Here is a 144,179-nt window from a genome sequence, read left to right as displayed (position 1 = left end):
ATTTCTTGACATTACCCATACAACGGTGTTTGGATAATTGATAAAGAAAATCTAGTATCGTGCTTCAAATGTTCTTATTGGAGATCGATTACCACAGACATGCTTCGAGATAGCATTGACATGGTTTCAAGCAAAGGTCGGACTTTGGATACACCAAGGATCCATCAGAAACAACTTAGAAAATAAGTCATACAATTTTAGCAGGAAAAAGATGAGGGTGTGGCCGACAGGCTCAGCCACAATCCATCGACATGCCAAAAAGGATGTATTTCCAAAATTATATGAACAAGTTTGTGTTGGGGAAGGCAAGAATGTTGTCGATGATAACATAAATCATTGAGGGGAAGGATTGTATTTCTCATCATGAATTCGATTGATGTCTTGGAAAAGCTCAGAATGTTGATGATGATCATGACACATTTGTCGAGAGATTTCATGAAGATGTAATCGATCGGCGATGACATCCAGTCAAAGGAATGATGAAGCGAAAGGTTATTGGAACCATCGATACGACACAAACTCGAAATTAAGCTTGTTGTTCAAGGCGAAATGATAAGATGAGGAAGATTGACGTAAGCTTAGCTCATCGTCGGAAGTTGCTCCAAGCATAAGGACCAGGTAGCACAGTTAAAAGTTGACATGATAAAAATATAGTCGATCAGGCTAGGAATGATGTGATGGGGTATAAAGCTTCCCCGTATCAAGTACTAAGTGTAATGTCAGAAGGTAAATCAGAGTAGAGGTTGGACGGGGGGAAATGATTTGCAGAGGATAAGAAATTTTAACTTACCCAGTAAATGGGATCAAGGAGGAAATATGGTCGGGACCATAACTACAAGGGATCCAATTCACGATACCGGAAGAATTATTCAAAGGATTAAATACCCTTGCAAGAAGCTTTCATGATAAGTTTCACACTGTGTCTGTGGGCATGAACACAAAGGTTCAGGGTCGACTCCCACTTCTACAATGCATAACCTTTCATTTTACTTCTCTCTCTTAATGAAGCTGTAGTATTGAAATTTTATCTGACGAAAAGCCAGTAGAGTATAACCTGCATAACTTTCGAGTTCACACAGATTAGGGAAGGCATAGGTTCAACCCATCGGGGCATCTTAGGAACATATATCATAACTTTCAAGAATAAATAACACAAGCTCGGTAGTAGAGAATGCTTGAGAAAGCGGAGGATACAAGTTACCAAAAGCATTATGTATCCAAGGAAAGGCTCACAAGCTTATTGAATATGAAGGACGTTGTCAGATAAAATCCGAAAAAGGGGGTCTGGTGGTCCACAAGGGATCTGATGTGAGCATCAGTACTCAACCAGAGGAAGAAAGAATGCAAGGAGATCAGATTATAGAAACAAGTGACTAACTCAAAGCTCAATTGCAAAGGAATTAAGAATTCCAAGACAGGGGATCAGAAGCAATGCTCTGATTAGGGATGGATAGGTAGAATAGCCTTAGGGGTACAATCGATGGCGATTTGATTGGTCGAGATCCAGCTCATGTTAAAATGGCGTCTGAGCCGGAAGGATGAATTCTAGGATCTGATTGAGGATTGCGAGCATTCGCAACATATTGTATCAACGGACTCAAAATGATAATGACAAAGGCTGACAATAAGATTACTAGACTTATGGTTTTAACCATAATGCAAGCAAGTAAGAAATTCAAGAACAATAGGCTATTGAGGATTTTCACAAGAACAAATGGTATTGCAAATACTTTTGTGAAGTACATGAATCAACTGAGGATGAGCGGATACTTGATAGGTGCACAAAGTTATACGTGGGGGTATTCAGATGACAAGGAACTGCAAGGCAGTAAGCTCAAAGGATTCTCGGAAAAAGGAGAGCAGTTCAGGGCATCTTGTAATAACAAGATCAACAAGGAATGATTTTATGAATGACAAGTGTATGTAGTTATCCATGAGGATATATCGGTGGTAGGGAACTGCAAAGAAGTGGGCACAGGGTCTCGGGACTCATGGAGGAGTATCTTCCGAGTCTTCTGATGAAACAGTCGGTCATCTGTGGTGAAGGGGCTCTCCGGGATGAAGTGGTTACGAGAACCTAATGTCAAGTTAGTAAAAATTTAACCCGAATGGAAGAGAGATCAGAGTCCCAGATTATAGACGAGGAGTAAAAGATTCTAATACCACCCAATGGTGACGTGGGCCCGTAGGACACACAGCCATGTTAGTAAAAGTTTTTTGTAGTGACTAGACTCGACTTCGACCAAGCAGTTGGAAAAGGGGGCTACCTATAGGCAGTCGGCTCTGATACCAACCTGTGACGCCGCCGATTCAATCGTACACTAATCATACACGCAAATGTGTACGATCAAGATCAAGGACTCACGGGAAGATATCACAACACAACTCTAGACACAAATTAAAATAATACAAGCTTTATATTACAAGCCAGGGGCCTCGAGGGCTCGAATACATAAGCTCGAATACACAAGAGTCAACGGAAGCAACAATATCTGAGTACAGACATGAGTTAAACAAGTTTGCCTTAAGAAGTCTAGCACAAAAACAACATCGATCGAAAAGGCAAGGCCTCCTGCCTGGGAGCCTCCTAACTACTCCTGGTTGTCGGCGGTCTTCACGTAGTAGTAGGCACCCTCGGGGTAGTAGTAGTCATCAGTGGCATCGTCTGACTCCTAGGATCCGTCATCTGGTCGCAATAATCGGGTATGGGAGAAAAAGAGGTAGCAAAGGAACCGTGAGTACTCATCCAAAGTACTCACAAGACTTACATCAGATCTAAACTAAGTATGCATCTGTATCAAAGGAAATGGGCTGTATCTGTGGACTAAACTGCAGAATGCGAGAAGAGAAGGGGAAAGCCTAGCCTATCAAAGACTAGCATCTTCAGGCATCTTGCAGCATATAGAAGAGTATAGATCAACATAATGTAAAGTAGTAGTGTTATCAACCTCGGCCAGAGATCCTTTCTCGACTCCCTGCGAGAAAGCAATCCCAGAGCCATACTATCCATTTCTCATATCCATTTCTCATCTCAAGTATCTAGTTCTAGTTGTATCGATCGGGATACAACTCCAAGTGTCTGTTACCGTAGGACGGGCTATGGATAGATGTTTTCTTCCCTGTAGGGGTGCACCAACTTACCCACCATGCTTGATTAACTCCGGCCGGACACACTTTCCTGGGTCATGCCCGACCTCGGCCAAACATTACGCCGCAACCCGACCTAGGCTTAATAGAGAGGCCAGCACGCTGGACAAAACCTATGCCCACAGGGGTCTTGGGCCATCACCCCGGGAACTCCTGCACGTTGCGTGGGCGGCCGGTGAGCAGACCTAGCTACCTCCTTAAAAAGGCAGGAGCTTACCAGTCCAACCCGGCGCGCGCCGCTCAGTAGCTGACGTCTAATAAGCTTCGGCTGATGCATACGATGCAGAACACCCATACAATGCCCACGTGATGGTTAGTGCTATCAGGCCAGAGGCCCCTCGGATCAAATATCCAAACCGTTATAGCGTTGGCAATGCGGTCACGAGCAGAGACTCACGAAAGACATGACCCCGTCGCCCCGTCTCGAGTACTTGCGGCAAGGGCTAAGAATGCCCGACCACGCCTCAAAAGTATCTCGCGGGCACCTTCCAGGTCAACCTGACTCCACATCACTCGCTATTAAGCTCGTGCGGGTACCCCTCAGGGCCGACCCGTCTTTAGTAACATGGCTCAGTGTAAAGTCATAGTAACCATAGTAACTGTGTGTCTAGCACCAAGGGGACAAAACCCGAGGAATCACTGTTGGAAATATGCCCTAGAGGCAATAATAAATTGGTTATTATTATATTTCCTTGTTCATGATAATCGTTTATTATCCATGCTAGAATTGTATTGATAGGAAACTCAGATACATGTGTGGATACATAGACAACACCATGTCCCTAGTAAGCCTCTAGTTGACTAGCTCGTTGATCAATAGATGGTTACGGTTTCCTGACCATGGACATTGGATGTCATTGATAACGGGATCACATCATTAGGAGAATGATGTGATGGACAAGACCCAATCCTAAGCCTAGCACAAAGATCGTGTAGTTTGTATGCTAAAGCTTTTCTAATGACAAGTATCATTTCCTTAGACCATGAGATTGTGCAACTCCCGGATACCGTAGGAGTGCTTTGGGTGTGCCAAACGTCACAACGTAACTGGGTGGCTATAAAGGTACACTACAGGTATCTCCGAAAGTGTCTGTTGGGTTGGCACAAATCGAGACTGGGATTTGTCACTCCATGTAAACGGAGAGGTATCTCTGGGCCCACTCGATAGGACATCATCATAATGTGCACAATGTGACCAAGGAGTTGATCATGGGATGATGTGTTACGGAACGAGTAAAGAGACTTGCCGGTAATGAGATTGAACAAGGTATCGGGATACCAACGATCGAATCTCGGGCAAGTATCATACCGATAGACAAAGGGAATCGAATACGGGATTGATTGAATCCTCGACATCGTGGTTCATCCAATGAGATCATCGTGGAACATGTGGGAGCCAACATGGGTATCCAGATCCTGCTGTTGGTTATTGACCGGAGAGTCATCTCGGTCATGTCTGCATGTCTCCCGAACCCGTAGGGTCTACACACTTAAGGTTCGATGACGCTAGGGTTATAGGGAAAGTATGTACGCGGTTACCGAATGTTGTTCGGAGTCCCGGATGAGATCTCGGACGTCACGAGGAGTTCCGGAATGGTCCGGAGGTAAAGATTGATATATAGGAAGTATGGTTTTGGCCACCGGAAGTGTTCCGGGCATCACTGGTAGTGTACCGGGACCACCGGAGGGGTCCGGGGGTCCACCAGGTGGGGCCACCAGCCCCGGAGGCCTACATGGGCCAATAGTGGGAAGGGACCAGCCCCTAGGTGGGCTGGGGCGCCTCCCACCAAGGCCCAAGGCGTCCTCAAGAGGAGAGGGGGCAAACCCTAGGCGCAGATGGGCCCTAAGGCCCACCCTAGGTGCGCCCCCCTTTCTCCCCTTGGCCGCCTCCCAGATGGGATCTGGGGGCTGCTGCCACCCCTAAGGAGGGAACCCTAGGTGGGGGCGCAGCCCCTCCCCTCCCCCTATATATATTTGAGGTATGGGGCTGCCCAACACAGGTGATTTGCTCTCCCTGTTGGCGCAGCCCTACCCCTCTCCCTCCTCGTCTCTCGTAGTGCTTGGCGAAGCCCTGCTGGAGTCCCGTGCTCCTCCACCACCACCACGCCGTCGTGCTGCTGCTGGATGGAGTCTTCCCCAACCTCTCCTTCTCCCCTTGCTGGATCAAGGCGTAGGAGACGTCATCGGGCTGTACGTGTGTTGAACACGGAGGTGCCGTCCGTTCGGCACTGGGATCATCGGTGATTTGGATCACGACGAGTACAACTCCATCAACCCCGTTCACTTGAACGCTTCCGCTTAGCGATCTACAAGGGTATGTAGATGCACTCTCCTTCCCCTCGTTGCTAGATTACTCCATAGATTGATCTTGGTGATGCGTAGAAAATTTTGAATTTCTGCTACGTTCCCCAACAGTGGCATCATGAGCTAGGTCTATGCGTAGTTTCTATGCACGAGTAGAACACAAAGCAGTTGTGGGCGTCGATTTTGTCAATTTACTTGCCGTTACTAGTCTTATCTTGATTCGGCGGCATCGTGGGATGAAGCGGCCCGGACCGACCTTACACGTACTCTTACGTGAGACTGGTTCCACCGACTGGCATGCACTAGTTGCATAAGGTGGCTAGCGGGTGTCTGTCTCTCCCACTTTAGTCGGATCGGATTCGATGAAAAGGGTCCTTATGAAGGGTAAATAGAAATTGGCATATCACGTTGTGGTTTTTCACGTAGGTAAGAAACGTTCTTGCTAGAAACCTATAGCAGCCACGTAAAAACTTGCAACAACAATTAGAGGACGTCTAACTTGTTTTTGCAGCATATGCCTTGTGATGTGATATGGCCAAAATGATGTGATGAATGATATATGTGATGTATGAGATTGATCATGTTCTTGTAATAGGAATCACGACTTGCATGTCGATGAGTATAACAACCAGCAGGAGCCATTGGAGTTGTCTTAATTTATTTATGACCTGCGTGTCAACATAAACGTCATGTAATTACTTTACTTTATTGCTAAAGCGTTAGCCATAGTCGTAGAAGTAATATATGGCGAGACAACTTCAAGAAGACACGATGATGGAGATCATGGTGTCATGCCGGTGACAACGATGATCATGGAGCCCCAAAGATGGAGATCAAAAGGAGCAAATGATATTGGCCATATCATGTCACTATTTGATTGCATGTGATGTTTATCATGTTTTACATCTTATTTGCTTAGAACGACGGTAGCTTAAATAAGATGATCCCTTGTAATAATTTCAAGAAAGTGTTCCCCCTAACTGTGCACCGTTGTGAAGGTTCGTTGTTTTGAAGCACAACGTGATGATCGGGTGTGATAGATTCTAACATTCGAATACAACGGGTGTTGACGAGCCTAGCATGTACAGACATGGCCTCGAGACACATGCGAAACACTTAGGTTGACTTGACGAGCCTAGCATGTACAGACATGGCCTCGGAACACGGAAGACCGAAAGGTCGAGCATGAGTCGTATAGAAGATACGATCAACATGAAGATGTTCACCGATGTTGACTAGTCCGTCTCACGTGATGATCGGACACGGCCTAGTTGACTCGGATCATGTTTCACTTAGATGACTAGAGGGATGTCTATCTGAGTGGGAGTTCATTAAATAATTTGATTAGATGAACTCAATTATCATGAGCATAGTCTAAATTGTCTTTGCAAATATGTTGTAGATAAATAGCTCACGTTGTAGCTCCCTGTTTCAATATGTTCCTAGAGAAATATTAAGTTGAAAGATATTGTAAGCAATGATGCGGACTAGGTCCGTAGTCCGAGGAGTGTCCTCACTGCTGCACAGAAGACTTACGTCTTTGATGCACCGCTCGATGTGCAAATCCCTACAATGTCGTCTGTGGATGTTGTGAACACCTGACAGACACATCCTGATGACTACTTGATAGTTTAGTGCACCATACTTTACGGCTTAGAATCGGGATTCCAATGACGTTTTGAACGCCATAGAACATATGGGATGTTCCAAGAGCTGAAATTGGGATTTCAGGCTCATGCCCGTGTTGAGAGGTGTGAGACCTCTAACAAGTTCTTTTGCCAACAAGATGGAGGAGAATAGCTCAGCTAGTGAGCATGTGCTCAGAATGTCTGGGTGCTGCAATCACTTAAATCAAGTGGGAGTTAAACTTCCAGATAAGATAGTGATTGATAGAGTTCTCTAGCCACTATCACTAAGCTACTAGATATTCGTGATGAACTATGACATGCAAGGGATGGAGTTGATCCCGGAGCTGTTCACGGTGCTTAAGACCGCAAAAAGGTAGAAATCAAGAAGGAGCATCAAGTGTTGATGGTTTAACAAAGACCACTGGTTTCAAGAAGGGCAAGGGCTAGAAGGGAAACTTCATGGATGGCAAACCAGTTGCCGCTCCAGTGAAGGAACCCAAGGTTGAACCCAAACCCGAGACTGAGTGCTTCTATTGTAAGGGGAACGGTCACTGGTAGCGGAATTGCCCCAAATGCATGGTAGATAAGAAGGCTGGAAACTTCAACAAAGTATATACGTGTTATTAATGTGTACCTCACTAGTACTCCTGGTAGCACCTGGGTATTGGATACCGGTTCAGTTACTATTATTGGTGACTTGAAGCAAAAGCTACGGACTAAGCGGAGACTGGCTAAGGGCGAGGTGACGATGTGTGTTGGAAGTGTTTCCAAAGTTGATGAGATCACCATCGCACGCTCCATATACCTTCGGGATTAGTATTGAACCTAGATAAATGTTATCAAGTGTCTACGTTGAGGATGAATATGATTAGATCATGTTTAGTGCAATACGATCATTCATTTAAGTTGGAGAATAATGGTTATTCTGTTTACATGAATGATACCTTTCATGGTCATGCACCCTATGTGAATGGTTCATTGAATCTCGGTCGTGGTAATACACATGTTCACGCCAAAAGATGTAGAGTTAATAATGATAGTACCACTTTCTCGTGGCACTACCGCTTAGGTCATATTGGCGTAAGATGCATGAAGAAACTCCATGTCGATGGATGTTTGGAGTCACTTGATTTTGAATCACTTGACACATGCGAGCCATGCCTCATGGGCAGGATGACTACGACCCCGGGTACAATGAAACGAGCAAGTGACTTGTTGGAAATCATGCATGCCGATGCGTGTGATCCAATGAGAATTGAAGCGTGCGGTGGATATCGCTATTTTCTTGCCTTCACTGACGATTTGGGTAGATATAGGTATATCTACTTAATGAAGCACAAGTCTGAAACGTTTGAAAAGTTCAAGCGATTTCAGAGTGAAGTTAAGAATCATCATAACAATAAGATCATGTTCCTACGATCTGATCAAAAGGGGATTTTCTGAGTTATGAGTTTGGCAAACACTTAAGACATTGTGGAATTGTTTCACAGTTGAAGCCACCTGGAACACCACAAGGTAATGGTGTGTCCAGACGTCGTAATCGAACCCTATGAGATATGGTGCGATCTATGATGTCTCTTACCAATATACCGTTTTAATTTTGAGGTTATGCGTTAGAGACAGATGCATTCACTTTAGATAGGACACCATCTAAGTCCGTTAAGACAACGTCATATGAACATTGGTTTGGCAAGAAACCAAAGTTGTCGTTTCTTAATGTTTGGGGCTGCGATGCTTAAGGCTTCAGTCGGAGAAGCTCGAACCCAAAGCGGACAAACACATCTTCATAGAGTACCCAAAGGTGATAGTTGGGTATACCTTCTATCTCAGATCCAAGGGCAAATTGTTTGTCACTAAGAATGGGTCCTTTCTCGAGAAGGAGTTTCTCTCGAAAGAATTGAGTGGGAGGAAGATAGAACTTGATGAGGTTGTCAAACCTTTATTTCAACAGAAAGTGATGCAACACAGAAATATGTTTTCTGTGGCGCCCACATCTGTTGAATAGGAAGTTAATGATAGTGATCATGAAGCTTCGGATCAAGTTGCTATCGAACCTCGTAGGTCGACAAGGATATGTACTACTCCTGAGTGGTACGGTAATCCTGTCTTAGATATCATGTTGTTAGACAACAATGAACCTATGAACTATGGAGAAGCGATGGTGGGCCCGTATTCCGCTGGTTAGAAGCCATGAAATCCGAGATAGGATCCATATATCAGAACAAAGTATGGACTTTGGTGGAATTACCCGATGGTCGGCAAGCCATTGAGATAAATGGATCTTTAAGAAGAAGACGGACGTAGGCGGTAATGTTACCGTCTATGAAGCTCGACTTGTGGGAAAGAGTCTTTTCACAAGTTCAAGGAGTTGACTACAATGAGAATTTCTCACCCGTAGCGATGCTTAAGTCCGTCGGAATCATGTTAGCATTAGCTCTATTTTTCGATTATGAAATCTTACAGATGGATGTCAAAACAAGTTTTCTTACCAGTTTTCGTAAGAAAAGTTGTATGTGATACAATAAAAGGTTTTGTCGATCCTAAGGATGCTAAAAGGTATGCTGGCTCCAGCAATCCTTCTATGGACTAGAGCAACCATCTCGGAATCGGAATATATGTTTTGATGGAGTGATTAAAGCTTTTAGGTTTATACAATGTTTGTTAGAAACTTGTATTTACAAGAAAGTGAGTGGGAGCACTACAACATTTCTGATAAGTATATGCGGATGACATATTGTTGATCCGAAATAATGTAGAATTTCTGGAAAGCATAAACGGTTGTTTGAAGAGTGTTTTTCAAAGGAAAACCTGGATAAAGCTGCTTACATATTGGGTATCAAGATCTATAGAGATAGATCAAGACACCTGATGGTGCTTTCAAAGAACACACACCTTGACATGTTTTTGAAGGAGTTCAAAATAGATCAGTCAGAGAAGGGGTTCTTACCTGAGTTGTAAGGTGTGAAGTTGAGTAAGACTCAAAGCTTGACCACGGCAGAAGAAAGAGGAAGGACGAAGGTCGTCCCCTATGCTTTTGTCATAGGCTCTATACGGCATGCCATGCTGAGTACCGCACCTGATGTGTGCCTTGCCACATGTCTGGCAAGAGGGTACAAAGGTGATCTAGGACTGGACCACCAGATAGCGGTCAAGATTGTCCTTAGAGGAATAAGGAAATGTTTCTCGGTTATGGAGGTGATAAAGAGTTCGACATAAAGAGTTACGTCGATGCAAGCTTAACACCTATCCGGATAGCTCTGAGTAGAGATACCGGATACGTATAATGAAGCAATAATTTGGAATAGCTCCAAGTGGAACGTGGTAGCAACATCTACGATATAAAGTTTTGCAAAATACATAGGGATCTGAATATGGCAAGACCCGTTGACTACAACCTCTCTCACAAGCATAACATGATCAAACCCAGAACTCAAGGAGTTGATGTGCACAATGTGACCTGTGAGTGTTTATCACATAGTGATGTGAACTAGATCATTGAGTCTAGTAGACTCTTGGATGTTGGTCACATGGCGATGTGACCTGTGAGTGTTAATCACATGGCGATGTGAACTAGATTATTGACTCTAGTGCAAGTGGGAGACTGTTGGAAATATGCCCTAGAGGCAATAATAAATTGGTTATTATTATATTTCCTTGTTCATGATAATCGTTTATTATCCATGCTAGAATTGTATTGATGGGAAACTCAGATACATGTGTGGATACATAGACAACACCATGTCCCTAGTAAGCCTCTAGTTGACTAGCTCGTTGATCAATAGATGGTTACGGTTTCCTGACCATGGACATTGGATGTCGTTGATAACGGGATCACATCATTAGGAGAATGATGTGATGGACAAGACCCAATCCTAAGCCTAGCACAAAGATCGTGTAGTTCGTATGCTAAAGCTTTTCTAATGTCAAGTATCATTTCCTTAGACCATGAGATTGTGCAACTCTCGGATACCGTAGGAGTGCTTTGGGTGTGCCAAACATCACAACGTAACTGGGTGGCTATAAAGGTACACTACAGGTATCTCCGAAAGTGTCTGTTGGGTTGGCACGAATTGAGACTGGGATTTGTCACTCCGTGTAAACAGAGAGGTATCTCTGGGCCCACTCGGTAGGACATCATCATAATGTGCACAATGTGACCAAGGAGTTGATCATGGGATGATGTGTTACGGAACGAGTAAAGAGACTTGCCGGTAATGAGATTGAACAAGGTATCGGGATACCGATGATCGAATCTCGGGCAAGTATCATACCGATAGACAAAGGGAATTGAATACGGGATTGATTGAATCCTCGACATTGTGGTTCATCCAATGAGATCATCGTGGAACATGTGGGAGCCAACATGGGTATCTAGATCCCGCTGTTGGTTATTGACCGGAGAGTCATCTCGGTCATGTCTGCATGTCTCTCGAACCCGTAGGGTCTACACACTTAAGGTTCGATGACGCTAGGGTTATAGGGAAAGTATGTACGCGGTTACCGAATGTTGTTCGGAGTCCCGGATGAGATCACGGACGTCACGAGGAGTTCCGGAATGGTCCGGAGGTAAAGATTGATATATAGGAAGTATGGTTTTGGCCACCGGAAGTGTTCTGGGCATCACTGGTAGTGTACCGGGACCACCGGAGGGGTCCGGGGGTCCACCAGGTGGGGCCACCAGCCCCGGAGGCCTACATGGGCCAATAGTGGGAAGGGACCAGCCCCTAGGTGGGCTGGGGCGCCTCCCACCAAGGCCCAAGGCGTCCTCAAGAGGAGAGGGGGTAAACCCTAGGCACAGATGGGCCCTAAGGCCCACCCTAGGTGCGCCCCCCTCTCTCTCCCCTTGGCCGCCTCCCAGATGGGATCTGGGGGCTACTGCCACCCCTAGGGAGGGAACCCTAGGTGGGGGCGCAGCCCCTCCCCTCCCCCTATATATATTTGAGGTATGGGGCTGCCCAACACAGGTGATTTGCTCTCCCTGTTGGTGCAGCCCTACCCCTCTCCCTCCTCGTCTCTCGTAGTGCTTGGCGAAGCCCTGCTGGAGTCCCGTGCTCCTCCACCACCACCACGCCGTCGTGCTGCTGCTGGATGGAGTCTTCCCCAACCTCTCCTTCTCCCCTTGCTGGATCAAGGCGTAGGAGACGTCATCGGGCTGTACGTGTGTTGAACATGGAGGTGCCGTCCGTTCGGCACTGGGATCATCGGTGATTTGGATCACGACGAGTACGACTCCATCAACCCCGTTCACTTGAACGCTTCCGCTTAGCGATCTACAAGGGTATGTAGATGCACTCTCCTTCCCCTCGTTGCTAGATTACTCCATAGATTGATCTTGGTGATGCGTAGAAAATTTTGAATTTCTGCTACGTTCCCCAACAATCACCCCCGGTGAATTCCACTCGATGTTATCATCAAGGTGAACATAAGAGGATCCACCCTCGAGGTTCACACTTGAGGGGTTGCACGACAGAGCCGTAACGGAAGTGGTTAAGGAGGAAATCACCCTCGATGACCTCGGCCGTATAGCTACACTACAGAGATCTCATCAGAGTGATGTAAGAGGTTCCACACTCGGCACTCGATGGTAACTCTGTAGAGTCGTACAACTAGGGGAGGGTGATGTGTTGTGTCGGGGCTTGGACGTCGATCACGTTGATCGAGTCATCAAACATAAAGCGAGGCATCTGGGACAAGGTGGGTCATTGATGGATCTCGAACCAACCTATACTAAGCAGTTTAGGATAAGCAGGTAAGGTATGAAAGCAGGTAATAAAAACAAGCTATGCATCAGAGTAGGATCATACATAAAGCAGTAGCAGTTCTAATGCAAGCATGAGAGGGAAAGAAATGGGCGATATCGGGATGCTCAAGGAGGGTTTGCTTGCCTGGAAGCTCTGTTGAAAAGGAAGAAGGCTCGTCAGAGACGTAGTCGATCACAGGGGCGGCATCGGTCTCGGGGTCTACCAGAGAGAAGAGGGGGAAGAAACAGTAAATACAGAGAAAACATATGCATCACTAAGCATTACATGACTATAGGCAGAGCTAGGTTTGTCCTAACGTAGTACTACATGTTGCAGACGGAGGGGATAAACATCCGAGGATGAATCCCTAGTGTTAGACGAATTCCGGACAGGTGGAAGAGGGGGAACGGTTCCATGTTCAGCATGCTAGGGGCATGTGACAGATGAAAGGACCGCGTTGGATTCGTTGGATTTATCTGAGCAACTTTCATGTAGAAAACATTTTCATCCGAGTTACGGATTAATTTCTATGATTTTCTAAAGATTTAAACATTTTCTGGAATTAATTAAATTAACATAAATGGAATATGATGTCAGCATGAAATGTTGATGACATCAGCAGTCAAAAGAGCGGCTGACCAGGTCAAACCTGACCAGTGGGGCCACTCGGACCCACATGTCAGCCTTTGTTAGCTTAATAGTGGATTAAACTAATTTAACAGGCTAATTAGAGGGGTGGGCCCCTGGTGTCAGCGACTAACTAACAATTAAAACTAATTAATAGATTTATTTATGTATAAAACGTTTTAAACAAGTGGGGCCCACATGTCAGCCTCACTGGGCAGCCCAGTCAGTAGTTGACTGGGTCAACCCGGTCAACTGGGCCACCCGGGCCCACTGGCCATCGACCTAGGGGCAGGGCCCACTATGCCACGTCGGCGTCGGTCGGAGACGCGCCGGAGATGGCTCCTGCGAGCCAAAACACGGCGGCCGAACGCTGGAGCAGCTCGGGTTTTCGCCCTGGTGCACCAAAACGCGTGGTTCTACTTTCGTTCGAAAGCTGAGGCTGCCGCGCATCGAGTGGTGCCTCTGGACCAACCGGAGATGGCCGGAGCAGGGAGTTGCAACGTCGTCGGCGGTGGTGACCTACGGTGGCTCGGCGGAATCAATGACCTAGCGCGCGTGCGAGCGATCTAAAGCATCAGCCGCACCATTGGGGTGCCCCGAGCAGAACGGTGTGCTCGGACGGCCATGACCACGAGGAAAGCTACAGCGGTGAGCTCATCTGCAGCGACCGAAGCACGGCAACAGCAGGAGCTCGGTTGGGTGGCGCGTGCGAGCAAAAGGAGGAGGAGGGGAAGCAGGGGAGCTCACCATGCGGTGCAAGACAGGCCGTTGACGGGTTAGTAGCTGCAGGGGTAGCCGAAATCGAGGGATCTCGCCGGCGACAGAGGCGGAAGGGGGCGAGGTTGTGCGACGTCAGCGGTGCTTCCCAGCTCCACCTGAGGGCATCGGACGATGGAGTCGACCCCGGCGGAGCTCACCGATAGAGTCAGCGGGCGCGGGGCCGCCGTTGGCCGCAACAACGACGGAGGGCGGCGGCGATGGCGCTCGGAGGTGGATGGAGAACGAGGGGGAGATGCAACGCGCATGCGGAGAGGGTCTGGGGATTCTGGGAGTGGGTGGAGGTAGGTGGGGAAGGACTCGAGGAGCCGGAGGGGAGGCGCGGGGCCTTATCCCCTCGCCGGAGCTCGGGAGGTGGTCCGGCGGCGACCGCGCCCGCGGTCGCTCGAACAGGAAGTCGACTGAGGGAGCGTGGGGGGGGAGGGGGGTTGGGCTGGTTCGGTGGGTTAGGTGGGCCGACCCAGGTGGGTTCGGTCTAGGGAGGGGGTTGCTCTTTCTTCTCCCATTTCTTTTCTTTTTCTTGTTCTCTTTTTTTCCAGCAGCTTTTGCTTTTTCTTTTTATCCAATAATGACTTTGCAAAAATATGCCAATGGCCAAAACAATTCCAATGAATTAAAGTGCACTGCCACAAAAAGTTTGGGGCCTTTAGGAGTTGTCCAAGCATTTTTAGAAAATGAAAAGGACATCTTATATACTGTTGGACCAGATAATAAATTCCCAGGGGTAATTTGGTAATTCCAAAAATGTTGGCTTCAACATGACAAATATCTAGGGATTGTTTGCCATATGATGAACTATTTTATTTGCATGAAAGAAGAAGCAAACATTTGACATGCAATTTGAATTTGAATTTGAAGCAGATTTTGGACAAGTGGCATTTTGGCATGATATTCTGATGACATGGCCTTCATTAGGGGGAGATTACCGTAGTGTGATGCTGGGGATGTTACAGGCCCCGCAGTTTGTTCGCGCCAAAATCGCTTTCCCCGGCGCCCCACCAGCGCGCCGGGTTGGCCCTGGGTCCGTCGGCGCTAGTTTTGGCCCAAACCGGCAAAAAACAAGCTCTTGAGGGCGCGACTGGGTCAATTTTTGGGCGCCGGCGCTAAAAAATCGTCTGGGGAGAGGGTTGTTGGGGACGCAGCTGGAGATGCTCTTATGAGGGGTGCCGGCCAGCCCGGTGGTTTGAGGCCCGTTTGAGAAAGGTTTGAATTGCCCAGTTGTAGATGCTCTAAGTCCCATGAGAATTTAGCTAAGCTATGAGATACCTTGTTTGCCTCTTGGACATAACAAAAAGGTTTTTACCAATTTAATGAGTACTTACCAAGTTGCTTGGTGATTTCAGGGTTCTCCGGGTTTGGAAAACGCAAAAGAAACAGAAGTAGAGGTTAACATGATTTCATCTCAATAACTGAAGCGAAACGCTTGCGTACGGCACGCCGGCCGAGTGATTCAGCTGGACGCACGATGCATGTAGGATGAAAACGTGATCCAACCGTGCACATGCGTCTGCGCCCTCTCCGCCACACGCCCCCGCCCCACCTCTCAACCTTATCCTCTTCCTTCCTTCACAGCGTTCCACAGCACCTCCTCTGTCATAGCCCCAGCGAGCACTCCTCCCCTCTCACATCACGCGCAACTCCTCCATGGCGTGCTGCTCGCATGCGTCGTCACCCTGACAGTCTCAAGGTTTCTTGCGTGCTGCTATGATAGGGGGCCATAGCCCGCGAGCTCACAGGCTAGGGCGGCCATGGCTTATGAGCTTGGGGCAGGCGACGACTGAGGGAGACTACGAGCTGCTATGGTCGGTGCTGTCGCGTTTTTGCTACGGGGAGCAATCTCATCGGAGCAGCGAGCACCCAGAGACAACACCAGTGTTGCAACCTGCATTTGAGGAAGCTACTACCGGCGCGGCAAAAGCTTCAACCTGCGGGGACATATGCTGGAGCCGGCCATTTTCACAGCAAAAAGCTAAAACCATTGTCTCCAAAAGCTTCAATCGGCGTGACAAAAAGCTTCAATAGTGGTTGACAGACGCCGGGGCTGGCCACTGCCAACAGAAAAAAGCTTCAACCGGTGTCGCAAAAAGCTTCATCCATGACGACAGACGTTGGAGCTGGTGAAGGAAATATGCCCTAGAGGCAATAATAAAGTTATTATTTATTTCCTTATTTCATAATAAATGTTTATTATTTATGCTAGAATTGTATTAACCGGAAACATAATACACGTGTGAATACATAGACAAACAGAGTGTCACTAGTATGCCTCTACTTGACTAGCTCGTTGAATCAAAGATGATTAAGTTTCCTAGCCATAGACATGAGTTGTCATTTGATTAACGGGGTCACATCATTAGAGAATGATGTGATTGACTTGACCCATTCCGTTAGCATAGCACTTGATCGTTTAGTTTGTTGTTATTGCTTTCTTCATGACTTATACATGTTCCTATGACTATGAGATTATGCAACTCCCGTTTACCGGAGGAACACTTTGTGTGCTACCAAACGTCACAACGTAACTGGGTGATTATAAAGGTGCTCTATAGGTGTCTCCGAAGGTACTTGTTGGGTTGGTGTATTTCAAGATTAGGATTTGTCACTCCGATTGTCGGAGAGGTATCTCTGGGCCCTCTCGGTAATGCACATCACTTAAGCCTTGCAAGCATTACAACTAATGAGTTAGTTGCGGGATGATGTGTTACGAAACGAGTAAATAGACTTGCCGGTAACGAGATTGAACTAGGTATTGAGATACCGACGATCGAATCTTGGGCAAGTAACATATCGATGACAAAGGGAACAACGTATGTTGTTATGCGGTTTGACTGATAAAGATCTTCGTAGAATATGTAGGAACCAATATGAGCATCCAGGTTCCGCTATTGGTTATTGACCGGAGACATGTCTCGGTCATGTCTACATAGTTCTCGAACCCGTAGGGTCCACACGCTTAAAGTTTCAGTGACGATTTGTATTATGAGTTTATATGTTTTGATGTACCGAAGGTTGTTCGCAGTCCCGGATGTGATCATAGACATGACGAGGAGTCTCAAAATGGTCGAGACATGAAGATTGATATATTGGAAGCCTATGTTTGGATATCGAAAGTGTTCCGGGTGAAATCGGGATTTTACCGGAGTACCGGGAGGTTGCCGGAACCCCCCAGGAGGTAAACATGCCTTAGTGGGCCTTTACGAAGAAGAGGAGAGGTGGCCAGGGCTGGGCCGCGCGCCCCTCCCCCTAGTCCGAATAGGACAAGCAGAGGGGGGCGGCGCCCCCCTTTCCTTCTCTCCCTCCTCTTTCCCCCTCCCGAATCCTATTCCAACTAGGAAAATGGGGGAGTCCTACTCCCTGTGGGAGTAGGACTCCTCCTGGCGCGCCCTCTCCCTGGCCGGCCACACCCCCCTTGCTCCTTTATATACGGGGGCAAGGGGGCACCCCATAGATACAACAATTGATCAAGTTGATCTTTTAGCCGTGTGCGGTGCCCGCTCCACCATAGTCCACCTTGATAATACTGCAACGCTGCTTAGGCGAAGCCCTGCGTCGGTAGAACATCAAAATCGTCACCACGCCGTTGTGCTGACAAAACTCTCCCTCAACACTCGGCTGGATCGGAGTTCGAGGGATGTCATCGGGCTGAATGTGTGTTGAACTCGGAGGTGCCATGCGTTCGGTACTTGATCGGTCGGATCATGAAGACGTACGACTACATCAACCGCGTTGTGCTAACGCTTCTGCTTTCGGTCTACGGGGGTACGTGGACAACACTCTCCCCTCTCGTTGATGTGCATCACCATAATCTTGCGTGTGCGTAGGAATTTTTTTGAAATTACTACGTTCCCCAGCAGTGGTATCAGAGCCAGGTTTATGCGTAGATGTTATATGCACGAGTAGAACACAAGTGAGTTGTGGATGATACAAGTCATACTGCTTACCAGCATGTCACACTTTGGTTCGGCGGTATTGTCGGATGAAGCGGCCCGGACCGACATTACGCGTACGCTTACGCGAGACTGGTTCTATCGACGTGCTTTGCACACAGGTGGCTGGCGGGTGTTAGTTTCTCCAACTTTAGTTGAACCGAGTGTGGCTATGCCCGGTCCTTGCGAAGGTTAAAACAACACCAACGTGACAAACTATCATTGTGGTTTTGATGCGTAGGTAAGAACGGTTCTTGCTAAGCCCGTAGCAGCCACGTAAAACTTGCAACAATAAAGTAGAGGATGTCTAACTTGTTTTTGTAGGGCATGTTGTGATGTGATATGGTCAAGACATGATGCTAAATTCTATTGTATGAGATGATCATGTTTTGTAACCGAGTTATCGGCAACTGGCAGGAGCCATATGGTTGTCTCTTTATTGTATGCAATGCAATCACCCTGTAATGCTTTACTTTATCACTAAGCGGTAGCGATAGTCATAGAAGCATAAGATTGGCGAGACGACAACGATGCTATGATGGAGATCAAGGTGTCGCGCCGGTGACGATGGTGATCATGACGGTGCTTCGGAGATGGATATCACAAGCACAAGATGATGATGGCCATATCATATCACTTATATTGATTGCATGTGATGTTTATCTTTTATGCATCTTATCTTGCTTTGATTGACGGTAGCATTATAAGATGATCTCTCACTAAATTTCAAGATAATAGTGTTCTCCCTGAGTATGCACCGTTGCCAAACTTCGTCGTGCCCAGACACCACGTGATTATCGGGTGTGATAAGCTCTACGTCCATCTTCAACGGGTGCAAGCCAGTTTTGCACACACAGAATACTCGGGATAAACTTGACGAGCCTAGCTGTCGGGGGTTGGGTGCGACATATGCCAAAGGATGGCTTATCATGGTGGGGGCGAGTAGAACGTCGCCGGTGCCTGGAAACGGGATGAGGCGTAGACATGCATGCCGGCGAATCTTACCCAGCTTCAGGGCTCTCCGGGGAGATAATACCCCTATTGCTGCTCTACGGGGTCTCCGCATGATCACTATGGCAAAGTGTTTACACAATTGCTCCTTGAGTTGTTTTCTGGAGGTAGGAGAGGGCAAGGCTAGCTCTCTTCCTCCTATATGATCTGGTCTAGAGCTAATGGATTCCAACCCTTTGCATGGGTGCCCTGGGGGATTTATATAGGCATACCCCCCAGGGGTACAATGGTAATCCGGCTGGACGCGGGCCCAGCCGTCAGTGCCTCCTGCCTTCGTCTTCTCCGCCGACTACTGGGGCCCGCCGACTCGCTAGGTACGGAGCCAACAGGCCGCGTCCGCCGCGGGCGGGTCTTGCCGGCTGCTGATTACTGTAGCCATGTTTCTGATGACACGAGCTTGGTCATGGAGTCGTGGCAACAGCCCCACCGCCTGGCGGGCGATCACTATTGCCACTCTCCATCACATCTGATTAATGCCGCGTGGGCCCCGGGGGAGGAGCCGGCCGACTCCCGACGGGTCTGACTTGTGGCGCACTTGCCGTCTTTTGGGATACCGCTGGCCGATGGGACCCACCGCCCAAAGGTCGTACAGACAAGCCGTCGTGGGCGCATGATTCGGTCCACCGGTGCTGATGTTAGGGCCAGCATGGCAACAGTGCCACGCCACACGGAGATCTCAGTGGGTACGACGTACTGTGACCATGCTCGCCTTTGGTAAGGGGTGGGAGCAGTCTTCACTGTAGCCACTCCCCTGTCCTGTCCCTCTTGATGAGGACATGGGGTTTTGCTGGAGTCGCGGGCCGACTCCCCAAGGCCGGCTTCTTGGGAAGTCGTTAGTCAGGAGTCGATTTGTCCTGAAGTCGTCCCTGGGACTCGGCCGCGAGTGGCTAGACGGTGGCCTTGCCGCTGACTCCTCAGAAGGCGGCTCTTTGTCCTGAGGTCTTGAGGGGCGCAGCCTGCCCCGATGTCTTGAAAGGTTCTGGGACTCGGGTTAGCCTACCCGTGGCCCATTACTCCGACAGTAGTCCCCGAAGCTGATGAGGCGCCGCGGACGATCGGCCGAGGAGCCTCAGCAGTTTCTCTTCCTGGGTGCCTGAGACATGGATCTTGCTTGACTTCTGCCGGGCTGGCTAGAAGGAGTCGGACTCGCCCAAGTCTGACTGCACAATATTTCGAACATCGCGGCGGGATCCAAGTAGCGTGCTGGCTAAGCCTCCAGGCCGCCGCCCGTTCCAGGCCTGTCACGTGATAACACGCGGCCGGGCCAGTCTGCCAGCCTACGCGCGTGACGGGACATGCCCGTAGGCAGGGCCCGCCACTACCGTGCCTCGACGCCCGAGCGGATCCGTTGTGGCCCAGGCGGACGGTTGGGATTCCCGTGGAGTTACTGCGCGCAGTAACTTTGTCGCAGAAACGTGGGGGTCGTGGGTGCAGTAAATCCCACGACCGCCCCCTCGGCTTCGCAGCCCATGAGGCTATAAGTAGGGGGGAGGGGGCGCGGCAGAGCACGCGCGCCCCTCCTTCCCACTACTCCTTGCTCTTCTCCTTCTTCTTCTTCCTCGCCCCGCCATGCGCCCAAGCTCTGACTAACGCCGCGGCGATCAGCTCACGACGAGTTCTTCTTCTGCCGCCGCGCCTCCCTCGGTGCGTTCCGGCACCTGGGACGGCTCAAAAGTTCACGATGACCACATCGAGTTCCTTCGCAAGACTCGTCGGCTCCCCGGCGAAGATTACATGCGGGTGCGTCTTGCACTGAGGGAGGAGATTTTCCCAACGCTGGAGGAGGGCGAGCGGGTCATCTTCTGCTCGCACTGCCTGCGCGGATTGGGGCTGCCGGCGAGCAGCTTCTTCCGCTCTTTTCTGGAGTTCTATGGCCTCTAGCCGCACCACCTCACGCCCAACACGGTGGTGCTACTGTCCGCCTTTGTGGCCTTGTGCGAAGGCTTCCTCGGTGTCCTCCCCACCCTCGAGCTCTGGGGGGAGTTCTTCTACTCCAAGCTCGGCACCTAGGCTGCAGGCGTGCCGGCTCAATGCGGCGTGTTCATCACCGGGCGGAGATCGGGAGCCGACAACCCCTTCCCCACCATCAAGCTGATAAAGTCAGTGAAGATGTGGCAGCCATCGTACTTCTATGTGAAGAGCGTCTTCGCGGGGGGCGATTGGGTCAACCTGCCGGCCTTCGAAGCCGGCCCGCCGGCTGGGAGACTGCCCAACTGGTCGTTCCGGGCCAAGTCGCTGATGCCTGCCGGAGCCGGCGCCGTCGCACGACTCCGAGTGCTGACGTAGTCGGAGGGCCTGACGGGTCCGGACCTGCTGGCCACCTTCGTGGCGCGCCGAGTTCTCCCGCTCCAAGGCCGCCCCCACATGATATGCCAAATGAGCGGGCGCCGTGACCCGAGTCAGATGTGCACCAAGGACATGCCTCACGAGGAGGTGGCCTGTATGGTGAACTACCTCTCGGATAGCAAGCTGCTGGAGGACTGGTGGTTCGGCAAGGAGCCATACTCCCGCGCCAACCCCCCACCTACAGTGAGTTGCCTTTTCTTTCTTCGAGTTGTCTTCTTTCTTGCCGAGTTTTTTTTGTGCGACCTGACCAGTCGGCTTTGGTCAGAATCCCCTCCTCCATCCACCAGCCGGCACCTCGGGGCCGGCCCACGAGTTCCTTGCCGACCGGGCGGAGAGCGACGTCGACGACCCTGATCTAGGGGCGGCGGCTTTGGAATACGACGCCGAAGGAGGAGGCGGCCTGTGGCTCGGGGCCAGTCTAGAGGATTGGCCTAACGATGATGAGGAGGTCGCCCCCCGCCCCCGGCCAGGAGCCAGCCATCCCGGCGCGGGCTCTTCTGCCGCGTCGGGTGCTCCAAGCGTCGGGAAGAAGCGCAGGGCCGTGCTGACTTTGTTCGGCAGTCGGCCGAAGAAGCCCAAGAGTTCGGCTGCAGCGACCAAGCGGGACGAGGCGGCCGCGAAGGCCGTCCGCTTCCGCAAGGAAGTAAAGAAGCCGCCACTGGTCTCCGTGTGAGTATTCCGTCTCAATGCTTTATTCTTTCTTTATGGCTTTGTCTGAGTCTTTTACTTGCTTCCCTTGCTTCAGGGCTCCCCTCACTCTTGAGAGGGTCGTCGCCGCCTCCGTCATGGGGTCAGCGGAGACGTCCGCCACCACTCAACGGATTGACCCCGCTGCTGACCTCCGGGAGGCGATGGAGCGAAACACGCAGGAGAAGCGTGACGAGGAAGAGGCCGCCCGCCTGGAGAAGGTGGAGGCCGATAAGGCGGAGGCCTCCACCAAGAAGAAACTGGCCGAGGCCGAAGCCGTCGTCGCGACGAAGTGACAGGCTGAGGAGGCCGCGCACCGCCAATCGGCGGTGTTCATCACCCTGCTAAACTCTGCGCCGCCGCCTCCGGAATTCACGGGGCAGACTGGGGAAGCCGGCCGCGAGAACCTCGTCATGGAGAAGGAAGGCGGCGACTCCTCCACGCAGGACGTGATCGTTCCGCCGCCGCCTCCACCGCCGTCTGGGAGCGCGCAAGGTAAATAGCCAGCGGACCCTCCGGTGCCGCCGACTGAAGACGAGGCCGTGGCGAGGCTACTCCTTCAAGTCGGCTCGCCAACGTGCCGCCGTCTTGAGAAAGCGACCTTGGCGCCACACCCCCTGGAGACCGGCACCGCCAACTCGGCGATCCCGGATGCCGAAGCGACAAGCGCCGCGCCCGTTGGGTGGGTGCGGGGAGGCGGCATGGGGCCGCTGAACCAGGCGCTTCTGGACGTCCAGACGAAGCTGCGAGCTGAGGGCGACGCGATCCAGAATTGCACCAAGGCATACCTGGCGTCGCGAGCGGCCGTCCGGGTATGCTTTCTCTTTGGTCCTCTTTTTTTCTTGTTTTTGTTCCTCTCTGTGGGGGCGCGCCAGCGCACCCACTGGGTGTAGTCCCCGAGTTTCGGGTCGGCTGCTGAGCAGGCGGCCCGGAACTCTAATTGGTGAGTTCCGGGTACTTACTTTTGTCTGAAATATTTTGTCGCAGGACTACCACAACCTCCGTGTTACTGCCTTCAACCGCAACGTTGAAGAGCTGGGCAAGCGGACCGCCGACTTGTCGGAGAGCCGGAGTGAGTCCTTTTTCTTCTTTGCAGGGGCGCGCTGGTGCACCCGCGGGCCGTAGTCCCCGAGATTCGGGCCGACTGCTGAGCAGTCGGGCCGGATCTCCCCGACGACCTTCTTTACTGATGACTTAATGCCTTCTTTCTTCCTTCTCTTCAGAAGCCAATGCTGTTCTTCAACAGCAGCTGAGCGAAGCCAACTCCGCGTTGCACGCCAAGGGGGAGGAGTGCAGCAAGCTCGCCACAGAGCGCGATTTGCTGGCCACTCAATTGGCAGAGCAGAGGGAGCTTCTTGCGAAGACGCAGAAGGAGGCGGAAGAGGCGGAAACCGCCCTCCTGGTCGAGTTCGCGAGCGAGCGCTCCTCCTGGACTGACAAGGCAATGCTGGCCTCCGGCTTCCATGAGATTGAAGACATTGTTGTTACTTTCTTTCTTCGAGCTGTCGATTATAAATCGTGCCGACTCCCGGTTTTTGACTTGTTTCTTCGTTTCTTCCGTCTTGGCAGACTTCTTCCCTGGGCACTCGCAGGCCGCCATCCAAGCCATCGAGGCTGACCGTGAAGGTCGGAGGGCGGAAGGTGCAGAGATAGCCGCCGATGCCCCCTGAACCCTTGATGAGCATATCCTGAGCATCGAGGCTCACCTTCGGCCGACTCACTGGATGCTACGCCGGCTTCAACGTGTCGGCGCCCAGGCAATTGCTGCCCTGTGGCCGGACATGCAGGCTCCATGCACCCCCAGTCGGACTGCCGGCTGGCTGGAGGTCACGGCTGGTCGTCTTGAAGCCTGGAAAGGTTCCTCGGCCCGAGCTGGAGCACGCCGGGCCTTGGAGTTCGTCAAGGCGTGGTATCCGGGGCTGGACCTAGACCGGCTGGCCACACTCCGGTCAGAGGCCCAGCCGGAGCTGGCAGCTGCGGAAGACGCCCTCGTCAAGCATGCTGCGGCGATCGCCGAGTACACTGACACCAGCATCTTCGTCCCCGAGCGGTCTGAAGACGGCGAGGAGGTACCGCCGGAGTGGTTTGGGATGATCCCAGACTACGGCAAGGACTCGACGGAGGTGATCGGTTCTAGCGCCGAGGAGGAAGGCAAGGCGGAGGACGGAGGCGAGACGGAAGAACCAGAAGACGGAGCGGATGGCCAGCCTCAGCTCGACCGTGCCTCCAGCAACGAGCCGCATGCGACCGAGCCGATTGCCGCCGGAGGCGATCAAGCCGAGACTGCCCAGCCGGCCACCCCAACGCCTGACGCTACCTCCTCCTCCGACCATCTGAATCTGTCTGCCGCATCTTAGGCTGCCGCCTTATCTTTATTTTATCTGCTTTAGTAGTCTCTGAAGAACTTGTTAATTCACACAATTCCACCCACGGGGTGTATTTTGAACTTCTGCTCGAAGATTCGGCCAAGGGCCTATGCTATGTAAATATTTATCCGAATTCTATTTTTTCTTGCTCATTGCTCTTTTGGCTTTTTTCCTTTGCCGCTTTCCCTTAGTTGCATGTCTTGCCAGTCGGACAGCCACTGTGCGGACTTCCATTGGATCAAATGCTTGGCTACTTTGGGAAGGCAAGTCTTTAGCCGTTTTAGAATTTTTTTAGCAAGTTGAATAGAAGGCGGTGAGCCGACTGCTTAATAGTCAGTTTGCGAAAAGAAAAAAGGAAGGCTGGAAGCCGGCTTAAGCTATGTTTTATGCTTTGAGTCCTTAGCCATTTTTCATGCGAATGCCCATTCTACCTTACTCCTGCCCACCGTACAGTCGCTCTGCAAGCTGCGGCTTCTGACAGGAGATGGCTTAGGCGCCACACACTACTTGTCCGGCTGCAGGAAGCATTTCATAGTGCAAGGCGACAAGTCCCCGGGCCGACCTGTCGAGCCCGGTGCCAAGTGGCATAACAAAGAGTAACATACTCGTAGGCATAACTTTTATCATATAGACAAAAGAGGGCAATCCCCGAGCTCATCTCGGGGGCCCTGAAGTCTTGGTACTTTAATACAAAAGGTAGCGTGGTACATACTGCATCAACTATAAAATCTTCGGAGGAGATTTGCATTCCATGGCCGCTCTGTCTCTTTGCCGGAGTCGTCCCTCTTGCGTGCTCGGGGCTTCTGAGCGTCAATCAGGTAGTAGGAGTCGTTGCCCAGCACTTTGCTGATGATGAAAGGGCCTTCCCAAGGTGCCGACAGCTTGTGCTGGCCGGCTGTTCACTGGATCAGCCGGAGCACAAGGTCGCCTTCTTGGAAAGATCTTGGCTTGACCTTCCTGTTATGGTATAGGCGCAGGCTCTGCTGGTAGATGCTGGACCGGCTGAGTGCCAACAGCCGGCCCTCTTCTAGCAGACCGACGCCGTCTTGACGTGCTTCTTCTGCTTCCTCCTCGGTGTACATGGTGACTCGCGGGGAGTCGAACTCTATGTCCGTTGGGATGACGGCTTCGGCACTGTAGACGAGGAAGAAAGGCGTGAAGCCGGTTGACTTGTTTGGAGTTGTGCACAGACTCCAGAGGACGGCTGGCAACTCATCAAGCCAGCAGCCAGTCGAGCGCTCCAGAGGCTCGACCAGCCGGGGCTTGATGTCGGATAGGATGAGGCCGTTTGGTCGCTCCACCTGGCCGTTTGACTGTGGATGGGTGAACGGACGCTAGGTCCAGTCGGATGCCCCGTGTTGCGCAAAAACGGGCCAAGGCGCCTTTGGCAAAATTTGTGCCGTTGTCGGTGATGATGTTGTGTGGTATGCCGTACCGAATTGTGATATCGGAGATGAAAGTCACGGCAGTCGGACCGTTCAGTTTCTTGATTGGCTTCGCTTCTATCCACTTGGTGAACTTGTCCACTGCGACAAGTAAGTGAGTTAAGCCACCTCGTGCCGTCTTGAATGGTCCCACCATGTCTAGACCCCAAACTGCGAAAGGCCAGGCAATGGGGATGTTCTTGACTGCAGAAGACGGCTGGTGCGGCTTGGAGCTGAACTTCTGGCACCCTTTGCATTTTTGGACCAATTCCTTGGCCTCTTCTAAGGCAGTCGACCAGAAGAAACCGTGTCGAAAGGCTTTTGCGACGAGTGCTCTTGAAGCCGCATGGTGGCTGCACTCGCCTTGATGGATGTCTTTGAGAATTGCTTGGCCTTGCTCTGGCTCTACGCAGCGCTGGTAGACACCAGTGACGCTGCTCCTGACCAGCTCTCTGTTGACTATGGTGTAGGTTGCCGATCGGCGTTGTACTTGCCGGGCTAAGGTCTCATCAGTCGGCAACTCTTTGTTTACCAGGAATTTGAGGATGGGCTGGGCTCATGAGGGTGCTGCTATTTCTTCGACTGCCAGAACTGCAACTTGGAAGAGGGCGGCTGGGCTGGGAGGCGGCGGGTTGGAGTCAACAACCGCTTGCTGGGTTAATGAAGTCCGCAGGCCGACTGGCGCGGCCTTTGGCCGAGTTCTGGAGTCTTCGAGCCCACCGCCGTAGTCCCCGGGCCGGGTACTGCAGTCCCTGGGCCGGCTTCGACTGTGGCGCCTTTGGAGCCATCTGCCAAAATCCTCGTACCTTCTGCTGGGGCTCTGGAGTCGGATCCGACTTCTTCGGGGGGAGCCGGCACAAAGATGGATTGTGATTCTGGTGAAGGCTTGACAGACGGCTTGAGGAGGCATTGAAGGGCGACGCCGGATGGTATTGCTTGGCGGGTAGAGTCGATTCGTGCCAAGGCGTCTGCTTGGTCGTTGTCGTTTCTTGGCACATGGAGGAACTCGCACCCCTCGAAATACCACCGAGTTGCTGCACGAGGAAATGGTAACTCGCCATATTTGCATCTTTGGCGTCCCAGTCGCCGGATGACTGTTGGACCACTAAGTCCGAGTCGCCATAACACAGGATCCGGCGAATGCCAAGTTCTTTGGCAAGCCGAAGCCCGTGAATGAGCGCCTCGTACTCGGCGACGTTGTTGGAGGCGGCAAAATGGATTTGCAGTGCGTATTTGAGCTTGTCGCCTTTAGGGGAAGTGAGGATGATGCCGGCTCCCAAGCCGGTGCGCATCTTGGAGCCATCGAAATGCATCCGCCAATGAGTGGAGTCGGGCGCTGGAGGTAGGTACTGGGTCTCGGCCCAGTCGACAAGAAAGTCAGCCAGTGCTTGTGACTTGATGGCGGTGCGGGGCTGGTAGTGGATGGTGTAGGGAGCCAGCTCTATGGCCCACTTGGCCACTCGGCCAGAAGCATCTCGGCTTCCGATGATCTCGGCAAGTGGGGCCGTGCAGACCATAGTGATTGGATGCTCTTGAAAGTAAGGCTTCAATTTCTTGGCAGTAAAGTGTACGCCATAGCACATCTTCTGGTAGTGGGGGTAGTTCTGCTTGGAGGCCGACAGTACTTCGCTCAGGTAATATACCGGTCTCTGGACAGGTAGTGCCTTGCCTTCCTCCTTGCGTTCCACTACAATGACCGTGCTGACTACCCGGCTGGTGGCGGCGATGTACAGGAGCATAGGTTCCTTAGGAGTCAGAGCCGCCAGAACGGGTGGAGTAGTCAGCATCTTCTTCAACTGGAGAAAAGCTTCGTCCGCCTTGTGGTTCCATTCGAAGAAAGTGGTCTTCTTCATGAGTTGGTATAAGGGGAGAGCTTTCTCGCCCAGCCGACTGATGAATCAGCTGATGGACGCCAAGCAGCCGGTGAACTTTTGCACGTCCAGTAGTCGGCTGGGTACCTCCATCCTCTTGATGGCCTTGATCTTTACAGGGTTGCACTCTATGCCGCGTTCAGAGACCAGGAAGCCAAGGAGTTGGCCGGCTGGTACTCCGAAAACGCACTTCTCGAGGTTGAGTTTGATCTGGAATCGGCGCAGGTTCTCAAAGGTCTCCTTGAGGTCTTCCAGCAGTGTTCCACGCTTTTCCGTCTTCACCACCACATCATCCACGTAGACGTGGGCATTTCTCCTGAGTTGCTTGAGGAGGCACTTCTGCATGCAACGCTGAAAGGTGGCACCGACATTCCTCAAGCCGAACGTCATGGTGAGGTAGCAGAAGGCTCCAAACAGCGTGATGAAGGCGGTCTTCAGTCTGTCAGCCGGGTTCAGCTTGATCTGGTGATATCCTGAATATGCATCCAAAAAACTCAACAGCTCGCATCCGGCGGTGGAGTCTATCACCTGACCAATTCTTGGTAGAGCAAACGGGTCCTTGGGGCAGGTCTTGTTGAGGCTCGTGTAGTCAATACACATTCGCCACTGGTTGTTCTTCTTCAGTACCAGGACCGAATTTGCTAGCCACTCTGGAAAGAATACTTCCATAATGAAGCCGGCTGCTAGGAGTCGGGCTATTTCTTCTCTGACAACTCTTCTCTTCTCTTCTGATAGGCGGCGCAGGGGCTGCCTGACCGGCTTTGCATCAGATCGGACATGTAGCTTGTGCTCGGCGAATTCCGTCGGTACACCTGGCATGTCTTTGGGGGACCATGCGAAGATGTCCCGATTCTCATGGAGGAAATCGACGAGCTCGCCTTCCTATTTGCTGTCGAGGTTTGCGCCTACGACAGCGTACCTCTCTGGGTGCTCCGGATCCAAGGGTATCTTCTTTGTCTCCTTGGCCGGATTGAACGAACCCTCAGCCTCCGACTCCTTTGGGTTGGGCGATACCTCTGGCTGCTTGCCGGCCATCGCCACAACCCGCTCAAGGAGCCGCTTCTTGGCCGCGATTACTAGGGACTCGGCTAGCCGACTACTCTTAGCCGCACAGGCAGACGACTTCCGGTAGTCGCCGGCTATGGTCAGAATCCCCCTGGAACTGGGCATCTTCATTTTGAGGTAGGCGTAGTGGGGGACCGCCATGAACTTGGCCAAGGCGGGTCGGCCGAGTAGTGCATGGTATGGGCTCTCAAGGTCCACCACCTCAAACGAAACTGACTCTTGGCGGAAGTGATCTTTGTCTCCAAAGAGGACGTCCATCAGGATCTTGCCGATTGGTGAGCAGGAAAGCCCAGGAACAATGCCATGGAACACAGTACGGCTGTTCTGAAGCTGTCTTTGCTTGATTCCTAATTTCTCCATGGTGTCCTTGTACAGGATATTGATGTTGCTGCCTCCGTCTATCAGAACTCACGAGAAACGAGTAGCTCGTCTATCCGTGGCAAAGGTGGCATCCAGGACCAAGGCATAAGAGCCCGGATTCGGCATCACCTCTGGGTGATCAACCCTGCTCCAGCTGATAGGCTTTTCGGACCAATGCATGAACTCTGGCGTCTCTGACGCTACTGCATTCACCTCTTGTCATTGCAGCCGCCTGCTGCGTCGATCATCAACCATACTGGTAAATACCACGTAGGCTCCATGTTCTTCGAGGTATTCGTGTTGTACTGCGCCGACTGGTCTGACAGCCGGCTGCTGGGGCGGTGTAGGATCGAAAGTATGTCTAGAGGGGGGGTGATTAGACTACTTGACCAAATAAAAACTCAACCTTTTCCCAATTTTAGTTCTTGGCAGATTTTAGCTATTGTAGGACAAGTCAAGCAATCATCACACAATTCAAGCAAGCATGCAAAGAGTATATTGGCAGCGGAAAGTAAAGCATGCAACTTGCAAGAATGTAAAGGGAAGGGTTTGGAGAATTCAAACGCAATTGGAGACACGGATGTTTTTCCCGTGGTTCGGATAGGTGGTGCTATCCTACATCCACGTTGATGGAGACTTCAACCCACGAAGGGTAACGGTCGCGCGAGTCCACGGAGGGCTCCACCCACGAAGGGTCCACGAAGTAGCAACCTTGTCTATCCCACCATGGCCATCGCCCACGAAGGACTTGCCTCACTAGCGGTAGATCTTCACGAAGTAGGCGATCTCCTTGCCCTTACAAACTCCTTGGTTCAACTCCACAATCCTGTCGGAGGCTCCCAAGTGACACCTAGCCAATCTAGGAGACACCACTCTCCAAGAAGTAACAAATGGTGTGTTGACGATAAACTCCTTGCTCTTGTGCTTCAAATGATAGTCTCCCCAACACTCAACTCTCTCTCATAGGATTTGGATTTTGTGGAAATAAGATTTGAGTGGAAAGCAACTTGGGGAAGGCTAGAGATCAAGATTCATATGGTAGGAATGGAATATCTTGGTCTCAACACATGAGTAGGTGGTTCTCTCTCAGAACATATGAGTTGGAATTGTGTATGTGTTCTGATGGCTCTCTCCACGAATGAAGAGGAGGTGGAGGGGTATATATAGCCTCCACACAAAATCCAACCGTTACACACAGTTTTCCAATCTCGGTGGGACCGAATCAACAAACTCGGTCGGACCGAAAAGGTAAACCTAGTGACCGTTAGAGATTTTCGGTGGGACTGACATGCAACTCGGTAGGACCGATATGGTTAGGGTTCGGGCATAAAGTAATCTCGGTGAGACCGATTACACAAACTCGGTGAGACTGAGTTTGGTAATAAGCTAACCAGAGAGTTGGTCAGATAAACTCAGTGGGACCGATTTGCTCTTTCGGTGAGACCTAAAAGTTACAAAAAGGAAACGGAGAGCTTACACTGCAATCTCGGTGGGACCGATTCGCTCTTTCGGTCAGACCGAAAAGTTACGAAAGGGAAACAGAAAGTTTGCAATCCCATCTCGGTGAGACCGAGATCCCTATCGGTAGAACCGAATTGCTAGGGTTTGGCAGTGGCTTATGACAAGTGAAACTCGGTGGCGCCGAATAGAAAGAATCGGTAGGACCGAGTTTGGCTTAGGGTTTAGGTCATATGTGGATATGGGAAAGTAGTTGAGGGTTTTGGAGCATATCACTAAGCACATGAAGCAAGAGGCTCATTAAGCAACACCTCATCCCTCCTTGATAGTATTGGCTTTTCCTAAAGACTCAATGTGATCTTGGATCACTAAAATATAAAATGAAGAGTCTTGAGCTTTTGAGCTTGAGCCAATCCTTTGTCCTTAGCATTTTGAGGGCTCCACTTTCACATCCATGCAATGCCAATCATTGAGCTTTCCTGAAATAGTCATCTTGGAATAGCATTAGCTCAATGAGCTATATGTTGTTATGAATTACCAAAACCAGCTAGGGATAGTTGCACTTTCAATCTCCCCCTTTTTGGTAATTGATGACAACATATAGATCAAAGCTTCGACAAATGATAATAAGCATGAAATATATCGTCGCTTTGAGAAGTATGTGACAAGTAAGAGCTCCCCCTAAATTTGTGCATATTGAAAATTTGCTTTGGACTGCAAATGCACAAAGAGTTAGAGTCATGGGTTACTCTTCCATGTCACATACATCTTGGTGGAGCGCTTAAAATGATAAGAATGAACTACATGCACTCATCACCAAGAATAGTGAATGATCACATAAGATAGATAAGATGATAATATTAAGCAAACATTAAGTGTAGCTTATGATCAAACACATGATCATCAATGTCTCACGAGCAATGACATAGTATCTCACACAAAAGCAAACAAAGTTCGAAAAACCACCAAATAAAGCAAGAGAGAATAAAAGCAACACTCTCTCTCGAAGCCTATGATCTATACATTTTCTCCCCCTTTGGCAACAAGTTACCAAAAAGTTCCTAGAAAATGCGTAGTGCTAAGTCGACACTCAGGCTTGATCTTCAGGTGGTGGTGGAGTCCGGAGCACTCCAAGGACGAAGCCTTCTGTAGACGTGGTCGGAGTCGAGGCTGAAGTGGACGCTGGAGCTGGTGGAACTGAGGCTGTAGCTAGTGCAGACGTGGTGGCTCTGGGGTCAGCAACTGGCACTGCAGACGACCTCGGACCTCGTGGCACTCTGGCAAAGGCATCAATTGTAGTCTTGCCTCTCCTCTCCTGCATGTCATCCTGGAGCTGCTCCACTGCAGTCTGAATCTCTGTCACTTTGACATCCAAGTCATAGAACTTTTGTTCCATGATCCTCTCTAAGCTTGCCTGGTTCTGAGTTAGGGTGGCTAGTCCTTGCTCAATCCGCAGGGTGGATGCAATCAAGTAACCAAGCTGCTCTTGTTTGGTTTTCAGGAAATATTCAGATGCCTCCTCTTGAGTAGGCATCTTGGCAGCTTTCTCCTTCCTCGCCTTCTCCTTCTTGGCTTGTGCTTGGGCAGATGATGGCTCATTCTCAATCATGACCACTTGATTATCTTCAAAGTCTGGATGGATGGGCAGGTGTTCCTTGTCCAATAAGTATATGCCCGTGCCCATCTTAGAGTTGATGAGCTCCTGAATCTGTGGGGCATATCCACGGCTCCTCTTCTGGTCTGCTGTTGTCCTCTTGATTGTTTCAATCATAAGGCTCATGACTTTGAATTTCTGTGGCACGTCAAAGATATGAAGCAAGTTGATCGTGTGGCCCCTGATCATCTTGTGATCTCCAGACTTGGGCAATAGGGTGTGCCTAAGAATCCAGTTGATGGTTGGCAGCCCTGACAGAAGATAGTGTACTGAGCCAAACTTGAACGTATCAAGTGCTTCATTTGGAATCTCCTTGTACATGTTTGACATTGAGTTGTGGTCCATCTTCTTCTTGGCATAAATGTCCAAGTCATCGTCATGCTCTTCTGGGGCATTAATCAGCTGAGCCCATTCAGCAACTGTAGACTGGTACCTCGTACCCTCTGACATCCATACAATCCTGCCATCTGGATAGAAATGGGCTGTGGAGTAGAACTGCATGATGAGTTCCTCGTTCCACTTTGTGAGCTTCTGCCCAACAAAGTCCTCTACTCCACATGCCTTGAAGCTGTCCTGCACTCCAGGGTAGTACTCTTCGTTGTCCTTGATGTATTGCCAATCAACCCATCTCATATCACAGACAATTGACTTCTTGTCTAGCAGCACTGTCTCATAAAAGTCTTGCTGCTCCTTGGTGTGAAACCTGTAGTCAACTGCAGTCCTTCTCCTTGAAGCATACGGGTCTGCTTCTCTCCACTTCCGGAGCCCTGAATCTCTCCTGAGTTTCATATCCTCAGCCACAGGATGAGCATCGTTGTGGTCTGGGATCTTGGGCTTGAGCTTTTTAAGAACATTCTCTTCTTCTTCTTCTGCAGCTTCAGGCACTGGGGCCTTGTTCTTCTCAGTAGCTGGGATGCTTCTTGTGTTCCTCTTTGGCTTTGGCTTTGGAGCTGGCTTGGCCTTGGAAGCAGCTGCCCCTGTTCTTATGGCATCACCCATCAGCTTGGGTGCCTTAGGTGCTAGTGCAACTACCTCTTCTTCTTCCTCCTCATCTTCCATGATGGAAGCCTTGCCAAGCACTCTGGCTACAGTTTTCTTCACCCTCTCTTTCCTCTTCTTGCCTTCAGCAGCAACTGGCTCAATGGGAGTGGGCTTCTCAGTTGAAGCTCTGGCCTTTGACATAGGCTGCCTGCCTGCTGGCCTTTTGATCTTCATCCCTGGTTTTATGCCCTGTGCTGGCTCAACTCTCTTGGAAGTTGCTTCCTCTTCTGCCACATAATCCTCATCTTCCGAGTTTGAGGTTCTCTTCTTTCTCTGTCTTGTGGCAGCTTTAGGCAGATTGCTAGGGGTGCTCCTGCTGCCATCATCTGAGGAACTTGAGGGACTAGTGCCCTCACTCATCTGCACTTGCTGCTCTGACAAGTTCTGGCTATCACTTTGGTCTGACATGATGCAAACTCTGACTGCTGACCCTGTGAATAGGTTATAGATGAGATAGAGTGGATGAGCATCACAAAATGCAGAGATTTTTGCAAAAGAATAATTCAAAAACTTAGTTTTAGTTTCCCACTGAAAGCATCTCGGATCTACCGATTTCTAAACTCGGTGATACCGAAGCAGTTTTGGCACCTAAACTAGTGAACTCGGTCAGACCGAGTCACAGTTCGGTGGCACCGAGACTGCTAGGGTTTCACAGAGTTCCAAAATTGGTCACACCGATAAGTAATTCTCGGTCAGACCGAGTCTCACTTCTGCAATGGCATACGCCAAATCGGTGGGACCGAGTTTTTCAACTCGGTGGGTCCGAGATGGTTTCAGCGGAAACCTAACCCTAAAATTTTCGAATTAAACCTAATCTACGAGTTCATTGACTGGATAGAAGTTTAACAAACGTGGCAAGAATCATGAAGATCACAATGTGCTAAGAATCGGATTGGGGAATAGCACAAAGATCGAGTCCATACCCTAGTTCGGCGGAGACTCGCTACGACGGCAACGGCGGGGTTGAATTTCCGTTGACGGCGACGGAGACCAGCGACTGGAGGCAGCTGGCGGCGAGGAGCCGATCCGGAGACCAAGTTGGCAGAGCAGGCTATCGCGCGGGCGAAGGGGTTCGGAGAAATTTCCAAATTTTTGCCCGTGACTGTATATAGCCCGACCCTGTCGGTGTGACCGAGTGGAACAACTCGGTGGCACCGAGATGCAAAACTGTATATAGTTGTTGCAACTCGGTGTGACCGAATGGTTCAAATCAGTTGCACCGAGATCGAAAACCTAGATCAACTTAATGATCTCGGTAGGACCGAAAGTAGGGTATCGGTCAGACCGAGAATCATAAAGAGGTTTTGGAAGTTTAAGTCTATGACAAATCGGGGACTCCAAGCGCTCCTCACACAGAGTGGTTCGAATCTGACTTGATCAAATTTTGTGATGTAGCATGAATAGAGTTTGAGACGAGAAAAGCATAGATAGCTAGAGGAGGTTCTTAGGCATTCTTGTCCATCCACTTGGCAAAAGGAAATAAAACCAAACAATCAAAACAACAAGTGGATGTCCTCGAATGAGTAAAATATGCAACCAGCATGCTCACACAATAAGATGGCAAATGAAATATGTGACAAGGCATGCACAACCAATTCTAGCATCTATCAAGCAATTTGCGATGACAAGGTCATCTATATATGAGTATATTGACTTAGGAGTCAAGTGAGAACACTTGATCATAGGTCATACTCATTGTTTAAGCTCAAGTGGGGTTACCACTTTTACATAAAGCATTGTTGTGTTCACATCTTTAGAGTTGCTTTAGCTCAAGTCTTAGAGTAAAGCTCCCCCTAGATGTGATATCCCCCCTTAGAGGGATGAACTAACCTCGGGTTTTGTCGATGATGACTTCATGTAGATGTTGAAGATGTGGATGCTCAATGTTGATGTAGATCACTTGGAGCTATCCATTTGAGTGAATTGCACTTTCAATACCTACATGGGTTAGTCCCACAAGGAACAAACAAGGATATCCATAGACATAGAGTGATGCACACACAACATGATGTCCATGAAAACTTTTAGGTTACCTTGTCCCTTGTCTTACCAACAAGAGGGTTTGTGACTCCTTGAACTAGTGCAAGATGTGTAAGTTGATTGCACTTGTTCTTGCCAAAATGATAAGAGTGAAGTATGTTGGCGGAGTCACCCTCAAGAACTCTCTAGTTCTTCTTCTTTTGGATCCACACCATCTTGATGGGAATCCTTGGAGTTGTAGTCGTACTTGATGAAGTGGAACTTGAAGTAGTCTTGGGAATCCACTTGACTAAGGTCTTAGGAGCTTCTTCAAATGCATCAATTTCCTCTTGAAGCTTGTCCTTGCCTTGTTGCTTGTATTCTTGTGGTGAAAGATCATCTTGAGCTTGTGTCCCCTTGAAAGAAGTATCATACTTCTCTTGTTGAGGAACAAACTTTGTCTTGGGGTATTGATCTTCTTCCCACTCAACTCCATTGGCATTGAACTTTCGTTCAAACCCAACGCCTTGATTCTTCCGGTGCATTCCTTGCTTGCGCACAATTTCCTCGAATTGCTTACTCCCGGCAAGGCTTTTGTACACTCCTTTCTCTATAATTCCCTTCAATAAGCTATTTTCTTGCTCAAGTGTAACTTGGCTAAGAGAATCATTAGTGGAATCAAGAGAACTACTAGAAGCAACAATATTGGATTTAGCATGATCATTGTTACTGCTAGAGGAAGAATCTTTCTTGTTCTTGACTTGAGGCATGTAAGTGGATAAGAGTAAACGCTTGGCAATGTAAGAAGAACTTTTCTTGCGGAGATCATCATTGATTGCTTTTAAGAACTCATGCTCTTGCTCAAGATTGAGCTTTTCAAAGCGTAATTTCTCATGAGCTCTTAAAAGTTCTCGATGATCTTCGAAGATAGTTTCATGAGCTAACTTAAGAGTGTTTAGTTCTTTAGTTAGAGCCTCAATCTTCTCCTTATCGTTGTCATTCGTTTTATTTTGATTAGCATGATTAATTGACGTTTCATCATAGTATTCATCACTAGAGTTGTCAACAAGCAAATCATCACCTAACAAGTCATCTTCATCACTATTGAAATCAACATACTCGTGGTGTGTTACCTTAGGACCTTTGGCCATGAAGCATCTTCCAATTCCTTCATTTGGTGAGTCAAATATGTCGTAGGAGTTGGTTGACACAAGTGCTAGATCGGCAACACCTTCATCTTGAGTATCTTCGGAGTCGGAGTGATAACTTCTCTCGGAGTGGCTGTCGGAGTCGGAGCCGGATACCCATTCACCAACATGAGCTTGATTTCTTCGTTTTGTGTAGCTCCTTGATGATTTTTCCTTCCTTTCCGAATCCTTGCTTCTCCGTGAGTATCTTCGTTCATAACGATCATCTCTACTCCTTCTCTCTCTTGGTGGTGATTCTTTGCTTCTTCTTTTTGGAGAATCTTCTCTTCTCTTGTAGGGAGCCGTACACTCATTGGAATAGTGTCCGGGTCTTCCACAACTATAGCAGTTTCACTCTCGACTAGAAGATCTTTTGTCATTGTAGGACCTTGACTTGAAGCTTCTATCTTTGCTTCTACTCTTGTAGAACTTGTTGAAGTTCTTCACCATTAAGATCAATTCTTCACTGAAGTTTTGTTTCTCACTTGATGATGTAGGGGCTTCACATGAGGCTTTGTAGGCACCACTTGATTTGTTGTGAAGTTCCTCTTTATCCTTAAGTGACATCTCATGAGCAACAATTCTTCCAATCACCTCCGTTGGCTTGAGATCTTTGTAATTGGGCATCATTTGGATCAATGTGCATACGGTATCATATTTTCCATCCAAGGCTCTTAGAATCTTCTTGATGATGAATCTATCGGTCATCTCTTCACTTCCTAAGCCGGCAATCTCATTTGTGATGAGAGCAAGCCTAGAGTACATTTCAGCGATACCTTCACCATCCTTCATTTTGAACTTGTCAAGTTGACTTTGAAGCACATCCAACTTGGATTCCTTGACGGGGCATATCAATCAAAGTGTCCCAAATTTCCTTTGCATTCTCAAGACGGCTGATTTTGTTGAATTCTTCGGGGCACAATCCGTTGAAGAGAATATCACAAGCTTGAGCATTGTATTGCAACATCTTCAACTCATCCGCGGTAGCTTCACGGTTTGGTTCTTTCCCATCAAAGAAGTCATCTTGCAAACCAACACACACAATAGCCCAAACGGCGAGGTTATGTCCAAGAATATGCATTTTCATTTTATGCTTCCAACTAGCAAAATTAGTACCATCAAAGTAAGGACCTCTACGGTGATAATTTCCCTCGCTAGACGCCATACTCTCCTAGATTGTGAAACCAAGGCTATGACCACCAAAAGCTATGGAGATCAAAGCAAATGGAGACCAAAGCTCTGATACCACTTGTAGGATCGAAAGTATGTCTAGAGGGGGGGTGATTAGACTACTTGACCAAATAAAAACTTAACCTTTTCCCAATTTTAGTTCTTGGCAGATTTTAGCTATTGTAGGACAAGTCAAGCAATCATCACACAATTCAAGCAAGCATGCAAAGAGTATATTGGCAGCGGAAAGTAAAGCATGCAACTTGCAAGAATGTAAAGGGAAGGGTTTGGAGAATTCAAACGCAATTGGAGACACGGATGTTTTTCCCGTGGTTCGGATAGGTGGTGCTATCCTAAATCCACGTTGATGGAGACTTCAACCCACGAAGGGTAACGGTCGCGCGAGTCCATAGAGGGCTCCACCCACGAAGGGTCCACGAAGTAGCAACCTTGTCTATCCCACCATGGCCATCGCCCACGAAGGACTTGCCTCACTAGCGGTAGATCTTCACGAAGTAGGCGATCTCCTTGCCCTTACAAACTCCTTGGTTCAACTCCACAATCCTGTCGGAGGCTCCCAAGTGACACCTAGCCAATCTAGGAGACACCACTCTCCAAGAAGTAACAAATGGTGTGTTGACGATAAACTCCTTGCTCTTGTGCTTCAAATGATAGTCTTCCCAACACTCAACTCTCTCTCATAGGATTTGGATTTTGTGGAAAGAAGATTTGAGTGGAAAGAAACTTGGGGAAGGCTAAAGATCAAGATTCATATGGTAGGAATGGAATATCTTGGTCTCAACACATGAGTAGGTGGTTCTCTCTCAGAACATATGAGTTGGAATTGTGTATGTGTTCTGATGGCTCTCTCCACAAATGAAGAGGAGGTAGAGGGGTATATATAGCCTCCACACAAAATCCAACCGTTACACACAGTTTTCCAATCTCGGTGGGACCGAATCAACAAACTCGGTCGGACATGCAACTCGATAGGACCGATATGGTTAGGGTTTGGGCATAACGTAATCTCGGTGAGACCGATTACACAAACTCGGTGAGACCGAGTTTGGTAATAAGCTAACCAGAGAGTTGGTCAGGTAAACTCGGTGGGACCGATTTGCTCTTTCGGTGAGACCGAAAAGTTACAAAAAGGAAACAGAGAGCTTACACTGCAATCTCGGTGGGACCGATTCGCTCTTTCGGTGAGACCGAAAAGTTACGAAAGGGAAACAGAGAGTTTGCAATCCCATCTCGGTGAGACCGAGATCCCTATCGGTAGAACCGAATTGCTAGGGTTTGGCAGTGGCTTATGACAAGTGAAACTCGGTGGCGCCGGATAGAAAGAATCGGTAGGACCGAGTTTGGCTTAGGGTTTAGGTCATATGTGGATATGGGAAAGTAGTTGAGGGTTTTGGAGCATATCACTAAGCACATGAAGCAAGAGGCTCATTAAGCAACACCTCATCCCTCCTTGATAGTATTGGCTTTTCCTAAAGACTCAATGTGATCTTGGATCACTAAAATATAAAATGAAGAGTCTTGAGCTTTTGAGCTTGAGCCAATCCTTTGTACTTAGCATTTTGAGGGTTCCACTTTCACATCCATGCCATGCCAATCATTGAGCTTTCCTAAAATAGTCATCTTGGAATAGCATTAGCTCAATGAGCTATATGTTGTTATGAATTACCAATACCACCTAGGGATAGTTGCACTTTCAGGCGGAGGCGGAGGCGGCTGCCCAGCAGGCGGGGGAGGTAGGAGGCCGTCTCCCTTGGCGATCCTGGTGAGCCAGTGGCACTTCCGGGTGGTGTGATTCGACGGCTTCGCGCCGCTATGGAACTTGCAAGGTCCATCCAGAGTCTGCTCGTAGGAGAAGGCCGAGAACCAGTTGGGCTTGCCGCCTTTCTGTCGCTTGGGCGGAGGCTGCCCATCCGGCTGCTGGGCTTCAACTGTCGCGACATGCCGGCTGCTGGAAGCCGGCTGCGGGGCCTTGCGCTTGTGGTCGCTCTACTGTTGCCGCTGACTGATATCTCCCGTCGGAGTTCTTGGAGCTTGAGGGGCCACTTTGCCAGTTGCACTAACTTGAATTACCCCCTTCATGGAGGAGTCGGCCGTGGCGTACTTGTCTGCTATGATCAGCAGCTCGTCGAGGGTTTCTGACTCGTCCCGGAGGAGCTTGTGCTTGAGGAGGGTGCCTTCTCTGCACCCGGCGGTGAAGTACTCCATAGCCTGCACCTCGTGCACGCCCTCGCAGCAGTTCCGAAGCTCGGCCCAACGCGTGAGGTAGTCGCGAGTCGACTCGTCGGGACCTTGCATGCATAAGGAGAGCTGACGAGGCTTGGGAGGACGCTTGTACGTGCTGGTGAAGTTGCGGACGAAGGATTCGGCGAAGTTGACCCATCTGTTTATGCTACGGGGCTTCAGGCTGTTCAGCCATGTCTGGGCCGTGCCCTGGAGCATGAGCGGAACGTATTTTACGGCGACACGCTTGTTGCCGTTCGCTATGCTGACAGCCGTGGAGTAGTCGACTAGCCAGTCTTCCGGCTTCACGGAGCCAGTGTACTTGGGCGTGTCTCATGGGAGCGTGAACCCTTTGGGAAAGGGCTCGTCTCGAATGCGGGGCCCGAAACAAGGCGGACCCAACTCGTCTTCTTCTTCCAACGCTAGGGATCGATGAAGCCGGTCGATCCGGTGGCGGGCGTCGTTTTCCCCGACTCCCTCTCGGCGGCCAAGGCGGTCGCCAAGAGTCGGATGATCAACAGGTGGCAGGGAGACTCACCTTTCCTTGTGAGGAGGAGGAGGCGAACAGTCGTCCCATCGTTCCACTGCTCTCGGGCGGCCATCTCGGTCGCGCTCTATGGTAATGTGAGTCCGACTGTGGCTGACAGTCGGATCCTTGTCCTTTCTTCCTCGGGCGCCGCCAGTCGGTGTCCGAGACGTCGCGCCTTGGTCTCGGCAAAGGTCGTCGTTTTGCCGCTGCGGCGCCTCTGTGCGGTAGCCGGCCTCGTTCTGCGCGGCAGACGCGTCGAGGAGCCGCTGGACTCGCTCCATCATCAGGCGGCGCTCTTCGCCCTCGAAATTGTCCAGCTCGTCCGCCGCCACCTGGGCGGCTCGAATGTTCTCCGCAGGCGTGGCGTACACAGGGCGACTTGCCCCGAATAGGTTGGCGATGGCTACGCCGCGCTGCTGGACCGCGCCGAGGCGGCTGGTCCCAGCTGGGGCTGGCGAGCCGCCAACAGCGCGATCCATCTCCCGCTGGTAGGCTTCTGACAAGCGTCTCATGCTAGCCAGCTTCTTCGCGCCTTCGACGAGCTGAAGGCGGCGGGCCTCCAACGTCTCCGCGTCAGCATCTTCCGGAATGGGCGCAGTCAGGTCTTGTAGCGCCGCACCAAGTGGGTCATGCGCTCCTCCGCCGGGGAGCTCGTCATGACTGATGACGAGCACCTCGGTGATGGTGCTTCCGCCGCTCTCCGCACGAGGGAGAGGCTCGTCATAGACCACCACATTAGTGGGGAACGCGTCGAGCGACGCGGTGTCAGAGTCGACCAGCATCGGGTCGGTGGAGCCTACAGACTCCAAGTCCACGGCAGGCTCGCCGGAGACGTGGAGTTGATCGAGGAGGCCCGCGAGGAGGCTCTCGGAGCCGCCCGTGCCTGCGTCGGATGCAGGTTCGTCGGAGATGCGAACTTTGCCGACAAGTTCGGCGAGGCGGCTAGCTGCGCAGGTGATCTCAACGCCGTGCAGCGCGTCGGCGCAAACTCCGTCTGGCGTGCCTGGCTGGCTGCGCTCACCAGGGAGGAAAAGGGTTCCCGTCCAGAACAGGTCTCCGGACGATGGTGCACCAGGCCCCACGGTGGGCGCCAAATGTCGGGGGTTGGGTGCGACATATGCCAAAGGATGGCTTATCATGGTGGGGGCGAGTAGAACGTCGCCGGTGCCTGGAAATGGGATGAGGCGTAGACATGCACGCCGGCGAATCTTACCCAGCTTCAGGGCTCTCCGGGGAGATAATACCCCTACTGCTGCTCTACGGGGTCTTCGCATGATTACTATGGCAAAGTGTTTACACGATTGCTCCTTGAGCTGTTTTCTGGAGGTAGGAGAGGGCAAGGCTAGCCTCTCCCTCCTATATGATCTGGTCTAGAGCTAATGGATCCCAACCCTTTGCATGGGTGCCCTGGGGGGTTTATATAGGCCTACCCCCCAGGGGTACAATGGTAATCCGGCTGGACGCGGGCCCAGCCGTCAGTGCCTCCGGCCTCCGTCTTCTCCGCCGACTGCTGGGGCCCGCCGACTGGCTAGGTACGGAGCCGACAGGCCGCGTCCACCGTGGGCGGGTCTTGCCAGCTGTTGATTACTGTAGCCGTGCTTCTGATGACGCGGGCTTGGTCATGGAGTCGTGGCAACAGCCCCGCCGCCTGGCGGGTGATCACTATTGCCACTCTCCGTCACATCTGATTAATGGCGCATGGGCCCCGCGGGAGGAGCCGGCCGACTCTCAGGGGCTGACTCCCGACGGGTCCGACTTGTGGCGCACTTGCAGTCTTCTGGGATCCCGCTGGCCAGTGGGACCCGCCGCCCAAAGGTCATATAGACAAGTCGTCGTGGGCGCAGGATTCGGTCCACTGGTGCTGATGTCAGGGCCAGCATGGCAACAGTGCCACGCCGCACGGAGATCTCTGTGGGTACGGCGTACTGTGACAATGCTCGCCTTTGGTAAGGGGTGGGAGCGGTCTTCACTATAGCCACTCCCCTGTCCTGTCCCTCTTGATGAGTACATGGGGTTTTGCTGGAGTCGCGGGCCGACTCCCCAAGGCCGGATTCTTGGGAAGTCGTCAGTCAGGAGTCGGTTTGTCCTGAAGTCGTCCCTGGGACTCGGCCGCGAGTGGCTAGACGGTGGCCTTGCCGCTGACTCCTCAGAAGGCGGCTCTTTGTCCTAGAGTCTTGAGGGGCGCAGCCTGCCCTGATGTCTTGAAAGGTTCTGGGACTCGGGTTAGCCTACCCGTGGCCCATTACTCCGACACTAGCATATGCAGATATGGCCTCAGAACACTGAGACTGAAAGGTCGAGCGTGAATCATATAGTAGATATGATCAACATAGTGATGTTCACCATTGAAAGCTACTCCATTTCACGTGATGATCGGTTATGGTTTAGTTGATTTGGATCACATGATCACTTAGAGGATTAGAGGGATGTCTTTCTAAGTGGGAGTTCTTAAAGTAATATGATTAATTGAACTTAAATTTATCATGAACTTAGTCCTGGTAGTATTAGCATATCTATGTTGTAGATCAATAGCTCGTGTTTAGTCCCCTGTTTTATTTTTGATATGTTCCTAGAGAAAACTAAGTTGAAAAATATTAGTAGCAATAATGCGGATTGGATCCGTGATCTGAGGTTTATCCTCATTGCTTCACAGAAGAATTATGTCCTTGATGCACCGCAAGGTGACAAACCTATTGCAGGAGCAGATGCAGATGTTATGAACGTTTGGCTAGATCAATATGATGACTACTCGATAGTTTAGTGCACCATGCTTAAACGGCTTAGAATCGGGACTTAAAAGACATTTTGAACGTCATGGACCATATGAGATGTTCCAGGAGTTGAAGTTAATACTACAAGCAAATACCCGAGTTGAGAGATATGAAGTCTCCAACAAGTTCTATAGCTAAAAGATGGAGGAGAATAGCTCAAGCAGTGAGCATGTGCAAAGATTGTCTGGGTACTACAATCGCTTGAATCAAGTGGGAGTTAATCTTCCAGATAAAATAGTGATTGACAGAATTCTCTAGTCACCATCACCAAGTTAGTAGAACTTCGTGATGAACTATAATATGCAAGGGATAACGGAAACGATTCCCAAGCTCTTCGTGATGCTGAAATCGACGAAGGTAGAAATCAAGAAAAACATCAAGTGTTGATGGTAAACAAAACCACTAGTTTCAAGTAAAGGGACAAAGGGAAGAAAGGGTAACTTCAAGAAGAACGGCAAACAAGTTGTTGCTCAAGTGAAAAAACCCAAGTCTGGACCTAAGCCTGAAACTGAGTGCTTCTACTGCAAAGGGACTGGTCATTGGAAGCGGAACTACCCCAAGTAATTGGCGGATAAGAAGGATGGCAAAGTGAACATAGGTATATTTGATATACATGTTATCGATGTGTACTTTACTAATGTTTATAGCAACCCCTCAGTATTAGATACTAGTTCAGTGGCTAAGAATAGTAACTCGAAACGGGAATTGCAGAATGAATAGAGACTAGTTAAGGGTGAAGTAACGATGTGTGTTGGAAGTAGTTCCAAGAATGATATGATCATCATCGCACACTCCCTATACTTTCGGGATTAGTGTTGAACCTAAATAAATGTTATTTGGTGTAAAATCGTTGAGCAAGAATATGATTTGATCATGTTTATTGCAATACAATTATTCATTTAAGTTAGAGAATAATTGTTATTCCGTTTACATGAATAAAACCTTCTATGGTTATACACCCAATAAAATGGGTTGTTGGATCTCGATCGTAGTGATACACATATTCATAATATTGAAGCCAAAAGATGCAAAGTTAATAATGATAGTGCAACTTATTTGTGGCACTGCCGTTTAGGTCATATTGGTATAAAGCACATGAGGAAACTCCATGCTGATGGGATTTTCGAATCACTTGATGCTTGCGAACCATGCCTTATGGGCAAGATGACTAAAACTCCGTTCTCCGGAACAATGGAGCGAGCAACTGATTTATTGGAAATAATATATACTGATGTATGCAGTCCGATGAGTGTTGAGGCTCGCAGCGGGTATCGTTATTTTCTGACCTTCACAAATGATTTGAGCAGATATGGGTATATCTACTTGATGAAACATAAGTCTGAAACATTTGAAAAGTTCAAAGAACTTCAGAGTGAAGTGGAAAATCATCGTGACAAGAAAATAAAGTTTCTACGATCTGATTGTGAAAGAGAATATTTGAGTTACGAGTTTGGTCTTCATTTGAAACAATGCAAAATAGTTTTGCAACTCACGCCACCTGGAACACCATAGCGTAATGGTGTGTCCGAACGTCATAACCGTACTTTATTTGATATAGTGCAATCTATGATGTCTCTTACCGATTTACCACTATCGTTTTGGGGTTATGCATTAGAGACAGCTGCATTCACATTAAAAAGGGCACCATCGAAATCCGTTGAGACGACGCCTTATGAACTGTGGTTTGGCAAGAAACCAAAGTTGTTGTTTCTTAAAGTTTGGGGTTGCAATGCTTACGTGAAAAAGTTTCATCTTGATAAGCTCAAACCCAAGTCGGAGAAGTGCATCTTCATAGGATACCCAAAAGTAACTATTGGGTACACCTTCTATCACAGATCCGAAGGCAAGATATTTGTTGCTGAGAATGGATCCTTTCTAGAGAAGGAGTTTCTCTCGAAAGAAGTGAGTGGGAGGAAAGTGGAACTTGATGAGGTAAGTATACCTGCTCCTCTATTGGAAAGTAGTTCATCACAGAAACCAGTTTTTGTGACGCCTACACCAATTAGTGAGGAAGTTAATGATGATGATCATGGAACTTCAGATCAAGTTACTACTGAACCTCATAGGTTAACCAGAGTAAGATCTGCACCAGAGTGGTACGGTAATCCTGTTCTGGAAGTCATGCTACTAGATCATGATGAACCTATGAACTATGAAGAAGCGATGGTGAGCCCAGATTCCGCAAAATGGCTTGAGGCCATGAAATCTGAGATGGGATCCATGTATGAGAACAAAGTGTGGACTTTGGTTGACTTGCCCGATGATCGGCAAGCAATTGAGAATAAATGGATCTTCAAGAAGAAGACTGACGCTAACGGTAATGTTACTGTCTACAAAGCTCGACTTGTTGTGAAATGTTTTCGACAAGTTCAAGGGATTGACTATGATGAGATTTTCTCACTCGTAGCGATGCTTAAGTATGTCCGAATCATGTTAGCAAATTGCCGCATTTTATGAAATCTGGCAAATGGATAAATAAAATTGCATTCCTTAAAGGATTTATTAAAGAAGGTTTTGTCAATCCTAAAGGTGCTAACAAAATATGCAAGCTCCAGCGATCCATCTATGGACTGGTGCAAGCATATATACGCTTTGATAAGTTGATCAAAGCATATAGTTTTATACAGACTTGCGGTGAAGCCTGTATTTACAAGAAAGTGAGTGGGAGCAGTACAACATTTCTGATAAGTATATGTAAATGACATATTGTTGATCGGAAATAATATGGAATTATTCTGCAAAGCATAAAGGAATGTTTGAAATGAGTTTTTCAAAGAAAGACCACGGTGAAGCTGCTTACATATTGAGCATCAAGATCTATAAAGATATATCAAGACGCTTGATAAGTTTTTCAATGAGTATATACCTTGACAAGATTTTGAAGTAGTTCAAATTGGAACAGTCAAAGAAGGAGTTCTTGCCTGTGTTACAAGGTGTGAAGTTGAGTAAGACTCAAAACCCGACCACGACAGAAGATAGAGAGAGAATGAAAGCCATTCCCTATACCTCAGCCATAGGTTCTATAAAGTATGCCATGCTGTGTACCAGACCTATTGTATACCCTACCCTGAGTTTGGCAAGGGAGTACAATAGTGATCTAGGAGTAGATCACTGGACATTGGTCAAAATTATCCTTAGTGGAATAAGGATATGTTTCTCGATTATGGAGGTGACAAAAGGTTCGTCGTAAAGGGTTACGTCGATGCAAGTTTTGACACTGATCTAGATGACTCAAAGTTTCAATCTGGATACATATTGAAAGTGGGAGAAATTAGCTAGAGTAGCTCCGTGTAGAGCATTGTTGACATAGAAATTTGCAAAATACATACGGATCTGAATGTGGCAGACCCGTTGACCAAACTTCCCTCACAAGCAAAACATGATCACACCTTAGTACTCTTTGGGTATTAATCACATAGTGATGTGAACTAGATTATTGACTCTAGTAAACCCTTTGGGTCTTGGTCACATGACGATGTGAACTATGGGTGTTAATCACATGGTGATGTGAACTATTGATGTTAAATCACATGGCGATGTGAACTAGATTATTGACTCTAGTGCAAGTGAGAGACTGAAGGAAATATGCCCTAGAGGCAATAATAAAGTTATTATTTATTTCCTTATTTCATGATAAATGTTTATTATTTATGCTAGAATTGCATTAACCGGAAACATAATACATGTGTGAATACATAGACAAACAGAGTGTCACTAGTATGCCTCTACTTGACTAGCTCGTTGAATCAAAGATGGTTAAGTTTCCTAGCCATAGACATGAGTTGTCATTTGATTAACGGGGTCACATCATTAGAGAATGATGTCATTGACTTGACCCATTCCGTTAGCATAGCACTTGATCGTTTAGTTTGTTGCTATTGCTTTCTTCATGACCTATACATGTTCTTATGACTATGAGATTATGCAACTCCCATTTATCGGAGGAACACTTTGTGTGCTACCAAACGTCACAACGTAACTGCGTGATTGTAAAGGTGCTCTACAGGTGTCTCCGAAGGTACTTGTTGGGTTGGCGTATTTCGAGATTAGGATTTGTCACTCCGATTGTCGAAGAGGTATCTCTGGGCCCTCTCGGTAATGCACATCACTTAAGCCTTGCAAGGATTGCAACTAATGAGTTAGTTGCGGGATGATGTGTTATTAAATGAGTAAAGAGACTTTCCAGTAACGAGATTGAAGTAGGTATTGAGATACCGACGATCGAATCTCGGGCAAGTAACATACCGATGACAAAGGGAACAACGTATGTTGTTATGCGGTTTGACCGATAAAGATCTTCGTATAATATGTAGGAACCAATATGAGCATCTAGGTTTCGCTATTGGTTATTGACCGGAGACATGTCTCGGTCATGTCTACATAGTTCTCGAACCCGTAGGGTCCGCACGCTTAAAGTTTCGGTGACGATTTGTATTATGAGTTTATATGTTTTGATGTACCGAAGATTGTTCGGAGTCCCAGATGTGATCACGGACATGACGAGGAGTCTCAAAATGGTCGAGACATGAAGATTGATATATTGGAAGCCTATGTTTGGATATCGGAAGTGTTCCGGGTGAAATCGGGATTTTACCGGAGTACCGGGAGGTTACCGGAACCCCTCGGGAGGTAAATGGGCCTTAGTGGGCCTTTACGGAGAAGAGGAGAGGCGGCCAGGGCTGGGCCGCGCGCCCCTCCCCCCTAGTCCGAATAGGACAAGGAGAGGAGGGCGGCGCCCCCCTTTCCTTCTCTCCCTCCTCTTTCCCCCTCCTGAATCCTATTCCAACTAGGAAAAGGGGGGGAGTCCTACTCCCGGTGGGAGTAGGACTCCTCCTGGCGCGCCCTCTCCCTGGCCGGCCACACCCCCCTTGCTTCTTTATATATGGGGGCAAGGGGGCACCCCATAGACACAACAATTGATCAAGTTGATCTTTTAGCCGTGTGCGGTGCCCCCTCCACCATAGACCACCTCGATAATACTGCAGCGGTGCTTAGGCGAAGCCCTGCGTCGGTAGAACATCAACATTGTCACCACGCCGTCGTGCTAACGAAACTCTCCCTCAACACTCGGCTGGATCAAAGTTCGAGGGACGTCATCGGGCTGAACGTGTGCTGAACTCGGAGGTGTCGTGCGTTCGGTACTTGATCGGTCGGATCGTGAAGACGTACGACTACATCAACCGCGTTGTGCTAACACTTACGCTTTCGGTCTACGAGGGTACTTGGACAACACTCTCCCCTCTCGTTGTTGTGCATCACCACAATCTTGCGTGTGCGTAGGAATTTTTTTGAAATTATTACGTTCCCCAACAGCTGGTCACTGCCAACAACACAAAGTTGCAACCTGCGACGTAGAAAGCGTCAACCGGCCTTGCAAAAAGCTTTAACGGCGACGACGGAGAGGCTGCAATGGCGAGGTTGCGACGACGAGGTTGCAAGCTGCAACGGCAAGGCCGCTACCTGACGACGATGAGACTACGATGGTGAAGGTTGCAAGCTGCAACGGCAAGGCTTCTACCCGATGATGGCTAGGCTACAACGGCGAGGTTGCAAGCTGCAACGGTGATGCTACGATGGTGGTGAATGAGGGAGGGTGCGGGGACGAGGTGACGGTGCTGCGACGAGCAGCGGCATGGATGAGGAGGACGTGGGTGCTGCCTCTCCTCTCCGGGGCGCACGCACACAATGGCCAGGGCAGAGACATCCCGTGTCGAACGGATCTGAAACTGACGGCGGGAAGAAGATGATGACTGAAGGGTGAATTGAATGGTTGATGTCCGCCGGATTGGACGACCGCACAGCGACCGGCCCAACTATTGGGCCGGTGCGCCGGCGTCTAGCGTCGCCCATAACTAAATGGATTAGTTGTCACTATGGACTTACACGGATTTTTTCCAACATGAATAAACTTTTTACAATTCATAGGAATTTTGGGGGATCATTCCTTTGAACCAAATAGACTATACATTGTACTTGGTGTTTACTTATAGACAAATTCTTTCTATTGCGGTCAGATAGAAGCACACATTCATAAAGCCTACCATGTCCGAAAATCACAGAGTTTAAATATTGATGAAATCACTACACACACATCGCTATGGCCGAATCATCGTTTCCATTAAAAAACATCGGCAATTGTTAGACACCAAAGTGTGTCAATGTTGTGCTGCTAAATTTTGGTTCAAGGTAAGTTAGTTCGTAATCCTATTCTAGCTTTTGACGCCCCTACTGCTAAGGGTTATAAATTGGTGAAGAGAATTGCTGGATAAAAATGATGACAAAGTTGATCGAGATAACAAGAGTATTTGACAAAAAAATACTATTGTTGGGGTTGGCGTCCCACGGAACAACAACTTTCAAAATTTTGATAAAAGCCTATCGTTTTTTCGTAATTCATCCCTAAAAACTACAACTTTCAGTTGATGACCGTTTTAGAGGATTTAAACACGTTTATGACAAGCGGGGCCCACCCGCCAGGGATGACGTAGTAGGAAAGTCAACGCCGAAATGGCTGTAAAGCCAAGGCAGTGCTAACATGTGGTGCTAGCATGATTTCTGCGTCACAGGGGAAGGAGAGAGAGAGTTTGAATGCCAATTCCCCTGGCGCACGAAAAATGACATCTAAAATAGAGCCTAAGCTAAGCTTTTACCACTGATGTTGAAAAAAATTAGGTTATAAAGCCACATATTTGTGTGTACTTAAGTATCTTCAACACATTATAACTAATTTTATTAACTGATATACGTGCAATATACATGCAATACATACTAGTAATTAAATTTACATTCTAGGGTGAATTCTTTTTAGGAGTAAATTAGAACGAGTTTAGAGTGGCTAACTTAGGTAACTCGAGCAGAGTTATCATATCTACGAATCGCCATCCATCATATGAAGCGTGGATATAGAGACTGGACAAGCGACATGCAAACTCAGAGTCGTCATATCTCAGTCTTCATATATATATTATATATTTCACATTCAGACGCTTGGATTCCCTAGAAATTTAAACATTTAGCACATCAAACAAATATGCACATAGTTTTCGATGAGATGCATGAACAAAAACATTTCATCGATGATATGTACAAATCACATGTTCCTGCCGCATCCTTTTTCGAGCTTTCTGAAATGAATGATCAAATCTCGTGCTGCTGGATTCATTAGGTCCAGATCCAACATGATGAATTGATTCTTCTCGGCTATCCGATCATTTCTCGCCTAGTCCTCCTTAAGTTGGAGCCTACGGACGTTCATCTTCTACTGCATTCGGAGCCGAAGCGCCTCCATCTCTTTCTGGCTCTGTCTGCTCTATTGCATTCTGTCCCATCTCACCCTCATCTCTTGGTTCTTCTTCTTCTCCATCTCTAACTTTTCTTGTTTCTTCTCGCGTACTTGTTTCTTGTCCTCATCAACTCATAGGTTTGTCTTTTTCCATCGCCTCCACCTATTTCTCGCTGTTGAGTCTCAACTTTTCTGATTTTCTCCCGTTAGGCTGACCCGTGCTTGCCGTCGGAGTGATACTTATAGGCACCTTTGCCCTTTCCTGTCCATCAACATCATCTCCACCGTTGTCCATTTTCGTAGAGGAATTCTTGCACCTTTCAGCTGACTGACATCATCATTCCTCTTCTTCCACTTTTCATGCTCTTCCAACTAGTCCCAATAATGTTGGAGGCCAAATGGTTTGCCCTTCGACTTGGGCATTTGTGTATACCTCTCTTGGGCTATCTCATCCTAAAACAAATAAATGCACAAGTACAACTTGCCCAACGGCTGCATATCTTTTAAATCGTATCCCATCGGTTTTGTGAGAGATTTGAGGGTAAGATCCGTACCTCGTTCAAGATGAGATCTAGAACGCTCCTTGATGCGCTTTCAATACTTGGTCGTTGGTTGGTATTTGCCGGAGATCGCATCAAGAGAGGTATCTTGTCATGCCAGGACAAGCACAAAATCCTCATCAGGCTTAAAGTTGCTTCCCCGAATTGGCTTCTTCTTCAATGAGCTGGTGGGCTAGAATTGATCAAATTTCGTATCATGGGCGGACTGGTGATTGAAAAGTGTGAAAGATCATGGATGTCGCCTAGAGAGGGGGGGGGGGTGAATAGGCGTTTTAAAATAATTACGATTTAGGCTTGAACAAATGCGGAATAAACCTAGCGGTTAATTTGTCAAGCACAAAACCTAAACCAACTAGGCTCACCTATGTGCACCAACAACTTATGCTAAGCAAGATAAGCAACTATGTGATAGCAAGATATATGACAAGAAACAATATGGCTATCACAAAGTAAAGTGCATAAGTAAAGAGCTCGGGTAAGAGATAACCGAGGACGTGGAGATGACGACGTATCCCGAAGTTCACACCCTTGCGGATGCTAATCTCCGTTTGGAGCGGTGTGGAGGCACAATGCTCCCCAAGAAGACACTAGGGCCAACGTAATTTCCTCACGCCCTCGCACAATGCAAGATGCCGTGATTCCACTAAGGGACCCTTGAGGGCGGTCACCGAACCCGTACAAATGGCAACCCTTGGGGGCGGTCACCGAACCCGTACACTTTGGCAACCCTTGGGGGCGGTCACCGGTACCCGTCAAATTGCTCGGGGCGATCTCCACAACCTAATTGGAGACCCCGACGCTTGCCCGGAGCTTTACACCACAATGATTGAACTCCAAAAAACACCAACCATCTAGGGCGCCAAGGCACCCAAGAGGAACAAGCTCTAGGGTGCCCAAACCCCCAAGAGTAATAAGCTTCTCAAACTTCACTTCCACGTATCACCGTGGAGAACTCAAACCGATGCACCAAATGCAATGGCAAGGGCACACGGAGTGCCCAAGTCCTTCTCTCTCAAATCCCACCGGAGCAACTAATGTAGGGAGGAAAACGAGAGGAAGAACAAGAAGGAGAACACCAAGAACTCCAAGATCTATATCATAGGGGTTCCCCTCACATAGAGGAGAAAGTGATTGGTGGAAATGTGGATCTAGATCTCCTCTCTCTTTTCCCTCAAAAACTAGCAAGAATCCATGGAGGGATTGAGAGTTAGCAAGCTCAAAGAAGGTCAACAATGGGGGCAAAAACGAGCTCAAGAGATAGGGAACCATTGGGGAAGAAGACCCCCTTAAATAGGTCCCCACGAATCTGGCCGTTATGTACAGAACAACATAGGAGCGGTACAACCTCTGTGAGCACCGGTACAACCGGTAATAGGCAATAAGCGGTACAACCGGCCCACAACCGCCCAACAACCGCACCACAACACAGACCAGTCTGGTGGTAGAGCGGTACATGACCGGTACAACCTGCGGACCAATTCTAGAGCGGTACGACCGCTCCAACACCGGTTATATCGGTCAAGCGGTACAACCTCTCCATGGGGCGGTACAACCTCTCTGTGTAAAACATGCAATATCAAAACAACCACAACTTTCGCATACGAGCTCTGAATTCAACGAAACCAAGTTTGTTGGAAAGCTAACGACAAGGGCTAACACAATCTTGAGAGAAATATCAATAAGAAGCAAATGAGAAAAGTACAATAATAAAATGGTGAGAACCCTTCCTCGGATAAGACCGGTAAAACCTCCAACACCGAAAACATCATAGAAGATGCATGCGAACTCCGTTTTCGATGAACTCAAGCTTGTCATCAAGATGACCATAAGCTGTAAGACTCACAAATGGAACCAAACAAGAACCAAGAAAGATGATGCAAGGATGCAATGGTTTGAGCTCTCGACGAATGATACGATCAAGCTACTCCCTAGAGAGCCCCCCTTGATAGTAGGGCAATCGATCCTACAATCTGGTCTCCCAACTACCACTATGAGACCGGTAAAATAGAAAACCTATCAAGGGAAACCATTGCCTTGCACATAGTCCACTTGAGCTAGATGATGACGATCTTGACTGCCTCAAGTTGGACCACCTTTCTTGATTGTGTTGGCTCGATGAAGACTAGTTGATTGCTCCCCCATACTCCACTATGGGTGAGCCACTCTTTGGCACATCTTCACAATTCCATTGACACCACAATGGACGGCAAGCTTCAAGCTTGATTGCTCCCCCATACTCCATTATGGGTGAGCCACTCTTCGAGTTGCTCCACTTGAACTTGCACACTACAAACTTGATGACAATCACCACTTGATGTCATCTTCCATGGGTTGTATGAGATCTTCCTCTTGACGCAAGACCATGGAAACATACCTAACCCCACAAAGAACTCTCACGTAGACCATGGGTTAGTACACAAAGCGTAATGGATAATGCTTACCATACCATGGGATCACTTGATCCCTCTCGGTACTTATTCTACGCTTTGTGAGTTGATAAACTTGATTCACTCTTGACTTAGTCTTGATCAACATTGAATCTTTCCAACTCTATTCATTTGGATGATGTCTTGAAGGTAAACATGAATGATCACACAATCTTCTTCTTCAAGACATGCTTGCAATAAGCTCAACTCACACATGACCAATCTTTGGATAATTCCTTGAAAAGCACTTTGGCCATCTCAACTCACACATGACCAATCTTTGGATAATTCCTTGAAAAGCACTTTGGCCATCTCATAAACTCCTTGAAACCAACACATAGACTTCAAGACAATCCTATGGACAAATCCTTCAAATATAACTCAAGGCAACCGTTAGTCCATAGAGATTGTCATCAATTACCAAAACCACACATGGGGGCACCGCATGTCCTTTCAATCTCCCTCATTTTGGTAATTGATGACAATCACTTTCAAGAGAGTTTATATAAGGAATTATTTATCACCATGCAATGCAACAACCAATAATGCATGTGTATGAGATGCAAATGCTTAGGTACAAAACCAAAGCAAGAAGAAAAAACTCTCTAAACTTATCCACAAAACTCTTTGAAACTTCTCCCCCATTGGCATCGATTGCCAAAATGAGCGAAAAGCTTAGAAGGCCAATATAAATTTTGTTCCTCCATAAGTTGTGTATTTCTCAACAAGAGAGTGGAATGCAATACACATATCCAACGGTAATACTTGGAGGAAGACCAACTATATTGAGGCACCAAGATTGCTAAAGGAATGATATGCCAGAAGGACATAACAAAGAGAGACAGAAGCAATCAAGCAATCAAAAGGTACCAATTGAAGCAAGCAATCAACGGGTATCAATTGAACCAACTAGACCAAAGATCCTACAAGCTACATGAATAAAGGATATTATGATATGAGCAAAGGAGTGTTCTAAAGAAACTAGAGAAGCTCCCCATGATTTGTGCACACATAAGAATTTTTGTATTTGGATACAAAGTGCACAAAATAGGATCACAGCTCCCCCAAAATCAATAGAAACTTACAACAAGTGCAAGTGAGCATATAGGAAACTAAGCCTAGTACATGTAACAAACACATGGTTGAGAAACAAGTGAAAGAGGCAACTTAAGAATGGGCTCAACCAAAATGATGTGTGTGAGTCAAGGCAATGCACTTGAGAAGACTAATGTACGGATGAGCATTAAGCATCAATAAAGTCTTGAAAGAATGAGGCACACGGTGCAAGGCCTATCATTCCCACACACAACTACCAAATGGGTTCATAAGCTTACTAATAAGCATATAAAGAACCTATGCTTGTGACAACCCGTGGTGAAGATAGAGGATGAAAGCCTCATCAAGACGAGGGATACCAATTAAGATGGCAAAAGCCTCATAAAGATAAGCAAGAGGAAAATAATCTTCACCACACAAGAGCGCATCGAGATGCAATGATAGAAGACACGCACTCAAGGCAAAAGCTTTCACGGAGCCACCAAAGAAATAACATAAGAAAGACAAGGTGGACGTGAAAGAAAGGATATCATCTAGATATGCAACTTCTCTCAAGTGTATAAGATTCTAGGTAGACAAAATCATGATGATATATATATCTACAAAGAAGGATGTACACCCGAAATAGTTACAACACGAAGGAACAAGATATCCAAAAGGAAGTCATACATATACCAATAAGATATTTGCTTGAGAGCATAGCACATGGCTAGATATGGTCTTATTGTATATAAATGAATTCCAACCACACGAACATCAAAGACATCACAACTAGCAACAAGACATCATTGTTGGGATGCTTTGAGAAAGGAAACAAGTATCACAAGAAATAATGGATAACATGCCATGATACAACCTACACAAGGTTGATGCAAGAAATGTGTGCATGAAGTATATGAAGATACTTATTACCGAGATAACATTGGAAGGATGTAGTAGATACCAATTGAAGGTACAAAGTAGTTCATTGATCATCCTAGCTTGACTCCAATAAGCTCATGGTGACAACACCTTCCTTGTGAGTGAGCCGAGCATCCAATGCATCTCCACTTGTTCCTAGAACAACAACACAAACAAAATGGTACCCAAACTCATTGGCACCAAAGAGTTAGAGAACCAACAACACATAGGACAAACTCCACATAAATATGTGCATATAGATATGAAAATGAATTTCATGCACATCTCATCCAATTTGAGACTTGGTGGAGTTCCCCCTATATATTGGGTCAAATAAATAAAACATGCCAAAGAAACTACAAGAAGTAAATATGCATGCTCAAGACTTTCAAGAACCGAGACCAAAAGACAAAGAAAAACCAAGCGAAGAAAAGATACCAAATGAATAAATCATCACTTGGAGGATATCCATAAAAGATACATCAAGGAATGAGATATTCATTGTACACTCAAAAAGAAAGATGTCAAACTCCCAAAAGAGAGAATGGTTCCAAACAAACCAAGCCCTCTATAAAGTTTCATGATGGCACAAAGCACCAAAAAGAAACGGCTTGCCTTCCACAAACACACACTTGATAAGGATCACAAGATGAGTGTTTTATAGAGAATAGGATAGCTCCCCCAAGACTAGTGCATTATAGAGAATTTGCATTTGAATACAAAATGCACGAGGTGGGATCACCACTTTCACTATATCTAGAAAACACTAGACAAGGTCAAGAAATTAAGAAGATCCACTAGTGGTATGGAATACAATGGGAGTTGACACAATCCTTGGCAAGAGAAGAGGCAAATAAAAAACAAAAGCCAATGTAAAGATGATCAATAAATTCTACCACAAAAGTGAGTACCAATTGTCAAAAGACAAGAAGTAAATGGAAATAATTCCGGGTGGTAGATAGCAAGGATATCCGACATCATCTTCACACCATACAAAAAGCAAATTGCAACTTATAGAGCTAACATGCTACCTAGGAACAAGATAATTTACAATATCAACTCTAGACGACAATATCTCAAATGTACACATTTTCTAGGCTAGTAATATATAGATAGCATATTACTCCCCCATAATGTGATACCAATTAAAGATAGACAAGAGGCAATTAAAGGATCCAACAAGAGATAATTAATGGACTATTTAGAATTTGAATTTCTCATGAGAAGACATACCACATAGTGACTAGATAAGCATGCAATATCAATACTAAGTGGTATTCCCCATGTACCCACCTTTATAGGATTGTGAAGTGCACAAAGCACATCACTCCCCCATAATGGGATATTCCATTAATCTGTCACAAGAGCCAACTAAGGAATAAACAAGATGCAAAAGGCTCAACGCATGACACACACGTACATGATGTGCAAACCAACACACACATACTTGATTGCTCAAGATAATCAAGTTGGAAGCACAACATATACAAACACATGCAATGAACAAAACCAAAACATGCAAGGGGGCAAGTAACTTTAAATGTAAACAATTGAGGTACAAGTTACTGCAAGGAGGCACATTGGATATAAGATATAATCTTGATGATTCAATTGACTTGGCTTGAGACAATAAGAATGATGAAGTCCCCTTAATTCTTCATAATGTAGCCAAGTCTCCAATGACCTCCAACAACACCTATTGGTCAAGTATGAGCTAGTTGGTCCCCAACCAAGTTGGGTCCTAAGAGGTTAGTCACAATAGGATTGGCTACCCAAATGGTTCTTTTCTTGACACCACTTTGAGCACCAACAAATTTGGCAAACACATTGCCAACCTTATCCTTCCCAAGAGAATACATATCATCAATTAGAATAGGGTTGAATAAGGTACCATTTGTGCATGAAGAAGCAACGTGACCTTTTTCATGACATAGGTAGCAACATATACTCTTTACTTTCTTCTCACTTGATTTCTCAACTTGAGAAGCATTTGCTTGAGTTTTCTTGGGAGGAGGCCTTTCTTCAACTTGAGGTTGAGAATGAGAGTGTACTTGTGGCCGCTTCCCTTGTTGCTTGTCACTAATGGGCTTCTTCTTCAATGGGCAAGATCTAACTGTTGGGGATCGTAGCAGAAATTTAAAATTTTCTATGCATCACCAAGATCAATCTATGGAGTAATCTAGAAACGAGGGGAAGGGGAGTGCATCTACATACCCTTGTAGATCGCTAAGCGGAAGCATTACTAGAATGCGGATGAAGTAGTCGTACTCATAGCGATTCAGATCGCGGTCGATTCCGATCTAAGCGCCGAATAACAGCGCCTCCGCGTTCAACACACGTGCAGCCTGGTGACGTCTCCCATGCCTTGATCCAGCAAGGAGAGAGGGAGAGGTTGGGGAAGACTCCGTCCAGCAGCAACATGACGGCGTGGTGGTGGTGGAGGAGCGCGGGACTCCATCAGGGCTTCGCCAAGCACTACGAGAGACGAGGAGGGAGAAAGGTAGGGTTGCGCCAAGAGGGAGATCAAATCATGTGTTGGGCAGCCCCAATACCTCAAGTATATATACGGGGAGGGGAGGGGCTGCGCCCCCATCTACGGTTCCATCCCTAGGGGTGGCGGCAGCCCCCAAAACCCATCTAGGGTGTGGCCAAGGGAGGGAAGGGAGGGGGCGCCCTAGGGTGGGCCTTAAGGCCCATCTGGACCTAGGGTTTGCCCCCTTCCCACTCTCCACGCGCGTTGGGCCTTGGTGGGGGCGCACCAGCCCACCCGGGGCTGGTCCCCTCCCACACTTGGCCCACGCAGCCTTCTGGGGCTGGTGGCCCCACCTGGTGGACCCCCGCGACCCTCCCGGTGGTTCCGGTACATTACCGATAGCACCCGAAACCTTTCCGGTGACCAAAACGGGACTTCCCATATATAAATCTTTACCTCCGGACCATTACGGAACTCCTCGTGACGTCCGGGATCTCATCCGGGACTCCGAACAACATTCGGTAACCGCGTACATACTTTCCCTATAACCCTAGCGTCATCGAACCTTAAGTGTGTAGACCCTACGGGCTCGGGAGTCATGCAGACATGGCCGAGACAACTCTCCGGTCAATAACCAACAGCGGGATCTGGATATCCATGTTGGCTCCCACATGCTCCACGATGATCTCATCGGATGAACCATGATGTCAAGGATTCAATCAATCCCGTATACAATTCCCTTTGTCTATCGGTACGATACTTGCCCGAGATTCGATCGTCAGTATCGCGATACCTCGTTCAATCTCGTTACCAGCAAATCTCTTTACTCGTTCCATAACACATCATCCCGTGATCAACTCCTTGTTCACATTGTGCACATTATGATGATGTCCTATCGAGTGGGCCCAGAGATACCTCTCCGTTACACGGAGTGACAAATCCCAGTCTCGATTCGTGCCAACCCAACAGACACTTTTGGAGATACCTGCAGTGCACCTTTATAGCCACCCAGTTACATTGTGACGTTTGGTACACCCAAAGCATTCCTACGGTATCCGGGAGTTGCACAATCTCATGGTCTAAGGAAATGATACTTGACATTAGAAAAGCTTTAGCATACGAACTACACGATCTTGTGCTAGGCTTAGGATTGGGTCTTGTCCATCACATCATTCTCCTAATGATGTGATCCCGTCATCAACGACATCCAATGTCCATGGTCAGGAAACCGTAACCATCTATTGATCAACGAGCTAGTCAACTAGAGGCTTACTAGGGACATGGTGTTGTCTATGTATCCACACACGTATCTGAGTTTCCTATCAATACAATTCTAGCATGGATAATAAACGATTATCATGAACAAGGAAATATAATAATAACTAATTTATTATTGCCTCTAGGGCATATTTCCAACAGTCTCCCACTTGCACTAGAGTCAATAATCCAGTTCACATCGCTATGTGATTAACACTCAAGGTCACATCCCCATGTGACTAACACCCAAAGAGTTTACTAGAGTCAATAATCTAGTTCACATTACCATGTGATTAACACTCAATGAGTTCTGGGTTTGATCATGTTATGCTTGTGAGAGATGTTATAGTCAACGGGTCTGAACCTTTCAGATCCGTGTGTGTTTTACAAATCTCTATGTCATCTTGTAGATGCAGCTACCATGCTCTATTTGGAGCTATTCCAAATAACTGTTCTACTATACGAATCCGGTTTACTACTCAGAATCATCCAGATTAGTGTCAAAGATTGCATCGGCTTAACCCTTTACGACGAACTCTTTTACCACCTCCATAATCAAGAAAATTCCTTAGTCCACTAGTTACTAAGGATAACCTTGACTGTTGTCCTGTGATCCATTCCTAGATCACACTTGTACCCCTTGACTGACTCAAGGCTTAGCACGCTTCAGGTGCGGTACACAACATAGCATACTGTAGAGCCTATGTCTAAAGCATAGGGGATGACCTTCATCCTTTCTCTCTATTCTGCCATGGTCAGGTCTTGAGTCTTACTCAATACCCATACCTTATAACACAACCAAGAACTCCTTCTTTGCCGACCTATTTTGAACTCCTTCAAAATCTTGTCACGGTATGTATTCATTTGAAAATACCATTAAGCTTTTTGATCTATCCTTATAGATCTTGATGCTCAATGTTCAAGTAGCTTAATCCAGGTTTTCCATTGAAAAATACTTTTCAAATAACCCTGCATGCTTTCCAGAAATTCTACATCATTTCTGATCAACAATATGTTAACAACATATACTCATCAAAAATTCTATAGTGCTCCCACTCACTTCTTTGGAAATACAAGTTTCTCATAAACTTTGTATAAACCCAAAATCTTTGATCATCTCATCAAAGCGTACATTCCAATTCCGAGATGCTTACTCCAGTCCTTAGAAGGATTGATGGAGTTTTGCATACTTGTTAGCATCTTTCAGGATTGACAAAACCTTCTGGTTGTATCACATACAACCTTTCCTCAAGAAAAAAAACGTCGAGGAAACAATGTTTTGACATCCTATCTGCAAGATTTCATAAATAATGTAGTAACTGCTAACATAATTCCAACAGACTCTTAGCATCGCTACGAGTGAAAAAGTCTCATCGTAGTCAACTCCTTGAACTTGTCGGGAAACATCTTAACGAAAAGTCGAGCTTTCTTAATGGTGACACTTACCATCATTGTCCGTCTTCCTTTTAAAATCCATCTGCACCCAATAGCCTTACGACCATCAAGTAGTTCTTCCAAAGTCTATACTTTGTTTTATACATGGATCCTCTCTCGGATTTTATGGCCTCAAGCCATTCGTCGGAATCCAGGCCCACCATCGCTTCTCCATAGCTCGTAGGTTCATTGTTGTCTAGCAACATGACTTTCAAGACAAGATTACGTACCTCTCTAAAGTAGTACGCATCCTTGTCGACCTATGAGGTTTGGTAGTGACTTGATCCGAAGTTTCATGATCACTATCATAAGCTTCCACTTCAATTGGTGTAGGTGCCACAGGAACAACTTCCTGTGCCCTGCTACACACTAGTTGAAGTGACGGTTCAATAACCTCATCAAGTCTCCACCATCCTCCCACTCAATTCTTTCGAGAGAAACTTTTCCTCGAGAAAGGACCCATTTCTAGAAACAATCACTTTTGCTTCCGGATCTGAAATAGGAGGTATACCCAACTATTTTTGGGTATTCTATGAAGATGCATTTATCCGCTTTCGGTTCGAGCTTATCAGCCTAAAACTTTTTCACATAAGCATCGCAACCCCAAACTTTTAAGAAACGACAGGTTAGGTTTCTCTAAACCATAGTTCATACGGTGTCGTCTCAACGGAATTGTGTGCTGCCCTATTTAAAGTGAATGTGCTTGTCTCTAATGCCTAACCCATAAACAATAGTGGTAATTCGATAAGAGACATCATGGTATGCACCATATCCAATAGGGTGCAGTTATGATGTTCGGACACACCATCACACTATGGTGTTCCAGGCGGTATTAGTTGTGAAACAATTTCCACTATGTCTTAATTATGTGCCAAACTCGTAACTCAGATATTCATCTTTATGATCATATCATAGACATTTTATCATCTTGTCACGACGATCTTCAACTTCACTCTGAAATTATTTGAGCCTTTCAATAATTCAGACTTATGTTTCATCAAGTAAATATACTCAGCATCTACTCAAATCATCTGTGAAGTAAGAACATAACGATATCCACTGCGTGCCTCAGCACTCATTGGACTGCACACATCAAAATGTATTACTTCCAACAAGTTGCTTTCCTGTTCCATCTTACTGAAAACGAGGCCTTTCAGTCATCTTGCCCATGTGGTATGATTTGCATGTCTCAAGTGATTCAAAATCAAGTGAGTCCAAACGATCCATCTGTATGGAGTTTCTTCATGCATATATACAAATAGGCGTGGTTCGCATGTCTTAAGTGATTCAAAATCAAGTGAGTCCAAAGATCCATCAACATGGGGCTTCTTCATGCGTTTTATACCATTATGACTCAAATTGCAGTGCCACAAGTGTGTGGTACTATCATTACTATCTTATATCTTTTGGCATGAACATGTGTATCACTACGATCGGGATTCAATAAACCATTCATTTTAGGTGCAAGACCATTGAAGGTATTATTCAGATAAACAGAGTAACCATTATTCTCCTTAAATGAATAACCGTATTGCGACAAACATAATCCAATCATGTCCATGCTCAACGCAAACACCAAATAACAATTATTTAGGTTTAACACTAATCCCGATGGTAGAGGGTGTTGGAAATATGCCCTAGAGGCAATAATAAAAGTATTATTATATTTCATTGTTCATGATAATTGTCTTTTATTCATGCTATAACTGTATTATCCGGAAATCGTAATACACGTGTGAATACTTAGACCACACTATGTCCCTGGTAAGCCTCTAGTTGACCAGCTCGTTGTGATCAACAGATAGTCATGGTTTCCTGACTATGGACATTGGATGTCGTTGATAACGGGATCACATCATTAGGAGAATGATGTGATGGACAAGACCCAATCCTAAGCATAGCATAAAAGATCGTGTAGTTCGTTTTGCTAGAGCTTTGCAAGTGTCAAGTATCTCTTCCTTCGACCATGAGATCGTGTAACTCCCGGATACCGTAAGAGTACCTTGGGTGTATCAAACGTCACAACGTAACTGGGTGACTATAAAGGTGCATTACAGGTATCTCCGAAAGTAGTTGTTGGGTTGACACGGATCGAGACTGGGATTTGTCACTCCGTATGACGGAGAGGTATCTCTGGGCCCACTCGGTAATGCATCATCATATTGAGCTCAATGTGACCAAGGTGTTGGACACGGGATCATGCATTACGGTACGAGTAAAGTGACTTGCCGGTAACGAGACTGAACAAGGTATTGGGATACCGACGATCGAGTCTCGGGCAAGTAACGTACCGATTGACAAAGGGAATTGCATACAGGGTTTGATCGAATCCTCGACATAGTGGTTCATCCGATGACAACATCGAGGAGCATGTGGGAGCCATCATGGGTATCCAGATCCCGCTGATGGTTATTGACTGAGAGCGTCTCGGTCATGTCTGCATGTCTCCCGAACCCGTAGGGTCTACACACTTAAGGTTCGGTGATGCTAGGGTTATGAAGATATGGATATGCAGAAACCCGAATGTTGTTCGGAGTCCCGGATGAGATCCCGGACGTCACGAGGAGTTCCGGAATGGTCCGGAGGTAAAGAATTATATATAGGAAGTGCTATTTCGGGCATCGGGACAAGTTTCGGGGTTATCGGTATTGTACCGGGACCACCGGAAGGGTCCCGGGGGTCCACCGGGTGGGGCCACCTGTCCCGGGGGGCCACATGGGCTGTAGGGGGTGCGCCTTGGCCATCATGGGCCAAGGGCACCAGCCCCTATAGGCCCATGCGCCTAGGGTTTCCCCCTAGGAGGAGTCCTAGTGGTGGAAGGCACCCCTAGGTGCCTTGGGGGGGAGGGAAACCTCCCCTAGGCCGCCGCCCCCCTAGTAGATCTCATCTACTAGGGCCAGCGCCCCCCCTGGCACCCCTATATATAGTGGGGGAGAGGAGGGACTTTATACACCAGCCCCTGGCGCCTCCACCTCCCCCCGTTACGTCTCTCCCTCGTAGTCTCGGCGAAGCCCTGCTGCTGTGACGCCCTGCATCCACCACCACGCCGTCGTGCTGCTGGATCTTCATCAACCTCTCCTTCCCCCTTGCTGGATCAAGAAGGAGGAGACGTCTCCCGTCCCGTACGTGTGTTGAACGCGGAGGTGTCGTCCGTTCGGCGCTGGTCATCGGTGATTTGGATCACGTCGAGTACGACTACATCATCACCTTGCAAGCTTCCGCACGCGATCTACAAGTGGTATGTAGATGCAAACTCTCTCCCTAGACTCGTTGCTTAGATGAACTCATAGATGGATCTTGGTGAAACCGTAGGAAAATTTTTAATTTTCTGCAACGTTCCCCAACAGTGGCATCATGAGCTAGGTCTATGCGTAGTTCTCTTTGCACGAGTAGAACACAACTTTGTTGTGGGCGTGGATTTTGTCATCTTACTTGCCTCTACTAGTCTTTTCTTGCTCAACGGTATTGTGGGATGAAGCGGCCCGGACCAACCTTACACGTACACTTACGTGAGACCGGTTCCACCGACTGACATGCACAAGTTGCATAAGGTGGCTGGCGGGTGTCTGTCTCTCCCACCTTAGTTGGAGCGGAATCGATGAACAGGGCCCTTATGAAGGGTAAATAGAAGTTGACAAAATCACGTTGTGATGATTCGTAGGTAAGAAAACGTTCTTGCTAGAACCCAATTGCAGCCACGTAAAAGATGCAACAACAATTAGAGGACGTCTAACTTGTTTTTGCAGCGATTGATCATGTGATGTGATATGGCCAGAAGTTGTGATGAATAATGAATTGTGATGTATGAGATCATGTTCTTTGTAATAGGATTCACGACTTGCATGTCGATGAGTATGACAACCGGCAGGAGCCATAGGAGTTGTCATTATTTTTTGTATGACTTGCGTGTCATTGAATAACGTCATGTAAACTACTTTACTTTATTGCTAAACGTTAGTCATAGAAGTAGAAGTAGTCGTTGGCGTGACAACTTCATGAAGACACGATGATGGAGATCATGATGATGGAGATCATGGTGTCAAGCCGGTGACAAGATGATCATGGAGCCCCGAAGATAAAGATCAATGGAGCTATATGATATTGGCCATATCATGTCACAACTATATAATTGCATGTGATGTTTATTATGTATTATGCATCTTGTTTACTTAGGACGACGGTAGTAAATAAGATGATCCCTTATAAAATTTCAAGAAGTGTTCTCCCCTAACTGTGCACCGTTGCTACAGTTCGTCGTTTCTAAGCACCACGTGATGATCGGGTGTGATGGATTCTTACGTTCACATATAACGGGTGTAAGACAGTTTTACACAGCGAAAACACTTAGGGTTAACTTGACGAGCCTAGCATGTGCAGACATGGCCTCGGAACACGGAGACCGAAAGGTCGAACACGAGTCGTATGGAAGATACGATCAACATGAAAATGTTCACCGACGATGACTAGTCCGTCTCACGTGATGATCGGACACGGGCTAGTCGACTCAGATCGTGTAACACTTAGATGACTAAAGGGATGTCTAATCTAAGTGGGAGTTCATAATTTGATTAGAACTTTATTATCATGAACTTAGTCTAAAACCTTTGCAAATATGTCTTGTAGATCAATGGCCAACGCTAATGTCAACATGAACTTCAACGCGTTCCTAGAGAAAACCAAGCTGAAAGATGATGGCAGCAACTATACGGACTGGGTCCGGAACCTGAGGATCATCCTCATAGCTGCCAGGAAACAATATGTCCTAGAAGGACCGCTAGGTGACGCTCCCGTCCCAGTGAACCAAGACATTATGAATGCTTGGCAATCTCGCGCTGATGATTACTCCCTCGTTCAGTGCGGCATGCTTTACAGCTTAGAACCGGGGCTCCAAAAGCATTTTGAGTATCACGGAGCATATGAGATGTTCGAAGAGCTGAAACTAGTTTTTCAAGCTCATGCCCGGGTCGAGAGATATGATGTCTCCGACAAGTTCTACAGTTGTAAGATGGAGGAGAACAGTTCTGTCAGTGAGCACATCCTGAAGATGTCTGGGTTGCACAACCGTATGACCCAGCTGAACATTAACCTCCCAGATGAGGCGGTCATTGACAGAATCCTCCAGTCGCTCCCACCAAGCTACAAGAGCTTTGTGATGAACTACAACATGCAGGGAATGGAAAAGACCATTCCTGAAGTGTTCTCGATGCTGAAGTCAGCAGAGGCTGAAATCAAGAAAGAACATCAAGTGTTGATGGTCAATAAGACCACTAAGTTCAAGAAGGGCAAGGGTAAGAAGAACTTCAAGAAGGACGGCAAAGATGTTGCCGCGCCTGGTAAGCCAGTTACCGGGAAGAAGTCAAAAAATGGACCCAAGCCTGAGACTGAGTGTTTTTATTGCAAGGGGAAGGGTCACTGGAAGCGGAACTGCCCCAAATACTTAGCGGATAAGAAGGCCGGCAACACCAAAGGTATATTTGATATACATGTGATTGATGTGTACCTTACCAGTACTCGTAGTAACTCCTGGGTATTTGATACCGGTGCCGTTGCTTATATTTGTAACTCACAGCAGGAGCTGCGGAATAAACGGAGACTGGCGAAGGACGAGGTGACGATGCGCGTCGGGAATGGTTCCAGAGTCGATGTGATCGCCGTCGGCACGCTGTCTCTACATTTACCTACGGGATTAGTTTTGAACCTCAATAATTGTTATTTAGTGCCAAGTTTGAGCATGAACATTGTATCTGGATCTCGTTTAATACGAGATGGCTACTCATTTAAGTCTGAGAATAATGGTTGTTCGATTTATATGAGAGATATGTTTTATGGTCATGCTCCGATGGTCAATGGTTTATTCTTAATGAATCTCGAGCGTAATATTACACATGTTCATAGTGTAGATGCCAAAAGATTTAAAGTTGATAACGATAGTCCCACATACTTGTGGCACTGCCGCCTTGGTCACATTGGTGTCAAGCGCATGAAGAAGCTCCATGCCGATGGACTTTTAGAGTCTCTTGATTATGAATCGTTTGACACGTGCGAACCATGCCTCTTGGGCAAAATGACCAAGACTCCGTTCTCCGGAACAAAGGAGCGAGCAACCAACTTGTTGGAAATCATACATACCGATGTGTGCGGTCCAATGAGCGTTGAGGCTCGCGGAGGATATCGTTATGTTCTCACTCTCACAGATGACTTGAGTAGATATGGGTATGTCTACTTAATGAAACACAAGTCTGAGACCTTTGAAAAGTTCAAGGAATTTCAGAATGAGGTGGAGAATCAACGTGACCGAAAGATAAAATTCTTACGATCAGATCGTGGAGGAGAATACTTAAGTCACGAATTTGGTACACACTTAAAGAAATGTGGAATCGTTTCACAGCTCACGCCGCCTGGAACACCTCAGCGAAACGGTGTGTCCGAACGTCGTAATCGCACTCTATTGGATATGGTGCGGTCTATGATGTCTCTTACCGATTTACCGCTATCATTTTGGGGATACGCTCTAGAGACAGCTACATTCACTTTAAATAGGGCACCGTCTAAATCCGTTGAGACGACACCGTATGAATTATGGTTTGGAAAGAAACCTAAGATGTCATTTCTAAAAGTTTGGGGATGCGAAGCTTATGTCAAGAAACTTCAACCTGAAAAGCTCGAACCCAAGTCGGAAAAATGCGTATTCATAGGATACCCTAAGGAAACTGTAGGGTATACCTTCTACTTAAGATCCGAAGGCAAGATCTTTGTTGCCAAGAACGGATGCTTTCTGGAAAAAGAGTTTCTCTCGAAAGAAGTAAGTGGGAGGAAAGTAGAACTCGATGAAGTACTACCTCTTGAGCGGGATAGTGACGCAGCACAGGAAACCGTTCCTGTGATGCCCACACCAACTGAAGAGGAAAACCATGATAATGATCAAGGTACTTCGGATCAAGTTACTGCTGAACTTCGTAGGTCCACAAGGACACGTTCCGCACCAGAGTGGTACGGCAACCCTGTCCTGGAAATCATGTTGTTAGACAACAATGAACCTTCGAACTATGAAGAAGCAATGGCGGGCCCGGATTCCAACAAATGGCTTGAAGCCATGAAATCCGAGATAGAATCCATGTATGAAAACAAAGTATGGACTTTGACAGACTTGCCCGATGATCGGCGAGCGATAGAAAACAAATGGATCTTTAAGAAGAAGACGGACGCGGATGGTAATGTTACCATCTATAAAGCTCGACTTGTCGCTAAGGGTTATCGACAGGTTCAAGGGATTGACTACGACGAGACATTCTCTCCCGTAGCGAAGCTAAAGTCCGTCTGAATCATGTTAGCAATTGCCGCATACTATGATTACGAGATATGGCAGATGGACGTCAAAACAGCATTCCTTAACGGGCATCTTAAGGAAGAACTGTATATGATGCAGCCGGAAGGTTTTGTCGATCCTCGGAACGCTAACAAAGTATGCAAGCTCCAGCGATCCATTTATGGACTGGTGCAAGCATCTCGGAGTTGGAACATTCGCTTTGATGAGATGATCAAAGCGTTTGGGTTTATGCAGACTTATGGAGAAGCCTGCGTTTACAAGAAAGTGAGTGGGAGCTCTGTAGCATTTCTCATATTATATGTAGATGACATACTCCTGATGGGAAATAATATAGAATTTCTGGACAGCATTAAGGCCTACTTGAATAAGTGTTTTTCAATGAAGGACCTTGGAGAAGCTGCTTATATATTAGGCATCAAGATCTATAGAGATAGATCGAGACGCCTCATAGGTCTTTCACAAAGCACATACCTTGATAAGATTTTGAAGAGATTCAGAATGGATCAGTCCAAGAAGGGGTTCTTGCCTATGTTACAAGGTATGAGACTGAGCACAGCTCAGTCACCGACCACGGCAAAAGATAAAGAAGAGATGAGTGTCATCCCCTATGCTTCAGCCATAGGATCTATTATGTATGCCATGCTGTGTACCAGACCCGATGTAAACCTTGCCGTAAGTTTGGTAGCAAGATACCAAAGTAATCCCGGCAAGGAACACTGGACAGCGGTCAAGAATATCCTGAAGTACCTGAAAAGGACAAAGGACATGTTTCTCGTTTATGGAGGAGACGAAGAGCTCGTCGTAAAGGGTTACGTCGACGCTAGCTTCGATTCAGATCTGGATGACTCTAAGTCACAAACCGGATACGTGTATATGTTGAATGGTGGAGCAGTAAGCTGGTGCAGCTGCAAGTAGAGCGTCGTGGCGGGATCTACGTGTGAAGCGGAGTACATGGCAGCCTCGGAGGCAGCACATGAAGCGATTTGGGTGAAGGAGTTCATCACCGACCTAGGAGTCATACCCAATGCGTCAGGGTCGATCAAACTCTTCTGTGACAACACTGGAGCTATTGCCCTCGCAAAGGAGCCCAGGTTTCACAAGAAGACCAGGCACATCAAGCGTCGTTTCAACTCCATCCGTGAAAATGTTCAAGATGGAGACATAGAGATTTGCAAAGTGCACACGGATCTGAATGTCGCAGATCCGCTGACTAAACCTCTCTCGCGTGCAAAACATGATCAACACCAGAACTCTATGGGTGTTCGATTCATCACAATGTAACTAGATTGGTGACTCTAGTGCAAGTGGGAGACTGTTGGAAATATGCCCTAGAGGCAATAATAAAAGTATTATTATATTTCATTGTTCATGATAATTGTCTTTTATTCATGCTATAATTGTATTATCCGGAAATCGTAATACACGTGTGAATACTTAGACCACACTATGTCCCTGGTAAGCCTCTAGTTGACCAGCTCGTTGTGATCAACAGATAGTCATGGTTTCCTGACTATGGACATTGGATGTCGTTGATAACGGGATCACATCATTAGGAGAATGATGTGATGGACAAGACCCAATCCTAAGCATAGCATAAAAGATCGTGTAGTTCGTTTTGCTAGAGCTTTGCAAGTGTCAAGTATCTCTTCCTTCGACCATGAGATCGTGTAACTCCCGGATACCGTAAGAGTGCCTTGGGTGTATCAAACGTCACAACGTAACTGGGTGACTATAAAGGTGCATTACAGGTACCTCCGAAAGTAGCTGTTGGGTTGACACGGATCGAGACTGGGATTTGTCACTCCGTATGACGGAGAGGTATCTCTGGGCCCACTCGGTAATGCATCATCATATTGAGCTCAATGTGACCAAGGTGTTGGACACGGGATCATGCATTACGGTACGAGTAAAGTGACTTGCCGGTAACGAGACTGAACAAGGTATTGGGATACCGACGATCGAGTCTCGGGCAAGTAACGTACCGATTGACAAAGGAAATTGCATACAAGGGTTTGATCGAATCCTCGACATCATGGTTCATCCGATGACAACATCGAGGAGCATGTGGGAGCCATCATGGGTATCCAGATCCCGCTGATGGTTATTGACTGAGAGCGTCTCGGTCATGTCTGCATGTCTCCCGAACCCGTAGGGTCTACACACTTAAGGTTCGGTGACGCTAGGGTTATGAAGATATGTATATGCAGAAACCCGAATGTTGTTCGGAGTCCCGGATGAGATCCCGGACGTCATGAGGAGTTCCGGAATGGTCCGGAGGTAAAGAATTATATATAGGAAGTGCTATTTCGGGCATCGGGACAAGTTTCGGGGTTATCGGTATTGTACCGGGACCACCGGAAGGGTCCCGGGGGTCCACCGGGTGGGGCCACCTGTCCCGGGGGGCCACATGGGCTGTAGGGGGTGCGCCTTGGCCATCATGGGCCAAGGGCACCAGCCCCTATAGGCCCATGCGCCTAGGGTTTCCCCCTAGGAGGAGTCCTAGTGGTGGAAGGCACCCCTAGGTGCCTTGGGGGGGAGGGAAACCTCCCCTAGGCCGCCGCCCCCCCTAGTAGATCTCATCTACTAGGGCCGGCGCCCCCCCTGGCACCCCTATATATAGTGGGGGAGAGGAGGGACTTTATACACCAGCCCCTGGCGCCTCCACCTCCCCCCGTTACGTCTCTCCCTCGTAGTCTCGGCGAAGCCCTGCTGCTGTGACGCCCTGCATCCACCACCACACCGTCGTGCTGCTGGATCTTCATCAACCTCTCCTTCCCCCTTGCTGGATCAAGAAGGAGGAGACGTCTCCCGTCCCGTACGTGTGTTGAACGCGGAGGTGCCGTCCGTTCGGCGCTGGTCATCGGTGATTTGGATCACGTCGAGTACGACTACATCATCACCTTGCAAGCTTCCGCACGCGATCTACAAGTGGTATGTAGATGCAAACTCTCTCCCTAGACTCGTTGCTTAGATGAACTCATAGATGGATCTTGGTGAAACCGTAGGAAAAATTTTAATTTTCTGCAACGTTCCCCAACAGAGGGAGCGTGCGATGTTTGATCACATCAACCTTGGAAACACTTCCAACATATCATCATCTCACCTTTAGCTAGTCTCCGTAGCCTTTTATTTCGAGTTACTAACACTTAACAACCGAACCGGTAATTATTACCCTGGTGCTACTAGGAGTACTAGTAAAGTACACAATAATATAATGTATATTCAAAATACTTCTGTCGACCTTGCCAGCCTTCTCATCTACCAAGGATCTAGGGTAATTCTGCTTCAGTGACCGTTCCCCTCATTGTAGAAGCACTTAGTCTCGGGTTTGGTTCAACCTTGGGTTTCTTCACTAGAGCAGCAACTGATTTGCCGTCTCATGAAGTATCCCTTCTTTCCCTTTCCCTTCTTGAAACTAGTGGTTTTATTAACCATCAACAATTGATGCTCCTACTTGATTTCTACTTTCACGGTGTCAAACATCGTGAATTGCTCAAGGATCATCATGTCGATCCCCGATATGTTATAGTTCATCACTAAGCTCTAATAACTTGGTGGCAGTGACTATGGAGAACTATCACTATCTCATCTGGAAGATTAACTCCCACTCAATTCAAGTGATTGTAGTACTCAGACAATCTGAGCACATGCTCAACGATTGAGCTTTTCTCCCTTCGTTTGCAGGCTTAAGAAACTTGTCAGAGGTCTCATACCTCTTGACGTGGGCACTAGTCTGAAATCCCAATTTCAGTCTTTGGAACATCTCATATGTTCTGCGATGTTTCAAAAACGTCTTTGGTGCCACAATTCTAAACCGTTAGTATTACGCACTGAACTATCACGTAGTCATCAAAACGTGTATGTCAGATGTTTCCCAACATCTACAGACGACGCTCGAGGTTCAACACACTGAGCGGTGCATTAAGGACATAGCCCTTCTGTGCAGCAATGAGGACAATCCTCAGTTTACGGACCCAGTCCGCATAATTGCTACTATCAACTTTCAACTAAATTTTCTCTAGGAACATATCTAAAATAGTAGAACTAAAGCGTAAGCTACGACATAATTTGCAAAATCCTTTTGACTATGTTCATGATAATTAAGTTCATCTAATCAAATTATTCAATGAACTCCCACTTAGATAGACATCCCTCTAGTCATCTAAGTGATACATGATCCGAGTCAACTAGGCCGTGTCCGATCATCACGTGAGACGGACTAGTCATCATCGGTGAACATCTTCATGTTGATCGTATCCACTATACGACTCATGTTCGACCTTTCGGTCTTCCATGTTCCGAGGCCATGTCTGTACATGCTAGGCTCGTCAAGTTAACCTAAGTGTATTGCGTGTGTAAATCTGGCTTACACCCGTTGTATGCGAACGTTAGAACCTATCACACCTGATCATCACGTGGTGCTTCGGAACAACGGACCTTAGCAACGGTGCACAGTTAGGGGGAACACAATTTTTGATATTTTAATGAGGGATCATCTTATTTATGCTACCATCGTTCTAAGCAAATAAGATGTAAACATTACAAATATCACATGCAAATCATAAAGTGACATGATATGGCCAATATCATCGTGCGCCTTTGATCTCCATCTTCGAGGAGCGGCATGAACACCATTGTCACCGGCATGACACCATGATCTCCATCATCGTGTCTTCATGAAGTTGCCTCACCAACTATTACTTCTACTACTATGGCTAACAGTTAGCAATAAAGTAAAGTAATTACATGACGTTTATGTTGACACGTAGGTCATAAATAAATTAAGACAACTCCTATGGCTCCTGCCAGTTGTCATACTCATTGACATGCAAGTCGTGATTCCTATTACAAGAACATGATCAATCTCATACATCACATATATCATTCATCACATCCTTTTGGCCATATCACATCACAAAGCATACCCTGCAAAAACAAGTTAGACGTCCTCTAATTGTTGTTGCATGTTTTACGTGGCTGCTATGGGTTTCTAGAAAGAACGTTTCTTACCTACGCAAAACCACAACGGTGATATGCCAATTGCTATTTATCCTTCATAAGGACCCTTTTCATCGAATCCGATCCGACTAAAGTGGGAGAGACAGACACCCGCCAACCACCTTATGTATCAAGTGCATGTCAGTCGGTGGAACCAGTCTCACGTAAGCGTAGGTGTAAGGTCGGTCCGGGGCGCTTCATCCCACAATGCCGCCGGATCAAGATAAGACTAGTAACGGTAAGAAAATTGAACAAATCATCGCCCACAACTTCTTTGTGTTCTACTCGTGCATAGAATCTACGCATAGACCTAGCTCATGATGCCACTGTTGGGGATCGTAGCAGAAATTTAAAATTTTCTACGCATCACCAAGATCAATCTATGGAGTAATCTAGCAACGAGGGGAAGGGGAGTGCATCTACATACCCTTGTAGATCGCTAAGCGGAAGCGTTACTAGAATGCGGATGAGGTAGTCGTACTCGTAGCGATTCAGATCGCGGTCGATTCCGATCTAAGCGCCGAACAACGGCGCCTCCGCGTTCAACACACGTGCAGCCTGGTGACGTCTCCCATGCCTTGATCCAGCAAGGAGAGAGGGAGAGGTTGCGGAAGACTTCGTCCAGCAGCAACACGACAGCGTGGTGGTGGTGGAGGAGCGCGGGACTCCAGCAGGGCTTCGCCAAGCACTACGAGAGACGAGGAGGGAGAAAGGTAGGGTTGCGCCAAGAGGGAGATCAAATCATGTGTTGGGCAGCCCCAATACCTCAAGTATATATAGGGGGAGGGGAGGGGCTGCGCCCCCATCTAGGGTTCCATCCCTAGGGGTGGCGGCAGCCCCCAAAACCCATCTAGGGTGCAGCCAAGGGAGGGAAGAGAGGGGGGCGCCCTAGGGTGGGCCTTAAGGCCCATCTGGACCTAGGGTTTGCCCCCTTCCCACTCTCCACGCGCCTTGGGCCTTGGTGGGGGGCGCACCAGCCCACCTGGGGCTGGTCCCCTCCCACACTTGGCCCACACAGCCTTCTGGGGCTGGTGGCCCCACCTGGTGGACCCCGGGACCCTCCCGGTGGTCCCGGTACATTACCGATAGCACCTGAAACCTTTTCGGTGACCAAAATGGGACTTCCCATATATAAATCTTTACCTCCGGACCATTCCGGAACTCCTCGTGATGTCCGGGATCTCATCCGGGACTCCGAACAACATTCGGTAACCGCGTACATACTTTCCCTATAATCCTAGTGTCATCAAACCTTAAGTGTAGATCCTACGGGCTCGGGAGTCATGCAGACATGGCCGAGACAACTCTCCGGTCAATAACCAACAGCGGGATCTGGATATCCATGTTGGCTCCCACATGCTCCACGATGTCAAGGATTCAATCAATCCCGTATACAATTCCCTTTGTCTACCGGTACGATACTTGCCCGAGATTCGATTATCGGTATCCCGATACCTCGTTCAATCTCGTTACCGTGAAGTATCTCTACTCGTTCCGTAACATATCATCCCGTGATCAACTCCTTGGTCACATTGTGCACATTATGATGATGTCCTACCGAGTGGGTCCAGAGATACCTCTCCATTACACGGAGTAACAAATCCCGGTCTCGATTCGTGCCAACCCAACAGACACTTTCGGAGATACCCGCAGTGCACCTTTATAGCCACCCAGTTACGTTGTGACGTTTGGTACACCCAAAGAATTCCTACGGTATCCGGGAGTTGCACAATCCCATGGTCTAAGGAAATGATACTTGACATTAGAAAAGCTTTAGCATACGAACTACACGGTCTTGTGCTAGGCTTAGGATTGGGTCTTGTCCATCACATCATTCTCCTAATGATGTGATCCCGTCATCAACGACATCCAATGTCCATGGTCAGGAAACCGTAACCATCTATTGATCAACGAGCTAGTCAACTAGAGGCTTACTAGGGACATGGTGTTGTCTATGTATCCACACATGTATCTGAGTTTCTTATCAATACAATTCTAGCATGGATAATAAACGATTATCATGAACAAGGAAATATAATAATAACTAATTTATTATTGCCTCTAGGGCATATTTCCAACACTAACATGATTCCCTTCTACTTTGCACTTGAAGCAAACAATCTTGGCCGAATTCTTGACTTGTTCTTGGCCCTTCTTTTTGTTCACCTTGGACTTCTTCTTCTTGTTGGAGTTGAATCCAAGTCCACCTTTGTCATTGGGGGATTTTTGCACACTCAAGATATTGTTGAGTGTGGATTTCCCTTCATGACTCTTTTCCAAGTCTTTCTTCAAAGAAGTGACTTGGGCCTTGAGCTCTTTGATTTCCTCTACATGGTTAGTCTCAACACAAGTACTAGAGGAAGTATAAGTTTCATTGTTAGAGCAACAAGGCAAGGAAAGCAATTCATCACAAGATGCATCAATATTGTGAGTAGATGAATTACAAGGACTAGCACATGGCAATATAGCATTTTGACTAGAAGTAGTGCTAGTATCCACATGAGGCTCACTAGATGTTACCTTAGCAAGCATAGCCTCATGAGCTATCTTTAGCACATTATGGGACACTAGAAGATCATCATGAGATCTTGAGAGCTTTTCATGGCTTTCTTCCAATTTCCCATAATTGCTAGATAGCAACTCAAATTGATCCCGTAGCTCAATGTTCTCCTTCAAAATGGATGCTTCACAAGTAATAGAGTTAGTAGCACAAGCATCATCATTAACAACAATAGGAGAGGACAACTTGGCAAGCTCTTTTAAATAAGAAGCTTCTAGTTGATCATGAGACTCGGTGAGTTTGATGAGCTCACCCTTGATGACCCTTGAGCCATTTTCGAGGTGCTCAAAATCCTCAAGGAGTCTAGCATGAGCAACTTCAAGCTTAGCATTTTTAGTTTCAAAAATATTGGCCACCTCAAGAGCTCTATCATGAGATTCCTTCACTCTAGATAATTCTAGAGCAAAAGTCTCCTCAAGAGATTCCTTGGTGGTTTGTTCAAGTTCAAGAGCTTGAGAGAGGTCTGCAATCTCATTAGCGTAATCACGCTCATGACCTTCCATTTTATCAATGGTGACCTCATGCTCCTCAAGATGAGATTCTAACTCATCAATATATTTCTTGCCCTCAATAGCAATAGACATGATTTCCATGAAGTTAGAACGAGCAATTTTATTCTTAAGGAGAGCTTTAAAAATCATTTCCCCCTTAATTTTTAAGGAGGCAACATCATCATTCTCTTCATCATAATCAACATCATCATCACTCTTGCCATCATCAATATCATCACAAGATATATTGGGATTCAAAGTGGGAGATACCTTTGAAGCCTTGGCCATAAGGCAAAATGCAATAGATGATGATGTAGGATCCCTTGAAGCACCATTCAAGACCACATCTTGTTCCATGGAGTGTTAGGTTTCCTCTACATTGTTAGCATATCAATTCGAGGAAATATATGAATTTTTATCATGGCAACAAGACATAGTAAACATATCATCATTATATTTAGTCAAGCAATTTCTACATGATATGCAAGGACTATCAACACAAGCATGTGAAACATTTGGATTGCTCGGAGTGCTAAAGTCCAAAGATGAAGCATTGCAATAAGAAAGTGATGAAGGATTATCAACAATAAGCCCACTATCATCATTGCAATGTACACCACTACTCACCATGTCATTACCTTGTGGCAAGCCACATGTAGGTGAAGTAGAAGAAGTTGAGAAGGCAACACGGCCGGAGGTGGAGGGAGAACAATCATCCCCACAAATCTTGAACACACCATATTTATCTTGAAGCTTTGTCCACAACTCATGGGCATCCCGGAACGGCATGAGTTGAAATATAACTACATTGCTCAAAGCATTGAAAAGCACATTAGAAGCTTGAGCATTGAGATAAGAGTTTTTCTCATCCTCTAAAGATAATCTTTGGGGATCCTTTGGAGGAGAAAAATCCATATCTACAATTCACTCTAAATTTGGGTCCATGACCCTAAAGAGATTAAGCATGCGAATTACCCAAACATCAAAATTTGTGCCATCGAAACTAAGAGTGTCAGAGAATCCTAGTCCCCTAGTCGACATCTTTACTCTCTAGGCGGTAAAGCCTAATAAAGAGAGACGAGGTTCTGATACCAATTGAAAGATCGTGGATGTCGCCTAGAGGGGAGGTGAATAGGCGTTTTAAAATAATTACGATTTAGGCTTGAACAAATACGGAATAAACCTAGCGGTTAATTTGTCAAGCACGAAACCTAAAACAACTGGGCTCACCTATGTGCACCAACAACTTATGCTAAGTAAGTTAAGCAACTGTGTGATAGCAAGATATATGACAAGAAACAATATGGCTATCACAAAGTAAAGTGAATAAGTAAAGAGCTTGGGTAAGAGATAACCGAGGCACGTGGAGACGAGGATGTATCCCGAAGTTCACACCCTTGCGGATGCTAATCTCCGTTTGGAGCGGTGTGGAGGCACAATGCTCCCCAAGAAGCCACTAGGGCCTTGCACAATGCAAGATGACGTGATTCCACTAAGGGACCCTTGAGGGCAGTCACCGAACCCGTACAAATGGCAACCCTTGGGGCGGTCACCGAACCTGTACACTTTGGCAACCCTTGGGGGCGGTCACCGGTACCCGTCAAATTGCTCGGGGCGATCTCCACAACCTAATTGGAGACCCCGACGCTTGCCCGGAGCTTTACACCACAATGATTGAGCTCCGAACAACACCAAGCATCTAGGGCGCCAAGGCACCCAAGAGGAACAAGCTCTAGGGTGCCCAAACACCCAAGAGTAATAAGCTTCTCAAATTTCACTTCCACGTATCACCGTGGAGAACTCAAACCGATGCACCAAATGCAATGGCAAGGGCACACAGAGTGCCCAAGTCCTTCTCTCTCAAATCCCACTGGAGCAACTAATGCTAGGGAGGAAAATGAGAGGAAGAACAAGAAGGAGAACACCAAGAACTCCAAGATCTATATCCTAGGGGTTCCCCTCACATAGAGGAGAAAGTGATTGGTGGAAATGTGGATCTAGATCTCCTCTCTCTTTTCCCTCAAAAACTAGCAAGAATCCATGGAGGGATTGAGAGTTAGCAAGCTCAAAGAAGGTCAATAATGGAGGCAAAAACGAGCTCAAGAGATAGGGAACCATTGGGGAAGAAGACCCCCTTAAATAGGTCCCCACGAATCTGCCCGTTATGTACAAAACAACATAGGAGCGGTACAACCTCTATGAGCACCGGTACAACCGGTGATAGGCAATAAGCGGTACAACCGGCCCACAACCGCCCAACAACCGCACCACAACACAGACTAGTCTGGTGGTAGAGAGGTACATGACCAGTACAACCTCCGGACCAATTCTGGAGCGGTACAACCGCTCCAACACCGGTTGTACCAGTCAAGCGGTACAACCTCTCCATGGGACGGTACAACCTCTCTGTGTAAAACAGGCAATATCAAAACAGCCACAACTTTCGCATACGAGCTCCGAATTCAACGAAACCAAGTTTGTTGGAAAGCTAACGACAAGGGCTAACACAATCTTGGGAGAAATATCAATAAGAAGCAAATAATAAAAGGACCATAATAAAATGGTGAGAACCCTTCCTCGGATAAGACCGGTAAAACCTCCAACACCGAAAACATCATAGAAGATGTATGCGAACTCCGTTTTCGATGAACTCAAGCTTGTCATCAAGATGACCATAAGCTGTAAGACTCACAAATGGAACCAAACAAGAACCAAGAAAGATGATGCAAGGATGCAATGGTTTGAGCTCTCGATGAATGATACGATCAAGCTACTCCCTAGAGAGCCCCCCTTGATAGTACGGCAATCGATCCTACAACCCGGTCTCCCAACTACTACTATGAGACCGGTAAAATAGAAAACCTATCAAGGAAAACTTTTTCCCTGCACATAGTCCACTTGAGCTAGATGATGACGATCTTGACTTCCTCAAGTTGGATCACCTTTCTTGATTGTGTTGGCTCGATGAAGACTAGTTGATTGCTCCCCCATACTCCACTATGGGTGAGCCACTCTTTGGCACATCTTCACAATTTCAGTGACACCATAATGGACGGAAAGCTTCAAGATTGATTGCTCTCCCATATTCCATTATGGGTGAGCCACTGTTCGAGTTGCTCCACTTGAACTTGCACACTGCAAACTTGATGACGATCACCACTTGATGTCATCCTCCATAGGTTGTATGAGATCTTCCTCTTGACGCAAGACCATGGAAACATACCTAACCCCACAAAGAACTCTCACGTAGACCATGGGTTAGTACACAAAGCGTAATGGACAATGCTTACCATACCATGGGATCACTTGATCCCTCTCGGTACTTCTTCTACGCTTTGTGAGTTGATCAACTTGATTCACTCTTGACTTAGTCTTGATCAACATTGAATCTTTCCAACTCTCCTCATTTGGATGATGTCTTGAAGGTAAACATGAATGATCACACAATCTTCTTCTTCAAGATATGCTTGCAATAAGCTCAACTCACACATGACCAATCTTTGAATAATTCCTTGAAAAGCACTTTGGCCATCTCATAAACTCCTTGAAACCAACACATGGACTTCAAGACAATCCTATGGACAAATCCTTCAAATATAACTCAAGGCAACCGTTAGTCCATAGAGATTGTCATCAATTACCAAAACCACACATGGGGGCACCGCATGTCCTTTCAAAGTGATAATGATGCACCATCGAGATCAAATCATTTGCCTCGGACTGACCCATTATCACATTGAGAAATGATGCATCGTTGAAGGTCGATCCCTCCAAATTCAGAAAAAAAAACACCGCTAAATTGTATACATTGCATAACTGCCAACGAATTTTCATGGTCACCTCGCATTCGATCAAACAAAAATTGAATACAAGGCACATGATTGCTTGTCATACATCGCTATCGTGTTTGCTGTGACATACGACTGGGAAGGCATCTCATTTCTTTCGCCCCCGGAACAAAGCGAGGTGGGGGTGGGCCACGAGCACCGTTCCCCATCTTCTTCTTCCATCCCTTTGGCACCCGCTAGGGGAGTCAGCCACCTCCATGCAACATCGTAGGTTTTGACACCTCTTTGGCGACCACATGGATGAGATGTTGGCCTAGGCGGTGGTGGCCTGCCGTCGGAGGCGCGGGAGGCATAGGAGGTCTATTGATGGAGCCTCATGAGGCGTGGGGTCCCACTAAAAAAATGTTGGATTCAGACGTGGGGGTTGAGGCTGCGTTCATGACATCATCGGCGAGGATTGGGAACGGGCGGAAGCAGTCGAAGGCGACAATACGGGGAGGGAGAGTAGGCGACAAAAGGAGTGGGAAGGGGGGAGGGGGGCCTTTTGTGTGAAGCAGTTTTTTGGATGGGGTGCGCTTCAAATATCCCCCACAAACAAACACAAAATATGAAGGGTCGCAAGCTTGATTTAGAGAGCGCTCCGTAAATGATGTCGATCGAGAGTGGAATGATAACTCCGTTAGATCGATCTTTTTTTGGCTAAAATCGTCATATTAATTGTTATTATAACGATAGGGCCAGTATGATAACTCCGACAGAGTCGCTCTTAGGATGTGTAAAGAGGTGTGACGGCCCTCAGAAACTCGAAGATATTTCCGAGAGCATTTTCGACTCAGAAGTATCCGTCGGGTTCCTTTCGGTGCTCGGATGGCTGCATAGGCGCCGAGTGAGCTGAACCTGGCTCGACATCCGCTTTAGGCTGAAAAAGTCGCTCAGATCCCTGAAGTTGAAGTAATGGCCGGCTAACCTCACCCGTACTGTACCCAGTCACACGCAATCAAGAGGGGCGGTCACGGCAACAAAATCCGGTAAGCAACACGCGGAACTTGCATCGCCGGTAAGCCGTACTGTCCTCAAAGCCGTGAGTTCTGAGGCCATCTTCAGCCGCGTTTCAGGAAGGCTTTTTCAGATGATTTTTTCACGCCGGTGTCAAAAAAACCATCCAGTCGCGTCTTCAGAAGACCGATTTTCGCCGGCCTGGTCCGAAAACAGCGCCGGCGGACCCATGCCAAACCCGGCGCGCTGGGGGGCGCCCGGGGACGTCGGGGCGAACTGTTTTGGCGCGAAACAGCCATGGACCCGCCGCGTCAGCGACACGGCGCCTCGTCTTCCCCCAACGGCCTCGGTTCTCGCGGGGAATCAATGCCAAGGCTGCCGCCGGTCAGCCTTGCCATTGATTCTTCACGAGCGGCGCGTCACGGGACAGCGCGCCGACACCTCCCCTCCCTCGCGCACGTACACATGGGTGCGCGGCTATATAGCCGGTGGCCTGCACTCGCCTGTGCCCACACCAGCCCCGCCCCTCGTCGCCGCCCAGCTCCTCCCTCTCCCTACCTCTCCCGAGCGCCGCCGCCCAGCCCCTCCCTCTATCTCTCTACCTCTCCCGAGCCCGTCGCCATGGCGGAACGCTACCTCGAAGACGAGGCGGCGACCAACGGCTTCAGCCGCCGTTCGCTCCGCGAACAGGAGTCCTGGCTCCTGTTCCAGGCGAACATCCCGGCGTCGCCGGACATGCGCGCCGGGCCGACAAGGTGGAGGCTCAGCGCCGGGGGAGTGCCCATTCCCCCGTTGCCCGACGCCGTGGCGAAGCCGAAGTACTTCGCCGAGAAAGTCGAGGTCGTGCGCGCCTCCCTCACCGACGCCCAACTCTCCCTCCCCCTGTACGCCGCCGACAACCACGCGGCTTGGGCGGCGTATTTCGAGCGCCGCCCGCAGCAGCGCTTGGCGACCATCAACGGCGCGCCGGTGGTTGGCGGCCGGCAGAACAGCGAGGGGCGCCACCTGTGGTGGGGCGTCCCCGGCCGCACACTCGAGGGCGATGACGGTGGCCCTGAAATGGGCGCGCAGGGATTCCATAGCGATGGAGAAGGAGCGCCTGGAGAAGGCGAAGGAGCGCCAGCGCGCCGCCCTGCTTCGCTTCGCGGAGCGTCGACGCGGCTGCGACGAATGCGGAGTCGTCGTCATCTGCGACAGCGACGACGACAAGGACGACGATGCGCCGCCACCAGTCCGCCATGGCGACGCCGGGCAGGGGTCCAACAGGGGCGCCCGCGTCAAGGAGGAGAAGGCCGACGACGACAATGGCGGTGACGGCGGCGATTTCAGCCAGTTTTTCCTTTAAATTAGTTTATGTATATGTACTATGCAATGAAAATCCACGAACTTCACCAAAATGTGTCGAAATTTATCGTGTTTGGCCGAAATGTATCGTGTTTGACCGAATTTTATCGTGTTTAAACCGAACTTCGCCGAACTTCTTTTATTTTAAAACGTGCCTGAGGCGACCCTGGGGCCGGCGGCTGGGGACCAATTCGCTCCAGACCCAAATTTTGCGCCGGCTCATCGCCAGGCGGCGATTTTAGGCGCCCCCTTGGGGGCCAACGGCTGAAGATGCCCTGAGCTGACGCTGTCGGGACGTCACTCAGGCAGCACCAGCACGGCCCGGCAAGTGCTGACCTATAGCCGCTGGACACGAGCGCACGGAGGGCACCGCACGGGCGTGGATGCTACTCGACACCAATCAGTGCGATCCAGCACGATACTTTGTCCTCGGTGATCTCGACGGCGTCACGGGGTCGGCATGGGCTCGTCATTTCCATCAGCTTTCCTGGATGAACGAGACATCTCATGGCGGTGAAGAGTAGACGTCACTGTTCCTTCCTCAACGTAGACACCACTTTTCCTTGCCGGCCCATCGACCCGGCAACTCCTAGCCCGGCAACTAATTAAGAAATTCTACATGCAAAATTCTAGAAAATTGATCGCGTTGTTATCTTTTTTCTTTCTGGGTGGTTGTTTAAGCAGAATACATTTATTTTGCCCGGTTTTGTACTTAAATACTTAAAAACAAATTAGAACATTGTTTGCTATTTCGAAAAAATGTCCGTGCTTCAAAAAAATGTTCGCGAATTCAATAAAATGTTTTGTTATTTTGAAAAAAAGGTTTGCAATTTTGAAAAATATTTCCGAAGTTAAAAAATGTTCGCCAATCCAAAAAACATCCATGATTCTGAAAAATGTTCATGAATTCAGATATCTTCGCAGATTTTTAAAATAATCATGATTTCAAAAAATATCATGAATTCAAATAAGTTAGTAACTTTAATAAAATTCACGGATCCACAAAATGTTCACGAATTACAAAAATGTTTGCGAAATGTTCATGGATTCAAACTTCATGATCATTTAAAAAAATCAAAAAAGTTTGCAAATTTAAAATATATTTAAAATTTCCAAAAAGTATTCATGATTTCAAAAACTGTTTCCAAATATGCAAAGAAAAATCAAGAATTCAAAATGTCTGTGTATCTAAAAAATATTCTTGAATTTAGAAAATGATTATCAATTCGAAAAGATGTTCATGAATTTTAAAGGAGAATGTAAAAAAAGTAAAATAGGAAAAACCATAAGAAAAATCAAAAGAATAAACACAGAAAAAGGAGAAAACCCGTGGGAAACACACAGGAGAAATAATCGAACTGGGGTGGCCAATACAGTGTGCGGTTGCGAGCGGGTGCACATTTGGTCGATATTCATCGACGTATGTGGGGAGATTGCTCACTATGGCTGGGTATCACTACATATGAGCCAAGTGGCCCATGCGCCCAATTCTGCTGTTGGGCCATTCCACATTGGAAGGCGGCGCCCGCGAGAAGGCAGGGAGCGCAAATGCTTGATCACTCTCTTCATGGCCCCATCTTTGGGAGCAACTAATTAAGGGGTATCCTTTGGAGGGCTCTATTGCGCCCAGCCGCGGCCATGTGCTGCACGCTAGGAGCGTCCTTGGGATTTCGTTTTTTTCTCCACGCATTTTCGAGTTTTTTTGTTCTTTTTGCTTTTCGTTTTTCCTTGGTATATGTTGAACAATTTTAAAGTACACAATGAATATTCTTTAAAATATATGTTCAACATTCTTTTAATATAGGGTGGACATTGCTTAAAATATATTATGACCATTTTTATATATAAACAATCAATGAACTTTGTATAGTACACCAAAAAGAATAAAAATGGAAAAGAAAAGGAAATAAACTATATGGAAACAAAAAGAAAAAAGAAAAGAGAAAAAACAGGAATGAGAAGAGATAGTAGAGAGACCGTGGGCCGGCCCAAGCTAGGCATTGGGAGGCTGATCGTTATGTCCAAATGTCGCTTTTTTTAGCAGAGTACGGAAACAGATGCTCATACATTCGCATACACACTCACCCCTATGAATGCATAAATACACACATATCCTATTGAATATCTTCAAGAGTCTGAGCCGGCACATTATTTTGAGAATAACAAAGTCGCCACAGACGTCTTCATAGTAGACGTTCATCTTCTCCCATTGAACGCACATCACCGAAATGATTAAAATAAACACAGAAAAATGCGAGCACGGGTGTCAATCTAAGACGTCCACTCTCGTGAGTTAGGGACACCATTGTCCTTTTAAGCATTCAACCACATGTTCAATCGCACGTCCAACTGTCGTTGAAATCCATAGGGGCGATCAAGTTCGGTGCACCAATTTTAACACTTCAAAGATTGGACGTTGGTTATGATTGGGTACGTTCTCGGAGGTTTTAGTCCGATATTTTACCGGTTTGGGGAACCTTCTTGAATGTTCTCAAATTGGTTTTTGTTTTTTTGTTTGTTCTCTTTATTGGTTTTCTTCTTGTATTTTTTCCTTTCTGTTTTCTTATTTGCTACTTTCCCAAAGAATCAATAAAACAAAAATGTCCAATATACTATAAAAAATATTCAATTTTTTCAAAAAAATAGTTGCCCTTTTATAAAATTGTTCGTGTTATAAAAAGTATTCACAATTAAAAAAACATAATTTCAAAAGGTGTTATTTTTTTCTTGCTTTTAAAAAATGATCAAAATTGGAAAATCAGGTCATGTTTTAAAAATGTTCTGATTTCCCAAGAGTGTTCGTAAATGTCAGAAGAATGTTGGTATTTCCAAAATAAAGTTGAATATTCAACATTATTCAGTTTTTCAATTTTTTCTAGAATTAAGAAAACTATTCACAATATAAGAAAATATTCAAAAATTCAAAATTGTTAGTGTGTTCAAAAAGTGCTTTTTAAAAAAAGGTTTAGAAATTTAAACAATTTTTGTGTCAAAAAAATTCACTTTTTCAAAAATTGTCCATGTTTTAAAAATTACTGGTACAACATAGGGCGCTATATTGAAGCGGGGCTACAGTAACGGTGTAACAGTAAACTGGTCTACAATATTATGCGCTACATTACATGGGGTACTGTTCCATCGGTGGTACAGTGCCGTGCTCCAATGGATCGGCGACCTAGCCATGCTGCCCTATACGGCACGCCACTGTTGGGTGCAATGAGCGTTCAATTGAGGTCCCACCTATAAGTCCCAGCGGTTGCTAGAAAAACCCCTATAAGCCCCAACGTGGTAAACAACGAGGACATGATGGACCCTGAATAATTAAGCATAGTCCTTATGAAAGAGGCATTGGCATGGACCCGTGATTAAAAAACCTACAGGGTGAAGGGAGTATCGTGGACCAACGGCGAAGAGGAGAGATAGGGGTGGGCAAATCTCTTGGAGGTGCATGGAGCCGACCTTGGTTACCGGATCACAACACAATCATCACATATACTCGCGGATTAACTCAATTTCATCACTCACATATTTCCCGATTTGGCAATTTGATACAAGTTTCAGAGATCACCTCAGTCTACCAAGTAGTTCTAGAGTTCTACAGCTAAGCTATTACAACTTGTAGAAGAGGAAGATACCGTCCACTGATCATGGGGAGAGTTGTTAAAGTGACATATCTGTATAAGCTGTGTACGTTTATTTTTCTACCTTATCTCACCGAGCCTGTTCGGTTGGAGATCTTCACGGTAGTTCTTTCTTGGCTCTCAAGACTTTGTACACGAGGCCAATATATATTGAGCTGATCGCCCCTTTGCGTGGCGTGTCTTCCCTCAAACCTTTTCTTTCCCTATACGTTTATATGGTATCAGACAATTCCGATCTACAAACCTAGCTAGCTTCCGCCGCCAGCCTCCCAGCCTCCACCATGACGTCCTCGGCCGCCACCTCCTCCGCGATGGATGCTCTCACCTCCGGAGCCCTGTCCACCACCGTGGTCCAGGCTGCGTCGCCGGCGTCCCTCGCCATCAGCGTCAACGTCAAGACGCACATCCCGGTCGCCCTCGACCTCCAGGCTTCCAACTTCTCCAAGTGGAGTATGCTCATGAGCGTCCTCCTCGGCAAGTACGAGCTCTCCGGCCACATCTCCACCGACACCCCGGCCGCCGATCGCACCGCTGAGTGGTCGCGCCAGGACTACATCGTCCGCTCGTGGCTCTACGGCTCCGTCTCCGACGACATCCTCGACATCATCATGGCGCGGGACCAGACCGCGTTTCAGGCCTACGCGCTCATCCGCAACCTCTTCCTCGACAACCAGCTCACCCGCGCCGTCTACCTCGAGGCGGAATTCCGCGCCATCGTCCAGGGCGATCTCACCATCGCCGCGTACTGCCACAAGCTCAAGACTCTCTCCGACGCCCTCCGCGACGTTGGACAGCCCGTGACCGACACGACCCTGGTGCTCACCTGCCTCCGGGGGCTCAACCCCCGCTTTGCCGACATCATCACCCTTGTCTCTATGCAGGTCCCGACCCCGACGTTCTTGCAGACTCGCTCACTTCTGCTCCTCCGCGAGAATCAGCTCGCACATCCCGCCCCGGGCACGCACCCACCCGCCGCGTCCCAGATCGCGCTGTACGGGAACACCACCGGCTCTAGTCCATCCGGTGGCACCTCTGGAGGCAGCAGCGGCGGCGGTGGCACTGGTGGCGGCGGCGGTGGCACTGGTGGCGGCGGCAATGGCCGCTGGCAGAAGAAGAAGAACAAGAACACCGGCTTCTCGAACTCACCTGGCCCGTGGATCTGCTTCAACCCCTACACGGGCCAGGCGCAGCAGATGCAGCCCACCTGGAGGCCCGCTGGTGGTCCGTCTCCTCCCTCTGGCGGTCCTGGCGTCCTTGGGCCACGGCCTGTCGCCCCCCAGCAGCAGATGCAGCGCTACTCCGGCCCATCCACCTGGGTTCCTCCTCGCCATCAAGCGTATACGACCCAGCTCGCTCCCCTGCATGGGCAGGCGTTCGGCACTGCTCCTCCACCTCCAGCTACGCCGTACGGCCCCGGTTCCGGCACCGGCGCCCCAGCCTGGGACTGCTCCGCCCTCATCGCCGCCCTCAACAACACCGCCAGCAGCTCCAACGTTGGCTCCACCACGCCAAGCCCATGGGTGATGGACTCCGGCGCCACTTCCCACATGGTTTCCGACCCCGGTATACTCTCTTCTCCCTCCCAAAATTCTCCTCCCTTCCAAGTCACCATTGGCAACGGTTCTTCTTTACCCATCTCCACCATTGGTCACACTACTATTTCTACACCCCACCGCACGTTTGATCTTAACAACGTTCTAGTAGTTCCTACCATCATTAAAAATCTCCTTTCTACTCGTCAATTTACTATTGATAATTCTTGTTCCGTGGAGTATGACCCCTTTGGTTTTTCTATCAAGGATCTTCAAACTCGGCGCGAGATCATACGCTTCAGTAGCCCCGGTCCACTCTACGAGTTTCATACAAGCACCAGCTCGCCATCGCCCTATGGACTTGTCGCCTCCACCACCCCCACCGAGCTGTGGCATCGCCGCTTAGGTCATCCAGGTCGTGACGCTATGTCACACTTAGCTAACGATTTTGCTATTCCATGTAATAAGTCCACTATGGTTTGTCATGCGTGTCAACTAGGCAAGCACGTACGCCTACCATTCTCTAGGTCTCAAACTGTGTGCTTTGTTCCCTTTCAGTTAATCCATTGTGATTTATGGACCTCACCTGTTGCAAGCAATTCTGGTTTTAAATATTACCTTGTCATTGTGGATGATTTTTCTCATTTTATGTGGACTTATCCCCTTCGGCGCAAATCCGACACTTGCGATATCCTCATTAATTTCTTCGCCTACGCACGCACACAATTCAATCTTCCCATAGTCTCTCTACAAACCGACAATGGCACCGAGTTCGTTAACTCTACACTAGTCGAGTTCTTGGCTCGAAACGGCACCCACCTTCGCATGTCCTGCCCTTATACGTCTCCACAAAACGGTAAAGCTGAGCGTGCCTTGCGCACCCTCAACGATATCACTCGCACCCTCCTCTTCCAAGCACACATGCCACCCTCATACTGGGCAGAGGCCCTTGCCGCGGCAACGTTCCTCATCAATCGCCGTCCATGTCAAGCTGTAGAGTTTCGCATCCCATACACTCTCCTTCACAACAAAACTCCATCCTTCTCCGACCTCCGTGTCTTCGGCTGCTTATGCTACCCTAACCAGTCCGCCACGGCTCCTCATAAACTCGCTGCGCGATCCACTGCCTGCGTTTTCCTTGGCTACCCATCTTCGCACCGTGGCTACAGGTGCCTCGACCTCAATTCTCGTCGAGTTCTGACGTCTCGTCACGTCATTTTCGACGAAAATTCGTTTCCGTTCGCGACCACGCAACCAGCCCAGCCTGCTGAGTCCCTAGACTTCTTGCTGGACCCTGAGCCTTTCCCGGTCGTACTAGCACCAGCCCAGCCCATCACGCATGCTTCTCCTGAGACCAGCATGCATGGCTCCTCATCCACGCGCGCGCCTAGCTTCCCGACGTGCGCGACCACACCTGCGCCTAGCTCGCGTACGTCTTCTCTAGCGCACAGCTTGCCGGTCGCCGGTACCTCTCCGTCTTCCGAGTCTCCTGCCTCGGTTTCGGCTTCCACTCCTCCGCCTCCACCCCCGCCACCACCTCCGCCTCGGACCCGCACCCGCGCTCCTTCCGTTCCGGCGGTTAACACACATCCTATGCTTACACGTGCCAAACACGGCATTGTTCAGCCTGTCGATAAACTAAATCTTTCGGCCATCCACTCTTCCGTCTCTCCGATACCCAAAACATACCGGGGTGCTCTTCAGGATCCATTGTGGCGCGCTGCTATGACTGAGGAGTATGATGCTCTAATTCACAACCGCACGTGGTCCCTTGTTCCTTGTCCGGTTGGTGCCAATATTGTTTCAGGGAAGTGGATCTTCAAGCACAAGTTTGGTTCTGATGGTGCTCTCGCTCGCTACAAGGCGCGCTGGGTTGTTCGTGGCTTCTCTCAGCAGCCGGGCGTTGACTTCGACGAGACGTTCAGTCCTGTCGTCAAGCCCGCCACCATCCGCGTCGTCCTCAGCATCGCCGTCTCTCGTGCATGGCCGATACACCAGCTCGACGTCAAGAACGCCTTTCTCCATGGTAATCTTGACGAGGTGGTCTACTGCGAGCAACCACCTGGCTTCATCGACTCTGATCATCCTCAGCATGTCTGTCGGCTCCACAAGTCCCTCTATGGCCTCAAGCAGGCTCCTCGGGCTTGGTACCAGCGCTTTGCTCACTACGCGCACCGTCTCGGTTTCGTCGCCTCTCAGTGCGACGTCTCCCTGTTTGTCCTTCGACGGGGCGACGACCTGGCTTATTTGCTTCTCTATGTGGACGATATTATCCTCACCGCTTCCAGCGCTGGTCTTCTTCAGCACATCACCGGTCTTCTTCATCGCGAGTTCTCCATGACCGATCTCGGGGATCTGTCCTACTTCCTCGGCATCTCGGTCACTCGCTCGCCGTCAGGGATGATGCTGTCCCAGCGCCAGTACGCCATCGACCTCTTGCAGCGCGCCGGTATGCTGGAGTGCAACCCGTGTCCTACTCCCATAGACACCCGTTGCAAACTTGCAGCTGATGACGGTCCTCTCGTCGCGGATCCCACTGAGTACCGCAGCTTTGCAGGCGCCCTTCAGTACCTGACTCTGACGCGCCCCGACATCGCACATGCTGTCCAGCAGGCATGCCTCTACATGCATGCTCCTCGGGAACCGCATCTCAACCTCGTCAAGCGGATTCTCCGATATGTCCGTGGTACACTGGATCTTGGTCTCTGGCTGCGTTCTTCCTCGGCTTCGACACTCACCGCGTACTCCGATGCGGACTGGGCTGGCTGCCCCGACACTCGCCGATCTACCTCCGGCTATTGTGTCTATCTTGGTGATAACCTTGTGTCCTGGTCATCCAAACGCCAGGCCACGGTATCTCGTTCGAGCGCCGAAGCAGAGTACCGCGCCGTGGCTCATGTCGTGGCTGAGTGTTGTTGGCTTCGCCAACTTCTCCAGGAACTCCAGCGTCCCCTTCACTCCGCTACAGTCGTCTTCTGTGATAATGTCAGCGCTGTTTACATGGCTTGCAACCCGGTTCAGCATCGCCGTACGAAGCACATCGAGATTGACATTCACTTTGTTCGGGAAAAGGTGTCTCTCGGTCAGATTCGGGTTCTTCATGTGCCGTCCTCACAGCAGTTTGCAGATATTATGACGAAGGGTCTGCCGTCCCAGCTGTTTTTGGATTTTCGGTACAGTCTATGCGTTCGCTCGCCCGACGCATTGACTGCGGGGGGATGTTAAAGTGACATATCTGTATAAGCTGTGTACGTTTATTTTTCTACCTTATCTCACCGAGCCTGTTCGGTTGGAGATCTTCACGGTAGTTCTTTCTTGGCTCTCAAGACTTTGTACACGAGGCCAATATATATTGAGCTGATCGCCCCTTTGCGTGGCGTGTCTTCCCTCAAACCTTTTCTTTCCCTATACGTTTATATCAATCGTTGATCACCCTTTACTCAAAGAAATCATAAGTGTCTATCCAACGATCATACATGTTCATCTCTATCTCCTTCGAGGTGCCGAACTCTTTAGTGTTCAGATGATGCAGAGAATTCAAAGTCATGACACTTGGATCAGGTCTATTGCAGGAGCGGCGGTATGGAATGACACATGTTTTTGCAAGGACGACATGTGGGGTACTGACGGTGAGCCACTGGACAATGTCACGAAGCTAATGCTTGTTGATGTTGTAGACATGAAATTAGGGGTGCGGGCGAGCGGACTTAGTCGCGGCCTTCTAATGAGGAGTAGGCGACGACATGTTGTATCAGCTATTATTTTGTAGTAGCTATTGCCGTTAGTCATGATGGATCCATGGTGGTGGATTTTGGATTTTCTATGGGCCTAAGAGTAGAGTAGAGCTTAGTAGAGGCCCATACATCCTCACACCATTTTGCGGACTGTGAGACCAATCATCTAATTTGGTGCCAAACGAGCTAAACCATCAAATTTGGGCTTGGCATAGAATATTAGCTGAATAGTTGTGGTTAAAATGTCTAAATGTTTAGAGGAGCGTGCTACACCAATAAAAATTTACCGTGTACCAACAATCCCAGTGTCATTATGGAGGTACAAATAACGATTTTTATACCTTTGACACATCATAAGTAGAGAAGATTGTCGATGAAGCATGTCGAGTCCCATAGCTAGGTTATACTTCCCAGCTGTGAGAATTTACGTCGAAATGATCCGCCGGATCTACTGTCGAAGTAAACGGCGCCTCCAAAATAACCGGAAGTACTAGGACACCCTCTGCACCTGTCTTGCCCCCAAGCAAGGGGGGCTAGACAACTTGGGCCCCATGGTCTGCCTTGGCCCCAAAGCAAGTGGGCGGCGGATGTAGAGATCAGAGAAGCTTTTGGACCATTTCATAAGCTTTGTCACCTTTCAAAACATTTCGGAACACTCGAGCCCTGCAGGAACAATTCCAAGATCATTTGGAATACTTTCGGAACCCTTCTTTCCCATTCTTTACTTGTTGCTAGTCATTAAGCGTGCGAACCTATACGTTCAAGAATACGTGGACATGCCCGGAATACCTTCTGGTTAATAATTATTAATGGAATCTAGACGCCCATAATCATGCTCACATATCATCGGCGATAATTATTTAGTGAATCTTTGTGTTATCACATACAAGTCTCTTTGTCTCGTGACAAAACCCGAAGCGAGACTTTTATGTATCGTCGTGAACATCTTGATAGCCATATCTAGTTATTCTCATTACCGTATTCTAGTATCTCATGACTAACACTTTAGTCACTTTACCTGGCCAGGCGATGTTGAACATTGTAATATCAAGTGGTCCCAGAGGGTATCTCTTGATCGCCGAAGGGGCAAATCCCATCTTGACACATCTAGCACCACGAAATTTTACATGTGTACCGGAAAGTCGCCTTTTATAATTTACTCACTTATTTTTGTACACAGTACAGACGCAAACATTCATATATACGCACATATACTCATCTATGAATGCATACACGCATACTTTATCCATATGAGCACCTTCGAAAGATTGAGCCGACATGTCATCTTGAGATTTTACGGAGTTACCGTAGACGCCTTGTAGTTGACGAATACGTCTCCTCCCATTGAAAGTTTATCGCCGGAAATTTTAAAATAAATTCAGAATAAATATGAGCACCAGGATTTGTACCGCGGTGGGCTAGGATACAATGTCCTCCTAACCATCCAAGTATGGATTGGTTCACTAATTTACCCACTTATATACAGAATAACTTTTGGCAACCCCAAAATAACCATTCAGTAGGGTTTACAATTCTCATTGTCCAAGGACACAAGTAAACTTAACAGTTTATGTGAGAATACGTACAACATACTGACATGTTCTCATTATTGGCGACACCCTCGTTACATTAACAATGCTCATGATCAGCAAAACAAGATCATCAGCAATATATGAGCTAATCCAAAGACTTGAGTAGGGTTCTGTTTGGCGTCCATCGTTCTACGCATGCAACTAGGTTTTCGTCTGAATCTCACATTCAAGAACCATTGCAATTTCTCTGGACTTCTAGAGTGTTTTAGATTTTCTACGGTGAGAGTATTTTCACGTCCGTCAACACGTCTAACTCACAACTCCGTGGAAACCGTGGGAGCAAGCATCGTGTCTCAGGTGGTAAATTTAATCACCGGCTGGTGCACAGTAGCTCCGCCGTGAGTAGATTCCACGTCGAGCCGGAAAACGACGTCCGGTTCTGTTCGGAATCTCCTAGAGCCGGAGTATCTTGAAGAGGTATCGGCGATCTCCTGTGTAGACCGAACTCCAAACTCTGAATTAAAAGCATCACTGGGGCTTCCTGATTTGCGCGTACTCTTTTCCAACCGGCGAACCCGTCCGGCCGTCCCCATCCATCCCATGGTGTGGACATTTCGACGGTTCGACCCCCTGCCCTCAACTTCATCTTTAACTAACCACTCCGTGGTTATATAACTTCCCACGCGACTAAAGAAAAACAGTGCCACCGGATTGACGCCATGAGCACTTGCGTTGCCACTTAAGCTGAGCATATACTAAACCTAAGCATGGCATGATCGATCGGGACACCCATCGCGGCTCCGAGCCTACGATAAATAAATGGTATCGGAACGTCAGGCCATGTTAACTAATAACTTGACGCCAAAGCTAGCCAGCTAGTCGTTCACGCCTCCAATTTAGCAAATGGTCGACAAAACATGGTCCGCCTAGGATATACAGAAAAGACGCCGCGAAGTTGAACAAGTGACAACAACTGAAGAGTGCATACTTCCTCGTAAAAAGGTATAAAATTCAGTTCGGTACATTTTATAAGTACGTTATGAATATTATTTATATCCATAATTTTTTGAAAAAAAAGCAATGAACATTTTTCTATACGCATGATCATTTTTCTTCTTCTATTTTTCATAAACCGATTAACATTTTTCTTTTAAATAGGTGAAATCAAATAGTTTTGGAAAACAAATTCAAAACCAACTCATGGCTGGTCATGGGCCTTGGCCCACGCGCATCACATTGTAGGCGTTTCCATGTCTATTCCTTGCATTGAGCAGCAGCACGAGAAGGCATGAACCGCAAATGTTGGATCGCTTTCTGCATGCACCCCCCCTTCTTGTTATTTTCTTCTCAAGTTAGTTATGCAAAACCACAAGATGGTATTTGAATACCCACAAGATGTGGGTATTCAACAACAAGCCCCATTTTGGTTACCCCGTTTGACACCAAATCCAACTGGTTGGGGCCACCCAGAAGTGACAACACGGTGAAAAAGCAAGGACGTGATGGACCCTGCATCAACAATCATAGTCCCGATGAAAGAGACAGGGGCATGTGACCTAGCCCCAGGATCCTCGTTCAACAATGGAAAAGTTCAACAATGAGTGACTGTGGTGGTAGAAGCTTGACAAGAGGAGTGGGTAGTGTTGAAGAGAGCGGATTAACAAATCCACTGATCAAAGGGGGTATTCCGAATGGCAACACTAGTGGTGTAGACAAGAGATAGGGGCAGACTTGGACTATTGTTATTGCTAGAACAACAGCAACCAACGGATGTGTGATGTTGGTGCATACTTCAGAGGTAGCAGAGGGAATGGGGTGTTGGTTGTGAGCTGTTGGAAATTTTTGTGAAGTTAGTTCTTGCTATGTAGACCTGAGATTGGGGGTGTGGTGGGGTGGGCCAAATGCCAGTTTAGTTTTGTGCCTCGAAGGTCAATCATGGAAGACATTTTCTTTGTACAATAACTTATGATAAGATGCATGGAGCAAAAGAAAGACCCGCATATAGTGTTCATTAACTTGGAGAAGGCCTATGATAAAGTATCGCGGAATGTCATGTGGTCGGCCTTGGAGAAACAAGAAGTCCCAAACAAGAACATACCATCAAGGACATGTACGATAATATTGTGACAAGTGTGTGAAGTTGTCGGGACCCCGATTCCAAGTCACATCGATCTAGCCGGTAACACCTCATATCACTTTGCGGCCTCACGCACGGTATTCCCACGGGTGTCGCCTTACCATGGCCCGGGACCGTTTGCGCCTTTTGGCTCACGTATATGATAGTGTCGCTAGCATCCATATGACAGAGAACTCGGGCTGACATGGCTAGTCATGAACCCAAAGCGACACCAACCTATGGGGACATGCATACATGAATCACATCAAGCATGTCGGTCAGCAGCGTGTGAATCCGGGCTGTAGCACTGGGCTAACAGGAGTCCGGGAACCCGAGCTGTAGCAGGCTAGGCAGGACTCCGGATGTCACCGCGTGACATTTCCCCGAAGGGACAGACACATGAACGAAGTGAAACACATGCCGGCAAGTCAAGTGCCCTGAGCAGTAGTGCTGGGCTAGCAGGACTCTGGTGAACCGGGCTGTAGCGGACTACTATGGCTCATGGAAGCACTAGTTTACATTTCCCCATAAGAGAGGCTGCCAAGGATAAACAACTAGATTGTCGGATCCCACACATACCAAGCATTTCAATCATACACACAATATGCTCGATATGTGTAAATACAACATGGCATCACAACATAACTCTACGACTCAAGTATTTATTCATTAGGCTCCGAGGAGCCAAGTATTACAAACATGGGTCTCATGATCCAACATATAGAGTATACAAACAACAAGCACATGTGGAAGCTTAACTTGTCTGAGTACAGGCATCTACAAATGAAGAAGGCCGAGAAGCCTGACTATCTACTAGATCTTGCCGAGGGCACAAGATCGTAGCTGAGGTATCAAGCTAAACGTCGAAGTCCACACGGAACTACTAGCCAGACTGTAGTCTCTCTGCAAAAACATAAATTAAGCAAACGTGAGTACAAATGTACCCAGCAAGACTTACATCAGAACTAACTACATATGCATCAGAATCAACAAAGGGGGGGGTGGTGGAGTTTGACTGCAGCAAGCCAGCTTTGACTCAGTGGCTAACCTAAACTATGACTGCAAGTAACTCTTTTCAGGTGGCGCACACGAGTCCACATATTCACCATATCAATACACCACTATGGATCCGCTCCCGTCTCCCTACGAGAACGCCATCCATAGCACTCACGCTTATCTTGCGCATTTTAGAGTATCCACTTTCACTTGTCTATGAACTGTATAGGCAACCAAGTAGTCCTTTATCGCGGACGTGGCTATTCGAATAGATGATGTTAACCCTGCAGGGGTGTACTTCTTCATACACGCTCTCACCACTTACCGCCGTTTACACGACATGTACTCGGCAACCTTCAAGCGGAAGCCCAACGAGGGTGTCGGCCACGGCCTACCTAAACACTCAAGTCTCTAGTCCAGGTTTATCGCCTATCCAGGTTCCATCCGCAGGGAGTCCGGCCGAGGTTTCCACATACGGCCCCGAACGATGTGTACAGGGTTCCGAGACACCAAACGGGCGCCCGGCATGCCCGGCCACGGTGTATCTACCGCAACATAGCCCATCCCTGGGGTCAGCGCTACGCACGGTCGCCAACACATATCCTACAAACACCAGAAACTAGTTGCAACTCCTGGACAGAGGACTAGGGTGGTTAAGAAGCCGAGAGGGTCAATTAAGGATCCCAATGCATGGTAGTAACTGGTTCTTAAATCACACATACAGATCTCGGTGCTTAAGGACGATTCCAATGAAACAACCCACCATGTACTCCTACATGGCCTCTCATCGATACCTTTACCAAATCGTGTTCAACACACTTAGCTCACACACATTAGGACATGTTCACAACTTTCCAATTCATCCCCGATGAATCAGACCTGACACAACTCTAAGCACTAGCAGGCATGACAAGCAAACATGAATGAGTAGGCACATCAGGGCTCAAACAACTCCTACTCATGCTAGTGGGTTTCATCTATTTACTGTGGCAACGACAGGTCATGCAGAGGAAAGGGGTTCAACTACCGCAACATATAACAGTTGAAACGGTGTTGTCCTAATGCAGTAAAAGAGAGCAGGAGCAAGATAGGGGGATTGTATCGGAATGAACAAGGGGGTTTTGCTTTCCTGGTACTTTTGAAGATAGTATAGCTCTTCATCGGTGTCATCGAACACATCGTCGAAACCACGTCTATCGAGAGGGGACAACTTCCGGCAATAAAGAAGGAAACACAATCAATGCAATGCAACAATATGATGCATGATCATGACATGTCAACATGCTGAGATTTGAGCTAATGTAGCTAAGAACAGAAGGGTTTGAGTTGATTTGAACCAAAGGTTCAAATTCAAATTCAAACTAAGAACTTATGAAGTGCATTATCATGTTTTGATCTAAAAATCAAGGTTAAGTTGTTTAAACATGCATGAAACCAGTATAGATGGATAGATTAGATTTTTATGATCATTTTTCATATATAAATTATTTGATTTGGAGCTACGGTTGAATTACTATGATTTTTAGAAGTTTTGGCTATTTTCTGGAATTTCCTGGTTATTAATAAATCCAGAAAATGTAATACTGCGTCAGCATTAGGTCATGTCGACGTTAGCAGGTCAACAGGCGCCAGTCCAGGTCAAACCTGACCAGTGCGACCCACTGGTCAGTGACTCAATTAACTAACAAGGTTAAATAGGATTAACTAATCACATTAATAAGCACTGGGCCCACTGTCAGTGTGAGAAGTGGGGTAATTAGTCCTAAACTAAACAAGTCAGGGGCGGGGCCCACATGTATTAACCGCAGGGAGGTCAAACCCCGGGTCGAACGGGTCAAACTCGCCGGCGTTGAGTCGCCGGCGAGGTCAGCGGCGGCGAGGGGCTTCGGAGAACCCCTCTGGTGCATCGTTCGGCATGCGGTTGGGCTCTCCGGGACGCTGGCGAAGTGGCGCATCGAACGGCGATGGGCTCCGGGCCTGGGGTGGCCGGATACACCGATAGCGAGCAGTGCAGCGGCGGCCGGAGCTCGGGCCCGCTCGGGTTAGGTGCTACGGCGCGCAAACGCGCGAACTAAAGCTCGGGGGCTGCTCTACGTGAGGCTGCTAACGCGTTGCACACCGGCGCATGACCAAATGGTCACCGGAGTGTCGCCTGCGTCGAGCTTGTGCGGCGGAGCGTCTCGACTCTGGTGGAGGAGGCGGCTAGAGCTCGAAATCGGGCATGGAGTTAGGGGGAAACGAAGCAGGGGCTCACATGGAGTCGGTAGGGCGGCTCAGCAAGCTCGGGGAGGTCCGGACGGCGGTGGAATCACGGCGGCGATCGTCGGGACCCAAGGATGAAGATGACATCGATGGTGGCACTCCGAGGCCTTCCAGTCACGTGGATCGGCGGGGACGGCGTAGCGGATGACGGCGGAGCTCGTGGACCGGTCGGAGGAGCGAGGGGGATGCGGTGGACACGACGGCAGCGAACGGCGGCGACGGCTGCGCTCCAAGTGCTCGGGAGAGAGAAACAGAGGAGGGGGAGGAGCACATGGAGAGTGAGAGGGGTCGGGGGGTTGCGTGGCGTCGCGGAAGACGTCCATGACGACGAGGGGACAACCAGGCAGGCAGCTGCCGGCGTGGCACGCCGCGGCGCCGTGGCTAGCTTCTCCTCTGCCTTCTGGCAGGAGGAAGAAGACGCCCCTGCCCTCGGTGGGCCGGCCAGGTGGCTGAGCTGCCAGGTGGGCTGGGCCTGCTGGAGGAGCTGGGCCAGGTAAGTGGCCAGGTGAGTCTCTCTCTCTCTCTCTCTCTCTCTTTTATTTCTGTTTTCTAATTTGCAAATTTTTTTTTGATTTAGTAGCAACACCAAATCACTTCTATGAATCCTGAAAATATTCCTGGACACTTGCTGAAATATTTCAATGTCCCAAAAATAGTTCCAACATTATTTGAACATTTAAATTATTTAGAGTATTTAAATGCCCAAAGTCAAATACAATAAGATTTAATTCAAAAATCCAGAATGGCCTAGAAATATGTGCATCATTTTTAGCAGAGGTTTTCACCTTTAACAAAAATCATGGACTTTTCTAAAGGGAATTTGGGTTCATTGAAAAAATTCTTATTGAACCTAGTTGAATTCATTTGGTGTTGGGGTTTCAACAATCCCCATTTCAATTTCAAAAGAATTTAAACATGATGCAACACATGACTAGCTAGCTCAGAGCATACTAGAACTAGGGATGTGACAACTCACCCCAACTAAAACAAGAATCTCGTCTCGAGATTCAAGAAGTGAAGTAAGAAGATAGAGGGGTCACAAAACTATCACAGTCTTCTCGATCCAACTGCCCTTCTCGAAGATACCGATATACTGCATCGCATTGCACTTGACGTCTTTGTCTTCGAGATCTTCATCCAACACGATGACGGCGGAAGGAAACTCTACAGGAAACGATCTTCTCAAAGATCGAGCAACTCCAGATCAACTCATGGAGTGAGATGTTGAAACATCTCTTGGGCTGAGACACAAAACACACAACGAGAGAGATGGAAGGTAATAGATGACAAGGGTTCAAATTGGTAGGCAACAATTCCACGCTGGAGTAGGATGGTACATGGTTTCAAAGTAGCGAGGAGGTAATTGCCATGATTCCATAGCGGGACACCTTAGGGAAAGGTGACTCGTAGAGCATTTCCCTTAAGTGGCAAAAAGAATTACTTTTGATACAAAGATCATTGAAACTCTTTATACCAGCCTCAGGAAATCACAAACGATCGTGTGAAGGAACTCGAAGGAATGGCATACTCGGACTAGAATGAATGATGTGGACTACCTTGTTGAAGACAACGCAAAGGATGATTTGCTTATCATCGGAAGTGGAGGGGACCCATGGTAAGTCCACTTTTGAAGATGATCCTAGACAACAACTACTGAGGTGCAAGCTGGGAACAAAATGCAAATGCTGGGAATGTTTCAACCATCATATCTGCCTGAGATTCAGATCTGGTTGGTAACAGGATACTTTAGACGGCATGTCCGGGGAAGGAAAGGTTGCAACACAAGTCGACGAGATGATGTTGCGAGATTCTAGGGAAATGAACTATGGTAGCAAGCTCCCAAACATGAGCTGGTTCTGCTACATACATGTGAACACACCGTCCCAGACAAGCATGACCACGTAGTAGTCTTACAAGAAAAACACTACCGAGTTCTGGTTGGGAACCATAATTAATGATACTGAAGTCTCCACGCGGAAGTCTAAAGGATTAACACTTTAGAACAAACTCCTTTATCTTGAATAAATCAATTAGTGGCTTGGTGTGCTAGGGATACATATAGAATGAAGATGATCAGTCTATCAGACCATAGAATACTTCGCACATGCATGACTGACTTGGGATGATTCCAGAGGAAGCAAAACAAACTTTCTCGAATTCACGGCGGCAACTTACATCAAATGCACGTGAATCAAAGGAAGTCACTTCTTTCATCCAAACATATACTTCATGAACGGGGCATGAAGAAAATGCTTACACAGGTTTCCAACACTAGCTGGATGTTCAACACAAATCATGGAGGAGACAAAATGCTGCTGATGGGCTCAATAGCAACTCATCAGAATTTCCATATCACTGGACTTCCACCATTATGTGAACAATGTGATAGTATTGGTTAGACCAAAAGATGTAATGGTGTATGCTCGACGAGTCAACCAAGAGTAAGACAACATTACGAATATCGTTGGTACTGATTTGATTTGAGGATAGCCCACACTCAAATCAAAGTTTTGACAAGACAACAGATCCAACAACCGATCACGAGGAACAATCGATGAAGATATCATCTTTCTTCAACTAACACACAAACACAAGGATATCACTTTGGAATGAACTAAGTGGATTAAGTTTTTATCTTCCAACTCTGCAAGTTGTTGTTTAGCTCGAGCGATTAGTTCATGTATCCAACACAGAATCTTGGAGAATGGGTGGTTTGGAGGAAAACCAACATGATCATGAACTCAACATAGCGGTCAGGTGACAACCTGGTAATACTTCCGAGAAGATATTTAGAACATCACGAACCACCGATATGTTACTAAGCTCAAGAACAATCTTGCTTTTCAGAGCAAGACGATATGAACAAATAATCAAGGGATTGAGTAATCCTAACTCATTGATCGAAGAGTGCACCGTAAATAAGGACAAGGTAACACGATCAATCCTAGAATAGTGTTTTGATAACCAACACACTAAGAATGATATTAGTGTCCATTAACTACCGAGCAACACGGTTGCTAGGAGTATTGATTTCACACATCATGGTTCACTTGCCGGCATTCCGGTTGCGACAACACAGGACCAAGGAATGAAAAATGATGGCAAGAAGTATCACTGCGTCAAGAATTCATGAGAGATGGTGCAATTCTCATGACAATCCTGACATAAAGGGGGTAATAATCCAGGGTAGAACAGAGCAAAAGCTGGATGGGCATTTGATCTGCAGAACACAACCGCTTTGACCCAATCCTGATATGGATGAGGTACTGTAGTTTGTTTCTCCTAGTCATTCTGAAATAGAATGGCTTAACGAACCACAAGAATAATAAGCATCGATAACATGGATGCACAATTACTCCTGACTATCAATTGATAGGCGATGGTCAGAATACAAATGAAGAGGGACAACTCAAGAGGACGTATATCTTTCTGAGTTGTGGATGCATAGATTAATATGTCGAACCAAGTTCAACAAGCTTCTTCCAGATAACCCATGCAGGAAGGTAGAACTGGCAGAATCACAATTATGAATGGAGAACTCCTCAAGAGTACTCTGATTGTGATATTTTGGTTCAAAGAACTTCTGCCTAATGCTTCATGGTATTTGGAAGAAGGAAATACCATGGACCTCGAGGACTGTCGCAAGGTTACTAATATCCTAAAGGTACGAGCAAACACTATCAACAGGAGGTAAGTAGGGTGAATCTTGGGTTCAAGAACCCAGGAATAGAATACCTACTACTAAATGGCATCACGGGATGCTTTCGAGAATGGTGGCCAGAATCATCACACCGGAACACAAAACATGGCTAGATTACTAGGTGACTCCCTAAAACACCTAAGGTCATAATAATAGCTCCAACATATATGTCGAGGCAACAGAGTGCCTCAACTCACCGATTAGTGTGGTTAATCTGGCCCAAAAGGATATCAGAAATGGGAAGAAAGGATTTGCAAATGCATCAGACTATTTACAAACCTGGGATGACTCGGACAGCATAACGACTGTAAATGCTCAAAAAGATTTGAGACATCCTGCAAAATGGTGGCATAACCACTCAACAACACAATATCAAGGTTCCGAGATCAACTGTCAACATACTGAAGTAGTAGGAATGGAACTGAGGCTCGAAACTATTAATTCTATAAGTCTATGGATTAGTAACACGTCATCCTGATAGATAGATGAGAAGGCCTAGTTCTTAATCCCCGTAGAAAAGAAGAGGTTGACTCAGATCAGAAGGCATAGGGTAAAGGAGTAAAAAGAGCCTTACATTCCCTTCCACAATCAATTCCCTTACATAACTAAAGCATTTCTAGACTCGACTTCGACTAGTTTGGCTTGGCAATCCTACAGGGCAGTCAGGCTCTGATACCAAAGCTGTCGGGACCCCGATTCCAAGTCACATCGATCTAGCCGGTAACACCTCATATCACTTTGCGGCCTCACGCACGGTATTCCCACGGGTGTCGCCTTACCATGGCCCGGGACCGTTTGCGCCTTTTGGCTCACGTATATGATAGTGTCGCTAGCATCCATATGACAGAGAACCCGGGCCGACATGGCTAGTCGTGAACCCAAAGCGGCACCAACCTATGGGGATAGGCATACATGAATCACATCGAGCATGTCAGTCAGCAGCGTGTGAATCCAGGCTGTAGCACTGAGCTAACAGGACTCCGGGAACCCGGGCTGTAGCAGGCTAGTCAGGACTCCGGATGTCACCGCGTGACATTTCCCTGAAGGGACAGACACAGGAACGAAGTGAAACACATGCCGGCCAGTCAAGTGCCCTGAGCAGTAGTGTTGGGCTAGCAGGACTCCGGTGAACCGGGCTGTAGCGGACTACTATGGCTCATGGAAGCACTAGACTACATTTCCCCATAAGAGAGGCTGCCAAGGATAAACAACTAGATTGTCAGATCCCACACATACCAAGCATTTCAATCATACACACAATATGCTCGATATGTGTAAATACAACATGGCATCACACCATAACTCTACGACTCAAGTATTTATTCATTAGGCTCCGAGGAGCCAAGTATTACAAACATGGGTCTCATGACCCAACATACAGAGTATACAAACAACAAGCACATGCGGAAGCTTAACTTGTCTGAGTACAGACATCTACAAATGAAGAAGGCTGAGAAGCCTGACTATCTACCAAATCTTGCCGAGGGCACAAGATCGTAGCTGAGGTATCAAGCTAAACGTCGAAGTCCACACGGAACTACTAGCGAGACTGTAGTCTCTCTGCAAAAACATAAATTAAGCAAACGTGAGTACAAATGTACCCAGCAAGACTTACATCAAAACTAACTACATATGCATCAGTATCAACAAAGGGGGGGGGGTGGAGTTTGACTGCAGCAAGCCAGCTTTGACTCAGTGGCTAACCTAAACTATGACTGCAAGTAACTCTTTTCAGGTGGCGCACACGAGTCCACATATTCACCATATCAATACACCACTATGGATACGCTCCTGTCTCCCTACGAGAACGCCATCCATAGCACTCACGCTTATCTTGCGCATTTTAGAGTATCCACTTTCACTTGTCTATGAACTGTATAGGCAACCAAGTAGTCCTTTATCGCGGACGTGGCTATTCGAATAGATGATGTTAACCCTGCAGGGGTGTACTTCTTCATACATGCTCTCACCACTTACCGCCGTTTACACGACATGTACTCGGCAACCTTCAAGCGGAAGCCCAACGAGGGTGTCGGCCATGGCCTACCTAAACACTCAAGTCTCTTGTCCAGGTTTATCGCCTATCCAGGTTCCATCCGCAGGGAGTCCGGACGAGGTTTCCACATACGGCCCCGAACGATGTGTACAGGGTTCCGAGACACCAAACGGGCGCCCAGCATGCCCGGCCATGGTGTATCTACCGCAACATAGCCCACCCTTGGGGTCAGCGCTATGCACGGCCGCCAACACATATCCTACAAACACCAGAAACTAGTTGCAACTCCTGGACATAGGACTAGGGTGGTTAAGAAGCCGAGAGGGTCAATTAAGGATCCCAATGCATGGTAGTAACTGGTTCTTAAATCACACATACAGATCTCGGTGCTTAAGGACGGTTCCAATGAAACAACCCACCATGTACTCCCACATGGCCTCTCATCGATACCTTTACGAAATCGTGTTCAACACACTTAGCTCACACACATTAGGACATGTTCACAACTTTCCAATTCATCCCCGATGAATCAGAACTGACACAACTCTAAGCACTAGCAGGCATGACAAGCAAACATGAATGAGTAGGCACATCAGGGCTCAAACAACTCCTACTCATGGTAGTGGGTTTCATCTATTTACTGTGGCAACGACAGGTCATGTAGAGGAAAGGGGTTCAACAACCGCAACATGTAACAGTTGAAATGGTGTTGTCCTAATGCAGTAAAAGAGAGAAGGAGTAAGAGAGGGGGATTGTATCGGAATGAACAAGGGGGTTTTGCTTGCCTGGCACTTCTGAAGATAGTATAGCTCTTCATCGGTGTCATCGAACTCATCGTCAAAACCACGTCTATCGAGAGGGGACAACTTCCGGCAATAAAGAAGGAAACACAATCAATGCAATGCAACAATATGATGCATGATCATGACATGTCAACATGCTGAGATTTGAGCTAATGCAGCTAAGAACAGAAGGGTTTGAGTTGATTTGAACCAAAGGTTCAAATTCAAATTCAAACTAAGAACTTATGAAGTGCATTATCATGTTTTGATCTAAATAGCAAGGTTAAGTTGTTTAAACATGCATGAAACCAGTATAGATGGATATATTAGATTTTTCTGATCATTTTTCATATATAAATTATTTGATTTGGAGCTACGGTTGAATTACTATGATTTTTAGAAGTTTTGGCTATTTTCTGGAATTTCCTGGTTATTAATAAATCCAGAAAATGTAATACTGCATCAGCATTAGGTCATGCCGACGTCAGTAGGTCAACAGGCGCCAGTCCAGGTCAAACCTGACCAGTGGGACCCACTGGTCAGTGACTCAATTAACTAACAGGGTTAAATAGGATTAACTAATCAAATTAACATGCACTGGGCCCACTGTCAGTGTCAGAAGTGGGGTAATTAGTCCTAAACTAAACGAGTCAGGGGCGGGGCCCACATGTATTGACCCCAGGGAGGTCAAACCCCGGGTCGAACGGGTCAAACTCGCCGGCGTTGAGTCGCCGTCGAGGTCAGCGGCGGCGAGGGGCTTCGGAGAACCCCTCTGGTGCACCGTTCGGCACACGGTTGGGCTCTCCGGGACGCTGGCGAAGCGGCGCATCGAACGGCAATGGGCTCCGGGCCTAGGGTGGCCGGATACACTGACGGCGAACAGTGCAGTGGTGGCCAGAGCTCGGGCCCGCTCGGGTCAGGTGCTACGGCGCGCAAACGCGCGAACTAAAGCTTGGGGGCTGCTCTACGTGAGGCTGCTAACGCATTGCACACCGACGCATGACCAAATGGTCACCGGAGTGTCGGCGGTGTTGAGCTTGTGCGGCGGAGCGTCTCGGCTCCGGTGGAGGAGGTGGCTAGAGCTCGAAATCGGGCATGGAGTTAGGAGGAAATGAAGCAGGGGCTCACATGGAGTTGGTAGGGTGGCTCAGCAAGCTCGGGGAGGTCCGGACGGCGGCGGAATCACGGCGGTGATCGTCGGGACCCAAGGATGAAGATGACATCAATGGTGGCACTCCGAGGCCTTCCAGTCCCGTGGATCGGCGGGGACGGTGTAGCGGATGACGGCAGAGCTCGTGGGCCGGTCGGAGGAGCGAGGGGGATGCGGTGGACACGGCGGCAGCGAACGGCGGCAGCGAACGGCGGCGACGGCTGTGCTCTGTGTGCTCGAGAGAGAGAAATAGAAGAGGGGGAGGAGCACAGGGAGAGTGAGAGGGGTCGGGGGTTGCGTGGCCTCGCGGAAGACGTCCAGGATGACGAGGGGACAACCAGGCAGGCAGCTGCCGGCGTGGCACGCCGCGGCGCCGTGGCTAGCTTCTCCTCTGCCTTCTGGCAGGAGGAAGAAGACGCCCCTGCCCTCGGTGGGCCGGCCAGGTGGCTTGGCTGCCAGGTGGGCTGGGCCTGCTGGAGGAGCTGGGCCAGGTAAGTGGCCAGGTGAGTCTCTCTCTCTCTTTTTTATTTCTATTTTCTAATTTGTAAATTTGTTTTTGATTTAGTAGCAACACCAAATCACTTCTATCAATCCTGAAAATATTCCTGGACACTTGCTGAAATATTTCAATGTCCCAAAAATAGTTCCAACATTATTTGAACATTTAAATTATTTATAGTATTTAAATGCCCAAAGTCAAATACAATAAGATTTAGTTCAAAAATCCAGAATGGCCTAGAAATATGTGCATCATTTTTGGCAGAGGTTTTCACCTTTAACAAAAATCATGGACTTTTATAAAGGGCATTTGGGTTCATTGAAAATATTTTTATTGAACCTAATTGAATTCATTTGGTGTTGGGGTTTGAACAATCCCCATTTCAATTTCAAAAGAATTTAAACATGATGCAACACATGACTAGCTAGCTCAGAGCATACTAGAACTAGGGATGTGACAGAAGTGGTGGTGACAGTGATGAATTTCCCAATAAAATAGGACTACACCAAGGGTTGGCTTTGAGCCCTTATACTTATGGTTTGGTGATGGTTGTGGTCACAAGGGATATGCAAGGAGATTCATGGTGTATGCTCTTTGCGGATAATGTGGTGCTAGTCAATGATAGTCGAATGGGGGTTAATAGAAGGTTAGAGTTGTGAAGGTAGAATTTAGAAGCAAAAGGTTTTGGATTTAATAGAACTAAAATTGAGTACATGAGGTGCGGTTTCAGTACTACTAAGCACGAGGAGGAGGAATTTAGCCTTGTTGGGCAGGTGGTACCTCAGAAGGACACCATTCGATATTTGGGTCAATGTTGCAGAAGGATGGTGATATCAATGAAGACATGAACCATCGAATTAAAACTTGATGGATGAAGTGAAACCAAGATTCTGGCGTTCTCTATGACAAGAGAGTGACATAAAAGCTAAAAGGTAGGTTTTATAGGACATCGATTCGATCTGCGATGTTGTATCCCGCCGAATGTTGGCCAGCTAAATGGTGACATGTTCAATAGTTAGGTGTAGCAGGAATGCACATGTTTGAGGTGGATATGTGGCCACAGAAGAAAGACCTGGTCAGGAATGATGGTAACGTGATAGAGTTGGGGTGGCCCCGATTAAACAGAAGCTTGTCCAACATTGTCTGAGGTGGTTTAGGCATATACCACATGTCTCCAAAAGTGCCAGTTGATACGTCTCCAACGTATCTATAATTTTTGATTGCTCCATGCTATATTATCTACTGTTTTGGACATTAATGGGCTTTATTATACACTTCTATATTATTTTTGGGACTAACCTATTAACCAGAGGCCCAGCCCAAAATTGCTATTTTTTTTGCCTATTTTAGGGTTTCGAAGAAAAGGAATATCAAACGGAGTCCAAACGGAATGAAACCTTTGGGAACGTGATTTTTGGAACGAACAAGATCCAGGAGACTTGGACCCTACGTCAAGCAACCAACAGGGAGGTCATGAGGTAGGGGAGCGTGCCTACCCCCCAGGCGTGCCCTCCACCCCCGTGGCCCCCATGTTGCTCCACCGACGTACTCCTTCGTCCTATATATACCTACGTACCCCCAAACGATCAGATACGGAGCCAAAACCCTAATTCCACCGCCGTAACTTTCTGTATCCATGAGATCCCATCTTGGGGCCTATTCCGGAGCTCTGCCGGAGGGGGCATCGATCACGGAGGGCTTCTACATCAACACCATAGCCTCTCCGATGAAGTGTGAGTAGTTTACCTCAGACCTACAGGTCCATAGTTAGTAGCTAGATGGCTTCTTCTCTCTTTTTGGATCTCAATACAAAGTTCTCCCCCTCTCTTGTGGAGATCTATTCGATGTAATCTTATTTTGCGGTGTGTTTGTTGAGACCGATGAATTGTGGGTTTATGATCAAGTTTATCTATGAACAATATTTGAATCTTCTCTGAATTCTTTTATGTATGATTGGTTATCTTTGCAAGTCTCTTCGAATTATCAGTTTGGTTTGGCCTACTAGATTGATCTTTCTTGCAATGGGAGAAGTGCTTAGCTTTGGGTTTAATCTTGCGGTGTCCTTTCCCAGTGATAGTAGGGGCAACAAGGCACGTATTGTATTGTTGCCATCGAGGATAACAAGATGGGGGTTTCATCATATTGCATGAGTTTATCCCTCTACATCATGTCATCTTGCTTAAGGTGTTACTCTGTTCTTATGAACTTAATACTCTAGATGCATGCTGGATAGCGGTCGATATGTGGAGCAATAGTAGTAGATGCAGGCAGGAGTCGGTCTACTTGTCTCGGACGTGATGCCTATATACATGATCATACCTAGATATTCTCATAACTATGCTCAATTCTGTCAATTGCTCAACAGTAATTCGTTCACCCACTATAAAATACCTATGCTCTTGAGAGAAGCCACTAGTGAAACCTATGGCCCCTGGGTCTATCTTCATCATATTAAATCTTCCAATACTTAGTTATTTTCATTGCTTTTATTTTACTTTGCATCTTTATCATAAAAATACCAAAAATATTATCTTATCATATCTACCAGATCTCACTCTCGTAAGTGACCGTGTAGGGATTGACAACCCCTTATCGCGTTGGTTGCGAGGATTTGTTTGTTTTGTGTAGGTGTGAGGGACTCGCGCGTAGCCTCCTACTGGATTGATACCTTGGTTCTCAAAAACTGAGGGAAATACTTACGCTACTTTGCTGCACCACCCTTTCCTCTTCAAGGGAAAACCAACGCAAGTGCTCAAGAGGTAGCAAGAAGGATTTCTGGCGCTATTGCCGGGGAGGTCTACGCAAAAGTCAAACATACCAAGTACCCATCACAAACCCTTATCTCCCGCATTACATTATTTGCCATTTGTCTCTCGTTTTCCTCTCCCCCACTTCACCCTTGCCATTTTATTCGCCCTCTCTCTCTCTCTCTCTATCCTCCCTCTCTTTCTTTATTTGCCTCTTTTTGCCCATTCCCTGTTTGCTTGTCGTTATGGCGAGTCCTCTATCTTCTCCGTTGTCTCCCGAGAATGAAGTTCTAAATTTTAAGCAAAGGGAGGGAGAAAATCTAAAAGACGCTTGGTATAGAATTTGCAATGCTCAAAATAGATCTACCAGGAAGCAATCTACTTCCATTCTTCTTTGCAATTTTTATGTAGGCGCTACTCCTTGGCACAGATATATCCTTGATACCTTTACCGGAGGGAACTTCTTGGGTAGCCATACTTTTGATTCTTATAATGCTATGACAGATTTGTTTGGCTCACCACCTCTTTTGGTTAATGGAACTATGTTAACTCTGGAGCATGTAATGCAAAAGCTTGAAATTATTGAAAATAAAGTTGCTACCATTGAGTTAATTGAAAATTTCGATAAAAAGATCCACAACCAAATTACCCAATATGGACCTAAAGTAGGAGTAACTTTGAAAAATATTAAAGAGAAGGAACCTATAGTTAATGAAAGAATAAATCATGATTCCACTAGAATCGATAAACTTGAGGGTATCATCACCAACTTGGGAACCACTTTTTCTTCCGTAAATAATGCTCCAAGTCCTCCAACTAAAATTTCCAAGCTTATGTATGTTCCTAAAAATAAAGGTGAATCCTCTAGCAAAGAAACTGCGGATCTCAAATCTATAAGTGTTCATCCTAATCTTTTTGCTATCATTAAGGAACCATTTGCTGCTAATGATTTTTTCGATCTTGTGCCTAAAAGTTTGATAATCAATAAAAGGAAAGAAATTCCTAAGTATGGTAGATGCCTCATTGAAGAATTACCTACCAAAGATGGCAATACCTAGATCTATCCTTGCTTTTTATGCCTAGCTAGGGGCGTTAAACGATAGCGCTTGTTGGGAGGCAACCCAATTTTATTTTTATTCCTTGCTTTTTTCTCCTGTTTAGTAATAAATAATTTATCTAGCCTCTGTTTTGGTTGTGTTTTTTGTGTTTAATTAGTGTTTGTGCCAAGTAGAACCGTTGGGAAGACTTGGGGAAAGTCTTGTTAATCTTGCTGTAAAAAACAGAAACTTTAGCGCTCACGAGAACTGCTACAATTTTTATTTGGAAAGATCTATTTGGTTAATTATTTTTGAAGATGATTAATAGATAAATTCCTCACATCAAGCAATTTATTTTATAATTTTTGGGGTTCCAGATTTTGCGTTAGCTATAGATTACTACAGACTGTTCTGTTTTTGACAGATTCTGTTTTTGACAGATTCTGTTTTTGTGTGTTGTTTGCTTATTTTGATGAATCTATGGCTAGTAAAATAGTTTATAAACCATAGAGAAGTTGTAATAAAGTAGGTTTAACACCAATATAAATAAATAATGAGTTCATTACAGTACCTTGAAGTGGTCTTTTGTTTCCTTTCGCTAACGAAGCTCACGAGATTTTCTACTTTAAGTTTTGTGTTGTGAAGTTTTCAAGTTTTGGGTAAAGATTTGATGGGAGCCTAAGCTTTGGGATGCACATGGAACCCCCAAGATAATATAAGGACACCTAAAAGCCAAAGCTTGGGGATGCCCCAGATGGCATCCCCTCTTTCGTCTACTTCTATCGGTAACTTTACTTGGAGCCATATTTTTATTCACCACATGTTATGTGTTTTGCTTGGAGCGTCTTGTATGATTTGAGTCTTTATTTGTTAGTTTACCACAATCATATTTTCTGTACACACCTTTTGAGAGAGACACACATGATTCGGAAATTATTAGAATACTGTATGTGCTCCACTTATATCTTTTGAGTTATATAGTTTTGCTCTAGTGCTTCACTTATATCTTTTGAGTTATATAGTTTTGCTCTAGTGCTTCACTTATATCTTTTAGAGCACGGTGGTAGATTTGTTTTATAGAAACTATTGATCTCTCATGCTTCACTTAGATTATTTTGAGAGTCTTAAATAGCATGGTAATTTGCTTAAATAATCCTAATATGCTAGGTATACAAGATTAATAATAAAATTCTCTTATGAGTGTGTTGAATACTAAGAGAAGTTTGATACTTGATAATTGTTTTGAGATATGGAGATGGTGATATTAGAGTCATGCTAGTTGAGTAGTTGTGAATTTGAGAAATACTTGTGTTAAAGTTTGTGGTTCCTGTAGCATGCACGTATGGTGAACCGTTATGTGATGAAGTCGGAGCATGGTTTATTTATTGATTGTCTTCCTTATGAGTGGCGGTCGGGGATGAGCGATGGTCTTTTCCTACCAATCTATCCCCCTAGGAGCATGCGCGTAATACTTTGCTTTGATAACTTGTAGATTTTTGCAATAAGTATATGATTTCTTTATGACTAATGTTGAGTCCATGGATCATACGCACTCTCACCCTTCCACCATTGCTAGCCTCTCTAATACCGTGCACCTTTCGCCGGTATCATACACCCACCATATACCCCTCCTCAAAACAGCCACCATACCTACCTATCATGGAATTTCCATAGCCATTCCGAGATATATTGCCATGCAAGTTTCCACCATTCCGTTTACTATGACACGCTCCATCATTGTCATATTGCTTTGCATGATCATGTAGTTGACATTGTATTTGTGGCAAAGCCACCGTTCATATTTCTTTCATACATGTCACTCTTGATTCATTGCATATCCCGGTACACCGCCGGAGGCATTCACATATAGTCATATCATGTTCTAAGTACCGAGCTATAATTCTTGAGTTGTAAGAAAATAAAAGTGTGATGATCATCATTATTAGAGCATTCTCCCAAGTGAGGAAAGGATGATGGAGACTATGATTCCCCCACAAGTCGGGATGAGACTCTGGACGAAAAAAAGAGGCCATAAAAAAAGAGAAAATGCCCAAATAAAAAAATGAGAGAAAAAGAGAGAAGGGACAATGCTACTATCCTTTTACCACACTTGTGCTTCAAAGTAGCACCATGATCTTGATAATAGAGAGTCTCCTATGTTGTCACTTTCATATACTAGTGGGAATTATTCATTATAGAATTTGGCTTGTATATTCCAATGATGGGCTTCCTCAAAATGCCCTAGGTCTTCGTGAGCAAGCGAGTTGGATGCACACCCACTTAGTTCTTTTTGTTGAACTTTCATATACTTATAGCTCTAGTGCATCCATTGCATGGCAATCCCTACTCACTCACATTGATATCTATTGATAGGCATCTCCATAGCCCGTTGATACGCCTAGTTGATGTGAGACTATCTTCCCTTTTTGTCTTCTCCACAACCACCATTCTATTCCACCTAAAGTGCTATGTCCATGGCTCACACTCATGTATTGCGTGAAGATTGAAAAAGTTTGAGAATGTCAAAAGTATGAAACAATTGCTTGGCTTGTCATCGGGGTTGTGCATGATTTAATACTTTGTGTGGTGAAGATAGAGCATAGCCAGACTATATGATTTTGTAGGGATAACTTTATTTGGCCATGTTATTTTGAAGAGACATAATTGCTTAGTTAGTATGCTTGAAGTATTATTATTTTTATGTCAATATTAAACTTTTGTCTTGAATCTTTCGGATCTGAATATTCATACCACAATTAAGAAGAATTACATTGAAATTATGCCAAGTAGCATTCCACATCAAAAATCCTGTTTTTATCATTTACCTACTCGAGGACGAGCAGGAATTAAGCTTGGGGATGCTTGATACGTCTCCAACGTATCTATAATTTTTGATTGCTCCATGCTATATTATCTACTGTTTTGGACTTTAATGGGCTTTATTATACACTTTTATATTATTTTTGGGACTAACCTATTAACTAGAGGCCCAGCCCATAATTGCTGTTTTTTGGCCTATTTTAGGGTTTCTAAGAAAAGGAATATCAAACGGAGTCCAAACGGAATGAAACCTTCGGGAACGTGATTTTTGGAACGAACAAGATCCAGGAGACTTGGACCCTACGTCAAGCAACCAACAGGGAGGTCACGAGGTAGGGGGCACACCTACCCCCCCAGGCGCGCCCTCCACCCTCGTGGGCCCCCTGTTGCTCCACCGACGTACTCCTTCCTCCTATATATACCTACGTACCCCCAAACGATCAGATATGGATCCAAAACCCTAATTCCACCGCCGTAACTTTCTCTATCCATGAGATCCTATCTTGGGGCCTGTTCTGGAGCTCCGCCGGAGGGGGCATCGATCACGGAGGGCTTCTACATCAACACCATAGCCTCTCCGATGAAGTGTGAGTAGTTTACCTCAGACCTACGGGTCCATAGTTAGTAGCTAGATGGCTTCTTCTCTCTTTTTGGATCTCAATACAAAGTTCTCCCCCTCTCTTGTGGAGATCTATTCGATGCAATCTTCTTTTGCGGTGTGTTTGTTGAGACCGACGAATTGTGGGTTTATGATCAAGTTTATTATGAACAATATTTGAATCTTCTCTGAATTCTTTTATGTATGATTGGTTATCTTTGCAAGTCTCTTTGAATTATCAGTTTGGTTTGGCCTACTAGATTGATCTTTCTTGCAATGGGAGAAGTGCTTAGCTTTGGGTTCAATCTTGCGGTGTCCTTTCCCAGTGACAATAGGGGCAGCAAGGCACATATTGTATTGTTGCCATCGAGGATAAGAAGATGGGGTATTCATCATATTGCATGAGTTTATCCCTCTACATCATGTCATCTTGCTTAAGGCGTTACTCTGTTCTTATGAACTTAATACTCTAGATGCATGCTGATAACCCACAAGTATAGGGGATCGCAACAGTTTTCGATAAGTAAGAGTGTCAAACCCAACGAGGAGCTAAAGGTAGAACAAATATTCCCTCAAGTTCTATCGACCACCGATACAACTCTACGCACGCTTGATGTTCGCTTTACCTAGAACAAGTATGAAACTAGAAGTACTTTGTAGGTGTTGTTGGATAGGTTTGGAAGATAATAAAGAGTATGTAAATAAAAAGTAGGGGTTGTTTAGATAAAGAAACGATAAAGTAAATATAAAGAGTGTGGAAAAGTAGTGGTAGGAGTTGCGAAATTTTCCCTAAGCAATTGACTACTTTACTAGACTGACAGGACAACGAAAATCTACTCAGACATCATAGGATGGCAACACATCATTGGATAATAATATGAAGCATAAAGCACCATGTTCAAGTAGAGGGTACAGCGGGTTGCGGGAGAGTGGACCGCTGTAGATAGGGGGGGGGGGGAAGGTGATGGAGATGTTGGTGAAGATGGCGGAGGTGTTGGTGAAGATCGCGGTGATGATGATGATGGCCCCGGCGGCGTTCCGGCGCCACCGGAGGAGAGGGGGAGAGGGGCCCCCTTCTTCCTCTTCTTCCTTGACCTCCTCCCTAGATGGGAGAAGGGTTTCCCCTCTGGTCCTTGGCCTCCATGGCATGGGAGGGGCGAGAGCCCCTCTGAGATTGGATCTATCTCTCTGTTTGTCTCTGGTTCTCCGTTCTCTCCTGGCTCTGTTTCACCGTTTCGCGTATATATGGAGATCCGTAACTCCGATTGGCCTGAAACCTTCGCCGTGATTTTTTTCTGAATATTAGCTTTCTTGCGGCAAAAGAAGAGCATTAACCGCCTTATGGTGGGCTCATGAGGGTAGGGGGCGCCCTAGGGGGGGAGCCCCCTGCCTCGTGACCACCTCGGGCACTGGTTCGCGTTGATTTTCCTTCCAAATTTTCCATATTTTCCAAAAATAAGCTCCGTCCCTTTTTATCCCATTTGGACTCCGTTTGATATGGATATTCTGCGAAACCAAAAACATGCAACAGACAGGAACTGGCACTGGGCACTGGATCAATATGTTAATCCCAAAAATAATATAAAAAAGTTGCCAAAAAGTATATGAAAGTTGAATAATATTGGCATGGAACAATCAAAAATTATAGATACGACGGAGACGTATCAGCATCCCCAAGCTTAATTCCTGCTCGTCCTTGAGTAGGTAAATGATAAAAAAGATAATTTTTGATGTGGAATGTGACCTAGCATAATCTTGATCATATGTCTAATCATGGCATGAATATTAAGACACGAGTGATTCAAAGCAATAATCTATATTTTGACATAAAGACAATAATATTTCAAGCATACCAACCAAGCAATTATGTCTTTTCAAAATAACATGGCCAAAGAAAGTTATCCCTACAAAATCATATAGTCTGGCTATGCTCCATCTTCACCACACAAAATATTCACATCATGCACAACCCCGATGACAAGCCAAGCAATTGTTTCGTACTTTTGACGTTCTCAAACCTTTTCAACTTTCTCGCAATACATGAGCGTGAGCCATGGACATAGCACTATAGGTGGAATAGAATGGTGGTTGTGGAGAAGACAAAAAGGAGAAGATAGTCTCACATCAACTAGGCGTATCAACGGGCTATGGAGATGCCCATCAATAGATATCAATGTGAGTGAGTAGGGATTTCCATGCAACGGATGCACTAGAGCTATAAGTGTATGAAAGCTACAACTGAAACTAAGTGGGTGTGCATCCAACTTGCTTTCTTATGAAGACCTCGGGCATTTGAGGAAGCCCATCATCGGAATATACAAACCAAGTTCTATAATGAAAATTCCCACTAGTATATGAAAGTGATAACTCAAGAGACTCTCTATATGAAGAACATGGTGCTACTTTGAAGCACAAGTGTGGTAAAAGGATAGTAACATTGCCCCTTCTCTCTTTTTCTCTCATTTTTTTTGTTTTTTTGGGCCTTCTCTTTTTTTTGGCCTTTCTCTTTTTTTCGTCCGGAGTCTCATCCCAACTTGTGGGGGAATCATAGTCTCCATCATCCTTTCCTCACCGGGGCAATGTCCTAATAATGATGATCATCACACTTTTATTTACTTACAACTCAATATTACAACTCGATATCTAGAACAAATATATGACTCTATATGAATGCCTCGGCGGTGTACCGGGATGTGCAATGATCTAGCATAGCAATGACATAAAAAAAATGGACAAGCCATGAAAACATCATGCTAGCTATCTTACGATCATGCAAAGCAATATGACAATAAATGCTCAAGTCATGTATAAGATGATGATGAAAGTTGCATGGCAATATATCACGGAATGGCTATGGAAATGCCATGATAGGTAGGTACGATGGCTGTTTTGAGGAAGGTATATGGTGGGTTTATGGTACCGGCGAAAATTGCGCGGTACTAGAGAGGCTAGCAATGATGGAAGGGTGAGAGTGCGTATAATCCATGGACTCAACATTAGTCATAAAGAACTCACATACTTATTGCAAAAATCTATTAGTCATTGAAACAAAGTACTACGCGCATGCTCCTAGGGGGATAGATTGGTAGGAAAAGACCATCGCTCGTCCCCGACCGCCACTCATAAGGAAGGCAATCAATAAACACCTCATGCTCCGACTTCGTTACATAACAGTTCACCATACGTGCATGCTACGGGACTTGCAAACCTCAACACAAGTATTTCTCAATTTCACAATTACTCAACTAGCATGACTCTAATATCACCACCTTTATATCTCAAAACTATTGCAAGGAATCAAACATATCATATTCAGCGATCTACAAGTTTATGTAGGATTTTATGACTAACCATTTGAATGACCAGTTCCTGTCATCTCTCTAAATAGATATAAGTGAAGCACGAGAGTTTAATTCTTTCTACAAAATATATGCCCGTGCTATAACAAATATAAGTGAAGCAAAAGATCATTCTGCAAATGGCGGTTGTCTAAGTAAAGAGAAACAGGCAATCCAAACTTCAAATGATATAAGTGAAGCACATGAAGCATTCTATAAAGCCATACTCAAAAGATATAAGTGAAGTGCAAAGAGCATTCTATAAATCAAACAAGGAATATCTCATACCAGCATGGTGCATAAAAAGAAAAATAAAAACCTAAATGCAAAAGACGCTCCAAGACTTGCACATATCGCATGAACGAAACGAATCCGAAAACATACCGATATTTGTTGAAGAAAGAGGGGATGCCTCCCCAGCACCCCCAAGCTTAGACGCTTGAGTCTCCTTGAATATTTACTTGGGGTGCCTCGGGCATCCCCAAGCTTGAGCTCTTGCCTCTCTTCCTTCTTCTCACATCGAGACCTTCTCGATCATCGAACACTTCATCCACACAAAACTTCAACAGAAAACTCGGTAAGATCCATTAGTATAATAAAGCAAGTCACCACTATAAGTACTGTTGAAAATGAATTCATATTTTTTTGCATTGTGTCTACTTTAGTATAACTTTTTAGTAGCTTAATCCACTAATATAAATTGATAGTTTCATCAAAACAAGCAAACTATGCATTAAAAACAGAATCTGTCTAAAACAGAACAGTCTGTAATAATCTGAACATTCACCATACTTATGATACTTGAAAAATTATACCAAAATTAGTAAAAATAAACAATTTGTATGTGAAGACAGTGCAAAAAGAATCAGAACCATTTGACGTTCCAGCTAAAAATTTAAAATCGCGCACTACAGCTAAAGTTTCTGTCCTGCACCGTACAAACCATCAAGAAAATGTAAACATCCTAAAGGCAAACCTTGGCACATTATTTTTATAATACAATGGAATTGTACAAGGGGATAATTATTTTTGTTGAAAAGTTTCTGTAATAAAGATTCACAAAGTTGCCATGAGCATGAACAAAGTTCAAGGAGCTCTCCCACTTCAACAGTGCTTGTCTTTCTCACTTTCACTTTCCTTTTTGAAAAGTTTTGGGTTTCCCTCTTTATTTTTGTTGTTTTTAAACTATATGAAAGCACTCAACAGAAATAAATGACTCTCTAAAACTTCCGGGTTGTCTCCCTGGCAGCGCTTTCTTTAAAGCCATTAAGCTAGGCATATAGTGCTCAAGTAATGGATCCACCCGGATCCCAAGGTATATCAAAGCCAATTTTAATTAGCAATGATTTGGCATTTAGTAGTGAGCACAAAGTAACATATATCATGTAATGACGAAGTCTAACTCTCTTCCTATGCATCGGCATGTCATAAAAGAACAATTCATGCACACAAAGTAAAGGCCAATGCATAGTATGAACAGTTTCTTGCAATTTTATCATATTGGAAACATAGAGAGGTGGAGATATAGTTCCTCTCTCATAGTAATTGCAAGTAGGAGCAGCAAGCACATGCATATTATATTCATCAAAATCATCATGTGCAACGGTAAAAGGCAACCCATCAATATATTCCTTAATAAGAGCAAACTTCTCCGATATAGTGTAGTTTGGAGAATTCAAAAAGATAATAGGACTATCATGTGTGGGTGCAATAGCAACAATTTCATGTTTAACATAAGGAACTATAGCAAGTTCATCTCCATAAGCATAATTCATATTGGCATCTTGGCCACAAGCATAGCAAGCATCATCAAAAAGGGATATTTCAAGAGAATCAAAGGGATCATAACAGTCGTCATAGCAATCATCCTTCGGTAAGCACGAAGGGGAATTAAACAATGTATGAGTTGAAGAGTTACTCTCATTAGAAGGTGGGCATGGGTGATCAATCCGCTCTTCCTCCTTTTGTTCTTCGCTCTCCTCCTCATCTTTTTCATCCAATGAGCTCACAGTTTCATCAATTTCTTCTTCCGTAGACTCCTGAAAAATATCAGTCTCTTCTTGGACAGCGGAGTAGCACTCAATATATAGTTTAACATAAGCATTATAAGCATAATTCTCATAACAATATTCAAGTATGGAAAAAAATTCAGATTTGTGAAGAGTAGCATCATACTTTTCAATCAAAGAAGCAATTTCAGAAGCACCCTTAAAAGCAACAAATTCTTCAATTTGTTGAACATCATAGTAATTATAAATACCCTTAGCATACGAAGATACGATTCCATTATTACTAAACTCACATTGATAGGGAAGGTGTTTCTTAGGGTTTTCAGAACAACAAGTAAAATCATATATTTCACATAAATTCCAAGCATAGCATTGCGAACATTGAATTTGACCCCATAATAGTTTCCCTTTTTCAGATATACGGTGTCGCACATAACAAGCGTGCTCATCTAAAGATTTGCCCTCAACTAAGCTAGTTGGGGTTTCATCACGAGCACAAAGGGATCGAAGATGATCCAAGTAAAAAGCTTCAGCAGTGTGATAGATTTTGAGTGGTTCCTCAACCATTGGTTCAGTAGGTACAACTAATTTTTTTGGTATTTTGCGTTTCCTACCCATAACTAAAGGTAGAAAACAACTAAGAACAGCAAATAAAAATTACTTAGTGATAAAGCAAACAAGCACACACGAGAATATTCACCCCACGCTATTGCTCCCCGGCAACGGCGCCAGAAAAAGGTCTTGATAACCCACAAGTATAGGGGATCGCAACAGTTTTCCATAAGTAAGAGTGTCGAACCCAACGAGGAGCTAAAGGTAGAACAAATATTCCCTCAAGTTCTATCAACCACCGATACAACTCTACACACGCTTGACGTTCGCTTTACCTAGAACAAGTATGAAACTAGAAGTACTTTGTAGGTGTTGTTGGATAGGTTTGCAAGATAATAAAGAGTACGTAAAAAAAGTAGGGGCTGTTTAGATAAAGAAACGATAAAGTAAATATAGCGAGTGTGGAAAAGTGGTGGTAGGAGTTGCGAAATTGTCCCTAAGCAATTGACTACTTTACTAGACCGAAAGGACAACGAAAATCTACTCAGACATCATAGGATGGCAACACATCATTAGATAATAATATGAAGCATAAAGCACCATGTTCAAGTAGAGGGTACAGCGGGTTGCGGGAGAGTGGACCGCTGTAGATAGAAGGGGAAGGTGATGGAGATGTTGGTGAAGATGGCGGAGGTGTTGGTGAAGATCGCGGTGATGATGATGATCGCCACGGCGGCGTTCTGGCGCCACCGGAGGAGAGGGGGAGAGGGCCCCCCTTCTTCCTCTTCTTCCTTGACCTCCTCCCTAGATGGGAGAAGGGTTTCCCCTCTGGTCCTTGGCCTCCATGGCATGGGAGGGGCGAGAGCCCCTCCGAGATTGGATCTATCTCTCTGTTTCTCTCTGGTTCTGCGTTCTCTCCTGGCTCTGTTTCACCGTTCCGTGTATATATGGAGATCCATAACTCCGATTGGCCTGAAACCTTCGCCGTGATTTTTTTCCGAATATTAGCTTTCTTGCGGCAAAAGAAGAATGTCAACCGCCTTACGGTGGGCTCACGAGGGTAGGGGGCGCGCCCTAAGGGGGGGGCGCCCCCTGCCTCAGGACCACCTCGGGCACTGGTTTGTGTTGTTTTTCCTTCCAAAATTTCCATATTTTCCAAAAATAAGCTCCATCCATTTTTATCCCGTTTGGACTCCGTTTGATATGGATATTCTGCGAAACCAAAAACATGCAACAGACAGGAACTGGCACTGGGCACTGGATCAATATTTTAGTCCCAAAAATAATATAAAAAGTTGCCAAAAAGTATATGAAAGTTGAATAATATTGGCATGGAACAATCAAAAATTATAGATACGACGGAGACGTATCACATGCTGGATAGCGGTCGATGTGTGGGGCAATAGTAGTAGATGCAGGCAGGAGTCCGTCTACTTGTCTCGAACGTGATGCCTATATACATGATCATACCTAGATATTCTCATAACTATGCTCAATTCTATCAATTGCTCAACAGTAATTCGTTCACCCACCATAAAATACCTATGCTCTTGAGAGAAACCACTAGTGAAACCTATGGCCCCTGGGTCTATCTTCATCATATTACATCTTCCAATACTTAGTTATTTTCATTGCTTTTATTTTACTTTGCATCTTTATCATAGAAATACCAAAAACATCATCTTATCATATCTATCAGATCTCACTCTCGTAAGTGACCGTGTAGGGATTGACAACCGCTTATCGCGTTGGTTGCGAGGATTTATTTGTTTTGTGTAGGTGCGAGGGACTCACGCGTAGCCTCCTACTGGATTGATACCTTGGTTGTCAAAAACTGAGGGAAATACTTATGCTACTTTGCTGCACCACCCTTTCCTCTTCAAGGGAAAACCAATGTAAGTGCTTAAGAGGTAGCACCAGTGAATAGCGAATGGTTGATAACCCACAAGTATAGGGGACCGCAACAGTCTTCGAGGGTAGTATTTCACCCAAATTTATTGATTGGACACAAGGGGAGCGAAAAAAAATTGTAAGTATTGGCAGTTGAGTTGTCAATTCAACCACACCTGGAGAACCAAATATCTGTAGCAAAGTGCTTAGTAGCACAGTAGTATGATAGTTTGATAGCAGTGGGAATAATAGCAGTAGTAACGATAACATTAGCATTTTCACAGTGATTGTAACAACAAGAACGACGAAAGCAACTTAGCAAAGATCAGTATATGAAAAGCGCAGGCATTAGATCAATGATGGATAGTGTTGGATAACATTCATCATGTAACAGTTACAACCTAGAGCGATACACAATAGCTCCAACTCATCATTCTAATATAGGCATGTATTCCGTATATAGCCATACATGCTTATAATAAGAACTTGCATGACATCTTTTGTCCTATCCTCCCATGGCAGCGGGGTCCATAAGGAAACTAAGGGATAAGGCCTCCTTTTCATAGAGAACAGAAACCAAGCATTAACACATGGTGAATACTTGAGCTCCTCGAATTACAGTCATCCCCGGAGAGTATCCCAACTATTGTCACTTTGGGGTCTACGGATCAAAACAATAACAAGTACATATAACTAGTAGATATGATCAAGAACTCAAATATATTCATGAAAACATAGAGGGTTCAATCATGGCACTCGGGCCCTAGTGACAAGCATTAAGCATAGCAAAGTCATAGCAACATCAATCTCAGAATATAGTGGATACTAGGGATCAAGTCCTAACAAATTGACTCGATTACAAATCTCATCCAACTCCATCACCGTCCAGCAAGCCTACGAAGGAATTACTCACTCCTGGTGGTGAGCATCATGAAATTGGCGATGAAGAAGGGTTGGTGATGATGATGATGGAGACGACCCCCCTCTCCGAAGCCCCGTACAGATTCCATACCAGCCCTCTCGATGAAGAACATGAGGTGGCGGTGGCTCTGTATCGTAAAATGCAATGAGACTTCTTCTCTTTTTCTTTTTTCTCGAGGAAACAAAATTTATAGCCTTAAGATTAGGGTCAGTGGAGCCACATGGGACCCACAAGGTAATAGGGCGTGCCCAAGGGGTGGTCACACCCTGTTGCCTTGTGGGAAACTGGTGGCCCCCCTTCATTGATTTCTGCACAAAAATAACACCATGGTAGTTCTGCTGAAAACAATGTCACTCTGGGTTAGTTTCATTCAAATCATGCAAATTAGAGTCCAAAACAAGAGCAAAAGTGTTTGGAAAAGTAGATGCGACGAAGATGTAGCTTAACAGATTGCTTGTCCTCAAGCAATTCAATTGACAAATTGAAAGTGATAAATAAAAAAATTTACGAACTCTTTTGTTCTTATATATGTATATAAGTTTAAACATCACCCAAGTTTTCAGCAAAGATCATGAAATAACCATGCAAATGATAGCACTTAGGAATCACATTTACTCATATCAATGGCATAATCAATGTAGGGTAACACAACAAAAACAAAAAAATTCCGACTTATGCACCAGCCCAGGACCACTATGGAGACTGCATACAAGGTTTGATCTTTTTCGATACCGACTCGTAGCGCAGCGGAAGTAGAGTCGATGACGATCGGTGGTGCATATCCCTGCATCTAGGATTTACAACCTCCTAACCGTGAGGATGTATTCCCTAGTCTACCCCTCGGACAGCCCTCCGGGAGGCGGTCGGACAGTCCCTCGGACGGTGTCGCGGATAGCCCTTCGGCAGGACCTTCAGAACTCGGACGGTCAGACGGACATCCCTTAGGGAGGACCTTTGAAACTCGGACAGTCACTAAGACAGCCCTTCGAGAGGCACTCTCAAACTAAGACCCAAACTATGATCTCTCTACAGAGTTGCACACATACGGTGTCGTCTATCCAGCAGGGCTTCGCCGTCCAGAACTAGTTCCCACCGGAACCCAGAGAGCCTTTCGGCTCTACGAAACTATTTCATGGGGGGAGAGAGAGAAGCCAGATCATTGCAATGGCACTTGTATGTGAGAAAGAGTGGGTGTGGAGAGTGCCTCTCCACCTCTATTTATAGGAAAAGCCAAGGGGTAAGGGGGCACATGAAAACCCAAAATGCCCACACTTTATGTCACACATAAAGGGCATAAATGGCATAAAGGGATGACAGGTGGAGCTCCAGAGAGGATATGCACCCTTCAACATCCCACCTTCATGGGGTCCCCAAAGGGGGTTCCTTGATCCCCAAGTCCTTCTAGAAGCCTTTTTGGAAAAGCCCCAAAAGGTGGCTTTCCATAAATATCCCAAAAAGCACTTTCACTATTCTCGGCGACATTTTTCAGTGTCGGTTCGAACTGAAGATATTTATGTGGGCTTAGAACATTTCTAGTACCCAATAAAATAAATTTCTACGCATTCCGAAACAATTCCGGATTAGTGGTTTTCATCAGTGAAAAGCATCTGAAGTGGTTCCGGCAGCTCCGGAACATTTCCAGTATTTATCCCGGAAAATTCCTAGAAGTTTCTAGAATGATTCTGGCACCCTCCAAGAATTATCAGGAGTGTCCCGGAACCATTTTGACTTAATGTTATACCCTAAAACAACTTTTTAGTTTTACTAAAACTATTCTAGTGTTCTCTCTCCGGAACTCTTCCGTTGTCTCCGAAACTTTTTCGGCGAATTTCTCTCAGACTCCCTGTCTAGTATTCAGCAGATAGATGACCCTTAAGCATGTGACCCTATAGGTTCGATGAATTATAGACATGACGGGAACCCTTTCTGATCAATGATCAACATCGGATCCGTGGACACCCATATTGACCCCTATACCCACACGAATGAATATTAGAGTGAACCTCCAGTTGCCGTGTGCTATTCTTGTTGCTTCGCGATATGTTACAAATACCTGAGGTGAGACATGTTGACATTCCCGTGGATCAACAACTTGTCCACTATGCCAGTTACCTCGTTACCAATATTGTTCTCTTTTTGTTGGGGAACGCAGTATTTCAAAAAAATTCCTACGATCACGCAAGATCTATCTAGGAGATGCATAGCAACGAGAGGGGGGAGTGTGTCTACGTACCCTCATAGATCGAAAGCAGAAGCGTTTAGTAACGCGGTTGATGTAGTCGAACGTCTTCATGATCTAACCGATCAAAGTACCGAACGTACGTCACCTCCGCGTTCAGCACACGTTCAGCTCGATGACGTCCCTCGGGCTCTTGATCCAGTTGATGCCGAAGGAGAGTTCCGTCAGCACGACGGCGTGGCAATGGTGATGATGAAGTTACCGGCACAGTGCTTCGCCTAAGCACTACAACGATATGACCAAGGTGTGTAGCTGTGGAGGGGGCACCGCACACGGCTAAGACAAATCTTGGAGTGCCTTTGGGGTGCCCCTGCGCACGTATATAAAGGAGGGAGCAAGAGGAGGCCGGCGTAGGAGGGGCGCGCCTATAAGGGAAGTCAACTAGGATTCCCAATCCTAGTTGGAGTCCCCTTCCTTTTCCAAGAGGGGAGAGAGGGAAGGAGTAGGAGAAGGAGAAGGAAAGAGAGGGGGGCGCCGCCCCCTCCCTAGTCCAATTCGGACTTGCCATGGGGGGGGGGGCGGCCAACCCTTGATGCCCTTCTCTCCTTTCCCGTACGGCCCATTAAGGCCGACTACTTCCCCCGGCGAATTCCCGTAACTCTCCGGTACTCCGAAAAATACCCGAATCACTCGGAACCTGTCCGATGTAGGAATATAGCCTTCCAATATATCTATCTTTACGTCTTGACCATTTCGAGACTCCTCGTCATGTCCGTCATCTCATCCGGGACTCCGAACAACCTTCGGTACATCAAATCACATAACTCATAATACAAATCGTTATCGAACGTTAAGCGTGCGGACCCTACGGGTTCGAGAACTATGTAGACATGACCGAGACACATGTCCGGTCAATAACCAATAGCGGAACTTGGATGCTCATATTGGCTCCTACATATTCTACGAAGATCTTTATTGGTCAAACCGCATAACAACATACATTGTTCCCTTTGTCATCGGTATGTTACTTTCCCGAGATTCGATCGTCGGTATCAACATACCTAGTTCAATCTCATTACCGGCAAAGTATCTTTACTCGTTCCATAATGCAACATCCCGCAACTAACTCATTAGTCACATTGCTTGCAAGGCTTATAGTGATGTGCATTACCAAGAGGGCCCAGAGATACCTCTCTGACAATCGGAGTGACAAATCCTAATCTCGATCTATGCCAACTCAACAAACACCATCGGAGACACATGTAGAGCATCTTTGTAATCACACAGTTACGTTGTGATGTTTGATAGCACACAAGGTGTTCCTCCGGTATTTGGGAGTTGCAAAATCTCATAGTTAGACGAACATGTATAAGTCATGATGAAAGCAATAGCTATAAAACCGAACGATTATTTATGCTAAGCTAACGGATGGGTAGTATCCATCACATCATTTTCTAATGATGTGATCCCGTTCATCAAATGACAACACATGTCTATGGTCAGGAAACTTAACCATATTTGATTAACGAGCTAGTCAAGCAGAGGCATACTAGGGACACTCTGTTTTGTCTATGTATTCACACATGTACTAAGTTTCCGGTTAATACAATTCTAGCATGAATAATAAATATTTATCATGATATAGGAAATATAAATAACAACTTTATTATTGCCTCTAGGGCATATTTCCTTCAGTCTCCCACTTGCACTAGAGTTAGTAATCTAGTTCACATCGCCATGTGATTAACACCATTAGTTCACATCTTTATGTGATTAGTTCACATCTCCATGTGACTAATACCCAAAGGGTTTACTAGAGTCAATAATCTAGTTCACATCGCTATGTGGTTAACACCCAAAGAGTGATCATGTTTTGCTTGTGAGAGAAGTTTAGCCAACGGGTCTCCCACATTCATAGCCATATGTATTTTGCGAATTTTCTATGTCTACAATGCTGTGCATGGAGCTACTCTAGCTAATCACTCCCACTTTCAATATGTATCTAGACCGAGACTTAGAGTCATCCAGGTCGGGGTCAAAGCTTGCATCAACATAAGTCCTTACGACGAACTCTTTGTCACCTCCATAACCGAGAAAAATTTCCTTATTCCATTAAGGATAATTTTGACCGCTGTTCAGTGATCCACTCCTGGATCACTATTGTACCCTCTTGCCAAACTCATGGTGAGGTACACAATAGGTCTGGTACACATCATCATACTTTATATAACCAATGACTAAGGCATAGGGAATGACTTTTCATTCTCTTTCTATTTTTTGCTGTGGTCAGGTTTTGAGTCTTTACTTGACTTCACACCTTGCAACATAGGCAAGAACTCATTCTTTGACTGCTCCATTTTGAACTACTTCAAAAACTTGTCAAGGTATGTGTCGTGCAAGTGTCACGGAAGATGTCCTCATGGAAGGACTTAGTTGTGGAGCCATTACGACGAGGTTAACTTAAAGGGGTTAAACGGGACAAAGGACACGGAGAGTTTATACTGGTTCGGCCCCTTGCGGTGAAGGTAAAGGCCTACTCCAGTTTGAGGTGGTATTGCTAGGGTTTTCGATTACCAGGGAGCAAACATGCTTTGCCTGGCTTTCGACTTGTTGTCTTTTTTTTTCTAAGCCGCTGCCGGGTCGTCCCCTTATATACATGGGTTGATGCCCTGCGGCCTACGGAGTCCCGACCGGCTCATACAACGTGTCCGGCTCGGTGACTTATCTTACAAGCCTTACATTACAAGTCTACACATACATGGCGGTTTACACTTTATGGGCCGTAAGCCGCCTCCGGTTTTAGGCCTTTTACTAAGCCTATCTATGAACCGCCATCGGTAATATCCTGTTGGGCTGTATCTAGATGAACCGCCATAGGGATGACCCGGCCCCTCCTGGGCAGGTCATATCTGATAGTCATATCCCCAACATTAGGCCCCAGGTTGATTTGAATTTGTTCATGTCAATCTTCAACACTTAGAAAAACCCTTCTTAATCTGCTATGAAACAATGTAACCCGCCATGACATCATCTCCAGAAATTTCGAAAAAACTCCATGACATCATCTGCCATTAACTTCACACGTGACATAATGTATCTTTAACTGATCTTTATCTTTAATGATCTCCCAAAAATCGAGGCGTTCGATTAGCTAGATAATCATCATTTGGCCCCCTTGTTTTTCACGCCCAGTTGTTACCCTTCTCCTTATAAATAGGGTCAAGCCGCCCTCCTCTCATTCTCCTCTCTTCTCCTTCTCGTCTTCCACCTTCCTTCGCGACGCGTCTGCGCTTCTGAACACCGGTGCCGCTGCGAAGCTCATCGTCTTCCTTGACCTCGCCCGGTGCATCACCATGTACTGGACCAGAAAACTGCGACGTCTCTCCACCGTTTCGTAGATCCAGTAAGTACTTCTCTCTTTCTATGTTGTAGTAGATCTCCATTAGGGTTTCTCTGTTCATCGGTATTCAACACTGTTCTTCCCCTTCATCGCCCCAAATCCACTGTTTTGATCTGAAAGTAGTACAAACCTCGTACGGTAGCAGTTTTAGCACCTGATTTTTTATACTAGAATATATCCTTGTCGCAACAGATCTCATCTAGGCACCTCCACTTTCCTGCTGCCACCACCTTATATTTACGATTTATTTCCTTTTTCTTGAACTGCCGCAGATTCAATCTCATAGCTTCAATCTGCAAAACTTGTTTGTTCTCATACTTAGTAAATTTTCTCTTATCAGATCTTGAATACCAGTACGTGTCATGGCAGCTTATATATCTGGTTTACGATTAACCATATACCATTAGTACTCACTTAAGCCGCCATTCTGAACGTACATTGCAACTGTTAACTTGTGATTTCACCAACTGACTTGAACCGACAAATTACTTCCTCCCTTTAGGTTTTCCTTCTTTCATCATGTCGCTAAAGGCAATCTATACATGCAATCGGGTCCCCTCCATCGTCACTGAGGGCACATCAAAGACTTTGTCAAAGTCGGGTGCTTACCTGCAAAGAGTGTTATGCATTACCGCACTCCTGAACCGGGCGTGGAAAGACCTCAGCCAAAGGATGGCGAAGTCATTGTATTCACTGATCGCATGAACCGGGGTTTCTCACCGCCCAGCTCTAAGTTTTTCTGAGATGTTCTACATTTCTTCCAACTCCATCCTCAAGACATCGGACCCAATTCTATGTCAAATATCTGTAACTTTCAAGTCTTCTGCGAAGTATACCTTCAAGAGGAGCCCATCACGACCTCTTTATAGAATATTTTTATTTGAACTGTTGGAATGAGTTCACCAACAAACCCAGCTTGGAACTTGGTGGAATCTCGATTCAACAAAGAAGAGATGCCATTTTCCCTTATGCACTCCTGCCGAGTCACCCAAAGGATTGGAATCAGACGTGGTTTTTACTGCAAAGATACCTCTCCGGCTGATGAGAATCCGCTGTCGGGTTACCGTGTCGAGCGCCTGGACTCAAAGCGCAATCTTCCTGAGAAGCTTACCACTGCTGAACGGGCAAAACTTGCTCCTACCATTGCAAAGGTTACAACTCTACTAGGAAACAACTTAACTTGTGTTGACCTGGTCAGGTGCTGGGTTTCTTGGTGGATCATCCCTTTGAGTCGCCGCACCGGCTTAATGTGCACTTACACTGGTGATGTAAAGGATCCACTGCGCCACAGATCTACACCATTAGCTGGCGAGGCTGTAAATGAAATGGTTAAGTCCCTTCTGAATGAAGATCCAGAAGATTGCATTAAAACGGGCCTGGCCCCTTTCTGCAAGCTTAACCCGCCACCGGATGTGAGTCTCTGAACTTATTTACCTTTATCTCATTATTGAAACATTTTACTCAACCTTGGATAACTTTTACAGGCTATGTCTGATTTTTGGAAAAGGCATATGATCATGAAGCTGCCAAGAAGGCCAGGGCTGCCAAGAAAGCCGCCAGGAAAACCGTCAAGAATACCACTAAGAAAAAGAAGAAATCAAGCGCCTCTAATCTGCATAAGCTGGATGATACCTCTAAGTCAGAGGTATCCCTTGACTCTCTTGGCTTGTTTTTTAACCATCTTATTGACACTGACTATTACCAGGATGACACGGGAGCCAGCCAAGCAGTTCAAGAAGAGGTAACTATTATTTCCTCCAACTAAAAACCTTTGCCAAGACAGAAACTTCGGCGAGTAACCCGGAAAGTAAGGTTTTCACACCCCTTGGCTTATTTAGATCCTCACTTTCCTTTGAAACAATAGCAACACGAGAATTGACGTTAGACCCGGACCAACGGAGGTGAATAATTATCCTCCGGTTTACCAAACACCCCCGCTCCTCGAAAACGCCAAAATGAGGTTCTTTTAACCTTAACTCTTTTTATTTACTGGCGGGTGTAGGTGTCAAAACCGGCGGATCTCGGGTAGGGGTCCCGAACTGTGCATCTAGGCCGGATGGTAACAGGAGGCAAGGGACACGAAGTTTTACCCAGGTTCGGGCCCTCTCGATGGAGGTAAAACCCTACGTCCTGCTTGATTAATATTGATGACAGGGGTAGTACAAGAGTAGATCTACCACGGGATCGAGGAGGCTAAACCCTAGAAGCTAGCCTATGGTATGATTGTTGATGTGTATGTTGTCCTACGGACTAAAACCCTCCGGTTTATATAGACACCGGGTAGGGTTAGGGTTACTTAGAGTCGGTTACAATGGTGGGAGATCTTCATATCCGTATCGCCAAGCTTGCCTTCCACGCCAAGGAAAGTCCCTTCCAGACACGGGATGGAGTCTTCAATCTTGTATCTTCATAGTCCAGGAGTCCGGCTGAAGGCATAGTCCGGCCATCCAGACACCCCCTAATCCAGGACTCCCTCAGTATCCCCTGAACCAGGCTTCAATGACGACGAGTCCGGCGCGCATATTGTCTTCGGCATTGCAAGGCGGGTTCCCCCTCCAAGTACTTCATAGAAGATTTTGAACACGAAGATAGTGTCCGGCTCTGCAAAATAAGTTTCCACATATTGCCATAGAGAGAATAATATTTACACAAATCTAATCTACTGACGTATTCCGTAGTGTGACATCACACCACGGCCAAGCTTTTATTCGAACCGTTTTACTGTCCCATCTCGGCGCGTTATGCAAGGCGGTTTCCTTGGCACGTCTTGTTAAAGCAGAGATCGTGTCCCCTTATTCCAGGATTCTCATCAATACGGGCGTGGGTAACCCAACCGCGCCATTGATTACGGCGCTTGGGAGGTAAGCGAGTTTTACCAGGCTGGTGGGGACGCGTAGTCACATCCACCCATATAAGGGGATAATGATCCATCTTTTCACCTACGCCTTCTTCCTCCTTTGCCTATCCATTTTTGCGCACTCGAGCTCCAGCACCCAAGTCCGCACTCCCCACCTCAACCTTCTCCAGCCATGTCCGGAGCGGGAGGCAAGTGGATGGTCTCCTCCGTCACGGAGGGACACATCAAAAAGCTAAGGAAGGCCGGATACCTGTCTAATGACATCGCGTACCGGCTTCCCGAAAAGGGGCAGCTCATCCCCACCCCTAGGCCCCATGAGAGGGTGGTGTTCCTCCCCCATTTCCTCCGCGGACTGGGCTTTCCTCTCCACCCATTTGTCCGGGGGCTCATGTTCTACTACGGCCTGGATTTCCACGATCTGGCCCCGAACTTTGTCCTCAACATCTCGGCGTTTATCGTCGTGTGCGAGGCCTTCCTCCGCATCCGCCCCCATTTCGGCCTATGGCTCAAGACTTTCAACGTCAAGCCGAAGGTGGTGCACGGCAACCAGGCGGAGTGCGGAGGCGCCATGGTGGGCAAGATGGCCAATGTCCTCTGGCTCGAGGGCTCCTTTGTGGAGACCCTGAAGGGGTGGCAATCGGGGTGGTTTTACATCACCGAGCCGCGCGACGCCGAATGGGTCGCACCCCCTAAGTTTCGATCCGGACCCCCTACGCGACTCACCTCCTGGAAGGAGACGGGCCTGTCGTGGGGTAAGAAGGGAGAGCTGACCGGACTCCAAACATGCGTCCAAACCCTGGTAGACAAGAAGCTCAAACTTCTCAATGTAGTCCAGGTTATGCTCATCCGCTTGATCCTCCCGTGTCAACGACGGGCTTTCAACCTGTGGGAGTTCGACCCGGCGCGACACCAAACTCTGAGCAGGCTCTTCGACACGACGTATGAAGATGCCTGGAAGGTACTTTTCAAGGGCGTCGAGGCTCCCGCATCCGCTACCGAGGATCGCGGATTCAGTGCGCAGCATCATGCTCTCGCGGTAAGCTATTTTTTCCTTTTACAGGGTATCAGTTTTTCATAGTTTGACTCCATGCGGGATCTAAACTCCCTTACCTTTGACAGGATTGGCAGGTGACATCCGGACAGATCAACTGTCCGGCTCCTTTGCCCGAAGGCCCAGCGGACGCTCGCTTGGCGAAGCTGCTGGTTCCGGCACCCTATATGGTGTCGGAGAAGAAGGCCGCGAAAAAGGCTGCGAGGACTCGAAAGATTGCCCGACGCCAGGAGGTGTCGGATCCATCATCTGATGGTTCCGAGGCGCATTCCTCCCGTGAAGACGAGGAGGAAGAAGAGGAGAGCTCTCCCCCTCCAGTGGGAGGAGAGAAGAAAAGGAAGGCCGCCCTCTCTGGGGAGGCCGGAGGGTCCAAGAAGGGGAAAACCCTTCCTCCGGACTACTCCACCGACGCCGACGACGGAGAGGAGTGGCAGCTCAGGGCCAAGCCCCTGGCAAAATCGTAAGTATCCGGATACCAGAGTAATTCATAGTATTCGTTTATTGCACAGCCTTCCCTTACGTCAAATATGTTTATGCAGCCCACCCAAAGACCGGCTCGACGCGTCGTCGAGCGGCTCACTGGACTCGTCGGATGTGAACTCGCTTCCGACGGCTTCCTCCCCCCGCCCTACGGACGACACCGAAGTGTTGTCCCAACAGGTTCCAAGCCGGGAGGAGGTGGTCCTGGAGGCGTCGCAAGGCGACCTCCCGGACTCCAGGAGTAAAGGGGATGAAACCCCTCAGGGCTCCAAGTCCGGCTCTAGGCCGGACATCGCTCCGGAACCTTCAAAGGTTCTAGAGTCCGGCAGGGGACCTCCTTCCAAGAGGAGCAAGTCCACCGTGCCGGCGGCCCCCGTCCAACCGGAGGCGCCGGACAATATGTTGGAGGCGCTCCAAGGCGCCTCCATCAACGAGGAGCACCACGCTATTATGAGTGTGGTGGTCCAGAAGGTTCAGTCCGCCAAGAGTGGACTGACTGAAGCTTGTGCTAGCCTTTTGACAGGCTTTGAGGTAAGTAAAGAATGTGTAAATAATAGTACCGCACAGACAGTAGCCCCTGATGCTCTGTTTGGTGTTCGGGAAGAAAAGCCGAATAGAGGATCAAATAGAATTCGCAGGAGTCTAACAAAGATGAGTCAATATGCATATGCAGGCTTCCCTGCTTGCATCCGCCGAACTGACTGCGGAAGTGGACACGCTAAAGCAGAACCTCGAGCGGTCCGAGCAAGAGCTCGGGCGTGCCAAGAAGCAGCTCGAGGACAATGAAGGTAAGAAATACCATGTTTTTAAATATATATAAAAAGGTGCAATTGCAAAGAATGACAGGATTATCATGGCTATTTTAGGGGCCACGTCTGAAGTGGCGACCCTTAAGCAGGCGCTGGTCGAGGCCGAGAAGAGGGCGGCCTTGGAGCGCACCGAGCGGGAGAAGTATGAGGCCGAGGTTGGCAAGGTGCGGCAAGAGCTCCAGGCTCTCATGGAAAAACATGAGAGTTTGGAGCTTGACTCAAAGACGCGAGCGTCCGAGCTCGCGGTGGCTATTGAAAACGCCAAGTCTGCCAAGGCCAAATCCCAGAAGACCCTCCAGGAGTTGGATGAGGTGAAGAAGATAGCGGCGGGTAAGGCATTCTTTATGCAAAGCACACACATAAACGTGAGTTACTTGTTACTTACCCAAATTCGGAGCTCTCCAGGAGCGTTCGCAGATCTTCCCCGGAGTGTATCCGATGCCGCCGCATTCTACCGAGCCGAGGAGGGCAGCTCGACAGAGAAGGTGTTCTGGTCTCAGTATACTGAGGCCGGACACCCCGTGCCCCTGAGCGACCAGCTGAAGCAACTGGTCGAGCTCCACAAGGCGGCCGAACAGGCCATGAAGGGCCTCATTGTTCGGCTGTGGCCTGGAGGGGCTCTGCCTAGGAGCTATTTCGGGCTGGTGCGGTGGTTGGTGGAGGCCTGTCCAAGGCTCGAAGTCATCAAGCGCTCTGTATGAATTGAAGGTGCCCGCAGGGCCCTTGCCCGTGCTAAGGTGCACTGGGGCAAGCTGGATGCTGAGAAGCTGGTGAAGGATGGGCCACCGCCAGGGAAAGAGCATCGCAAGCCCGAGAATTACTATAAGGATGTTCTGAAGGGTGCCTGCCTTGTGGCAGATGAATGTTCTAGGGATGTAATTTTGAGTGAAACTTGCTCGTTTTGTCCCGTGCGCTGAAAACTTGTTTATATGCACTAAGCAATGCTGTTGGAATTTAAAATATTACCTTCTGTGCGGCTGTTTATCAATTCTGAGAGATGGCGAGTCGTCGGCTTCTGCCCCCGTGCCGCTAGTGCTGGGGTGTTCGGGGATAAACCTGAGCGCTCTTTTTCCCATGTTTGGGTCCTTCGAGGGAGGCGCTCAGCCCAACGAACAACACAATCGGACTATAATGCGTGAACACTCTCGCTTAGCCATAGAATTCTATAATTTTAAATTTCGGCGAAGCCCCTGGTATTCGGAAGACCGAGTTCGGGGCGCTATCCACGCCTTGGCCGGACAGAGCCGGCTCCTCGCCCTAAGCGGCATAAGTCTTTAGGAACTCGAAAAACCTCTCGAACAGCGACCAACTCTCGCTTCATCATGACAGTCAGTTTTAGCTTTCTCCACTGAGGTGCTCGACCCAGCTCAACTGGCGCACAATCGCAGTGGTTCTCCTAGTGCTACCTTAGCCGATATAGCGGAACGTAAGGCACCAAAACATAGGAGCCGGGCAAACCCAACTATTGACCCAAGACATGATTCGGAGCCAATGCATATAATGCTATAAGTTCGGGGTGCCGCACTTGTTAAAGTGTTCGGACTTCTCACACCATATTGAGGGGTACTAAAGCCCCTGGCGTATTTTGGCCGTACCAACATGTATGGGTGCAACATGTCGTTAAGGAACATATATAAAAAGAAAAAAGGTAATGCAAAAATAGACGAAAGCTATGCATTGTTTATTAAAAAGGGCTGCGATCAAAGCAGAACGATACAAATAATGCGATAAGTGGAAGGTTGGACTAGTTAACATGTCCGTTCCAGGGGCAAGCTGCGGAATAGTATGCGGAACAGGTATACTGCTCGTGATAGAGACCACCTGGGAGTTCCGTACTGCGGCGTGGCTGGTCTGCTTCCTTGGTTCTTGCATCGTTTGTGCGGCAATTGAACTGCCGAACAGGCCTTCCGAAGGATGGAGTCCTGAAAGTAAGAGAAAAATAAAAAGAAATCGGCAGCCCCTGGTACAGTTTAAGCCGTATTTTTGGGCGTGCCGTGATGGTGCCCCCCTGTACCCATGGTATCTCTAGGGCGTAGTTATGGACGCGAAGTACTGGCGTCGCCTTTTTGCGAGGGTTGGGGTTGGGGCCGCATTGCTATGCCTACTCGGATCGTGCCAGGCGGTCTTGTTGTAGGTTACGCCGGGTGCGCTTGACGGTGTCCAGTCGTTTAGTGGCCAGACTGGAGAACTGCCTGGAGAGGCTGCTTTGTACTTCCGCTGCAAGGGCCGCCATGTGCTCCTCCGTTCGAAGGGAGCGTTCGGTGTTTCCATTGACCGTAATTACTCCTCGAGGGCCTGGCATCTTGAGCTTAAGGTATGCGTAGTGCGGTACCACATTGAACTTAGCGAATGCGGTTCGCCCGAGCAGTGCGTGATAACCACTGCGAAACGGGACTATGTCGAAGATTAACTCCTCGCTTCAGAAATTATCCGGAGATCCGAAGACCACTTCAAGTGTAACTGAGCCTGTACAATTGGCCTCTACACCTGGTATTATGCCTTTAAAGGTCGTTTTGGTGGGCTTAATGCTCGAGGGATCTATGCCCATTTTACGCATTGTATCCTGGTAAAGCAGGTTCAGGCTGCTGCCGCCGTCCATAAGGACTCTAGTGAGATGAAATCCGTCAATGATTGGGTCTAGGACCAATGCAGCGAATCCGCCATGACGGATGCTAGTGGGATGGTCCCTTCGATCAAAGGTGATCGGGCAAGAGGACCATGGGTTGAACTTTGGGGCGACTGGCTCTATCGCGTATACGTCCCTTAACGCGCGCTTCCACTCCCTTTTGGGGATGTGGGTTGCGTATATCATGTTCATCGTCTGCACTTGTGGGGGAAAACCCTTCTGTCCACTATTGTTCGGCGGCCGGGGCTCCTCGTCGTCATTGCTATGCAGCCCCTTGTCTTCATTTTCAGCATTTAACTTGCCTGCCTGCTTGAACACCCAACAATCCCTGTTGGTGTGATTGGCCGCCTTTTCGGGGGTGCCATGTATCTCGCACAAGCGGTCGAGTATTTGGTCCAAACTGGACGGGCCCCTAGGATTCCTTTTGAATGGATTTTTCCGCTGACCGGATTTAGAGCCTCTGAATCCGGCATTAACTGCCGTATCCTCAGCATTGTCGCCGTTAATGCGGCGCTTCTGCTTGTTGCGACGCGACCTGCCACTACTTTCCCTGGTGTCCGAATTACCAGGGTTTTTGGTCATATTGTTGCTACGAGCAAGCCAGCTGTCTTCTCCCGCGCAAAAGCGGGTCATGAGTGTCGTGAGTGCTGCCATAGATCTCGGCTTTTTCTGTCAAGGTGCCGGGCCAGCCACTCGTCACGAATATTGTGCTTGAAGGCTGCTAGGGCCTCAGCATCCGGACAGTCGACTATTTGGTTTTTCTTTGTTAGGAACCGTGTCCAGAATTTCCTGGCCGATTCCTCTGGCTGCTGAATTACGTGACTTAGGTCATCGGTGTCTGGGGGTCGCACATAAGTGCCCTGGAAATTGTTGAGGAATGCGGCTTCCAGGTCCTCCCAACAACTGATTGATCCTGTTGGCAAGCTATTAAGCCAATGCCGAGCTAGTCCTTTAAGCTTGAGTGGGAGGTATTTGATGGCGTGAAAATCATCGCCGCGGGCCATGTGGATATGAAGGAGATAATCATCGATCCATACCGCAGGATCTGTTGTGCCATCATATGATTCGATGTTTACAGGTTTGAAACCCTCAGGGATTTGATGATCCATTATTTCGTCTGTAAAGCAGAGTGGGTGTGCGGCACCTCTGTACTGGGCTATATCATGACGTAGCTCCAATGAGCCTTGTCTACTGTGTTCGGCCCCGCCGAATTTGTGGCCGGCGTGACAGTTACCGTCTCGAGCCGTGGGGCGCCCACGCGATCCGTAGATCGATCTTGTTTGCCTTGCCTTGTCCTCCAACATGTCTCGTAAGTCCGGCGCATATCCCATGCCTTGGTATGGGGTGCGGCTTGAGTGGAGGGCCGAGAGGCCTCTCTGTCGCGACCACGAGGTGGCCGGTCGGCCGCATCAAGTGCTTCCTCCTCTAATCGGGGTAGCAACCCGTGCTTTGGGTAGCTCTTGGAGGGGCGTTCGAGTATATGCTCTTCGGCCGCAAGGACTACAGTCCATCTGTCAACTAGCAAATCTTGATCATCTCTAAGCTGTTGCTGTTTTTCTTGAGGCTTCTTGTCGTGGCCATAAGCCTGCGTTGAAAACGCTTTTGCTCAATGGGATCCTCTGGCACAACGAATTCGTCGTCGTCGAGGCTTGCCTCGTCTTCGGAGGTAGGCATATAATTATCGTCCTTGACCTCTCTGTCTGCCGCTCTCTCATGAGGGCTGGTTTCTCCATCCTCCTGTGCTAAATCTTGCTGGAGGGGGTTTTCTTCGGCGCTTTCCGGAGTATTATTATCTCCCGTGCTAGAATCACCTTGTTGGTTTTGGCGGGATTTTGAGCGGCGCTGCTGACGCCGGCGCTTAGGCTGTTTCTTGGAGGGGTCATCCTCCGCTGTTCCATCGCCATCTCCCTCTTTTGGGGTGTCCACCATGTATATGTCATATGATGAGGTGGCTTTCCAGGGCCTAGTAGGCGCTGGTTCTTCATCATCTCCTTCATCGGCGTCCATACCGTCGATGTCTTCGGAGTCGAAGTCAAGCATGTCGGTTAAGTCGTCGACAGTGGCTACAAAGTGGGTGGTGGGTGGGCTTTGAATTTCTTCATCGCCCGTACCCCAACCTTGCTGACCGTAGTCCGGCCAGGGCTCTCCTAATAAAGAGAGAGACTTTAGTGACTTCAGGATATCGCTGAAAGGCGAGTGCTAAAAGATGTCCGCGGTAGTGAACTCCATGATCGGCACCCAATCGGATTCGATCGGTAGGGGCACGGAGGGTTCGGAGTCCAAAGAGGAGTCCGGCTCCTTGGAGTCACGAGTCTCATAGAGTACGGGGCTGGAGCTTGGCTCAATCGCTGTTGGGGTCACAGCCCCCGAGGTGGCGTCCAACCGCCCATCCTCGATCGGCGCAGTTGGCTCCGAATTAAGGGTCGGAGTCGATGCGGGTGCGGCCTCCAGGGCACTGTTCGGCGGTAGAGCTAGATCATGCTCGTCGTGACAGTGCGGCGCGCTCGGCAGTGGCCCGAATCCGTTAAATATCAAGTCCCCGTGGATGTCAGCCGTGTAGTTTAAACTTCCAAATCTGACCTGACGGCCAGGGGCGTTGCTTTCGATCTGCTCCAGACGGCCAAGCGAATTGGCCCGCAGTGCGAAGCCGCCGGAGACGAAGATCTATCCGGGGAGGAAGGTCTCACCCTGGACTGCATCGCTATCGATGATCGTAGGAGCCATCGAGCCTGACGGCGACGACACAGAGGAACTCTCAATGAAAGCACCAATGTCGGTGTCAAAACCGGCGGATCTCGGGTAGGGGGTCCCGAACTATGTGTCTAGGCCGGATGGTAATAGGAGGCAAGGGACACGAAGTTTTACCCAGGTTCGGGCCCTCTCGATGGAGGTAAAACCCTACGTCCTGCTTGATTAATATTGATGACAGGGGTAGTACAAGAGTAGATCTACCACGAGATCGAGGAGGCTAAACCCTAGAAGCTAGCCTATGGCATGATTGTTGATGTGTATGTTGTCCTACGGACTAAAACCCTACGGTTTATATAGACACCGGGTAGGGTTAGGGTTACTTAGAGTCGGTTACAATGGTAGGAGATCTTCATATCCGTATCGCCAAGCTTGCCTTCCACGCCAAGGAAAGTCCCTTCCGGACACGGGATAGAGTCTTCAATCTTGTATCTTCATAGTCCAGGAGTCCGGCTGAAGGCATAGTCCGGCCATCCGGACACCCCCTAATCCAGGACTCCCTCAAGGGGTCTCTTTCGCTAGCCACTCAATTCCTTTGATTCAAATTTCCAGGAGGTTTCTCGTTCTTCCTCTAGCGATTCATCTCAGACGCAGCTACCGGCTTTTCAAGACTGCCCCTGGGTAGGAACAATTATATTTCTCATATACTTTTATATCCTCACCATTATACTGACTTGTCCTAACTCTTTCAGTGGACAAGCAAAGCCTAACAAGAAAGCAAAGGTGACCAAGCCAGCTGAAGACCCTAAAGTCGCTTTACTGGACCAGCAAGCCTCTGCACCAGAAGCCTCTGAACAACAACCAAAAGATCCTGCTTCTAACACTTCAAGCTGAGATGCCCGACCTCTTTGTTGATCAAACCAACATTGACTCTTCAAATACTGAACCATCAAGCTCACTTAAACTGTCAGAGACTTACGCTGATGACGTTTTGATCACTAGCACTGGTTTTACTGAACCGGGGAACCCAACTGTTTTAGACAAACATTCTGCCAAGCAAGAAGTCATCGAGAGACGGAAAGTGAGGTTTAATATCTCCCACTATGCTCAATTGAGCAGCAGTGAAATATTGTCTGGTTATCTCAACAAAGTACACTCCAGCCGCGATTTGGAAATTGAAATGGTGAAACAAATGCACCAGAAGTATGAGGTATGTTGTCCGGCTTTAAATAAGTTATGTACATCCTGCCAGCCCCCAAGTCTTCTGATTATGATAAGATTGAATAATCTGTAGACTTAGAAGAATCCATAAGCTTCTGTCATAGACTCCCTCCAAGTCCGATTTAAAATTAAACCAGATGTTGAATTAGTCTAACTTTGCATCCGTAGCCCCGAAGGGCCGGTTTAATCAGTATGAATGAGCCGGTCCTTTTTATCATTGTGTAAGAAAGGAGAACTTAACTGCATAGCCCCCATGAGTTGGCTGAGACTGTTTACAGTACATCCATGTCATCACTACTAAGATACAAGCGATATGCATTAGCCCCCAAGTGCCAAGTAGTGTTGCTTGCAAAGTGCTTGGGACTTTATTCATAAGAGTCGTTTCTTTGAAAAATTGTTTTGACAAACATTAGCCCCCAAGTGCCAAGTAGTGTTGCTTGCGAAGTGCTTGGGACTTACATTGTTGTAATCCTAATATAAATTTTTTGATAACTCTATGCTTCATACAGGCTGCTACTGCTGAACTGGAGTCTCAATTGAACGATGCAAAGACCCAGCTGGCGACTCAGGAAACTGAGACCCGGAAAGCTGAGTCAAAATTCTAGTTTAGCGTGTCTAAGTCGGAAAAACTGAAGACCCATTTTTCGGCGGAGAAAAATACGTGGGCTGAAGAGAAGACTGCTTTAACACAACGAGCTGAAAAAGCAGAAACAACTCTTCAGGAGGTAACCACTGAGATCACCGGCTTAAAACACCGTGTATCTCAGATGGTTTCTGCTATCTTCGGTGAGTCGCCTTGCTATTCATCCAAAGTGAGTATTTGTCGTAGTAATGTAAACTGCCATTTAACCGATCTGTGCTTTCCTCAGGTCCGAGGAGTAGCAACCTTAATCAGGATATGCTTGTTAAGCTCAAGGTGGTTTATACCCTTGTCGAGCAATTGTACACTAGAGCTCAGCGTACTCTTGCTACTATCTCCCCAACTAATCAAGGACCCAACCTGTTGAGTGATGTGTTGAAGAAATTGTCCATCTTGCTCACTAGACTTCAAGAAATTAAACGATCTTGTGCAAGAGCCGAAGCTGTGACAGCCTTGAGCCGTGCCAAGGCATGGGTACCGGAATTAGACCCGGCAGACGTGGCTAGTGGGTATCCGAGCTTAAAGGAGGATGGGACATCTTTTGATCAGCAAGAATTCGCCGCCTGTGTTAAAGAAATTTGTCCTCATGCAACAGCCATTCCTGAAGAGACCAACCTCTCCAAATATCAGCCAGCTTACGATGTAGACAATCAGAAGATGTCTACCACAGCGTATAAAGTGATGGACCTGATCCGTCCAATTCGTAAGAACACCTTCGCCCCTGAAATTAACCCATCCGATCTTATCGACGATGAAGCTGAATTCTATGCCTTGCGTGGCTTTGATTGGTCAAAACCAAACTTCTAGACGGCGGAGGAGGACGAAGAACTAGCAAGGGATGAACTAGAGGCTTCCCATCAGCAAGGCCAAGAAGATTGAACCGTCGGGCGGTTTAGATATTTGATCTTTGAAAATACACTTGATCTCATTTTGGCTCATGGGGCCATGTAATAGGGTATTTAAAACTTAGATCTGCCGTGCCATCGTGCACGTTTCTGTTTTGCATAATCCTGCTGATCCACCGGTTTTTAAAAACCATTATGGGTATGATAGTCTTTGATATATGCAGATTTGAATGATTATTATCCTGCACACAAAGAAAATACAAGTGCCCTGGCGGCTATAGTATATGCCTAGACTGCCGGCTTATCAGCTTCATGCAGTTAGAGGTGTTAGAATTAACTCCAAATATGGGATTCCTTACGCTCTGACGATTTAGAGTCTGTCCTCCTGACGGGTTATAAAACCCAAAGTATGCTTCAAATATGAGCCGTAAACAGGGCAGCTGGGCCCGACTTGCAAAACCAGAAGGTAGCGAAAAAACCATATAAAGAATACAAATAAGATATCAGAATAAATTCGAGGCTTTTGTAGGCTGCCAAGCCAAAGTGTCTTCTTCAGAGAAACTAGCCTGAGCCACTGGATTGTTCGTGCGTTCCGTGAGCCTGACTCACAGTGTGCCCAATCGACATTTGAACCCTAGATAAAGTCTGGTCTTTCTCAAAGACTTATCAGGAGTACGCGGGGCCAGAGTAACATCATACATCATGGGCCGATTTATCCAAGTTACAAGGAAGGCGGCTTATGAAGCCTAGATTCATCCTGACTATCTGTAAACCGTGCTCTCGCATGACAAGCCGCCGTTTGAACCTTAGTCGAGCTCAGATCTTGGTCGAATACGCCGTAAAGACTGATCTTAAGAGTTCGGCGGGTCAATCAGGATGACCTAATGGAGTTGAAGCAGCTGGTTACAGGTAGGATGACCCGGTTAGAGTTTGTTCTCTTTGGTCGAATACGCCTATGTTTGAACAAACCTGGTCAAGAGGGTAGTAACACTATGTTTTCTTTGGTCGAATACGCCTATGTTTGAACAGAAAGCCCCCAAGTGACATGCTTACAAGTGTGGCGTTGAGCCGATCAAGAGGGTACCGACAGCTATGTTCTCTTTGGTGAATACACCTATGTTTGAACAGGAAGTCCCCAAGTGACCGTATAAGCTTTGGCATTGCGCCGATCAAGAGGGTACCGACAGCTATGCTCGATGAGCAGGAAGCCCCCAAGTGATACACAGATGAATCGCGCTCATCAGGGACCTATGTTTGAGTTGTGCTGTGCATCCAACTCTCTTTGGTCCCTGAAATTGTGGGCATCGAGCCTCTTAAATGATGATAAAGACTCAGCTTTGAGGAAGTGAAACGATAGAAGCCCTGAATTGTCAGGGATGCCGGCTTTATTATATTGCTTATAATATATACATTAGGTAACTATGTACATCATGAGAGCCAGAGGCTCAAGTATAGTAGGGCCGAAGATGAGCAATGTTCCACGGCCGACGGGTCTCCTCCTCCGATGTGCGTGAGTCCTTGTTGTCTCGAACATCGATAAGGTAGTATGACCCATTATGCAAATTCTTGCTGACCACAAAAGGTCCTTCCCAAGGCGGTGACAACTTATGCATATCTGTCTAATCTTGGATGAGCCAGAGCACTAAGTCACCTTCTTGAAAGGTTCTGGTTTTAACCCGGCGGCTGTGATAACGACGTAGGTCTTGCTGATAAATCACCGAATGAGCCGCTGCGAGATCACGCTCCTCATCCAATAAGTCAAGTGCATCTTGACGCGCCTTTTCATTGTCAGCCTCATGATGACCCACAAGTGTAGGGGATCTATCGTAGCCTTTTCGATAAGTAAGAGTGTCAAACCCAACGAGGAGCAGAAGGAAATGATAAACAATTTTCAGTAAGGTATTCTCTGCAAGCACTGAAATTAACAGATAGTTATGTGATAAGGTAATTTGTAACGAGTAGCATGTAATAAAAGTAAATAAGGTGTAGCAATATAGCCCAATCCTTTTTGTAGCAAAGGACAAGCCTGGAAAAACTCTTATATGAAGAAAAGCGCTCCCGAGGACACATGGGAATTATCGTCAAGCTAGTTTTCATCACGTTCATATGATTCACGTTCGGTACTTTGATAATTTGATATGTGGGTGGACCAGTGCTTGGGTACTGTCCTTACTTGGACAAGCATCCCACTTATGATTAACCCCTATTGCAAGCATCCGCAACTACAACAGAAGTATTAAGGTAAACCTAACCATAGCATGAAACATATGGATCCAAATCAACCCCTTACGAAGCAACGCATATGAAGGAAATATGCCCTAGAGGCAATAATAAAGTTATTGTTTATTTCCTTATATCATAATAAATGTTTATTATTCATGCTAGAATTGTATTAACCGGAAACATAATACATGTGTGAATACATAGACAAACAATATGTCACTAGTATGCCTCTACTTGACTAGCTCGTTGAATCAAAGATGGTTAAGTTTCCTAGCCATAGACATGAGTTGTCATTTGATTAACGGGGTCACATCATTAGAGAATGATGTGATTGACTTGACCCATTCCGTTAGCATAGCACTTGATCGTTTAGTTTGTTGCTATTACTTTCTTCATGACTTATACATGTTCCTATGACTATGAGATTATGCATCTCCCGTTTACCGGAGGAACACTTTGTGTGCTACCAAACGTCACAATGTAACTGGGTGATCATAAAGGTGCTCTACAGGTGTCTCCGAAGGTACTTGTTGGGTTGGCGCATTTCGAGATTAGGATTTGTCACTCCAATTGTCGGAGAGGTATCTCTGGGCCCTCTCGGTAATGCACATCACTTAAGCCTTGCAAGCATTGCAACTAATGAGTTAGTTGCGGGATGATGTATTACGGAACGAGTAAAGATACTTGCCGGCAACGAGATTGAACTAGGTATTGAGATACCGACGATCGAATCTCGGGCAAGTAACATACCGATAACAAAGGGAACAATGTATGTTGTTATGCAGTTTGACCGATAAAGATCTTCGTAGAATATGTAGGAGCCAATATGAGCATCTAGGTTCCGCTATTGGTTATTGAACGGAGACGTGTCTCGGTCATGTCTACATAGTTCTCGAACCCGTAGGGTCCGCACGCTTAAAGTTCGATGACGGTTATATTATGAGTTTATGTGTTTTGATGTACCGAAGGAGTTCGGCGTCCCGGATGAGATCGGGGACATGACGAGGAGTCTCAAAATGGTCAAGACGTAAAGATCAATATATTGAATGACTATATTCGGACATCGGAAAGGTTCTGAGTGATTCGGGTATTTTCGGGAGTACCGAGGAGTTACGGGAATTTGTA

The sequence above is a fragment of the Triticum dicoccoides genome, chromosome 7A, assembly GCF_002162155.2.
Source record: "Triticum dicoccoides isolate Atlit2015 ecotype Zavitan chromosome 7A, WEW_v2.0, whole genome shotgun sequence".
Lineage (NCBI taxonomy): Eukaryota > Viridiplantae > Streptophyta > Magnoliopsida > Poales > Poaceae > Triticum > Triticum dicoccoides.
The sequence above is the reverse complement of the archived record's forward strand: the minus strand, read 5'-3'. Positions refer to the sequence as shown.